This window comes from Amblyomma maculatum, chromosome 9 (assembly GCF_055883805.1).
Source record: "Amblyomma maculatum isolate TAMU_Amacu chromosome 9, ASM5588380v1, whole genome shotgun sequence".
In the NCBI taxonomy this organism is placed as follows: Eukaryota; Metazoa; Arthropoda; class Arachnida; order Ixodida; family Ixodidae; genus Amblyomma; species Amblyomma maculatum.
In genome coordinates this window covers 56337971-56477072 of record NC_139352.1, presented here as the reverse complement: position 1 = coordinate 56477072, position 139102 = coordinate 56337971, and the positions used below count along the sequence as shown (strand labels likewise).

The 139102-nt window shown below is 45.9% G+C and overlaps 2 protein-coding genes and 5 non-coding genes across 11 annotated transcripts; 1 reads left to right on the top strand and 6 right to left on the bottom strand.

The window, feature by feature from the left end:
• Window positions 1-48030: 48030 nt before the first annotated feature.
• Window positions 48031-56837, bottom strand: LOC146179095 (glycine receptor subunit alpha-2-like). The gene is made up of 4 exons (XM_084580109.1): window positions 56605-56837; window positions 55446-55589; window positions 52622-52949; window positions 48031-48946 (listed from the first exon to the last, which is right to left on the bottom strand). Exons 1-4 carry the CDS (start codon window positions 56835-56837, stop codon window positions 48131-48133), a joined length of 1521 nt encoding a protein of 506 aa, XP_084436235.1. The 3' UTR covers window positions 48031-48130.
• Window positions 56838-62681: 5844 nt separating this feature from the next.
• On the bottom strand, window positions 62682-98065 carry LOC146179094 (uncharacterized). Of its 5 annotated transcripts, none has more exons than XM_084578790.1 (11): window positions 97704-98064; window positions 97390-97599; window positions 96793-97001; window positions 87056-87121; window positions 85993-86034; window positions 75368-75454; window positions 69937-70026; window positions 67998-68105; window positions 65742-65989; window positions 64700-64805; window positions 62682-62890 (listed from the first exon to the last, which is right to left on the bottom strand). In XM_084578790.1, the coding sequence occupies exons 3-10, from the start codon at window positions 96881-96883 to the stop codon at window positions 64722-64724; spliced, it is 816 nt and encodes a 271-aa protein (XP_084434916.1). In that variant the 5' UTR covers window positions 96884-97001; window positions 97390-97599; window positions 97704-98064; the 3' UTR covers window positions 62682-62890; window positions 64700-64721. The 5 variants fall into 5 exon arrangements, with proteins under 5 accessions (XP_084434916.1, XP_084434917.1, XP_084434918.1 ...); XM_084578791.1 differs by having other exon boundaries at window positions 97390-97596; XM_084578792.1 differs by having other exon boundaries at window positions 62682-62881; window positions 97390-98065.
• A 22562-nt stretch (window positions 98066-120627) lies between these two features.
• On the top strand, window positions 120628-120730 carry LOC146179093 (U6 spliceosomal RNA). Its single transcript, XR_014701006.1, has one exon. It is a non-coding gene; the product is annotated as a U6 spliceosomal RNA (small nuclear RNA).
• A 1268-nt stretch (window positions 120731-121998) lies between these two features.
• Window positions 121999-122101, bottom strand: LOC146179092 (U6 spliceosomal RNA). The gene has a single exon (XR_014701005.1). It is a non-coding gene; the product is annotated as a U6 spliceosomal RNA (small nuclear RNA).
• Window positions 122102-126689: 4588 nt separating this feature from the next.
• Window positions 126690-126791, bottom strand: LOC146179091 (U6 spliceosomal RNA). The gene has a single exon (XR_014700997.1). It is a non-coding gene; the product is annotated as a U6 spliceosomal RNA (small nuclear RNA).
• A 107-nt stretch (window positions 126792-126898) lies between these two features.
• On the bottom strand, window positions 126899-127001 carry LOC146179090 (U6 spliceosomal RNA). Its single transcript, XR_014700999.1, has one exon. It is a non-coding gene; the product is annotated as a U6 spliceosomal RNA (small nuclear RNA).
• A 5961-nt stretch (window positions 127002-132962) lies between these two features.
• On the bottom strand, window positions 132963-133065 carry LOC146179089 (U6 spliceosomal RNA). Its single transcript, XR_014700989.1, has one exon. It is a non-coding gene; the product is annotated as a U6 spliceosomal RNA (small nuclear RNA).
• Window positions 133066-139102: the final 6037 nt, after the last annotated feature.

Sequence of the window (139102 nt, the reverse complement as noted above, 5' to 3'; positions counted from 1 at the left end):
GTCAGATGTCAGAATAATATTTTCAGACAATCGTTTTTTCTTTAAAAATCAATTTAGATATACATGAATGAAACCAATTACATGCTAGCACTCAGGAATGCAGTACTAAGTCGATGTCTGAGGCCTTCTATACGCTCTGGGAAGCGCAGTTCTCTTCTGTTTTTAGTGTGTGACATTTATTATTGCTTTCGTCAACATGGTATTCATTTATATATATTTTCTTGTATGTCATTTAAGTTCGTGCACTGCCAAACAGAGAGCAGGCTTCTACCCTCACATTTGGCTCTTTTTTTTTTTGGCATCTTTTCACAGGCCCACAGCACAACCCTCCCTTCCACTTACCGGCGCGGTCATTTAGTTTTTCTCTTTTTTTTTGCAAGTATTGGAAAGCGCGATGTAGCCTCTGAAAGTGGAGCTGACACACATACGCCACTGCCTTTGGTGTGTATTGGTGACAGTTCGGCATTCTCCGCATGAGCAAAACCAGATGCATAGGGACAGACGGCAAAGGGAGGAGCGCGTGCACAGCAGGGAGCGCTGACCCTCCGGGCTGCTTGCTCGCCCCCTTTCTGTTGTTCTTGTCTCTATTTTACATTTATGTGCTGTAACTATACCACACTAACGGAGAAACGGTTTCTCTGGATGCACGTACAGTGCATGCGGCGAAGCAGCTTCGGAGAGACCACCATGCCATTTATTAGTTCAGTCTTTAAATGAAAACAAGTGAATACCACAAAGAGAACCGTCTCAGACTTGTTTGCGAAATGGTATCCAGTATTTTGTTCGGACGTACAAGTATTTCTCTTGTTTTTTTTTTTTTGATGTTTTTGTTCTTTTTTTTCTTTCTTTTTTTTCTTTTTTTTTTTTCTTTCTTTTTTTTTTAGGCGCGTGGTAGTTTGACATTTTGCTCCAGCGAAATTTGACGGGCAAGCCGATGTTCGCGACAGCAAAGTAGTGCACGTTTAACCCTATTTCCCAGCAGTTCCGACCCCTGCAATTTTTTAATGTAAGCGTGGTGTTCGAAGAAGCAATTTCACCAATTCTTGCAATACGTCTTGGGATCACAGATTTATAGACAAACACCTAGGAGGGCTGGTTGGGACCTCATAACATGAACAGCATTCCTCTTCGAAATTTTCCCAAGGTACATTTGTTTTCTCGGCGTTGGCCCAGTTTTATGATTATTTGGCATGTTGCTGTCTTTTCTTCTTTTGTTTGTTTCGTTGGGGATTTAGCCTTCAAGACAAGTCGTTTCATAAGTGGCTGTTATGGAAAATTGGTACCCCGTTAATATGACATCCGCTAACATGAACCACCCGAATTATGGACAGTTTTTCATGAGGCGAAACGTTTTCAATTTATGTATGCCCCGTTAAAATTAAAACTCGGTCTGAACAATGACCAAGAGAAGAATGCACACAGCCCACTCGGTCCATGTATTTTTGTCTCGTTAATATGGACATCGTTCGAAAAAAAGCAAGGTATTCCGAACGCAAGTTAAAAAAAGGTGCGCAAGCCGGGAACCTATGCGAGCCGATACGGCCGGATGCTCGAACGAGTCCTGTGTAGTTAGAAAGAACCAAAGCGAGCATGCCATCGTTTTATGAGAAAGGGGGGGGGGGGGGGGGGGGGGGGGCGCTAGAGCGGAATGAACGTACGCAGCAAACCGAGGGTCAGCTAACTACGAAAGACCCCGAAAGGAGGGAACCAGGAGATTTCTGGGTGCAGCGGCAGCGCCGCAACGAGAGGCCGCAGTCGGGAAAACAGCAACATATGGTCGCAATAAATTCTGCTGAATGTGAACAGAGAGGCCGGTATAAGCGTAAGAAAAAAATAATAAGAAGGAAGAAAAGCGCCAAAAGTGGGGGCGGGAACTGAAGTTTTTCTATCCCAGAACACAAAGTGTGTTCCATGAAACCGTTAATGATTTTCTGTCAGGGTTAAGACATATTCACGAAGTAGCGCGACGAAAGAAAGGCGACGAGCACGCAACCAGGACCGGGCGACCCGTCCGGGATGCCCTTTTTTCTCATGCTCCTGGTTTTCGTCACTTTTACGCTGCCGAACTGCCACATTTCGGCTTCGCCTTGAGTCAACGATGCGGCCCTGGCAAGGTCTGAGCTCTCCGTAGTCGGATAGCCGTCGTTCTAAACTGTACTTCAGCTTGCAGTGTTTGTTTCATAGGAACACATACAAACGGTACAGGAAAGGGCTGTTCGATAACCCTCTGTATATAGTAACTTGTCAACCTGAATCCCTCGCTTCCTAACGGAAACAGTAAAAGGCAAAAAAGAGAAAATCAGAAGAACGGAAGGGCAGGGAGGTTAACTGGGCAAAAAGAGTGCAAAAAATCAAGAGGCTGTAACCTTCAACTTTAGTATGACTTTTGGCGTGGCGGGAGTTAAACGCAAAAGAACGGAGCTGAGCTTAGGCGCGAAGCAGGAAACATGTGAATACAAGCGGCACTAAGCCATCTCAGTCAATCCAAGCCGTGAGGGACTGGACCAAAGTTCAACTAGGCTTCAGCCTCGCCAGGTCGACGGTAGCATCTATACTACAGTACTCCGATAACATTGTGACATAGATGCCCTGCATCGCTGGACGTTAAAGAAGACAACGATCAGCAACAGTGACAGAATAACGGCTTGAGGGGCTAGTTGGTGCTGCGTCGTATTCAGAAATGTGGCGCAACAAACTCGCGTGTGTTGTGTATCTTCTCTTGTGTTTGTGTTTGTTGCGCCACATTTCTGAATACGAAACAGTGACAGAGAAGAAGACAAAGTGATAGCAACGTTTGGTGCTAGAAGAAGGTTGACGCTGTTGTGCTTCTGTGCTTTGTGTGCTGTGTCATCCTGGAATAACCTTCGTGCACTAACCTTGCCACGTATCATCTTGGTGGAGGTGACTAAAGATCCCCGTGTGCACACATAAATTCATTTAAGCAGCCGAAAGCTGGATTTGCGCAGTGGCCGCCACCTACCTGGGATCACAACGTCAACAACGGCCACTATGACCTCTGAGGCAGCTCCTACCACCGCAACGACCTCGGCGCAGCCACTCGTCCTCACAAAAATCCGCCGCCCTCCCATCTTCAATGGCGAAGACAAGACAGATGTTGACGACTGGCTGGATGAATACGAGCGATGCAGCAGGAATAATCACTGGGACGCGACCATCATGCTGGCCAATCTGATTTTCTATTTGGCGGGAACCGCTCGCACGTGGTTTCAAAATCACGAGCACGAGCTGGTGAAATGGGAAATTTGCAAGCAAAAGCTCCACGACTTGTTCGGGAAGCCCATTGGAATATTGCCACGAATCAATGTTATCATATAAATGTTTTTCACCACCACCACTCCAATAAATGGCTCAACGTCGTCATCGCAGCGTCAACCACAGTCTGACAGCGCTTAGCATAGCTCGAAGAAATGGAGTCAGCCTTGTTAATGTGGTTCAGGAATGTGCGCGCGAATGGTGCTGTCGTGAGCGATGAAATCCTTCACGAGAATGCTCGCTGCCTCGGCAATATTATGGGTGCGTACCGTTCCTTCTTCTCCGTCTTGATAGGTTTTATCTGCGATGACTTACAGAATTTTTGTTCAGTAAAACAAGGTAATGTTTACTGAGAAATATTATTCAACGCTGTCTCTAAGTGTTACGGACTTCAGCTACTCAAGAGGATGGCTGACAAGGTAATGAACAGACATGACGTTTCGAGTCGACGAATTCATGGACAAGGGGGTAGCATCAACACCTCGGCTGTTTTTAATTACAAATTTATTAATAAAGCAGTCATTAATTTTAAATGTTTTCTCAATTATATACTTTTCGTTTTTATTTATGACTCGTTATTATGGATGACTCGCTTTATGGGCAGTTTTGGTCGGAAACCAAAGCGTTCATACAAACCAGGCATGACTGTATTCTTATTTTTACCTAATTTAATGTATTCGGTCGCAAGACAATGTCCAGTGTATTAAAAAAAGTTCGGCAATAATCAATTATTTTTTTTTTTTTCAAATAAGAAAACAGCATATCGCCTTTGTTGTCATCGTCACTATGGTAAACAGCATTTGTCTTCTGAGTATATAGTAAGAACTGGGTTGTTTTATTTCTAATACGAATCTTATTCATGTGGGTCGGATGGGATAAACTCTTTGTGTTATTGCATTATGGGCCTATGCGTAGTAATGTGGTACCCATGTAGGCCTTAGAATAAAACCGACTACAAAAGGGTATGCGAGAGAGGCAGAGGATTGACACTTTAGTGCAGAGGTGGACATGTATTCACCAGAGTTTTTCTGCTTTTATTCGGGATAATAATTGTTGTATAAATTTAAGAGCAAAATACAGCCTCCATACGACAAAATTTCGGCTTGCCTATTTATCCCAGGATTACCGAGAAATGTATATTTGCTTTAAGTTACGATTTATAATAATGTTTTTTTTTTCTTTTGAGGTCAAGCGCCCGACCTCAACCTCACATTTTGAGTTTGAGGTGAGGTTGAGTGAGGTCGCCAATGGTCACCTGAAAAGTGAGGTGAGGTCACCCGGGGGACCTCAACCTCTGGGTTCAGTGAGGTAGCCAAATATTTTTTGTGTTTGAGGTGAGGTCGACGTTTTTGAGGTGAAATACCCACCTCTGCTTGTGATTATTGATGAGTGTTTTTCATTACAATATAATGGTTTGATGTTGCACCGTGGTTTCGGGGGCATCTGGTTTACATCCTAGGGAGTTTTTCATGTTGTATGTATTTTCTTCATGATACTTTGCAGAGCTTTAATTTTGTTTCTTTAATGTTTGTGCATAATGAAAACGCTTTTATTTGTGCATGTTATGATTATTCTCCTATATGTCCCTGTATTTCTGCTTTCGCTTTTTTTTTTAGTTTCATCCTGTAACTTTATTTTCGTTTAATATTGTTCTTCTAATATTGTAGGACCTGCCTGTTTGGAATCGAAATGTAGATGGGGCCACACCTCATCCAGCTGTATTCGCAAGGGTCTTCCCCTTTCCCTCTTCTTCCTTAAGAGAATAAATAAAAAGTTTGATCGCATTGATTTCCTGCTTTCATTTCCTGGTTCAGGAAGGATAGGTACCGACTGGCATTAAATAAGGCAAAGAAACGTTGCACTAAAATGTCCGGCACGCAAATCACAGTATAGCAATCCTGTACGGTGTTGTTAAAGATACTTCCCAGACAGCACGCATGCTGCCAGCATCCTACCGATACTTTTCGCTCTGCAAACCGCGCACCAGAGGCGGAGGCAGGTAATTGCAACTCGGAGGCCTTATTTTTGTGCAAGAGCTCTTGAACTTTGCAACAACACGTGGTAGAACAGCAGGAGAGATCTGCGCGCGAATGTTGAAGGAGGTGTCGCTAGTAGAGCTACGTATCTCTTGGCTTCCTCTTTGTAATTTTTCTACACGGAAAGAAATTGAATTTCAGTCTGGATGATCACCGCATGCACGTGAGATTCACTGCATGGCGGCCTGTCGGTTCTTAATTTGCTGAATAGCTCTTTCAAAAGGCTAACGAAGAAGGGAACTTTATATATTTATCTTCGGGTATTAATAATGGTCGATACCGAAAGAACGAAAAACGTACCTTGTATAAAAACGGCCTCTTGGAGTTCGACACCGGACGATATAAAATTATTGTAACTCTAAAACACTAATTTCATAATGTAAAAACCGGTAAAGGAGAAAAGCTTTCAAGGCGCCAAGTTTACTGACATTGGAAGCCACAATATCTGGCTTTTTCTTGACCCACTCCACGTATGCATGTGAAATAAACAAATTGAAAAAAAAAATGAAAATAAAATTTTGAGACAGACAAAAATTATGAGGTGTGGAGCGACGAGTCTACACTTGCTACTACGCATGACATTACTTCGTTCTTTACCAACCTTTCCTTAACAAAAATATTACGTGTGCTTCAAAACCTTTGAGTGTGGATTGGGGAGCGAGTAATTACTTCGCTTTAAACCGCAGATCAGGCGAAAGCATATAAAATATGACGTAAATTTGAGAGCTTGGCCAGCCACCCTTTGGATAATCGTATGTGGGACCAGTCTTAATTACCCTATCTCTGCACCTTTGTAGGGAGCCATCTCATATTGGCATGTAAATGAAAGGAGAACACTTTCATCTCGAACCGTATTATTTATCCCCGCAGTTCAAATACAACTTTTTTCAAGTCCATTGAGGGACGCTTTCGGCACTTGCAAAAGCCTCTCGCCTTCGACGCAGCCATTTATTTCGCTCCCAAACACTCGTAGGCCGGCCAACTTTAATGAACGCTTGTCGGCTCTTTAAACGCCGCCATGCGTCTTACCGACAATCTTGCACAAAAACCGTGGAGCGGCACCCCCCTGTACGCTTGCCGCCAACGCTCAAAGAATGGGGAACAAACAGCCATTTCCCCCCTTTTTGGAGAACGCAGTAGCGGTGGGCAACCTCATAAGGTCGACCTCAAACTCAAAATCACCTCCACCTCACGGAAGGAGGTAAGGTTGAGGTGAGGTCGGCGACAGCTCGAAATGTTTTGAGGGAAGTCACGAAATTGGACCTCACCCTCACGCGTGAGTTTGAGGTTGAGTGAGGGCGTCATTGTGTGAGGTCGAAATTGTGAGGTCCAGGCTTTTTGCTGTTGCCGCGGCTTACTTCGAAGAGCGCCCCTTTTGACGAGGAGTTCGAACGTACTGCCGCGGTTTGCCCGCCGACTCTTGGTGTTCGGTTACCTCCTGTTCGGACGACCGGATGCCGTAGCCCCTACCCAGCTTTCGGTATACCGACGTAATGTCCGCAGCCCGAGGACACTTCCCTCTGGTATTCTTGGAAGGAGATTTTTTTATTTTTTTTACTTGACGAACTTCTTGTGCACCCCGCCCGCCACCCCCGTTTCCTCCGACTTGTTTGTGCCCATGCTTGCCTCCGGCTCAAACATCCAGGAGCGCGCAAAGCACATAATAACGGTGACCCGCGGAGCTTTTGTCGCATGCCGCAAACAAACAAGCAAACTAAAAAGCGAAGCAAATTGTCTTTGCGCAGATAGCGCGGAGCAGAACTGTTTGTCGTGTGCATGCCCGTTTCCAGGCGCTAACGTCACGGCTGCTGCCTTACATTCGATCAAGGACCCCTCTGTATATTACACAGAAACTTACCAGAAAATGTTGCTGCGAAATTGTTTAAAAACGTGATACTGACCGATAAAAAAAGGAAAAACATGAACAAACTAGGAAAACCGGCACAATACCGTCTAAGCATTTTATCGAGGTCCTCCCTTTCGTATTGTATGTCATCGTTCTATATTCCGGTCCTGTAAATTTATATTCTTATATTCTCCAGAATAACGTCTCTTTGGTCTTGTGCCGCTAGTTACCTGTAACAGATTCACAGGTGGCCCCGAAAAACTGCAAAGGGATGAAGGTGCTAGCGGTAACTGAGCTGAACTAACTGAAGAGCGGTAAAACATGCAAGAGGATGGAACGGACGGCACAGCTTATAAGACGCAGCTGGTATACAGGAAAAAAGACTGCGCATGTTAACCTGTTCCCTAGATAGAGGAGAAAAAAATATGGGGCTTGTGTACAGTAAAGCCCAATGAAAAAAAGAAAAACGTTATTGCACTGCTAAGGTCCTTTCTCTCTCAAATTCACATGAAACCAAACAATGCAGGATGAAGGAGGAGAGTAAGGGATCCTTAACTTCATAATATTAGGTCTTTCTTGAAATCTCTTATTTAGGCGCAGAAAAAACAGAAAGAAAAGCGTTCTCCTACATGTTTTTATGAGCTAGAAAGTATTGAGACGGTTTCTGGCTCGACATTTTGGTGTCTAGACGAACGGATTTTTGTGGCAAACTGAGCGTGTCTCTTTAGTGCTGCCGCCTGCTCGAGACGAACAAATCAATCGGACAAAAAGTTTTGTGGCCAGATGTCAGAATAATATTTTCAGACATTCGTTTTTGCTTTAAAAATCAATTTAGATATACGTGAACGAAACCAATTACATGCTAGCACTCAGGAATGCAGTACTAAGTCGATGTCTCAAGCCTTCTGTACGCTCTAGGAAGCGCAGTTCTCTTTTGTTTGCAGTGTGTGACATTTATTATTACTTTCGTCAACATGGTATTTCTTTATATACACTGTCTTGTATGTCATTTAAGTTCGTGCACTGCCGAACAGAGAACAGGCTTCTTCCCTCACATTTGGCTCTTTTTTTGGCATCTTTTCACAGGCCCACAGCACAACCCTCCTTTCCACTTACCGGCGCGGTCATTTAGTTTTTCTCTTTTTCTTTTTTTTCTTCTAATTATTGCAAAGCGCAATGTAGTCTCTGAAAGCGGAGCTAACACACATACGTCACTGCCTTTGGTGTGTATCGGTGACAGTTCGGCATTCACCGCATGAGCAAACCCAGATGCCTAGAGACGGACAGTGAAGGGAGGAGCGCGTGCACAGCAGGGAGCGCAGTCCCTCCGGGCTGCTTGCTCGCCTCCTTTCTGTTGTTCTTATCTTTATTTTACGTTTATGTGCTGTAACTATACCACACTAACGGGGAAACGGTTTCTCTGAATCCACGTACGGTGCATGCGGTGAAGCAGCTGCGGAGACACCACCATGATATTTATTAGTTCAGTCTTTAAATGAAAACAAGTGAATAACACAAAGCAACTCGTTTCAGTCTTGTTGGCGAAATCTTATCCAGTATTCTGTTCGGACGTACAAGTATTTATATAGTTTTATTTTTTTTTGTTCTTTTTTTTAGGTGGGTGGGAGTTTGATATTTTGCTCCGGCTAAATTTAACGGGAGAACCGATGTTCACGACAGCAAAGTGGTTCACATTTACCCTCTTTCCTAGCAGTTCCGACCCCTGTAATGTTTTAATGTAAGCGGTGTGTTCGCAGAAGCAATTTCTCAGATTCTTTCAATACGCCTTGGGATCACAGACAAACACCTAGGAGAGCCGGTTGGGACCTCATAACATAAACAGCATTCCTCTTAGAAATTTTCCCAAGGTACATGTGTTTTCTCGGCGTTGGCCGAGTTTTACGATTATTTGGCATGTTGCTGTTTTTTCCTCTTTTGTTTCGTTGGGGATTTAGTCTTCAAGACAAGTCGTTTCACAATTGGCTGTTGTGGAAAATTCGTACCCCGTTAATATTGCATCCGTCAATATGGACAACCCGAATTATGGACAGTTCTTCTGGGGGCGAAACTTTTTCAATGTATTTATGCCCCGTTAAAATAGAAACTCGTCGTGTGAACAATCGACAGGAGAAGAATGCACACAGCCCACTCGGCCCATATATTTTTGTCTCGTTAATATGGACATCGTTTCAGAAAAGCAGGGGAGTCCGAACGCAAGTTAAAAAAAGGTGCGCAAGCCGGAACCTATGCGACAGCCGATACGGCCGGATGCCCGAACGAGTCCTGTGCAGTTGGAAAGAACCAAATCGAGCATGTCATCGTTTTAGGAAAGGGGAGGGGAGGGGGGGGGGGGGGCGCAAGAGCGGAAAGGAAGGTACACAGCAAACCGAGGGTCAGCTAACTACGAAAGACCCCGAAAGGAGGGAACCGGGAGATTTCTGGATGCAGCGGCAGCGCCGCAACGAGAGGCCGCAGTCGGGAAAACAGCAACATCTGGTCGCAATAAATTCTGCTGAATGTGAACAGAGAGGCCGATTCTGTCAGTGTTAAGACATACTCACGAAGTAGAGCGACAAAAGAAAGGCGACGAGCACGCAACCAGGACCGGGCGTCCCGTCTGGGAGGCCCTTTCATCTCATGCGTCTGGTTTTCGTCACTGTTACGCTGCTGAACTGCCACATGTCGGCTTCGCCTTGAGTCAACGATGCGGCCCTGACAAGGTCTGAGCTCCTCGTAGTCGGATAGCCGTCGTTCTAAACTGTACTTCAGCTTGCAGTGTTTGTTTCATAGGAACACATACAAACAGCACAGGAAATGGCTGTTCGATAGCCCTATGGATAGCAACCTGTAAACCTGACTCCCTCGCTTCCTAACAGAAACAGTAAGAGGCAAAAAAAAAAAAAGAGAGATTCAGAAGAACGGGAAGGCAGGGAGGTTAACTGGGCAAAAAGAGCGCAAAAAATCAGGAGCCTGTAACCTTCAACTTTAGTATGACTTTTGGGGTGGCGGGAGTTAAACGTAAAAGAACGGAGCTGAGTTTAGGCGCGAAGCAGGAAACCTGTGAATACAAGCGGCACTGAGCCATCTCAGTCAATCCAAGCCGTGAGGGACTGGACCCAAGTTCAACTAGGCTTCAGCCTCGCCAGGGCGACGGTAGCATCTATACTACAGCACTCCGATATATTCTCAAATAAATTTTTTTCACCACCACCACTCCGATAAATGGCTCAACGTCATCATCGCAGCGTCAACCACAGTCCGACAGCGCGAGTTTTTCTACTTTTATCCGGGATATAAATTGTTGTATAAAATTAAGAGTAAAATACAGCCTTCATACGACAAAATTGTGGCTTGCCTATTCATCCCAGGATTACCGAGAAATGTATATTTGCTTTAAGTTACGATTTAATTTAATGTTTTTATTTTTGGGGGTCGAGCGCCCGACTTCAACCTCACATTTTCAGTTTAAGGTGAGGTTGAGTGAGGTCGCCAATGGTCACCTGAAAAGTGAGGTGAGGTCACCCGGAGGACCTCAACCTCTAGGTTGAGTGAGGTAGGCAAATATTTTTTGAGTTTGAGGTGAGGTCACCCGGAGGACCTCAACCTCTAGGTTGAGTGAGGTAGGCAAATATTTTTTGAGTTTGAGGTGAGGTAGAGGTTCTTGAGGTTAAATGCCCACCTCTGCTTGAGATTATTGATGAGTGTTTTTCATTACAATATAATGGTTTGATGTTGGGCCGTGGTTTCGGGGGCATCTGGTTTACATCCTAGCAAGGTTTTCATGTATGTATTTTCTTCACGATACTTTGCAGAGCTTTTATTTTGTTCCTTTAATGTTTGTGCATAATGAAAACGCTTTTATTTGTGCATGTTATAATTCATTTCCTATGTGTCCCTGTATTACTGCTTTCGCATTTTTAATTTCATCCTGTAAATTTATTTTCTTTTATTATTGTTCTTCTAATATTGTACGACCTCCCTGTTTGGAATCAAAATGTAGAGTTGTGTTGTGTTTTGTTGTGTTTTATGGCGCATAAGCAACTCAGGCTATCATGCGCCAAGCACAAGGTATATTATGTTTGAGAAGGAATAAAGTGTTAAGATATCATAGCTTGTTCAGGAAAGATGTTTCTTCTAAGAAACTAAAAACACATGAAATGTCTACAATTGCATTCTCTCCTAGGAGAAGTGATGGATGGAATGGTATCTGTTCGGTGTAAAATTGAGTGAAATGCTTTTTCCGTAGCTTTTCGAGTTTTTTACATGAAATTAAAATGTGGTTTATCGTCAGTCCATGTCCACAGTCTTCACATATGGGTTCATCTTCTTTTTTGAGAATGAAACTATGAGTAAGATGCGTGTGTCCTATTAGAAGGCGACATAATATTACCTCCATGAAGCGTTTCTGGTGACTGCATGACTTCCATTCTTCGACAACTGGTTTCACGACGTGTAGTTTGTTGTTTATTTCATTTTTCCATGAGGCTTGCCATTTTTCCCTGAGCTTTTTTTGTATGAATTTCAAAACATCTTTGCGTGGTACATTTACTTTTTCTATTTTTGCTTTTCGGGCAGCTGCTGCACATTCGTCAGCTGTCTCGTTACCTACGATTCCGACATGGCTAGGTACCCAGCAGAATTTAATTTTGTAACCTCGTGTTTCGGCTGATGTTATACAATGTATTATTTTTCCCACTAAAGGTTCTGTTGCATTTTTAGAGTGTAATGCTGTGATTAAGCTGAGGGAGTCAGTGTAGATTATACTCTTTTCAATATTGTATTTTATTATTTTTTCCACAGCTATGGATATGGCATAACTTTCTGCAGTGAACACTGATGCACAATTGGGCAACCTAACTGTTTTCTGGCGATTGTTTTCTACGACACCACTACCAACATATGAGGTCGTTTTAGAACCATCGGTATAAAATGTATTGTGGTCTTTGTATTTTTCCTCTAATGTTAGGAATTCTTGTAATATGTGTTCGTGTGGAGTTTGTTGTTTGTCAAACTGTGTTAAAGTAAGGTAGCATACACAGGGAAATTTATACCAAGGGGGTAATGGATCAGGGCATTGTGCAATGTCGGGGAGTGTATCGAGTATTTTTATTTCTTCGCACATCTGTTCAAAGCGGAGGAGGAGGGGTCTGACTGCTTGCGGTTTGTTGTTGAACAGGGTTCTGGACGGGCACTTTGTTACTATGGGGTAGCAGAGGTGTGTTGGTAGCGAACGGATCTTAAGAATGTATGAACAAGTTAGCATGGTTCTTCTGTCCTCAAGAGATGGCTCGTTGGTTTCTACATACAGACTTCGCACAGGCGACGTCCTGTATGCCCCGGTCGAAAGACGCAGGCCTAGGTTTTGGACTGGGTCTAGTCGTTTTAAGTATGAGGGTCTTGCGGAACCGTAGACTATGCAACCGTAGTCCAAGCTCGAACGTACAACTGAACGATAAATCTGCAGAAGCCATGTCCTGTCGGATCCCCAGCGTTTACGTGACAGCACTTTAAGTATATTTAAAGATTGGGAGGCTTTCTTTTTAAGGGTGTTTATGTGGGGGAGGAAAGTAAGCTTTCTGTCGAAAGTAATGCCTAGAAAATTATGTTCGTGTTTTACTGGGAGAGCAATGTCATTGAGGTAAACTGTAGGGTCCACTTGCAAACCTCGTCTAAGTGAGAATAAAACGGCTATTGATTTCTGTGCAGAGAACCTGAAACCATTTCTATCTGCCCATGTCGCTAGTTTATTCACTGTTAATTGAATTTGTCTCTCACACGTTGATACATTAGAGGATGTACATGCTATTTGTAGGTCATCGACATAGACTGAATGCATGATGGTCGTTGGGATTATTTTTACTATGGAGTTCATTTTTACTATAAACAGCGTGGTACTCAAGATGCACCCCTGAGGGACACCATTCTCCTGAGTGAAACGTTTTGACAGAGTAGCACCGAGACGAACTTGGAAAGAACGGTCGGACAAAAACTCTTTCAAGCATTTTAACATTCTGCCGCGGATGCCAAGGTCTCCCAGGTCACGTAGGATTCCATACCTCCACCTCGTGTCATAAGCTTTTTCTAAATCAAAAAATACGGCAAGGCAGTGTTGTCTGCGTATAAATGCTTCTCGTACCGTATTTTCCAAGCGCACAAGATGATCAGTTGTCGAACATCCTTTTCTAAATCCACATTGGCGGGTGTCGAGAAGTTTGCGAGATTCAAGTGTAAACATGAGCCTGATATTTAGAACACTTTCAAACGATTTAGCAATACAACTCGTTAGTGCTATGGGCCTATAACTGCTTGGGGATGTTGGTGGCTTTCCATGTTTCAGTAACGGAACAATAATGGCTTTCTTCCAGGCCTGCGGTATTTCTCCTGACATCCATACCTTGTTAAAAAATTTTAAGAGTGCTTCAACTGAGGATTCAGAAAGATGGGCTAGCATTTGATAGTGTATTTCATCTGGGCCTGGTGCTGTACGTTTGCCGGAAGAGAGAACTGTGTTTATTTCTTGTAGTGTAAGGGGACTGTTGTATGATTCGTGAACGCTGCCAGTAGTAGGTAATTTCTGTCTTTCTGCTTGGCTTTTATACTTTAAAAATGATTCTGAATAATATGATGAGCTAGATACCATGAAAAAATGTTCACCTAAAATGTCCGCTTGCTCTTGAATGCTTGTCTGGGTATTTGGGTCTGTAAGGAGAGGAACTGTAAACGGGGAGTACTTGCCATTTAATTTATTTACTTGTGCCCACATATCCTTGGATGTTATATGACTGTTTATAGAAGAGATGTAATGCTGCCATGAAGCTTTTTCAGCAGTACAACGTACATAGCGCGCTTTAGCTCTAGCCTTTTTGAAAATTAGGAGATTTTCTTGTGTGGGGTACCTGCGAAATATACTCCACGTCTTATTTTGTTTTTTCTTTGCCTCCCTGCAGTCTTTTGTCCACCACACTTTACAGTTCTGTCTCACAACTCCAGATGATTGAGGGATGGCTTGGCGTGCGGCGGCTAAAATACAAGAGGTAAATCTTTCATTTAACTCGTCGACATTAAAATCTTCGGCAAATAGTTTTCCTAAGTCGGCTTTCTCTTTAAAAAGCTTCCAGTCTGCTAAATGCAGCTTCCAACATCTTGGTTTGGTTTGAATTATAGATGGTGATGATGTTAGACTGATTGTTGTAGGTAGGTGATCACTTCCATGCGGATTATCTAAGACATCCCATTTAAAATCGCTAAAAATCGATGATGAGCAGAAAGATAAATCAATAAAACTCATTTTACCGGAGCTCGGGGAGCAGTAAGTGGGTTTTCCGGTGTTAAGTAAGCAGATATTATTGCACAGAATAAAGTCTTCTAAAATTTGGCCCCTCGTGTCAGTTTTTTCACTGCCCCAGAAAGAAGAGTGGGCGTTAAAATCGCCAACTACTACGCATGGATCTGCCAGTTGGCTGAAAAGGTCTTCGATATCATGGAGTGTTATTTTTAAGTGTGGCTCTATATAAATACTGCAAATTGTGATTGTTTTATACGTGATAAGTGTGGCAGCTACTGCTTCTAGCCGAGTTTTGAGCCTATGTTCACGAGCTGCAATATTGTTTTTAACTATGATGGCAACACCGCCCGAGAGCCTGCATGCCTGCTCTCGATCACGGCGGAAGACTTTGTATTTTTTAAGAATATTCACATGTAGAGGACTCAGGTTTGTTTCCTGCAGACATAAGGCCACAGGTGAATATGTTGCTAAAATGTCTTTTATGTCGCTTAAGTTATTAAGCAGTCCCCTGCAATTCCAGTTTATTACAAAAGCCATCTTAAGCTATACGAGTGAAATAGAGACTACGTTGCTTTTGGCCCCGTGATTCGGGGCTTGTCCTTTTTTTGCACGCTCTAAGGAGTCCCGCCGTCTTTCACATGACGGCACAGGACTACCCTGTGTTGTCGTGTCCATCGCGTCCTCAGATACGCTGCATGACCGCGGACAACACACCCGAACGCTTGAAGTAGGCCTCCCCGTGTGAGAAGAGGCCTTGGGCCCCGCAGACCTGGAAGGTCGCGATGCCTGCTTTGGGGGTGGTGGAGCAGCGCCAGCTGCAGCCACCGTGGGCGCGGATGGCTCCACACCAGGGTCACTGCCCGTGACCTGGGCGGGTGCCGAAGCACGCTGTGACGCTGCGCCCTGTTGCGTCACAACGGAGTAAGTTGGGCTTTGGACCAATGAAAGCCGCTTTCTCGCCTCTCCGAATGTAATGTTCTCAGTGACTTTTAAGGTTACAATTTCTTTTTCTTTCTTCCATGTTGGACAGGATCTTGAGTATGCTGGGTGGTTGCCCTCACAGTTTACGCAAAGGTTTGGTTCAGTTTGGCAGTTGTCAGTGGCATGTTCATTTGAGGCACATTTTGCGCAGGTGAGTCGGCCTCGGCAGCTCTGGGAGCTGTGGCCATATCTCTGGCAGTTATAACAGCGACTTGGGTTAGGTATGTACAGTCTGAGTTGCAGCTTTGTGTATCCTACTTCAACGGAGTCTGGAAGGGTGCTCAGCGCAAATGTCAAGACGATGTGCTTAGTTTGGATCTCTTTGTTGTCTCGCCTGATCTTGATTCGATAAACGTTGATGACATTTTGGCCCTTGAGTCCTTCGAGCAATTCTTCTTCGGTCAGAAACTTGAGGTCATTATCTGAAATGACCCCACGAACTGTATTGAGTGAGCGGTGTGGTGAGATTGTGACAGGGACGTCACCGAATGATGTAACAGCTGCTAGCTTTTCGCACTGGTGGTTGTACAGCACTTCTAAGAGGAGGTCACCATTTGGTAGCTTTTTGACTTTGTAGCCTGCACCTATTGTGTCTGTAAGAGTCTTTGTCACCAGGAACGGTGAGACTTGACGGGCAGTTTTTTCTGCTTGTTCAGAGTGAATGACATGAAAGCGGGGGAAGCTGTTTACATTTTTTGTGAAAAACTTGTTCGTCACATCGGTGCGCCCTCTCTTTGCGGGAGGGCGATCAGTTGCGGAAAGGGAAGAAGCCATAAAATTTATTTTATCGTTCGGTTATGGTACCAGCCACCCACCATGGAGTCCAACAAGGGGACGGGACAGGTGCCTAAAAAAAGCCCTGCCCACGCCAGCTGTATACCTTAACTATAACCTAATATGGCTCAACTCAGGGTAGTCAGCCACACAAGGTTAACCCTCGCCGCCGGGAAGTAAGGAAAAAACCAAGAAGAGAGTAGAGGACAGGAGAGTTGTAGGATAGATGACAGGAAAGTGAAAGATGGAGGGGAGAACAGGAAAAGGCGACTGCCGATTTCCCCCGGGTGGGTCAGCCCGGAGGTGCCGTCTATGGGAAGCGTGGGCCAAAGTGGTGTGTTGCCTCCGCCGAGGGGCCTTAAAGGTCCAAACACTTGGCATCGGCTCAACCACCAGGATCCCCCTTTTCCCCAGACACGACGATGCCACGCACGGCTAAGCGTGGGTGCTCGGGGTCCGTGGTGTCGCACAAAACACACAGACACCTGCTTTAACAGGTGCCCCCTGCGGGGATCAAAATGTAGAGGGGGCCACACCTCATCCGGCTGTATTCACGAGGGTCTTCTCCTTCCTCTCTTTTTTCTTAAGAGAAGAAATAAAATGTTTGATCTCATTGATGTCCTGCTTCATAGAGTGGGTGGATACAAACCGACGCTCACGATCATGTTTCAGGAAGGATAGGTACCGACCGGCATTAAATAAGCCAAAGAAACGTTGCACTAAAAAGTCCGGCACGCAAATCACAGTATAGCAATCCTGTACGGTGTTGTTGAAGATACTTCCCAGACAGCACGCATGCTACCAGCACCATACCGATAGATTTCGCTCTGCAAGCCGCGCACCAGAGGCGGAGGCAGGTAATTGCATTTCGGGGGCTTTATTTCTGTGCAAGAGCTCTTGAACTTTGGAACAACAAATGGTAGAACAGCAGGAGAGATCTGCGCAAGAATGTTGAAGGAGGTGTCACTAGTACGAAGAATTGGCATACATTGGAAAGCATGACCAATCACTTAAGGCCAAAGGGCGAAGAAATGCCGGGATAATGAAGCATAGGGCATTGTGGGGATACAACAGGTATAAGGTTTTGAGGGGTATTTGAAAATGAATTATGGTGCCCGGACTTACTTTCAGAAATGTGGTTTTGTGCCTAAAATCAGAGGTACAGTCGACATTAGAAATAAATCACAGAGCCGTTGGACGATTAGCACTAGGTGCCCACGGCAAAACCACAAATGAGTCGGTACAGGGAGATATGGGCTGGGCATCTTTCGAAGTACGGGAAGCTCAGAGTAAAATATTATATGAGGAACGCCTGAGGAAATTTGACAGTAGCAGATGGGCAGCTAAAGTATTTAGGTATCTATACTTAAAAAGCGTTGACTCACAATAGAGGAAAGGAACTAGGAAACTAACTAGTAAGTATGCTAGTCACAACGACGGAGAAATAAAGAGCTTTAAGCAACAGCTGAAAAACACAAAAGGTAAAAATTGGATAAATTCGATGGAAAAGAAACAGAGAGTGGAATTATACCGAAAGTGGAAAAGGCAGATCAGGAAAGAAGCTTTCTTTGATAAATCAAGAGGCACTGCCCTACGTTTTGAAGCTAGATCAGGGTACCTTAGAACACGCAGCTACAAAACGAAATTTAATAATGAAGATGACGCATGTGCTGTATGTGGTAACTCCAGTGAAACAATTGACCATATTATACTCGAATATAATGGTATCCATCCGGAAGTTGATGCAGGTGCAGTCACTGTTCCTGCAGCTCTGGGGTTTAGAGATGACAGTGGCCGGGTGAATAAACCGGCGGTGGAAGCTAGCAAAAAACGACTGCAAGATTGGTGGCTTAAAAGCAGAGAAGTGACATAATGTTAGTAATGTAGAAACAAAAATTTAATAAATAGAATGATGGTATAGTTAACCAATCTAAAACAATAATTAAGATATAGGGAGAAAAATCAGCATGATAGCTATTGCTACCACCCCGCTTCAAAGGGAACGCTCCTATATTCCATCCATCCATCCATCCCTTGGCTCCCTGCTTGTAATCTCTCTACTCGGAAAGAAATTGAATTTCAGTCTGAATGATCACCGCATGCAGATGAGATTCACTGTATGGCGGCCTGTCGGCTCATAATTTCTGATTTATTTTGAATACCTCGTTCAAAAGGCTAACGAAGAAGGGAACTTTATATATTTGTCTGCGGGTACTAATAATGGTCGATATCAAAGGAACGAAAAAAGTACCGTGTATAAAAGCGGCCTCTTGGAATTCGACACCGGACGATATAAAATTATTGTAACTCTAAAACACTAATTTCATAATGTAAAAACCGGCAAAGTGAAAAGGCTTTCAAGGCGCCAAGTTTACTGACATTGGAAGCAACAATATCTGGCTTTTTTCCTTCGACCCCACTCCATGTATGCATGTGAAATAAACAAATTGAAAATATTAAAAATGAAAATAAAATTATGAAACAGACAAAATTATTAGGTGTGGAGCGATGAGTCTACAATTGCTACTACGCATGACGTTACTTCGTTCTTTACCAACCTTTCCCTAACAAAAATAATACGTGCACTTCAAAACGTTTGAGTGTGAATTGGGGAGAGAGTAATTACATTGCTTTAGTCCGCATGTCAGGCGACAGCATATAAAATATGAAGTAAATTCAACAGCATGACCAGCCACCCTCTGCATAATCGTATGTGGGACCAGCCTTAATTACCCTTTCTCTGCACCTTTGTAGGGAGCCATCTCATCGCGGCTTGTAAATGAACGGAGAACACTTTCATCTCAAACAGTATTATTTATCCCCGCAGTTCAAATACAACTTTTTTCAAGTCCATTGAGGGACGCTTTCGGCACTTGCAGAAGCCTCTCGGCTTCGACGCAGCCATTTATTGGGCTCCCAAACACTCGTAGGCCGGCCAATTTTAATGAACACTTGTCGGCTATTTAAAGGCCGCCTTGCGTCTTACCGACAATCGTGCACAAAAACCGAGGAGCGGCAACCACCTGTACACTTGCCGCCAATGCTCAAAGAATGGGGAACAATCCCAAAGACCGAAGCTGCGCCAGGTCCTGGTTACGGCTGCAGGCCTCAACCTGAACGGGGAAGACAGATTCGTCGCCAACCCAAAGAATCAGTCACTACTAATTATGACTTCGGAATTCGGCAGGACGAAACGGTACGAGCAAATTACGACCATAAAAATCGGGCCAGTTGAGATAGACGCAACTGCTCACGCGGCCATGCCGGAGGGCGGCAAGAGCGTCATATACGACGTTCCGCTGGACGTCACGGAGCAGGAAATTCGGCAGGGACTCAGAGATAACCCTGGCTACGTTGGAGCGAGGAGCTCGGGAAAAAGTCCAAAACCATGCTCATCATTTTTGAAGACCAAGAGATCCCGCGAGAGGTGTGGTTCAACGGATTGCTATACCGATGCAACCTCTATAAAAAGAAATTCGATGTGTGCCACGCATGCGGCAACCTAGGACATCGGTCGGAAGTCTGCCCAGACCCCACCAGCCCTCGATGCCGAGGGTGCAGAATGCTTAATCCACCGGATGGGCACGAACAAGATTGCGAGCCGCAATGCCTACTGTGCGGCGGCTGCCACCCCCTGGGGCACAACCACTGCAGAAGCATGTACCAGACCCCGCACATTCTCAAAGTCCGACAAGCAGAGAAAGAAGCTATCCAGGCTCAAAACAAGCAGCAAGAGCCAACGCAAACCCGGGGCAGATCGAGAGGAATAGGCGACGCCGTGGGCACAACGGACCGTGCGAGAGACTCGTTGTCAATGAAGCGATGGTTGTTGCAACAGCACGTAGCTAGCCAGAACACACAGCCTTTGGCAATGGCTCTGCAGGAAACGCCAGGTGTAAGGAAGCTTTCGGGGTACAAAAGCTACGATAGCGGGAAGGGAAGTAAAACCCATGTCGTGATGTACGTCAAAAACACCGTCGCCGTCGTCCAGCACGAAGTAGGCAACAGGGAGACCGAAATGGTCTTTGTGGAAATCCTAACCGGTAAAAAGAACAGAGGCAGCATATCTCTACTCAATGTGTACAGCTCCCCGAAGTGCACGAAGGCGAGGTTTGGCCCGATATTTAAGAGAGCGATAAGCCTGGCGGGTAAGAACCCACTAATAATAGCCGGCGATTTTAATGCCAGACATCGAGAATGGGGTTACACGACCAGCAGCCCGAAGGGTCAAACGCTGTTATAAGATATCAATGAGTAAAACCGCTACATCGCTAACGACATTAGATACCCGACGAGGGTGGGCAACAGTGTGTCAGCGGACACAAACCCGGACTTGACTCTCTGCCATAGAACTGGCATAGTCAAGTGGACAAACAAGCATCAGGATCTAGATAGCGACCTCAACGTGCTAGAGGTAGAACTAAGCAAGAAAGTGAGCGTTAAGCCCGCTGTGTATCGGACGGAAACCCAAGTGGATTGGGATAAATTCAGACAGATCAGAGAACGGGAAGAAATTGGAGATATAGAGTGAATTCAAAATGGGGTGCCCAATTAATTACCCATGTAACCGAGGCCACCGAAGAAATTAAGGCGAAGCTTTGCCTGAGGCGATGGATAGCAGGCTATTCGGCATGTTCAAAAAAAAGAAGAGCTAACGAAGAAGCTCTAAAAGCAAAAGTGGAACCGAAATCTCAGGAGAGAGATAGCCAGACACAACGTCGAAATAGAAAAATACGCCCGGAAACTCGAGTCGCAACGTTGGGATAACAAATGCGACGAGATGGAGGGCACCATGAATGGGGCCAAGACCTGGCAACTGCTCAGGTTCCTGATAGACCCCAGTAAGTCCAAAACGGCCGCCAACATAGAACAGGTCAAGGAGAGGTATAACTTTAAGGGTACGGACAAACAGCTCATTGACAAGCTCAAGTCCACGTACGTAGCTCGCCCCGCCACAGCGCAATACAGAGATTACAACGGACCGGCGAACAGCGAGCTTGACGCGTCCATAACAGTGGCAGAAGTCAGAGCGGAGCTGCACGGCCTAAAAGGACGCTCGGCCCCCCGGGCCGGACCTCGCTAATAACAAGATGCTCGCAAATCTGGACGACGAATTGATCAATGCCCTAAACAGATAATTAAATCAGGTATGGGAGAGTGGTCAAGTACCCCAAGAGTGGAAGAGGGCTAAGATCACCCTAATCCACAAGCAGGGAAAACCACCGGGCTTTGAGAATCTCCGCCCAATATCACTAACATCCTGCGTAGGCAAACTACTTGAGAAAGTCGTTCAGAGGAGGCTAACCAAATACACCGAAGAGAATGATGCGTGGCCGGCTGAATTGGTCGGATTCAGGCCCGGCCTCTGTACGCAAGATACCATGCTCAGACTACATAATGTAGTCAGAGACTTCAAGAAAAAAAAATACGAAAGCTATTCTAGGCTTAGATCTTAAGAAAGCTTTCGGCAACGTCAGCCGCGACGCCATTCTCGACGGGCTCGCTGAGCTAAGCGTAGGCGAAAGAACCTACAACTACATTAGATCATTCCTGCGAGACAGGACGGCGATCATCAGCTTTCAGGGCTTAAATTCGGAGGAGTTCCCGCTGTGTAACAGAGGCACTCCGCGGGGGGCGGTGCTCTCACCTTTCCTTTTTAACATCGTAATGAAGAAGCTCCCCCGTAAGCTTGGCCATCTCGATGACTTAAAACTAACCATCTACGCGGACGATGTGACCGTCTGGATGTGCGAAGGGAACGACTCGTACATCACAATCAGGCTCCAAGAGGCAGCAGATATAATCAGCAAACACGCAGAGGACGTAGGTCTATGCTGTTCGCCAGAAAAATCGGAGCTCCTGGTAATGACCAGCAGTAGTGGGATGATAACTCCAGATATCAAAATTAAAGTCAACGGGAACGAAGTCGCGAAAGTAGATGAAATTAGAATATTAGGTACGATTATCAACCGCAGGGGTAGTAACAAAAGCCTGATCAAGAAATTAAAAGATCAGGCGGAGCTCGCAGTCAGAGTATTTAAGAAGACGTCCAACAGAAGGAGTGGTCTCACGGAGGCTAGTAGACTCAGACTCGTACAAGCTTTTGTCACGAGCAGAATCTGCTACGCGACTCCATTCCTAAATATCAACAAGACCGAAGAACGCGATTTAAACACCATAATTAAGAGATGCACGAAGTGAGCTCTAGGACTCCCCATAACTACTTCTAACGACATTCTAGAGAAAATGGGGTTGCATAATGAGTGGAAAGAGCTAGCTGCGGCGGTCAGGCTGTCCCAGAGAGAGCGACTCGCAGGAACGGCGGCGGGTAGGCAAATCCTCGATTGGGTAAACCTACTAGCGCCCGGGGAAGGCGAAAGTGTCAGAGAAAGCATAGATCGAGAAATCAGAAAGCGTCTATACGTCTCGCCCATACCGAAGAACATGTACTCTGTACACGACGAGGGGAGAAAGAAAAGCAGAGCTAAGCACCTCTGCTAATTGGACAAACTCCCGCCGGGATTGGTCGCCTATACACCGATGCAGCAATTGGGAGAGAAGGCGACGTAACCTCAGTCGCCCTATTAGACACCGGGTCGCCATAGGAATCGAAAGAAACCGAGATCTACCGCCGATAGAGGCGGAGGAGATTGCAATAGCCATTGCCATTGCACGACTAGGCGTGAAACACGTCATCAGCGATAGCAAAGCGGCGGTTAGGAATCTTAGCAAGGGTAGAGTCAGCAATCGTGCTGCGAAAATTCTGAACGAGTCGTCTCTCGCCGAAAGCGTGACCATAATCTGGACCCCAGCACACGCCGGTCTCGCCGGCAACGAGACTGCCCACATGCTGGTCCGCTCCTCGCTACCTCGGGGTGCGGCGGACGCCTCCACAACAACATCTAAAAGCAAAGAATGTACTGGTACGTTTAGGGATGTAACCGACAACCTGAAGAAAGACCGGAGGATATATCCGCCACCGGATAGATCCCTGAGTAAAAAGGAATCATACGACTGGAGAAGACTCCAAGCTCGAAATTTCTTTTCGCCCCTGTGGAGGAGTTGGACTGGTGCCAGAGAGCGGAAGAAGGACGGTGCAAAAACCGAAATTTGTAAATTTTGCGGCCACGTGGCAACATTAGATCACAAAATATGGAGATGCGTTCGTGCCCCAGGGCGCAACGCGATTAAAACTAGCGATGAATGGGAGAACACGCTAAGAAGCTCCGACGAAAAAACTCAGCGATTCGCCGTCCGCCTGGCGACCGAGGCTGAAGACCTCTTCTCCTAGACGGGGCCGGGTGTCCTCCGGCCGCGGTGCGACAGACAGCCTCCCCGGACGCCTGCGTGCGGACCCGGAGGTGGCTGCCGCGCCATATTCGGCGGAAATAAATGTTCTTCCTCCTCCTCCTCTCACGACGATTCACTTGCCGGTCACCTGGGTGGCTCCAAAGTTTTCACAAAACTGAGTCAATTGGTGACGGGGCCCGGCATGAAGCGCGACATTTTCCGCTATTGCCGCTCCTGCTGTGTCTGTCAAACGGTGAAGTCAAGGGGTGGCAAGCCACCGGGCATGATGAAACCATTTGACAGTGTGCGTTCGTGGCAGGTGGCCACCTGAGATTTGATGGGGCTTTCCCCCAGAAGCAAGCAGGGGTTCATTTACCTGATGGTAGTCGTTCATCATTTTTCCAAATGGGTCGAGTAGTACCCCCTTCGGAAAGTGTCAGCGCGAGCGGTGCTGGATAAACTCCAGGAAGGTTCTATCGCTTCGACTTTCCGGAACGGCTGATCGTGGACAATGCGTCCTATTTCACTGCTCGGGGGTTCGGTAATACCTGCCGTTCCCTCGGAATCGAGCACTACACCACTTCACCCTATCATCTCCAGTCTAATCTGACCGAGCGGATCAACAGAACGCTCAAGCCAATGCTTACGTTACGGCCTTTGCCGAGTGTCAAAAAGACTGGGCAGACCATTTGAGTGAGTTCGCGTTCGCCGCTTGAACAGCTGAGAATCGCTCAACTGGTTTCTCTCCCGCCTTCTTCAATATCGGAAGGGAGCTGGCGAATCCGATGTCTGGCGTCGTTCAGAGCCAACAGCTCGAGGAAGAGAAGGCGCGAGCAGACTGCTCTGCTTATGCGTCAACGCTTCGGGACTGGCTTTGTGGGGCTCTCGGCAGAGCAAGACATAGTTTGTCGACGGCTAGAGCCCAGCAGAAGGCTCAGTACGACCGCAAGCATCGCAGCATGACATTTAAGGTGAGAGATCTTGTCCTGAAGCGCAACCACGCTCTTAGGGACGCGAGCAAGGGCTTCTCAGCCGCGCTTGCTCCTAAGTGGCTTGGTCTGTACCGAGCAGATGTGGGCAACCTCATGAGGTCGACCTCAACCTCAATATGACCACAACCTCGCGGAATGAGGTGAGGTTGAGTTGAGGTCGGTGACAGCTCGAAATGTTTTGAGTGAGGTCACGAAATTGGACCTCAACCTCACGCGCGAGTTTGAGGTTGAGTGAGGTCTTCACTGTGTGAGGTCGAAATTCTGAGGTCCAGACTTTTTGCTGTTGCCGCGGCTTACTTATAAGAGCGCTCCTTTTGACGTGGACTTCAAGCGTACTGCCGCGGTGTGCCCGCCGACTCTTGGTGTTCGGTTACCCCCCCCCCCCCCCCCCCCCCCCCCCGTTTGGACTACCGGATGCCGCAGCCCCTGCCCAGCTTTCCGTATTCCACCGTACTGTCCGCAGCGCGAGGACGCATTTCTCTGGTCTTTTTGGAAGGAGAAATTTTTTTATTTTTTATTTTAATTTTGCGGCACGATTTCCCCGTGCCCATCGCCCGCCACCCCCGCTTCCTCTGACTGTGCTGATGCTTGCCGCCGGCTCAAACACATAGGAGCGCGCAAAGCGCATAACACACGATGACCCGCGGAGCGTTTTCGCATGCCGCAAACAAACAAGCAAACTAAAAAGCGAAGCAAATTGTCTTTGCGCACACAGCGCGGAGCAGAACTGTTTGTCGTGTGCATGCCTATTTCATGGGCAGGCGTGACGTCGCGGCTACTGCCTTACATTCGATAAAGGATCCCGCTGTACATTACACGGAAATTTAATAGAAAATGGTGCAGCGAAATTGTTAAAGAACGTGATACTGACAGATAAAAAAAAAGAAAAACATGAACAAACCAAGAAAACCGGCACAATACCGCCTGAGCATTTCATCGATGTCCCCCCTTTCTAATTGTACGCTATTGTTCTATATTCCTGTCCTGTAAATTTATATTCTTATATTCTCCAGAATAACCTCTTGTCCCTTCTCACAGATTCACAGGTGGCCCCGAAAAACTGCAACGCCGAGTCATTGCACCAGGGGGTGAAAGGGCTAGCGTCCTTAAATGACCAATATAGTGGTAAAACATGCAAGAGGATGAGATGGACGTGGCACAGCTTATAGGATGCAGCTGGACGTCTGTTGCCGCTACTGCATCAGAACCGAGGCGTGCGACTCGATTCCGTGAAACGACAATCTTGAAGAAGTTCGCGTCTAAACTCAGCACAAAAGTATACGAAGCATACTGCATTAAAATGGAATTCACCACATGTGTTAGCAATTGAGGCCTCGGGCGCCTTATCCGATAACTTTAGGAGTTTAAATATCCCTTCAACGCTTTCAACGGCTTCTTATCCAAAGCATGGTTTCCTGTGCTTGGTACGTCACGATATAAAGCGAAAAAGTGATCTTGGTTCAATGCTGCAGAAATGACTTAACGGCTGAAATGAAATTTTCAACTGACATATAGTAGGGTTTATATCGAGGAAAGCTACAAAGCGTCTCTTCACACTCGGTGACAGAGATCCGCACGGGCTGGCCCCGACCCGCGGTGGATTGTTTTTTACCTTCTGAGATGAGAGGGCGACATCGAAGTCAAACCCTTCAGGACGCTTGGATCCTGAGTACAGGCTGTAATTCTAGCTTACGACCTTATGAGATCGTTTTAATAAGTATCCAAACAAGATGGCAAGCTGAGATGAAGTACCTGTATGCATGCTGCCAAGGCTAGAGTCGCACCAGAGAGCACCTGACTCGCATACTGTCAAAACGTCTGCCAGGTCTGAACGAAAGGAAGACTTCGGGGAAGAAAGCTTCGAGGGTTTGCGTATTACCTGCTCTCGAACGCTACCCTTCAGCGCCTCACACTCACTCTAAGACTGACTCAATAAAGCAGACAGATGAGGTTAAATGAAATATAATTCCGTGGAGTCATGGTATGTCCTTAGATATCCAGCTAGCAGGTTGAAATTATGGCAGCACTGCTTTTTGTACACCTGATTCTGCTTAGCCATTTCTGTGGAGGGAAAGAGGCCTCCTCTCTTCCGCAGATTCTCCGTGTTGTTGTGCAAGCAGTTGTTCGCTCCTCGTGTGAGCGAGATGCCTGCTTTAAGATAGCGTCCTGTCCCTTTTTCTGCCTTGTGCCAAACACACGCATACACCATGTGTGTGTTGCTAAACAAACTAAAAACGAAGCAACGAAAGCAACGAAACTCGTACTAGGCCGGGAAGAATCGCAGATTACTGAGGTATTCTCCATCTACCCTTATCTCTAACTGCTGCCATTCCAAGTCTTTTAAGGTTGTCCTGATTCTATTAGCGATTACCTTAGTAAACACCTTATACGTAACAGACAGTAAGCTGATTGGTCTGTAATTTTTAAGGTCCTTAGAGTCCCCTTTCTTATGAATGAGGATAATGTTAGCATTATGCCATGGTTCCGGTACCGTCGATGACACCAGGCACTGCGTACACAGGGTGGCCAGTTTTTCTAGCACGATATCCCCCCGTCCTTCAGCAAATCTGTAGTTATCTGATCTTCTCCAGCTGATTTCCCCCTCTTCATAGTTTCTAATGCTTTCTTGACCTTCTCAATGGTGGAACGTTTGACTGTTTTTCCCTACCGCCACCCTCGTTACGGTCCTGACTACTTTGGCTACTGTAGAGATCTGTATAGAACTCCTCGGCTACTTTGACTATCCTGTCCATATTCTTGATGACGTTGCCCGTCTTGTCCCTTATCGCATACATCTGGGTTTTGCCTATGCCCAATTTTTTCTTTACCGTTTTAAGGCTTCCCCGTTCTTTACAGCATGCTCAATTTGCTCCATGTTATAATTCCCTATGTCGGCCACCTTACGCTTATTGATTAGCTTTGATATCTCGGCCAATTCTATCTGGTCTGTTGGATTGAAAGCTTTCATACTCTGGCGCTTCTTAATCAAATCTTTCGTCTCTTAGACATTTAGACAGCTTACCGGTATTATCCCTAACTATGCTACCGCCTACTTCTACAGCGCACACAGTACTGATATCTCTGAAATAATTGTTCATTGCTTCTAGAGTAATTTCGCCATCCTCGGTTAGAGCTGAATATCTATTCTGTAGCGAGATCCTGAACTCTTCTCCCCTCCTCCTCACCGCTAATTCGTTGATGGGTTTCTTTTTTACTAATCTGTTGCGTTCCTTCTTCAGATTTAGGCTAGTTCGGGACAGGTCATTTCATCGCACTTTCCCGATTACCTCGACATCTTGCACAATGGCGGGGTTTGAACACGGTATGAAGTCAATTTCATTTTTAGTCTCCCCGTTAGGACTTTTCCATGTCCATTTCCGGTTCTTCTGTTTGCTGAAAAAGGTATTCATGATACTTAAGTTATTGCGCTCTGCAAACTCGATTAGTAACTCCCCCCTGCTATTCCTGGAACCAATGCCACAGTCACCTACTGCCTGGTCTCTTGCCTGCTTTTTCCCTGCCTTGGCATTGAACTCGCCCATTAGTACAGTATACTGCGTCTTTACTTTTCGCATTGCCGATTCTACATCTTCGTAGAGGCTTTCAACTGCCTGGTCATCATAACTACATGTAGATGCATAGGCCTGTACAACCTTCAGTTTATACCACTTATTAGGCCTAATTACGATGCCTGCCACCCTGTCATTAATAATATAGAATTCATCTATATTACCCGCTATATACTTATTGACAGGGAAACCTACTCCTAGTTGTCGCCTCTCTGGTAAACCTCGATAACACAGTGCAGGCCTATCCTTCAGTACAGTATATGCCTCATTCGGCCTCCTACCCTCACTTAGCCGTATGACAGCCCCTTTCATACCCTCTAGTTCCTCTAACAGCACTGCTAAACTAGCTTCATTAGCTTCACTAGCTGTTCTAGCGTTAAACGTTGTCAGGATCAGTTTCCAATGGCGGCCTGTCCTGCGGAGCCAGGAATTCTTAGCACCCCCTGCTGCGTCACAGGTCTGACCGCCGCAGTGGTCAGTTGTTCCGCAGCCGCTGGTGACTGAGGGCCGGGGTTTTATGGAACTAATCCTAATATACTAATGCATGTTATATGTCCCCCATCCCACCCCCCTCGGCGAAGCGAAGAAGGGTCAGGACCCACTGACCCCCTAAAAATTTATGCTTCAGTGTGATAGCTTCTTCCTGCTGCTTGAATTACATTGTTCTGTTGCCAATATGCCGTATATGCCGTATATGCCGTATATGCCTCATGCCTTCTCCGTCTGCGACTGGCTAGAAGTTCGTATCTCCTCCTGCCTCATGCGGTGTAGAGTATTTCGTCTATCTCCTTAAACATATCGAGTGTGAACTGGTGGACAGGTTTGCCCGGAAACTGTGCCAATTGTTATTTTCCTTCCTCCTCGAAGTTTCGCCTTTGATTGACATGCCTTGGGCACTGTCTGAATTGTACATTGCACGTTTCACAGCCCCTGCAGTTCAATCATTCAGTGCATATCTTATTCTCAGCAGCTGTCGGAACAAGTACCAGATGGCTCTTGCCAGTGATTCGCTACAGGATGAACGCAGCCACGTAATTTATATAAGCCCGTTATTAGCTCCGAGAAATTCGAATTGCTAAATGATCAACTCGGCTTGACGCCGCCGAAAAGAGACGCAGAGAAGAATAATTTGCGCCAACTTCGACTCAGTATAACGTTGACATAGGTCGGAAATAATGAAAGATCTAGAATATTACAACTGCTAAACATGAGGTTGAGGGTGAGGGAGGGCAAACGAAATGAAGATGAGGGTGAGGGAGGACCGCCGATTGAAAATTGAGGGCGAGAGAGCAAAGGCCAAAATGAGGGCATTTGCCCATCTCTGCCTAGGAGTGGCCGGTTGGGACCTGATAACCATCCACAGCATTCCTCTTCAAAATTTTATGAAGGTGCATTTGTTTAATCGGCGGTGGCCGAGTTTCCGGATTATTTGGTATGCTGCTGTCTTTTCCTCTTTTGTTTGTTTTGTTGGGGATATTGTCTTTATGACAAGTCGTTTCTTGAGTGGCTGTTAATATGGACGACCCGAATTATGGACAGTTTTTCTGGGGATGAAACTTTTTCATGGAAAATTCGTGCCCCGTTAATGTCATCCCCGTCAATATGGACGACCCTAGTTATGGACAGTTTTTCTGGAGACGAAATTTTTCAATGTGTTTATGCCTCGTTAATATGGAAACTCGCTGTCTGAACAATGGACAGGGGAAGAATGCACACAGCCCACTTGGGCCCATGTATTTTTGTCTCGTTAATATAGACATCTTTATTTATTTATTTATTAAATTATTTATTTATATATTTTTAATTATTTATTTATTTAGGTTACCCTTAAAGACCCTCCAAAGGAGGATATTACATAGGGAGGGGGGGGGGGGATACAATTGTACAAAACCCGATGCAATTAGCAACAATTACAATAAAAAAAATCTAACATCAAAAGAGGAAAGAAAAACCACAGCAAAATATTCTTCGCATTTCCGTCACAGCGAAATAGCCCTTGGAATTTTTTTGTGTTAGTTTCTGTAGAGATGCGCGATGGAAAATTATTCCATTCAATTATAATGCGAGGTATGAATGAATTGACATAGATGATAAATGACACTTTCCGCGTTTAACTTTCACGGCACGATCAAGTCGTGGAAAAATGACATCAGGTGACTGAAAAAATCACTGCGCAGTAGTGGGTGGTGATGAAGCTTATGGAAAAGTGTTAACCGAGCGTGTTTACGACAACATAAGTCTTTCAGTTCAGCACGTTGTTCTGGTTCAGCATGGTTATTGAACATGTAAGTGGTTGAAATACGAGCTGTGCGACGAGTGAAAGATATATGTTTAGTTTTAAAAACGTTTAAAGTCATTAACCAGGATGAGCACCATGAGCTTACTGCGTTCAGGTCAGATTGTAGGAATTGGCGGTCACTGTCATTAATAATGTTACGGTAAATTACTCAGTCATCTGCGAAAAGACGATTAATATAGATTAGAAAAAGCAAAGGACCAAGCACGCCTCCTTGGGGCACACCAGATGTCAAATACGTCGAAGAAGAGTTAGAATTATTACCTGAGGTATACTGGTATCATGGAAGAAAGCAAGTCCTTAATCCAGGCGAGCACATTAGGGTGGATGTTAAGCTTTGCTAGATTTACTAAAAGTCTGTGATGAGGGTCTCGATCGAGTGCTTTTGAAAAATCCAGAAAAACTGCGTTGACCTGAAAGTCTGCGTCAAGTGATGATTGTAAGTCATTAACAAAGCCAGCTAGTTGAGTGTCACATGAAAAACCCTTTCGAAAGCCGTGCAGATATTTGAAAATAATGTTATGATCTCCGAGGTAGTTAATGACTTGGCTATGAATAATATGCTGTAGAAGTTTGCAACAGTTGCTGGTTAACGAGATGGGTCGATAGCTAAGTGGGGAGGAACGTTCACCTGATTTCAATATAGGCATTACCATTGCTACTCGCCAGTCATTAAGGATTAGTCCGTTCAATAACGACTGCGAGAATAAACAGGACAAGATAGCGGAGATGCTTCTGGATGTATTTTTTAGTATCTCATTGTTAAATCCAAGGTGATCCGAGCTACTTGTAATTTCGAGATCGTTTAATAAAGCTGAAATACCTGCTTCGTTAATTCCTATGTCAGGCATGCAGATGTCATTAAATGTATTTAATATAGGAGATGAGCTAATGTCTTCGTTGGTAAATACCAATGAGAAGGTAACGTTAATAACCTGAGCACAATTGGATTCATTGATTATGACGCCGTTATTGTCGAAAAGTAAAATGTCAGGATGAAAGCTAGGATTTATGATGCGCCAAAATTTGAGAGGGTTGTTAATTATTGAAAAAATGACGTCGAGTGGATTTTAATAATAACTGGTATTCTCTGTCGTATTTCTTATACTTTTCCCACGTGCCTAAACTACCTTTTTTTTTTTTTCGGCGTGCCGGTAAAGACGCTTTTTTTTTATTCATACGCCGCAGCTTGTGGTTAAACCATGGTGTATTGCTGCTACATCTAATTATAGTGAACTAGAATACTCATCTAGTGGCGCGAACGGAGGCGCGCGCCAACGGAACGGCTGAAGAAAAACAGCTCGGCTCCCGCAAGGGGCGCTGCGGCGCCTTTTACGTCTAAATGAAGCTAGATCAGGGTGCCTTAGAACACGCAGCTACAAAAAAAAAAAAAAAAAAAATTAACAATGAAGATGACGCATGTGCAGTATGTGGTAACTCCAGTGAAACAATTGACCATATTATACTCGAATGTAATAGTATCCATCCGGAAGTTGATGCAGGCGCAGTCACTGTTCCTGAAGCTCTGGGGTTTAGAGATGCCAGTGGCCGAGTGAATAAACCGGCGGTGGAAGCTAGAAAAAAAACTACTGGAAGATTGGTGGCTTAAAAGCAGAGAAGTGACGTAACGTTAGTAATATAGAAAAGAAAATTTAATAAATAGAATGATGGTATAGGTAACCAATCTAAAAAAAATAATTAAGATATAGGAAGAAAAATGAGCATGATAGCTACTGCTACCACCCCGTTTCAAAGGGGACGCTCCTATATTGCATCCATCCATCCGTCCATTCTAGCCCCGAACCGCTGCCTCTGTGCTGCTGAGGGCAGTCGGAACGGACGTGGCATGCTTACGCAGCCTGCTTGCGGAGTCGGTCTGCGTACGCAGCCTGTGGACGCGATCTGCGGACAAAAATCTGTGATCATAGCGAGGTAATAAATCGTCTCTTGTGTGCTGTCGGTATGACTGCGGTGCTGTGTAGTCCGCACTGAGTGGCACGATGTAGAAGAAGAAGACGGACTCTCAATGCTTTGCGCCGGGCTGTCGGAGCGGTTACCAGGGCGCTCCTAAGGCGTCTCTGTTCGCCGCTCCTAGAGACGATGACCTCAGGAAAAGGTGGGAGCGCAATCTTCATAGGGAGTACAAACCACTGACAGAATCTTCAGCGGTCCGCGAGCGCCACTTTGACCCCGAATGCATATTTCGGGACTACGTGCACGCGATAAACGGCTCCGAAGTGCGACTTCCTCGTGGAATACCTTCTCTGGCACCTGGTGCGGTGCGTATACACTCCTGCCTGACTGCCCCTCTTACCTTTCTGTACGAAGTATCGTCATGCACATGCTGCAAGTAAGACTTGCCGGAAATTGGGCTGAGAATATTTTCAATCCTGGATAAAAGTGAATCAAATGCGTTTCAGAGGCCGCTGAGCCGTTCCAGAAAAAAAAAAAAAAAAAAAAAACAATCCGTATATGTACATGAGCCTAGGTGCACGAACAAATGAATCGTATAGTTCACCATATGCGCAGTTATAGTGAATTAAAATATTGTCCGCAGGTAAACAAATTTAGTCTGAGAGGTGCATGAAAATAACTGACATCCATCAACAAATTAAGCATTTAGTACCACCCCTTCATGGTAGCAGATAATACAGAACGACGCAATTTTTCACAAGAATGCTGAATTGGGCGAGTTGGTGTATCCCTCATTGTGTCATTGTCTTCTTTTCGCTACGTTTCCTAAAATGCAATTTTTCACCACTGCTAAAGTGCTCAGAAAGCCAAGGTACGAAAACAAATTCTTACATAATTACACTGAAGCTAGTTAATACAGCGGCATGCAGGATTATTTACTAAAGAAGCACAGATGCGCCACAATAGGGCAACGACACAGAGAAACACGCACAAGCGTCTGAAGCAGCCGCTATAAGAAGTTGAAGTGGCGCCATCTCATGGTTTCTACGTCAAGGAGCACGCCTGCACCTCTCCGCTCGCGCCATTAGGACAATATTCTAGTCCACTATATCTAATGGGCGTAAGAGGCACAAAGTTTTCGATGAGATTAGTAAGGGTAGTTTTTAATAAACCCCAATTTTGCTCAACAGCGCGCAATTAATATTGAGTTTTGAACTGAACCGCGAAATAATCTAATTCAGTGTTAATTTTTTTATAATTAGCTCTGTTGTAACATCTGATTTGTTTAACAGTAATTTTCTTTTCGTTAAAGGAACCGGTAATGCGTCATGTTATTACGTCGTGATCTGAAATGCCGTCTAAATGAATTACGTATGAACAAATATCAGGATTACTTGTTAGTAATAAATCAAGAATGTTGGCGGTGATCGATGTGCGACCTGTAGGATTGGTGATAAGGTGCGACCGCGAAACATCAAGACATGATTGAAGAAACATATGAGCTTCGGTTTCACTCGCTGTCACGGATTATGTAGACCACTTTATGCTAGGGAAGTTGAAGTCTCCAAATATGAGCAGTGTAGAGTTTGGAAATGCCTACAAGTTTCACACAGGATTCGAATTAATTCAGCAGAAAAGCAAACAGTCATATTAGGAGGACGGTAGATAGCAGCAATGATTACATCAATTGAAAAGCACTCTAAAGAAACCCATACACATTCAAGAAAAGAACTAACCATCACAGGTACAGCCAACAAATCGTCTTTTACCGCCAAGAGTACACCACCTCCTATGCGATTTTGCCTCTCATTTCGAAAGATACTAAAACATGTTTCGGTGACAAAAATGGTGTTATCAGAAACTATGTCAGTGAGCCACGTTTCAGTTGGTGCTGTTACTGATGCGGGGCATGAGTCGATCAGCGAAGATATTTCAAAAACCCCCGACACAACACTTCTGATGTTAGTGTAAAGAAACGAAATGGTTTCATTGGTATTACATGATGATCTTTGTGAAAAATGGGAAGCTCGTGCTTTATCTGGGATAAAAGAAAAACGTCACTCTTCCATGGATTGGCGAAAAACGCAGACTACGCGGGCAGCCTGAGTGTCCCACACATAGACGTCATTATTGATGTGCTGCTTATTAAAAGCGAGACGAATGCGGTCACCTTCCTTTTTTACAGATTTCGCGTACTGCCAGATTACGCCGCTTCTGTCGGACGGCCTCAGAGTAATCACGAGAGACGCTGTAATCTGTGTCCTTCAGCTTGGAACCGTTGCTCAGCACCAATTCTACGTCTTTATCATTATAGAAGTTAGCAATGATAGGTCGCATCTTTGGTGTCGAAAAACAACCCAAACGATGTGCTCTCACGATCGAAGTGAGAGCACATTTTTAAAAAAAGCAGGCGAGTCCGAACGCAAGTTAAAGAAAGGCGCGCAGGCCGGGAACCTATGCGACAGCCGATACGGCCGGATGCCCGAACGAGTCCTGTGCAGTTGGAAAGAACCAAAGCGAGCATGTCATCGTTTTAGGAGAGGGGCGGGGGGGGGGAGGGGGCGAGAGTGGGAAGGAACGTACACAGCAAACCGAGGGTCAGCTAAATAAGAAAGACTCCAAAAGAAGGGAACCGAGAGATTTCTGGGTGCAGCGGCCGCGCCGCGACAAGTGGCCGCAGTCGGGAACACAGCAACACGTGGTCGCAATAAATTCTGCTGAAAGTGAACACAGAGGTCGGTAAAACCGTAAGAAATAAATAATAGGAAGAAGGACAAGCGCCAAAAGTGGGGGTGGGAACTGAAGTTTACCTTCTCCAGAACACAAAGTGTGTTCCATGAAGTCATTAACGCTTTTTGGTCAGAGTTAAGACAGCCTCACGAAGTAGAGCGACAAAAGAAAGGTGACGAGCCCGCAACCAGGACCGGGCGTCCCGTCCTGGACGCCCTTTCTTCTCATCCTCTTGGTTTTCGTCACTGTTGCGCTGCCGAAATGCTACATTTTGCACCGCAGAAAGTCCGCATGTCGGCTTCGCTTTGAGTCAATGCTACATTTTGCACCGCAGAAAGTCCGCATGTCGGCTTCGCTTTGAGTCAGCGATGTGGCCTTGACAAGGTATGAGCTCTTCGTTGTCGGCTAGCCGTCGTTATAAACTGTATTTCAGCTTGCAGTGTTTGTTTCATAGGAATACATACAAACGGCGCAGGAAAGGGCTGTTCGATAGCCCTCTGTATAATAGCGTGCCAACTTGACCCCCATCGCTTCCTGCTTACAGAAACAGTACAAGGCAAAAAAGAGAGAATCAGAAGGACGGAAAGACAGGGAGGTTAACTAGGCAATAAGAGTGCAAAGAATAAGGGAGCCTGTAACCCTCAACCTTAGTCTGACGTTTGGCATGGCGGGAGTTAAACGTGAAAGAACGGAGCTGAACGTAGGCGTGAAGCGGGAAATCTTTGAATACAAGCGGCAAAAGCCATCTCAGTCAATCCAAGCCGTGAGGGACTGGACCCAAGTTAAACTAGGCCTCAGCCACGTCAGGTTGACGGTAGCATCAATACTCAGGACTGCGATAAATGGCTCAACGTCTGCATCGCAGCGTCAGCCACAGTCCGACAGCGCCCAGCACAGTTCGAAGAAATGGAGTCAGCCTCGTTAATCAGGTTCGGGAATGTGCGCGCGAATGGTAATGCCACGAGCGACGAAATGCTTCAAGAGAAGGCTCGCTGCCTCGGCAACATTATGGGTACGCATCGTTCCTTCTCCCCCGTCTTGATAGGTTTTACCTGTGATGACTTACGGAATTTTTGTTCGGTAGAACACGGTGATGTTTATTGTGAAAAGTTATTCTACGCTCTGTCTCGGCATTACTGACTTCAGCTATTCAAGAGGATGGCTGACGGTTTAAGAACAAACATGACATTTCTTTCGAGTCAACGGATTCATAAAGAAGGGGTTAGCATCGACAGCTCGGCTGTTTGTAATTACACATTTATTAAAAAGCCAGCAATTATTAGAATTTTTTTTCAATAAAATACTTTTGTTTTTATTCATGACTTGTTATATATGGATAACACGCTTTATGGACAGTCTTGGTCGAAAACCAAAGTGTCCATATTAACGAGGCACGACTGTATTCCTATTGTTTCCCAAAGTTTATATATTCGGCCGCAAGGTAATACACAAATTATTAAAAAAAAAAAACCTTGCCAAACTTTAATTTTTCTTTTTTTTTTCAATTAAGACAAATAGCATATCGTCATTGTTGTCATTGTCACTAGGGTCAACATTTGTCTTTTCAACATATAGTAAGAACTGACTTGTTTTATTTCTAATGCGAATCTTATTCACGTAGGTCGGATGGGATAAGATCTTGTATTGCATTATAGGCCTATGCGTAGTAATTTGGTACCCATGTAGGCCTTGAAATGAAGTCGACCAAAAAAGAGTAGGCGAGGAGGGTGAGAGGATTACTACTTTAGTGCAGAGTTGAACATGTAGTTTCCGGAGTTTTTCTGTTCTTATCCGGGATATTAATTCTTCTGTAAAATTAACAGTAAAATACAGCCTTCACATGACAAAATTCCGGCTTGCCTATGTAACCCAGGATTACTGAGAAATGTATATTTGCTTTAAGTTACGGTTTAATTTATTGAATCTTTTTTTTTTTTTAGGTCGAGCGCCCGAACTCAACCTCAAATTTGAGTTTGAGGTGAGGTTGAGTGAGGTCGCCAATGGTCACCTGAAAAGTCAGTTGAGGTCACCTGGGGGACCTCAACCTCAATTTTTGAGGTTGAGGTTGAGTAAGGTCGCCAAATAATTTTTGAGTTTGAGGTGAGGTCGAGGTTTTTGAGGTCAAATGCCTACCTCTAGTACAGATTGGTCAGAGTCTGGTCGCCACTCGCGTACCTACTAGAGGATCCCCCTACGGGAAAAACCAGCCGTGCCCCCATCGCAGACCTGAAGGCCTATTTGTCGCGGTCTGACGAGCTTTCAGTGCCCATTGTCACCACAGGCATGCGACGAGGCACACCCGATGCGGCGGAATGCGAGCGTGCCCCGCACCGGTACAATCTGAGGCGACGGTCAACTGTGTGATTTGATACAGGGCGGCGGACGTTTTCCGCAACCGAAGGCATACGCCTCACCGAGCGAGCTTTCTCGTCGGACCCTACCCGGAAGCAAGGTCGGCCGTCCCCTTTCTGTCCCGCTTAGTTCCAGCCTCTGTGTGTTATTGTGTTATTTCGTTTTGTCTCTTCTAGCATTTTTGTTTTTTGTTGTTGTTTATTTGATTCCGTTCTCACTTCACCTATTGTACAGTGAGTGCCTTCTTTTGTACAGCGCGTATTTTCTCCTCTTTCCTTTTGAACACGCGACGGTGGCTCATTAAGCATGCCTGTCTCGCGGCTGTGTTCGGGGCGTGTGGAGAGGAAGTTGGGGTAGTTTGGGGACGAGCAGCGTGGACAATTCCACCCCTTCACCCAAGACCGCGGAGCTCAGAGGGAGACCCCTCCTAGACATCGCAAGGTGCGTACGCAACTGTTCTTGTCTGCCGGCCCTTGTCCGCGCAGACCAGTGTGTACTCGAGTTCGTCTGCTCCGGGTCGTACCTGAGAGCGCAACTCGAGCCTGTCGATCGTGATCCAACGATCCGCGACTAGCATACCTTGCGATGGTTGCCCACTCTCTCTCAAAGGAACCCTTTGGTCACTGCGAGAGAGAAATCACAGCACGCCCTTGCGTGTTATTGTTGTGGCTGTAGGAAGAAGAAAAAGAAAATGCGTGGGCCTGCTACTGGCTTTGTAGCTGAGCCACCTCCACTACCTGATTGCTTTATAACTGATTGCTTTATAGGAAGGGAAAGGCGCGCTAACTCTCTCACTTGTTTTCTGTGGACACATCAACCGCGCCGTAAGGGAAGGGAGGGAGGTGGAAGTGAAAGTGGAAAGTGGAAAGGGAGAAAGAGGAGCCGTAGTGGAGGGCTACGGAGTAATTTCGACCACCTGGGGATCTTTCGTGCGAACAGAAGAGAAAGTAGAGAAGGAAGAAAAGTAGAGGGAAAGAAAGACGCGCGCCGTAACAGCCGTCGTCCACCACCTAAGCGGTGGCGGGTGCTATGACGGCCTACAACAGATAAAAATTCGGTGGCTGGGTAGTCCCCGCCGCAAGCGGCCTTGAACTGCCGTCCCAACCCCGCAGGGCCAGGAACTGCCACCCTTCCCGCGATTGTACGCCCTTGCGTGCTTGCGGCGCGCATTCATTTTCACTGCGTGCACGCAGCAGAGCCTTGCTCCTCGCGTTCTCCTGGAACGCGGTGACTGAGTGTTTGTGTACCACCTGGCGGGCGGCGTTGAATCAACGTCTCCTGTGTGAACTAGGAGGCTAGTGCCTTTGCAGCGAAGCGCTCTCCTCCCTGCGGAGGTTGAGTGCGCGCTGCTGTGTGACAGTGCGCGCGTGGTGACGGCTGATCGGGGCTTCGGCTCGCGCGACGCTCGACCCCGCGGTGGTTGGTGGCCGATGCCCACGTAGAAAGCCACAATACACACTACAAGTTAATAGTTAATAGAGGCGCTGTATTACACCGACGGAGGAGTACAATTACATATACCCGCGTTTCGATTCAGGGAACACTGGTACGCTTCTCCGACATAGCAACTAAACTCCCTTCCTTTAATGCGCTGCGTCACGAACACTCGCCCTTCGGAATGGCAAAAATTTCTGCCCAAATTGGCACCCCAGCTACTAAACAGAAATTGAAGGAGGGGGGGGGGGGGGTCTTTATCAAACATAGCTACGGCGGGCGCACCCCTTACAGCTTTTCGTGTATCTGTCATTTACCTGACGCTATGACATTTTCGCGTATACGCTCGTAACAGCGAGGACCTCATCGTGTGGAGGTCCCGGAGCGATGGTGGTGAGCTTCGCTGCCAGGTTCCTCTGCTGCAGCTTCGATTCTGCAGGGGTGATTCTGGTCATCGTATGCCCGGCTAGACTGAAGCGCTTGCCTGAGGTACGGGTTTTGAGAGATTGTCTTTAGCGCATGAAGGAGAGGGCCATATTTCATAAGCGCAAACCGATAATATCTTATGAAATTCAGCCCTCTCGGTGTCTTTGATGCCAGTCATCAAACAACGTCACTAGTTTGCTTATCATACCAGAAAATGCAAGCAGCGTCGAATACACCATTTTCGTGATAATATAGAATTCGGTTTGAAAGTTGGTCGCAGTCACTGAAAAGGGTAGTTAGTATTGAGCGCTAAATATGACACTGAAAGCGCGAAGCTTTGACGATAAGGGGAACAATTACGCTCCACCTCAAAGACATCACGCAGTAGCGGCCTGTGGCCCAGTGGGGTGCTTCCGCATTGACAAAAATCTACGCAGACGCACATTTCGCATTGCGAAAGCCGTTTTGAGACTTGGTAGGGTGCCTCAGACTTGAAACACGGAGGCGCCATCTGTCTCCGCAACGACGCAGAAGATCTCGATTAATTCCGGTGGCTGCCACATGCCAGCGCCTATATTCCCGGCACGTTTCTCGTAATTCGGGGATAGCAATGCCTTTTCGACTGAACGAGCTGCGTACGTTACAATCGGCGTGGAATAAAGGAAACTTCGCATGATTCGGGGCAAATTCCTTTGTTTTACGTATCCACTTTGAGATATAACAGTGACGCAAAATTTTATATTATCACGTACAACAACAGCATTGCGAAGGCCACACGGCATCATAAAGATATTGTTTTATTAAAAAAGTGGCAAGGTTTTACCGTATGCGAATCGATGGCACACGGCACGCGAATCTCACGCAATAATCGGCGTAAAGCGGCGAAATGACACCGCACGTTGGCGAGCTGAGCACACGCGCATTAAGAAAATATTATAATGTGTTCCTATCCAGTAACACAATGCATGGTGCTAAACTCAACATGTGAACCGTAGAGACATTTGAGCTCGTCATTTCGAGGAATTATCGCCAGTGCCAAGAAATATCTGTGGTTAATGGAGTTACACAGCATTATGCCGGAATGGATAGTAGCGAGATGCTAGATTTAGTAACGAAATACGTCTACTCACGACGCATTGTGACCGCAGATCCAGGTCCCGAAACGTACATAAATAACTAGAATCAGAACGGGACGAGTACTTTCGGTAAGTACCACCGAATCATGAATGACAGATCACCAGCAGTGGCGTAAATACGTGAACATTTCAGATAGTACTTGTAGGTTACTATGGCGTCATTTTGATTAATAAAATTTATTTCGTCGTGTTTTTGTTTTCGAAGTAAATCAGGTGGGATAAATAAGTTAAATAAGAACGTCATTAACTTTTAATGCCAGGACGATGAGCTAAAACTTCTTTATACACTATAATAACTGCAGGTACACGCTAATGCTCCACAAATATAATGTGGCTTATTTTGTTGTTGTTGTTGCTAATTCTAGCCCTACATACGAATATGTGCGCACAAATATTTCAGAATGAAAACGCCTCGTTAAAGGGGTGTTCAAAAGAGCGTCCAATGCGTTCCAGATTCTGATGATATTAAATCAAGCGGGGGACAACATTGCCATATATGGCGACGCAAGGGGCATTAACTGATAGTCGCACTTACCATTTTGGCGCCTGCGGGTGAAGAACTTTCATCTGGCACGCATAGCTGAAGCTGGCTGACACACGATGCGGCGCCGATGACATCCCACAGCGGAGATTGGCAGAAAGTGCAGCTGATGCAGTCTAGAATGTCCTGAAAACACTACCCAGCAGTGATTGGCGACGTTCTGATGAACTTCTTGCACAGACACAACACTGTCGATTGCCGATTGCAGTGGACAGGCGAGCCTGCAGCATGGCACAAATTCCGAGGCCTCGGCATTTGCAGGGTTTGAACACACGTCACAGTTCGCAACTGCAGGGACTGAGAAGAGAGGCGAGGAATATGTACTGCTAGTCTGGTTAGTCCTGGGAGGAGTTGAAACGTTCCGAATCTAATAGCGTAACCTGGGCAGGGACGGGAATGCAAAGCTGTGCTTCGGCTGCTCCGTAGCATTCTGCTGGGGTTAGGCCTAGTCTCGGCAAATCTCGCCTATCCCAGACGAAGCACGTGCCGCTATCTCGTATCTTGATCGGCAAACGCCTCTGCTGAAGCATTTATCTTTGAAAGTCAACCTTTCTGGTTCCCGACTCTTTCATGCTGGCGTCTTATAAATTATAGCTCGACTGCTAGGTTTTCTTTTCTTGGGCTGGACCTGGCATGTACAAGTACCACGTGATGTGTTGGTAGCGCGCATTACAGATTGTGTGAACAGATGAGAGTATCTTCACGTGACAAGACCTTTTTGAACACTTCATTGTCATCAGAAGAGCATCACGAGTGAACGAAAGCATGGAGTAGACGCTCAAATCGAGCGATGAATTAAGTATACCAATTTTCAATGTGAGCCGTAGCTAGGACGAAGATGCTCAGCTGATATTTTATATGGGTGCTCAATGTTGTTTTTGATGGCGCATGTAGAGGCGCACATAGCAAGATAAACTATGGGTGAGAACGAAGGAATGCTGGTAGGATTTGTACCTCGGGCTCCCCTTAATTTTCGGTTTAATCTCGGTTTGTACCGGAGTCCGCCACAAAATTGTATGTACTACATAAGAGTTGGGTGAGGGGAAGGGGTGCAGAAATAGACGTCATAGCAATCATACACATCCTTTCCGTCACTCTAAACGAGCTTACATCAGTAGGGCAGTAGATGAGATCAGATCAGTCGATGATTGGCAGCAATTTAACTCAAGGATTATCAGTTTGATAATTTCGGAATGGCGCTGATGACGCTACAGCAGGTCGGAAGGAAATCAAAGCTGCTGGCTATCAACGTGCAGTGCATTTTTGCAGAGTCGTACTTCGACGACGATGACAATGATGATGCAGCTTTTGTGTCTAAATTGAAGTTGAGTGGGAGGATTGTAGAGCAGATCAGGTTGGAATGCTGGCAGAAGTCGACTCGCATACTAGCCGGACTCGCTTGTACTTCGTGCTAGGCTTTTCACTGTCAGGGCCACCTCCCACACGTAGTATGGATGACGGTCACTACAAGACTGCAAGCTTGTTCGCATAGCCCCATGATATACGGAAAAGCGTGGGACAAGCGTCACAACAGGGGAGAGCCAGCGGTATCGGTTTGGGCGAAACTAGAACCGAAATATAACAGCTTTCAAAAGGTGTTCGTGTTATTCTCAGCCAATAGCTTATGCGGTTTCTCGTTCTATGCTGCCGGTTTTAACACTATTCTTTCGACCAGATTTTAGAGCCGCTCTCACGTACAGTCATTTTCTGCTGACTAGTGCACCGCCATCCGGATCTGCCTCTCTGGGGACCGCGGGACTGCGGAATCTCGAGGCCGCGCCTGCACCGCGATTTGCCAGTATTCGGGCTCTGTAAAATATTTTCAAACATATCTTCACCGTACCATTGTGTCACTGCAGGGTTATTTGCGTTATCCAAAATAAAAAGTTAAGTGTCCCTTTCAACGAGTGATATATGTAATTGATGTCATTCGCGCAGTGTCACGCTGTGAAATTCAGTTACACCCGCACCAAAAGGCGCTGATCTTGTGGTGAGTGTGGTGCGTGACCTACGTCACTGGCTTCGGCCGGGCGAGTGTGTTGTCTCTGGGGATACAATGAATCTCCAGTCCCATTGTAGCGGCGTTTACATGGACTCGACAGGAGTGAGTTTATTTGAATTATCGGGTCGAAAACCAGTTACCGGGTTCATGTAAACCCCGTCGGGTCGGTTCGAGGAGACGACGGGCCGAGTTAATTTTCAGAGCTTGAAATGTTTGTAAATCAGAATTATGTGCGTTTTATTTATAATAAATGATCTATATGTGTACTCACTCTAAACACGTTTGTTTTATTTGCATGAAAAAGTTTAAAAGTTGTGCGTCAAGAAATTTCATTTTTTACAAATTTTATTGTGCGGCTAGGTTTCGCTCCGTTTGCAAACGGCGGCGACGTTGGTAAATGCTTTTCCGCTAAAACAAGGCCAGGATAACATTCATCATAGTAATACAATAGGCCATATTTCTTTTTTTTTTTTAAATAATCGAAGATGGTCGAGTGCAAAGTCTGGATGAGTTGGCTTGGAATGACAGCGTAGGGTCTACAACCCGTATTGCACACTGAACCTAATTGAGCAGGGATCTCATTATAGGAGACGTAACTATTAGTGTATTGAAATTAGGCAATAAGATTTTAATGATCATGAAAGCTGATGTAGAGGAGAATGTGTACACAAAGTTAAAGAAATACAAAGTATTTTCATTGTTGTACAAATTTTTCATTGCGCAGCGTTTGTTGAATTTAGCCCGATCATAAGACTTAACTGGAAACGTTAGATACAGGAACGCTAGCAGTTTGATAGATAAATTTTCATGGAAAATAATGCGCATTACTGCTGCTTTGTAGTCATCATTTTTTTTTTATTTAGACACGCAAAACAGAAAAAAAAGAAAGACGTTTCCTTGGGCTGACGTTTCGATACAAAATTTCGCTGTAGAAAACAAAAATAAAAAATAACTAAGCGAAAATAAAAACATTTTTATGTGTAGTCGAACGATTTTCACTTACATAACTTTAATATTTTTTGTCGTTCATAAAAAAATAGCCAGAACAGCAGATCATTTAATCGCGGCACTAGGCCTCTTGGCCATTAATTATACCCGGTTTTTATAGAAAACAAAAATGGACTAAAACCAGCTGCAGATTTATTTTTATTTAAAAATCAGTAAACATCACATAAAAATTTCGACCAGCCACGCTTTCATCTATCTTACGTGAAATTACCCAACCATCTCTTCTGCGTAACGGCCTACTGCAGGCGCAGTGTTTCACGTGCGAGATGACATCAGGTTACACATAAAACAGTCCCAGGAAGCTGCATGATATGCCATATCGACGCAAACCATTCTAATCAGCATATGTTAGGTTACCTAAAACAAGGAATTATTTTCTATATCTATCCGCGTTACGACGCTATACAATTTTAAAATCTAAAAAAAAAGGGAAATTTTGGTGCCTTCCCATAGCAAGCAATGCATAATATTCAGATGCGCTGGGAAGCTCGTGTAATAATAGCACAGAACTGAAACTTCGGCTCAATCTTCGGCTGACGGTATACTATATAAATCCCGGAATCATTTTGCGTACCTGCTTTTGTTCACGTTTTACGTATTTTTTTGTACCCGTTTTCATTAAGTTACGCACCATGTCGCCGCCACTTGTCGGTAAATTGCGTGGGTAGTACAAGTCCCAGAAAGCTGGGAATATGCTCCTGCTGGGAACGTGGTTTGGGGATGTTAACTATATAATCGATCTCCGGAAATTGCCCGAACGAAAATAAAATTTCCGTATTATTTTATCGCTTCGGCAAATCCTTCAGCGCTATTCAGGTTTGCTGCTGTCAAAGTTAACTGGAACATTTGAGCACCTTTCAGAGCCAAAAACCCGAACAGCTGTTGTAAACGTTATTCGTCCGTGTGATCGGGCAAACGTGCGTAAGTACTATACAACGCAAGTGAATGGGAGCTTGCAAATGCTCTAGCGCAGACGGAATAGTACGCACGCGGAATTAATTATGAATTACGCAGAATAGTACGCATAATTCATAATCTTGTCCTTAGTTTTCACTGGAGATGGGAGGAAAACATCCCCCCAAAATATATCATTCGGTGATTGTGACATGACATGTTTTGACCCCTTGCAATGTGCTTCGTGCAAGTGCTATAGGCTTCTTGTTATTGCTTGAAAAACTTGTATAAGAATGCGTTTCTTTCCAATAAAACTTATTTGCGAGTCAGCGCATGTCTGTCCGTCTTCTTTTCGCCTTGTGTCTTTTTGCGCTGTACCTTTCCAATACGAACCAATACAAACTTGCCCAATTGTCTAACCTTCTTCGGATAGATTGTTTATACTGAAATTCAACGTAATTGACCATTCCCGCTGTATTCTTCTAAGTAGCGGACACAACATCTACGGTATATCCCTGGTAGGAAGCTTCAAAATTTTCAGAACCCAACGCGCATCCCCAGTAGGCTCGCGTAGATGCTCGCATGTGCAGTGACGCTTGTGCTCCTCGCGGCAAGCCTGAGAAGCTCATCTACATTGCATTCCCACTGCAGGTGCTTCTTTTAGTCATTTGATAGGTGACTGACTTGCTTTTTCTTTACCGAAGTTATAATTATTCATGAGACGCAAACATGTATCTTTTTTTGTTTTCACTATAGCTATAACTGAACCTGGCGATCGATGGTGACGTACCTAATGTTAAAATGTCTGTTACAAGCAAGACTGAGCATACCAAAATTCAAGGCTAACTTGTCCTTTATAGCCTACTGTCTTCTACATCCAATGTCTGTTAAAAAAAAAAAGGTACAACCCAAGGTACACTTGGTGTTTTGTGTTTGTGAAATGTTTGATTCCTTCCGCACTCCCATGTGACATGACAAAGTGTTGGTTTTGCTCCGCACCACGGACAGTTAGCGCTATATTGTGTTGGGAACATATTATTTAATATTATAAATTTGGGAAGGAGCCTGTTTGCAGTCTTCGCCATCCTGTGGCTTCCTCCTTAGATAAATGTTTATGTGGTGGGGGTACCGGAATCTTAGCCCCTTATATAGGTTTAGTAATTCCGAATAGCTGTCCCCGCAGTTAATCTGTGGTTCCTCCAGGGTTAGTGACGTTCCTGCTCGGCTAGTCATTCCTCGAGCTAGGTTGTCTGCCCCTTCGTTGCCCCCGATCCCTGCGTGACTCGGTATCCAGATTATGTTGTGTATTGGTCGTTCCTCAGGGAGCGGACCTCCATTGAGAATCTTGAGTGCCGTACTGTTAATTCTGCCTCTAATATAGTTCCGGCACGCCTCTTGTGAATCCGTTAGGATGTTAAGGGATCTCCCTGTCCTGTATCCTTCTTTCGCTGCAAGCGCGACAGCAATCTCCTCTGCCTCCGTTATGTCAGATACTTCGGCTGTGAGGCTTGTGATCTGTTCTCCGTGGTGGTTTACGACTACTGCTACTGCGCTATTTTTGTGTGGTTGGGGGTATAGGGAGGCATCAGTGTAGACTGTATTGTCCCGATGTCCCATAGTCATCTCATATTGTTCTGCCCTAGCCTGTCTCCTGTGAGCATGGAGATTTGGATCCATGTTTCGGGGGATGGGTTGTATGCGTATTCTTTCTTAGCGGGTCTGGTATTCCGACCCTACTGTATTGTGGCTTTTCTATTTCCCCACCTAGCCTTGTCAGGAGCGCCCTTCCAGTCGTTGTGTTGCTAAGTCTTCGTATTTGCGCCTTGAGCTGGCATTCTCCTAGTTCTTCGAAAGTGTTGCTGATTCCGAGTTGCATGAGTTTGTCGTTGGATGTATTTAAGGGTAGGAAAATTTATCGAGAACCCACTGCTCATATGGTATCTCAACAAAAAGTGCCATGACAGTTCGATTCGAGGTGTAGCTCCAGAAAGATCCGGTTTGTGTGTATGCAATGGTGCGCCGATGAAAATTAAAGCACAATGAGGGACTCGCAATGAGATACATACAAGGGGAGCCAACAGCCACTACCGGCAGAAATGAAAACAAGGGGTGTGTGTGTGTGTGGGGGGGGGGGGGGGGGGAGTTCATGAATGTGAAATAAATAATACAGCGTCATTGGAGAACTTATTATAAAGTAGAAGAAAAAAACGCATGCAAGCCGTGGAATCCGAAACAACCAGCTCTGAATTTCACGCTAGAAGTAGAAATTACACGAATTTATGGGACATCGAGCGGCATGTTTGAATTGGCAATACATTTTTAATATTGCGGCGCAGTATGAATTCGGCGGCTCGTTGCCATTAGAGAAAATATCCTACAGCGGTTTTCCACACCTCAGGCACGTTTTACGAGCCTCTACTGGGTTTTTCTTAAAGTGGTAATAAATGGGATCTGGAGATTGGTTGCAAGTTCGTTGGCTTAGTTTTAGTTCTGGTTTTTTGTGTATGATAACCAGAAATAATTTTAGACTAAATGGATTACATATCCGAAGTAATTGTAATTTAATGTCAATAATTTTCGCAGCAGTGATTGGTATTGTTTTTGTTTAATTCCTGTTGAAACGAAATTTTGCCGTGTATGCATCAGCGGCATGTGCTAATAAATGCAATTAGATACCTCCAAATATTCGCTAGGTTACGCGTGGCGAGAGTTTTTAGCACCGAAGCATGTTCCTTATGGCTTGGATTATACATGCAGCGCGCCAGTGCAGCGCTGACGCGGTCATCGTAGTGCCAGCCTTCTTGCCGACTTGACTGATCCTCGCTGCTCCGCTTGGACAGCGGAGACTGCTGCGGCGAGCAACCGCGCGACGAAGCGAGTGGAGAGAAAGCGAGGGACTGGTGCCCCGCGCGTGAGCTTCGTCTTTATGAAGGGCCCTAAAACATCGGTATCAGCAGTAATCTGTTTGACGCAATGCCAGGTGACCTTGCATTAAATTAATAAACTAGACAAAGGGCAAATGGCGGTGCCCCCAGGGAGAGCTACGAGAAAAAAAATAAATGACTGTCATTTAGGCAGCAAGCACGTGTAAAAATAGAGCTCCGCCAGACAATTTTCAAAATATTAGACCACACACTGTTGTGCCATAAGTTACACCAAGCACAAAATCATGGGACGATTGCATCCAAGAGAAAACGCTGCTTTAACATCATAACATGATCATATTTCAAACGAAGTGAAAATTAGGGAAATGAGATGGGGGCCCATTGGGTAGGCGTCTGAGCGCAATAAATTAGGCACGCGGTTGCCCGAACGCCGAGAAACTACGAGAGAATCCAGGTGGAAGTCAGTTCAGTCGTACGAAATCGCGTACCACAGGAAATATAAGGACGCCACCAGCGCGAACGCGAGGGGAAATATGACCCGAGCAAGCATGTCCAGCTCATTGACTCGGAACGCGTGGTACGAGCTCTCGGTCTGGCTGGCCGCGTCACACATGACCGTCAGCATCGTCTTGGTGGGAAGTTTGCAGTAGACACGGTAGCGGAGCTCGGCCACCGAAGATGACGACGCCTGAGGGTTCGCCACGTCGCTGGTCTGGGCCCTGGCCTGCTCCCGATAGGTGCCGTGGGCCACCACGAACTCCAGCAGGCTACAGAAGACCATGACAGCGCTGAGGAAGAACCACACGTCCCCTGCCTGGAGCTGGTTCGAGTGAGGATTGGCGATGCGGTTGTGGCCAACCTGAGCCATTAACATAAGCAAGCAGGCGACGCCTAGAGTCACCCTAGAGGCCGTCGCGCCGACGTCCACCCAGAATGCCATCCAGGACACGACCACTACCATGGTGGACGGCACGTACGTGGACAGCAGGAAGGACCACGTCACCTTGGAGAAGTGGAAGCGGACAGCGACGGCGGGGGCTCTGCCCACCACGGTGGAGGCGTCTTCAAGATGCACGGGATCGGCCTGAACGAGGTTGTAGATGAGGGGATGAACGTCGCGGTGCAGGGTGACGCTCTCGTACTGGCCGCGGAGCGGACTGACGGTGTCATTGTTGATCCACGTGAGGCTGGGCACGCTGGCGCCATTGTGGGAGAGCTTGACCACGAGGCTGCACACGGTGACACCGAGGACGAAGTTGACCTCCGGGCCAAGGCAGAGGACCTGCGTGCGTCAGTGCAGAAGTAGGCCGTGTGGCGATAAGTGCGTACCAGGTGTCGTTCTTGGCTGTAAGCTTAGAATATATAAAACAAAATAAACAAGGCCAGATTCCTTACATCACCTTTGTGAAACGTGATGCAAAATATAGGGACTGAAGCGGTGCGAATCAGCCAGTTTGTATGGCAAGGGTCTTTAATACACTGCTGTTTCGAAGGCTAGCTGCTCTCAGTTCGAGCCCGAGCTTCGTCAGCTTCGTCCATTTCTGAGCGTCGTTTTCTTTGGTGCTGGCCGCTGGTGCTCCAAGCGCCAACTATGCATCTTACAGAACGAATATTGTGACGAGTCGCGACTACAGTACGGAATTCAGGAAGACAGTGAATAGTTTTCTGAAAGGAAATTATTAGGCTGACTTGCCTAAAGGACTGAGAACTTGGGGGCACTGATAGCAACATATACGATGGATAGTCGTCGAAGGAGAGAATGCTTGCAGCAGCAATCTCGGGCAATCTTGAGAAATGTAGAATGAAATGCTCCAAAGCAACAAACATGCGAAACAAATCCACTATCAAGTTCCGTCGGAAACAATGATAAATGCGACTTTGAGCACGAACAAAAACATTAAAGTAACCAGGAAAAAAGTTCAAATATTGTTTGCAAATGTGTTCTTCAAAGGGCAGGACGAGCATTCACCACGAGCATAACTCTTTGGAATTCAGTGAGCTATTTACTGCTCATTTTTAAATACCATGTTATTTTTTTTTAATTCTTGCCGATTGATCTGCTCGTAGCGGTGGCTTCTGGAACGATTCTTTGTCGAGAAATACGTCGGACTGCTGTGGTGTCATGGAGAGGGACAGACTCTAAGAGATTGCCATTCTCGGCAGCCGCGGTAGACACGGTTCACAAGCACACTTGCAGTAGCTGCGTAAGTCGTCTGCTTGCGTGCCCACAAGGATAGCGCGGACGTGGTCATTGCCTTCTTACACATGGCTCCCATATACCTCTGCCGCATGTAACTGTCGGTGGCTCCGCAGAAATCGCAACGTCTTTCGCGTCCGCTCAAGATTGATACACCTTGCTGTATCATGAGCTCCAGATGCATTATTGCAGAAGGTCAATGACCACGAAATGAGCGTGTGGGAGAAAATCCACACTGGAGAAAACGGCGACAGAACCGGAACTGAACGTCAGCCAATGACGTATTCATGGGCGGGCGCAGTTACTGAGCTGTTTGCACCATTTGTTTCTAGTGTTTTGAAGTCTATGAGTGGAGGGAGGACGCGATCATTTTTAGACGCCGATATCTACAGCGCTAATCAAGCAAGCTCAAATATTCTTCCGATTGTGCGACGAGTGATGGAATATTTATCGCTCATCTGTTTTACTTAATCCTGGTAAACAATATTTGCTGGTTCCTTTAACAGATTTTCAAACTGAAGTAGTTGGTTATTGCGTTTTTCAGGACCTCTAAACCAAACTTTAAGCATAAAATAGGTGCGTATACAACCAGTGTTCGGTGTTGTGCCAAGTTAAGAGTCAAGTTTTCCAAACGAGCAGATATATATTCAATTCCATAAACAAGGAAGTCTTGAAAAGTTTTGCTGGAATATTCGAGAAGCCTCTTTCTGTACCGAAGCCAAAATCTGATACTCTATGGTGCCCAAACTACTCGGCTGGATTGAGTTAGCGTTGCCGCCAGCGTCGCAATACACATGCAAGAAATTTGCAGAAATCAGAAACATTTTACGTGTCTTTGTAATGAACAAATTTCATTTCATCCAGGCCTCACGCTAGGAAAAAAACGTCATTGTCAATATTTCTTATGCTTTTGATTGTACGCTTTCTTATTTATGCTTATGCTTTCTTTTTTCAAAATAAATAAACTTCCTGAACAAACTCTAACTTTCCTATAAAAAGGAACTTCTTTACCCTGAGTTTGACGCATGATGGTCTTAGTTCCCTATGCGCCATGAAGCCCAACCCAACACAAAGCATATCATCATCATCATCATCATCATCATCAGCCTAACTATACCTACTGCAGGGCGAAGGCCTCTCCCATATTTCTCCACTTAACCCGGTTCTGTGCTAGCTGCATCCACTTGACCCCTGCGAACTTCTTAACCTCATCCGCCCACCTAACTTTCTGCCGCCCCCTGCTACGCTTTCCTTCCCTTGGAATCCAGTTTGTTACCCTAAGCGACCATCGGTTATCCTCTCTTCGTATACTGCGTACAAAGCATATATTGCGAACTAAAGCTCCTAAATTCTCTTTCAGCTCATCTCGAATGTATTCATGTCAATCCGGGCAGTGTGTGATTTTAAAAGTGCAGCCAGTTCTGTCATTCAGGAGGAAAGGGAAAGGGGGTTGGACCAATGCAGCAATTCGACGCGGCTGTAGACAGCGGTACAGGTGCCCGTCCAGTGATTACTTCGCATTGCGAATTGCGAAAATCCGGAGACACGTTTATGGCTATCGCAGCAGGCGGTGATTGTTGCATGGAAAAGGGCATTGTCTTCTCCGTTTCGTTATGTCACGGCTAGAATGTCCGACGTCAATCGCCTGCAGTCTTCATCAAGAAGGTTACCAGTGTTATTCGTAGTGACGCCTTGGTTCAATTCAGACTCTATTAAGCTGTAAGGATTTCATGCGAGGGGATTTGATGCGCTCGCAAATATTGAGCTCTGGTCATAGCACTACTGTGCACATGTGGGCCTGTGGCGTAATGGTAGTAAAAATGTCGCGCAGCCACTTTTCCAATTGGGGAATTTTTCCACAAAGCACACTTCACTAGTGGCGCGAGATATGTCTTCTCTTTAACCGCGATTATGACTAAGTATAGTGCGGTAGTGCAGAGTTTCAAATGCGTTAACGGATACCGCTGCTGCTTGCGCTAGGCTCCATCTATTACTTTTTCCCGCGATTGTGCGCCGCTGGTAGAACGTTTTAGCTCAAGTCTGCTACTTTACTTCTGCCGTTACCGAGTATCAAGGAAGGGGTTCTCAAACGGTATTTCGCCAAGGAACCCCAACAGCCATCAATATGTGCCAGAGACTCCACCGCCCCCCTCCCCCTTGCCATCGCAGTAAGTTGATGTTGTTTTTGAATGGCACTGTCCAAGTTATTGATGCGGTTTAGTTCCGTTTTTGTACGCCCGCATTAGTTTGTTTTCTTGCTTTTGGCAACCAGCCTTTTAAATACCCACCTCAGTCGCACTCTGACCCTTATATCCAAGCCGAGAATGCGGAAATCTACAATCACACTTCAATCCGGCGGGAGCTCGCGGAACCCGCAGAAGCAGCTGGCAGCACCCAGTTTTTGAACCACTGGTCTATAGAACTGCATTTGGTAGAACGCTCATTTGGGCGAGTCGGTATATGCTCATAGTTTAAAAATAAGGCAGCGCACATAAGACTAGGGACCAAAAGTAATACAGACACAGGACTAGCGAACTCAACAACTCTAAGATGCTCTATCAGTTGTGAATTCCGGGCTCGTCCAGTGTCCTTCATCTGGTCTTAGTCTTTTCTGCGCTGTTTGTTTGTTGTTGTTTTTTCAACTATGAACTAAGGAACTGCGCACGCAAGTATAACGATCGATGAAACGATTAACGTAGCAACATGCGGCTGCAATCTACCGAGGCTCTCAATAGGTCTAGGCACAAAAGCATTACGCACGTGGAAGACCATCCTCCGGCGAGAGAGGAGGAAGTCGTCGTCCCTGACGTAGACATCCGCCTCCTCGAAGCGATGCACCTGGCCGACACCCTCGAATACGACGCTGGGCTGCCACACGTGGTGCGCCAGGAACTCGGGCATGATGCGGTGGCCGAGTTGGCGCAGTAGCTCCACGTTGACCCGAGAGTCGCGCCATAGCAACGACACCCAGCCGTGCAGCTGGAAGCCCATCGTAGTCTCCTCAATGTCGCTCACGAACGTCACCTCCAGCTGGATGAAGACCTCGGTCTTGTTGTCAGCCGTCTGCGGAGGCGAACATTTGCTGTACCTGCGAAACAGCCGAGGCGTGAAAATGTTAAACAGCTGACACTTTTCGGGTGAATGGCATCCGTATCGCCATTCGTGTAGTGCCTCGTACCGCAAACCTGCCGCATGGACTTGCGAGCCTCTTAGTATGCTGTTAAAACAACGTCCTGCACAAGGAGGGCTGTGAAAAACAGATAATGGTAACGCTCTACTGAATGGGCCCTCTGTCACAGGGATTAACGCAGATAAGTGAGTGTATTGATACCTAAGAGGTTGCGATACAGCTATGGTTGACATATTTTCATCAGTTCTGTGGATGGTGAAAGTCGCGGAGTTGTATTTCATCAGTATTTTAGCTGTATCGGCGTTGGCGCATGACCTTACCTTCGCTCAGCACTCTTTCACTGGGCGTGTTCTAGAGTGTAAAGCTTTTGCGATGCAACTGTAAATTTTCTTCGCGAAAATCCTTTACCAGACGCTATCCGATTTTGCCGTGCTAAGGACTTATCTCTAGAATGTATGATTATTACCGAAAAAATTGTATGGCTTTTGTAGTAAAAAAAATATGACGACTGCCAAGCGCATTTGCTGCCATTTTCGCCTCCCAAGATCATTTTATAAGTTCCCTTGGAAATCAGATTCCTTTATTAGTATTCTTTATCTTAATATTTACAAGGACCAATAATGAAGTCAGGCATGAGAGCGTTCGGGCGTTGGTGAGATTACTGAATGCCGAAGATTACGAAAAAAGATTTGCCCTTCTTGTTTGACACATCCGCGTGTTCATAATTCGTACCCTAACACCTAAAGCCAAAGTACCTGTTTTTACCAAAAACGTTCATCATATTCGTTCTGTCGGCGTGTGCGTGCACATGACCTAACATTCTCCTAATGTCAGAAATTCACACTGCCAAGTGTTGCAACTAATAAAAAAATGCGTTTTTGTTTCGTGAAAGCCCCGCACTTAAAACGCTGACAGCGTAGTGTACACGTAGCCTAAACCTAACCGCTTATCGTCCTTGGTTTATCTGGGAGCTCGAAGGCGTGCTTACTGCTTCGCGAGTCGCGACATTATGCCACGAGTGCATAGCAAACAGTGAAGCAAATATGCGCCGCTTTACTGCGCGCAGGAAGAGCAAAAATAACTATAAATGGGAGCACTACAAGTGCATACCGTCAAACGACCCACTAGAAAGGTGATTGAACTTTAAATGGACGTCCGACTAACCCTAGCGTCATTACTAATCTCTCGTGTTTCTAACAATAGCATGCATGTTTACGACGGACCACACCACTCGGCCATACGAATATGCAAGCTGCATGCAGTAACCTGAAAGCAAAGAAGTCATAGCTGCAGGACATTCAAGTCATAGCTGCAGAACAATTGAAGGTGTTCGAATGCACTCTGAGGGACACTTTGCTATTGAGCGCATGACGTCGCATGGACATCTGCCGCGGAGGCTGACGCAGTGCAACAAAAGCAACGATACAAAATGGACTCCAAATAGCGCTGATCTGCAATAAAAGATCACGAGTCAGGCAGAGCGGAACTGTAGAGGTTGCTACTCCCACGCATTGAAAAGCGTTTATCCGTGCAGAATACATTTAGTTTAAGAGAGTGATTACCCATATGTACCCTCTATCCTTACCGCACCAGGACAGGCAAGCGGCTAAAAATGAGTTACAGAGAACGTATATATATAAGAAGCGATTACTACCGGTCAATGACACCTGCTCCTTACTTTGACAGAAGGGGACAATGATCCAGTAAATGAGAACAAATTACAGCTATAGACCCCAAGACAACGGCCCTCGCATAGCAATAGTGTAAACCTACGCGTGTTGGCGATTCATTTACAGCAAAGAACCAATGTGAAAAGTGGCAATAACTGAATAAAAATCGCACTATACAGTACTGATACATACTGCAAGACAGGCTGACACTATATGCTTCTGTGTAAATCTGACTTATTAGGCAAACAGACAGCATGCCATTAATGATTAAAATTAATGTGCAGTGCAGTACACTGCGCATGCAGTGCAGTGTTCACTGACTGCCATATAAGTGCCCAACGCCGAATCTCGACAATAAGAAGGGCAGGTCACCGCTTGAAAGACATTCGGTTGTAAGTTCGGTGCTGCTTGCCACTCCTTGTCTTCCTCTCCCGTTTTTCGCGCCATTTCCTTGAATAAATAAAGTCCAGAATCAGCTATGTAACAAAAGGCTACCGAAGCGGTGCCGTGTACTGCGAATAGGCATGAGTCAGAACGGATGGCAATGCAGTGGTGCAGGGCATCAGCGTTGGCGTGTAATATAACAAAGAAAACAGCTCATTGCTTGACGCGATGTCATCTTTGATCATCATCATGATCAGGGGGGGGGGGGGGGGGCGCTGTTTGCCCAAGCCGTTTACATTAAATTAAAATCACAGTTGTGAAGAGCGTGTCCCTCCAATCATTGAACTCTCCATCAGTTCGTATCATTCAGTCAATCCGGGTGTTTTCCTGGCCGCGTTACCGAATCAGCCACCACGTGACACTGGCCGAGTCAGGCTTTGGCTGTCGCCACCGCTGTATGCGGGATGCCTCCGTCAAAGGCGGAAATCCCAGCGTGCCCCAGCGCCTGAGGTAAAGTCGTGCCCTCTGGGTGTTGCGGCGCCAACTACGCACAGTGAAAGACCAAATGTTCAATAATCTTCTGCTCTTCACCGCACTGTCGGCAGAGCGCTGCATGACCTGCCGCATACATGTAGAAAAGCGAATGGTAGAGTAGCTGATGGCAGAGTAGAGTGCGCAGCCCACCGGAACGTGCCTCATGCCTCAAAGAGGAGCGCACTCCCCCTGTCTTTGTCGTACATAGCCTTCAGGGCTGGGGCAGTCTTGTGGGTGCGGTACAGAAGTAGGGTCGACTCTGAGCACATTGCAGCGCGCCAATGATTCGTCCCCTCGTCCCGCATGCTCTCCTGCACCATTCGGGAGCACTTCAGCTGGCTTCCCTCCCATACTGGTCGCCTCAGCAAGCCAAACCTGCTGCTCGGCGTGTTGAAGCGCGCGTGGTCAATGCTGTCCGGATACCTTTCAGCAACAGGCATCGGAACACTCTGCGTGCCCCTTTGTAGTCAGGCATAGTCCGAGGCGGACTTCACATGCAAACTTCATGCCTCACGTGCCTCGAACGTATTTCGCGGCGCATGTAGCGCCACCTATGAGCGTCTCATACAAATATTGTGACTGTATAGCGCAACGAGGCAGAAAACACTGCGACAATACGCCAACTGCGGCCTAGGCCAACAGCCGCAGAACAATGCTCTCATGCGCTGCGGCTGGGTGTTCCACCATGGTACAATGCCTCGCATACTGCAACTGGAAGTGGCATACAATGGTACTTCCACGTCACCCATCGCATTAGCCCCTACATACCATCAGCGCCTGCCTGTGCCACGGCCGCTCAATGCGCAGCTAGTGCGTTTCCACGAAGGGCCGTTCTTGTGCCGCCATGGTCTCATGCGCAAGCATTTCTCTGAGCATGCCATTGCCTGTCGTGCGTGTAAGGACTGATCTGCAGATCAGAAAATTTCTAAACTTAATAAAACTCATATTTACGGTCCAGCCTATCGCCGCCTCTTATGACGCGCTCGCAATACCGCTTGACGGGGAGCAAAAGCTTCTTTCCTCACCTGGAGCCCACGACCTGGGTGTAGAGAGCCGCTTCCTCGGCGGAGAAGGCCGCGCAGTCTCTCAGTAGAGTGAGCAGCAGGAGCAGCAGCCGGCTGGCCGAAGACGACCAGTTACCGCGGTGCTCGGCTCTCGGGTCGCACCGGGCACGACAACGCTCGGAGGCACCGTCGGGCAGTGCCGCACCACGGTCTTGTACCGAGGCGGCACCCGACACCTCGCACTCGGAACGCATCGCCTCTACAATCTTTGCCTAAGGCTTAGATCACCACGGAGGTGTGCACAAAATATAGTCGCCAAACAGAACAGAAGCCGGGACACGAGCCAGAGCACGCGAGATGAATCGCGAGGCTGATGCTGATGCTGATGCTGATGTTGATGCGGCCATTCCCCTTTGTATCGGGGGATCACAAAGTTCTGGATCAGGCCAGGAGAAACGGGTAGAAAAAATTGAGGAGTGAGAGAAAATTCTATGCTAACTGTCCAGTCAAATAGTCCGAAGAAGTAAGAAAGAGGGAGAAAGAAGAAATTTAACAGGCTCCAATAACGTGTTGCCGATGCCGATAAAACTAGGCTGCGGCTGGGGAGCAGATAGGAGTAGAAGACGCTGAACTAATAGGAGGCCCATTTTTTTAGTTCTTTTCACTTTGCTTGATACTCTATCTTTTGCGCGAGAGCCGTGAGTGAGAGCCCACTATCATTCACTGTGTAACTGAAACTTGTCGTAAAGCACCCTAGAGATTGATTTCCATGACTTGAGGCCGATACAGAACGACTTAAAGGCAAATCGTACCGAGAGAAAAGAAAGAAGAAGAATCCAAGCAGAGGAAGAAAAAAGGCACGAACAGGAGAAGAGAAAGCAGGAAACTTGCCTGCTTTTAGCTTGGCAACTAAGATTTCCTTCGTGGGTATGCGTCATTTATCAAGGTCGAAGAAGAAGAAGATGATGATGATGATGATGATTAATCTGCTGATGCTCCAGCGAAAACAGCCCTACAATATTTTTCCGATGTTTCGACCTCCTTCCAACCTGTGCGTCCGTCAAGGCAGCACGTTTTCGTACGTACATTTTAATGCGAAGATTTGGCACCTCAGCGCTTATTTCTCTGGATGACCTTCATCATCTTCTATTCCCTTGGAGGAGTAAATCCTGACGTTATCGCGAACTTGATGTTTCCTTCACGCGACTTTGTTGTCGTGTTCCTCAGCTAAGCATTTACCTTCACAAGCCTGATCTTGCAACCTGTCCTTTGTGCCAATATCGTGATGAGCGAGTAAGAACTGAACAATTGTTTTTCTCTTTTGTTGCTTACATACACCGCTAAAGGGGCGGTTGTTAGAATTTCATTTCACAAGCTTAGTTTACGCTCGTCTGTCCCTTAGCGCTTCTATGCTGGGACGTATCGGTACGATGGAAATGTTTGCTCTGCCAGACAAAATTTCTTCCAGAATCATAACGTTTTCCGTCATAACTGGTTATTGTAATTCTTTGTCATTTACTTTCGATATTTTTTTAGTCATTCGTAATTATGACTTCTTTTTTATCTTTTTTAATATCACAAATTTAAAGCCCAGTAATATATCAACCATCATAGTCAGTGAACCCGATTTCCTCAAATTTCTAATCTCAGCTCTGCAGTATGGAATCTAAGAAACTATAATCACCGCCTGGTCATTGCCGATTCCCCTTGTGGGTATGCGCCATTTTTATGAGGGCAGAAACAACAATAAGAAGAGAAAGGAAAATAAGGATTGATTATGGAGGGACGCCGTCGAAGGGAGGGAACTGGAGAGAAAAACATTTATTGGATAAACAAAGCTAGGCTTGGGTAATAGAGCTTGGTTTAAGTTTACTTTCTTCTCCAGTTACTAGACAAATGGGGGAGTTTGACGCAGTTAAGACGAGTTGGGCGTGTGAAAGCTTTTGCGTACAAAGTGAAGTTGATGGAGACGACTACGTGCAGTGCAGAGCGAGAGAGAGAAAAACAGAAGAACGGAAAAGCAGGGAGGTTCACTGTGATATGCCTAGTAGGCTATCGTACAAAAGGGGACGGGAACAAAGGGAGAAAAAGGAGAGCAATTGTGGCACCGAAATTAGTTTTTAACGTGTCCACAGACGGCTATAATAGGGGACAAAAGGCGCACACTTAAAGTTTATAGTCGGGAACTAAACCCCGAGTCCTCTACAGCGCGGGCGATAGCTAGGAGGATGCCTACAGGCTTCCCGCGAGAAAATCCTGGTTTGGAATGCGCTCTGTTCGGACTTTTTTTTTCTGCCTCCAGAGCTCGGCAGAGGCTTCACGTAAGATTCGTGGTTGTGTTTGATCACGTTAGATAACGATTTTGCTAGAAAATCTTTATGCTGATTAGCCACCCTTGAATCATTCGATACTTGACAGCAACAAGGGTGTAACCCGAAAACATCTGAATCTGCAAGGGCGCGGACGAAATTATAGACGCGATCTTGAATACTCAGCGACGAATTGCTATTTGGTACGTGGCACCAGCCGGTTGAAGTGCCATTTTTCGCGCCCATCCCACCCTCACCATCGATGCCTTCGGGCCGCATATATTGCATACTATTCAAACGAGTAGTAATAACTAAAAAGCCCCGCTTTAACCAAGCTCTATGAACTTACCTGCGTGAGCTAGGAATAGCGTGTGTCACTTAGTATCCAAGAGCACTGGAAGGTTAATTCTTATTCCACGTTCCCACCTTAAAGGAATCATGGAAAGCCATTTACTACAAGTAGAAAACGCACACAAGTAGTAGGTATCCCATCAGTCCTCTCCGCAACGCAATTTTTACCCTAGCCTGCCTATCATCGAAACTATCGTGGATCGAAAATGACGCTCCTCTAGCCCAACCCAAACCACGCCTGCGCGAGAACAAAAATAAAGAAAGCAAGCCGTGAAGGCGCCCCACCACGCCCCGCTCGAGCCGCGTCACTCGGGAGCGTCCAATGAGTGGGCGCACCCAGCAAGCCCCGATGACGTCACATGGGAGGTTTACGTCATATGGGAGGTTTGCGCGGGGTAACGTGTCGCCCTAATCGGTTGCAAGCGGTCACCAGGCGCGCTTCTTAGAAATCTTTGTAAATATCGACCTTGGATTGCTCTGCACTGCAAAACTCAATATAACTAACGATACGTGACCTAGCGCACCGCATATTTTAGACTTTGGAGTTGCTGTCCAACAAAGCATTCGCCTTCATACGCCCAATGTGACACGAACATTTTTCTTCTTATAGACCGGCTTGCTCACCTCTGTGTCCCATGCCTTTAGTTGCTATGCGCACGACAGCACTAACCCCAGCACGGGTCACTGTGCGCCATGCCCTGTCTACATCTCTTCGGCGACGTTCTAATACGGTTCTAAAGCGAGTATGTTGCCGCAGAAACTTGACACGCTGGCAAGTTTCGCCGCCCGAGCTTCCGTCAAAATATATAGAGGCATGCGGCGCGAAGCATTGTGACACAATGTCAACGTCTGGGTTGTGTACGGTGTCTACGCTGGCGGCGCAGAACTGAGGTATTCCTTTGAGTTTTACACCGATAGGAAGCGTTATTGACGAATCCTGACTGCGGAATAAAGATTTAATGGCTTGAACCTTTCCATACTTGGACGTTCCACACAGCAATCTTTTGGCCGCCATGCTGCGATACATGATACAAGTGCTACACAGTTCCCACCTGCAAAAATTGCACAAAATTTGCAGTGTTCGTGGCTGGCTCCGTTTGGGAAAGGTCAAGTCGAATCAACCTGTTCCGAAACATACGCCCTGAAGTATTGGTTTATGCCATCTTTTTGCAGAACAGCTAGTTAACCGCGTTTTCTTTGGGGATGTCGAAGACCTCCGTTTTTCGTGCTGTCATACCGTTGGGCAGAGCTTTGCCTTGAATTTGTCGTTACATCAGTCTATTCCAGGGTATTTGAATGAAGTAGTACAATCTTCTCACTTTCTTTATGCGCATGTTTCGTCCGATTCCTTCTAGTATTGTTTAGGACCATGTAGCATGTACAGGCAAACCTTTGTCAATATGTACTTTAAAAAGTTCAAAGAAAAAATTGCAATACTCCTGCAGCCGAAACATTCTTTTTTTTCCAACTAATAGCGGGACTTCGCTAGTTAAAGCATAGTTTCAAGAGAAAGGAATTTGTGCCTTCAAGAGTCCATTGTTTTCTGTGCAAAATGACGAAACCATTAAGTTTTCCTGTTAGAACACAGGCCACTTTTGAGACGTCCTCCGAAGGACTCAATACTGATTTTATGTTCGACTCCTGCGACATGTTGGCCCTCTCGATTGAAAAAGAGGACGCCAGAACATGCGACTTTGTAGCCTCTGATTGGCTGTTATGCATCCTCAAAAGCAATAAAGTAATTTTAACCATGTCACCTCGGTCAAATACCGCTAACCAATATTAGGTAGATATTGTATATTTTGAGTTCAATAAAAAAGCAGCGATGTAAAAAAAATTACAACGGTTCAACGCTACTGAACCAAAAATTGAGCGATAGCATTAGCTGCAGATGACCGAGCGTTCTTCCCTTTTTCTTCTTCCTCAGCCCACATATAAAGCCCCGCTTTAACCAAGCCGTGTGAACGTGCCTTAGTGGTCTATAGGGGTAACGTGAATGCCAGGGTCCCAGCAGGCTGATTCTTACATAACAGTCCCATGTGAAACGAGAGACCAAAGTTGGCAGCTCCTGCCAGCTCTCACCCTAGTGTCACGTGGGGTGTGACGTCACAGCGTCACGTGGGTAAGACGTGACTACCGGCCGCACTACGCTGAAGGCTCGAAACCTAGAGTATTGCTTTCGCAATAAAAACAAGATGGCACAGTGGCCTAACGTAGGATCCAGCAAGGTGCGGCTCTGTGCCTCTGCATTCGTTAGAACCACTGGTGGAGTTAAGATGTAGGCTTCGCAGCCATGACGGCGGAATCTAAGAGTGCGGTTACGTAATGCTGCAGCATGAAATTTTCGCGCTCCCAGTGTTGACGTGGATCCCTGTTCATCGAAGGTTATGGCAATCCCAATAGACGATAAATAGAGGTTAATCTGGACTACGCAATATCTTGAGGGGTCAAGAAATTCGTACAGACTGCTAAAACAGACCATGAGGTTTGCAGACACCGGCTCCCTCAAGCGTTCTTTGCTCGAAAGCACTACTTTCAACTGCGATAATCTAAAGAAGCCTGCAACATTCAGCCACACGCGTGTCTTTACGACACATCAATTCCTCGATCTCAATCAGGTGCAGGCTATCACTCTGCAAAGGAATCAGCAATGCGAGCGCAGCGGATCAAATTTCATCGAAACATTTAAAAGCAACTCCGCATCTGTTCGATTCACTGTCGCCGATTGCAGTGCTTAGGCTGCAGAAATGCATTCGCAATTTGGATGAAACTTCACACGGGGATTATTCCCTATTGCACTTTAGTCAACAAAATTCTCATCGTCCTACACAGAACTGTACACGCCATCATACCTGCAAACGTATTTACTGCACTGTTTACTTAAATACTTCGCTTTCTTGACACGAGCTAACACATTCCTGGTTGCTGTGCAAGATCGAATTTTGCATATTTATTTGGTTTATTGGGTTTAAATTAAGTACGCCCAAAAGCGACATGGCTATGAGAGAGGCCGTAGTGGAGGATTCCGGAAATTTCGATCACCTGGGGTTCTTTAACGTGAGCTGACATCGCACAGCACACGGGCGCCTTGCTTCTCGCCTCCATCGAAAAGCGGCTGCCGCTGCCGGAATTCAATCCCGCATCTTTGGACACACCAGCCAAGCGCGCTAACCCCTGCGGCAGGCCGAATTTCGCGTTTAAAACAGCTACTTTCATTTGGACCCTCGTTGAAAGAAGCCTCTTTGTAGTGCACCATCCAGCAAACTCCATCAGGCATGCATCCCAAGTTCATCGAAACTGAAACTTTAAAAACTGTCGCCTTCGAAGACGTGTGTCGAAGTTGCGCAGTTTTCACCGTGGCCGCTGAAGATGTTTGCCCGATTAAGCTTCAGCACTCGTGAAAGGATGGCCAAAAAAAAAAAGAAACGGGGGCAAAGATAGGAGATGAACACAACTTCATTTATAGACACACATTCACACACTGAGTACGTATTTACAAGGGAACACAGATCAACGTACGCAAACAATTACTGAATGAAACAAAACAAAATGCGTATCCGCGTTGCTGCGGAAAGCCAGGTGCGAGCGGACATCCGTTCCACGGCAACCAGCCCGAGACTTTCACGTGAAGTCAAGATGAAAACAATCTGAAAAGTAATAATATACAAGATAAGTGACGATAGCGTTCAAATGGGAAAACTATATTTAGATACGCGATGCAACTTTGCGTGCAAGGCTGATAAAGAAAAGTGGTGAAAAAAGGTGCAGATAACACATTTTATTGCTCATACGTGACAGCCTGTTCAGGACGCATGCTCTCTCGCATGTATAGTAGGGGTATCGATACGAGCTAAGCTAGAGGCCATTCGGAGGATCTCTCATCCGCGCCATGAAGTGAGGGCGTGAACAATCGAGAAAGAAGATGAGGCTTGAGGTGGAGGGCCCCGTGATAATTTCGATCACCCACGGGTTCCACAACGTGCAATTAGATAGGGCAAAGCACATGCATCTTGTTGCACTCCATGTCCTATAGTTTAGCAGCCAGGCACCGTAAACACAGAGCCACCGCGGCGGATACGGCAGTAGACGGTGATGGGCCATCTTATCAAAGGGGTACGTGCAGGGACAGACGAGAATTAAACCGAGCGCATGCTTAACAAAACACGACCATCCGATTTTAGCCAGAGCAACCACAAAATCACCCATGCACCACCATTGAAAAAAAAACTCACAGGAAAAAATTACGGAGCGTCACATGAGAACTTCGAAGCTTAGACAAATTAGTAAAGATAACCCTACCGAAATAGCCCGAAATAGCGCATGAAACAGCTAATTTTTTGTAAACTAGTTTAGCTATACAGCCCTGCATTCCTCCGTAGACACCCTCGGGCCGCACATCCGTTGGCCCTCTTCACAACCTTCTACAGTGTTCATCCTCTGGGTTCCTCCCAAGGCAGCCGCCTTCCTGTAGCAAATTCCTCCGCTACCGTCATGAGCTCCCAAGCCACGAGGCCTCCCGTCACATCCCACCCTCTCTACCATTTCCCCTTCCCTTACCTATGTCAATGGTATTTACCACCGGATCACCGAGGGAGGTATCAAATCACCAAGTGACTAAGATCGCACGGCCGGCGCTGCAGATTCCAGGTCAAAATGCAAGACTATATGGCTAAACCAATCCTACGAGAGCATCTGCAGTGAGGTGAAGAATAAATCGCACGTCGGTTTATCAGCAAGGGAACATCGGGTTGACTATAGAGCTATGCCATCCACGGCGAGGGAGAAAAGGGAAGTAAAATTACTCCGAAAAATATTTGCTCGTGAAGGCCAGCCAGATGACGTCTCGCTTCCGCCCGAGTTTTCAAGATGTCGATTAGCCATTAACGCATAATCTGCTAATCGTCGAGCCTACTCCATATAAGACAATGACCATCAATATGATACCTTATTCGCGGTTTTAGGATAATTAAGAACGCAAAAGGTCTAGGACGAAGGGAAAACACGATGCGTTCGTGCGTGTTTCATTCTTAGTCCCTGACCTTCCGAGCCGTTAATTATGTGATACACCTTGCCCCAGTTCGCCGTTTTCCGTTCTCATATTCGCAGGAATTTATGGTATGAATTTAATAGCTCGCTTCATTTAACAGCAACTCCTATGTCAACCACTCTCATAGCCATGACTGCCAGGTTGCACAGGTGTGCTCCTTAGTTTTGTTCGTCGGAAAGCTCCTTTCGAAGAAAAACAAACAAAAATCAAGTCATCTTTGACAACAAACTGCCGACAGCAGGCTAACGAGGACTAGATAATCCTCAAAAGACGCAGCAACCTAAATTAAAGGCGTGTGTCACGGCCTATAGGGAAGTTGTGGAAAAGGAAAATGCTCATCAAGTAGGTTTCAGCTCAGGGGCGCTATAGGGCACTGCCTCGAGGAAATGTGTTCAAACCATCCGCTTACCTCTCTATGATAGATGGAGCAGTCAACGGCAAGGGTCGAAGCTGTAGGTGAAGTCATCGATGGCTATCACACCAGGTTTCCCGTTCGTGTAGGCTTCGATGAAGAACTGCGTGAAAGGTAAAATTCGGGTGGGGAATCAAACTTATTCATCAAAGCGCACTGCAATGCGCACGCAAACCACGTGACATCCAAACTGCAATGCAAGCTACTCGGAAAGCCTATAATTTGCTAAGAAATGTGCGAAGGAGCAATCGCACATCAGCAGGTTAAACGTCAGATCTACAGGCAAATGCGATACATACATTCAATTGTTTTTGTTACGGATTTTGTTACGCGATTACGGATTCGCACTGGACACAGCACCTCGCCTTCAATTTCTATCAAAGCAATAAAAGCAAGATATAAGCACGGGCGTGAAAGTAAGAATTTAGGGTGCAACCGCACCGTACCCAGCGGGGCGGCCGACTGCTCTGGGCGCCTCTCGCGGCCGCTTTTGAGCGTGAACCAAACTTGGTCGGGAGTTTCGTGACCGTTGGTAGTATTGAAGAACTCTAGCGTTACTTATAACTCTAATGCCAAGCGGACAAAAGCAAACTTATCGATGTTAGCCGCCGAGCGCAGCAACGCCCATAACTGGGGAGAAGGTTGGGCGAGGCAGTGTGAAGGATGGACAAGCGTGGTACAAGCGAAAAAGACGTTCCACGTTCATCTACAGACTGGGAACTGAATAGAATTGGTCCGAGGAAAAACAGCATGAGTAGTATCGTAGCAGTCGTGACTGTGTTAAGGATGCATGGCTCTAAGCTTGGGAGTTTGCAAAACAGAGTGCCGCGGATTAAATGTCTGGGGCGAGATTTAGAGAGCTTGCACCGACATTTCGCCATGCACGGAGACTTTTCTCGTCCATCTAGTGCAACCCGCACGGCTTGTGCTGTATCCCGCGTGTGATAGGTCATTAATTGGAAACCGTAACCACTCTACCATAGCGGCGATTGGATAGCGGGCCGTCATTGCCCCTACAAAGCGGGAGTAATTGGCTCACCCGCACGTCCTGGTGGACGGTCATGTTGATGCCGAACGTCCTCCAGAAATGGCCGTCCTTCTCGAGAGTGAAGAGGGGGCGGTTGCCGGTGTCCTGAGCCACCACCTGGATGCGTTCGGCGCCTGGGCCGTCCACGGCGTACGTGAGCTTGAGGCATACCAGAGCGTTCGGGTGGCCGGGCAGGTATGGTGTGATAAGACGGGACACACCGGGCGGAACACTCTTGGAGTCCACCGCCATGTAGCGGCCTGCGAGATCGCATATCCATTGCAAGCACAATTCCATTTTCAGCGCTGCTGAGGGCCGCCAAAGCACTTCCGATTACTGTATCACTGGTTTCGAGGGTACGTAACTTCCGTTCTGGATGTTGACATGATGGCGCTAAAGCCGCAATTATCGACGCTGTGGACGCGTGAGAGTAAATCACTGGAGTGCCTCTAGCAAGTGGTAATTGGCAGGTGACATGGCCTGGGCCCTGATTGGTCGGCCGGTTGTGTGACGTCACAAAAAGCACGCTATTGCAAGAGCTGCGAACTCCGAATTTTACTTTTAGACAGGTGGCTGAGGTGGAACTCGAACCTTCTGTCACTATTAGGCGGGCACGCTACTCTGACCACGCGAGCACGTCCGTGTGGATTGGTTAAAGCGAGGTTTTAGAGATCTACATAGCGTGGTCTTTGATTTAACTGGGTAACTTGCGACTGTATACGTTAGGCAGCTAGTGAATATGTGCGAGATAAGAGGGGCACAGTTTAAAAGAATGTATCTACGCGAACGAGCTTCAGCAAGCGACCGCAGACTGGCGCCGTCAGTGCTGAGTGTACACCCAATTTCTTTTTCCGAGTGCAGTTTGCTTTGCTAACAGTCTTTTAGCGAGGGATCTGCAGATGCTCGCTTCGTTTGAACCGTGCATATGAGAACATTGAAAGTTCAGCAAAATAAGAAGGACAAGAAATAAGGATAAGAAGGACAAGAAATGCTGCCATGTCTAGATATTGTAGAAGCGGGAGAAGTCACTCCCTGCAGGTCTCCACACAGCAGAGTAACTGACACAGCGCAGAGATGCGCTGCGCTGTGTCCGTTACAAATGCGAAGCATTACCAGGAGAATTTTCGTACGTGCATCAACCTTAATGTTCCTTAGACTTAAATAGGGATCGTACTGGAGTGATTATACTTCTTTATTGATCCCATATGGCTGAACGGCAAGGCAACGGCAACAGAGCAATACAAACATGCCGCTCTATTTTAGAGTCTCGTTACTTCGTACACGTGCCTTGGCGGCAACGATAGTCGATGGCGTCGTCAGGCGCGACGCGTCGCCAATGAACATCGCCTCATGAGGTCACCGCTTAACTGCCAATTAACAGTGGACACCTCAACCGCACTGTGTGGAAACGAAGGGGGACGTGAACAAAGCGATGCAATTATAGGCTGCAGGTTAATTTCGACCATCTGTTGTCTGTAACGAGCAGTTACGTTGCACTGGGCACTGAAGCCGTTTCCGTGGTCACTCGGCCAAAGTCGAACGAGAAAGAGAAAGAGAAAGAGAACTCACAGTCACGGCTTCACCTCTATGCTGCCTTCCCCACTAATGGCGGAACAGCAATGTATTAAAACATTATATTAAGGCCATAATTCATATGATTTATGCATCAGAACATATTCGCATAATTGCCCTATTACCACTACATGCATCTGTGTAGAAGCAACATGCGATTTCAGGTCTATATTGCCGTTTTTCTGGCAGCCAGTGACGCCATGTTTGGGGAAAGAAGCAGCGTGAGAAAGCCTACTTAACGATTTTTGCAAGGGGTCCATTGGCAGCTCTGCTAGCTTTTAATGTCCAGGCTCACACGGCCCGTTCCTTGCGCTCCCGAAATGCAAGAACTGTTTTCTGCCTGCCGCAGACTATGTGAAGAAAAAAACGTTAATATTCGCATTTGACTATCACCAGTAGGGGTAACAACTTCTGACTTTACATGGGCCTGCGGCACAGGTGGGATAAACCTAAAACCTCGTCGAACATGGCAATCCACGTAAAAAATATTTAGAGCCAGCTTCATTGATATAAGATTTCTTGCAGTACTCCTAACACAGAGCGCTACATTTTTCAGAAGCCTTGTCTCGTATTTTGTTCTTTTCGCTCACAAGATGCGCTAGGCAGCAAGCCCCAAAAAATAAAAGCCCGTTTTGTTCGGTGCCGACCCAACTCAAGTGCTGCAAGGAAGTGGGATATAACAGGTGGCGCACTTACCGCGTCGGTTGGCCACATTGTCGGTGACGAGCTTGAAGTGCGGCCCGATGATCTTCTGGTTACGCATGCCGCACGTGTGGTGCTCGAAGTCGCACTTGAAGGTCCTCACTTAAAACAGAAGGAGTAAAAAAGGGGAGGAATTCTGAGCCAGCAATGAAACAATTGCAAAGAATCATACAGCCTCCAAAGAGATAACATTAGGCTTGCTAGATTTAATGGGGAATGCAGAGGAGTGCACCTTGAGACTCGCACGCATTACCCATCCGACTGACACATCTAGTCAAGATGTAATGTGCCAGATACAAGCTACCACGTTCAATCCGTGTCCGACGCCATTCCAAACCTTACTTTACGGGCAAATATATAGAGAGGCAATAAGGGTAGAGCAGCGGGTAATTCTTGGCTCAAACCATCGTGCAATATGGTGCAAGCCCTTTAGTTAAGTTGAAAATCAGGACTGATGGTGCTATAAAACGCGAGTCTGATTCAGACTAGTGCGAGAACCTATCCGTACTCTGATACCCATCGATTACAAGCCGTTCCCCACCTCCTTTTTCCAATGAACCACGATATACCTATCACGGTAATATTAAGGCAAATAACTGGCTCTTGTCCCGCATAACTGCCAGAACTACTGATAAGCAAGAGCATGTAGGCAGGTACGTGCAAACCTGCATAGGCATGAGCTATACTCGCTATATGCCAGCAGCCATACGAATGGCACTTTTTTCGTAAAAGAATTACCGGAACATTCTACTTGTATCCTACAGACCGGCAGCAGGGAACGATATTGCCTAGGAGCGGTATTTGTTCACAATAAGCATCGCCGAAACCGAAGCTTCATTTTAACCGATTCACTGATCATGAGCTTAAGCGGCTAGGACAATTCATGGGACTAAGAGTCACGTTAAGTTGCGCATACTGGTCACGTTAAATTACACAGCAACATCAGCCTATCCGCTACCTCGCCGACATTGGACACTGCCTTAAAAATTCTAGTATATTGCCTCCCTGATATACATCATCCGAAGCACATTTTTAGCGCATTACCCCGAAGCTTCCGCTTAGTCCACATCTTCAAAGCTACATTTGAAGCAAGGCGAAAAATATCAATAGTCGCTCAAAGGCGGCTTGCTTTGGTGCCGAAAGTTATAGTGCAGTATGTAGGACAGAACACTTCAAGGATGCACACTGAATCACTGGACTAACTTTACTGGTTCACTCTCAGCGCCTTCCATCACTAAATAATTATTTGAACATTATCAAGCCTTCCATAACTAGAAGTTCCCATTGCCTGAATCTCATCCCTTTTTTTTCCCCGCACTGACACATTCAAACGCAGCTTCTTTCCTCTGACCATTGAACTTGGAATTCGCTGCCTGGAAACGTACGCTCGCTACCAATTGAAGAATTTTTTGACAGCCATTGCTTACTAGTGCCATTTTTTATTTTATTTTTTCTTTGATTATATATGTTTGTATTTTCTTGATACACTTTTCTTTGTTTGCCCACTCCTGCCATAGCCTCATCCAAGCTTCAGTATGTACAAATAAATAAAAAATAAAATAGTAGCGACAGTCGTTTTTCTCTCGTCGCCTTCCTTCAAAAAATTTGCGGGGTACACTTAAGCTACGCCTTTAACTGGGTATGACGCGATAGCGTAGGGTCCTTGCAGGCTGATTGTGATATTATATCCAACTATATGTTCCTAAACTGATAATGGCGTGGATGCGACGGCAACGTGGCAGTCTCAGACTTTACGCGAAGAGAGGTCGTGCAACAGAGCCCTGCAACTTCACCAGTAAGACCGTCACAGCAAAGAGTTATTTCGTCTACAAACGAGGATTCCACCTAGGATTTTCTGCGAGCGTAACAGCGCTCAATTTTGTACCTTTTGCTACACCCACAGGATGAACACCTAGGAAGTAACTCCCCTTACCTTCGTAGACGGGCCTGGAAGATAGCCGGTACCACTGGTGCGAAAGACCGTACATGGGTGGAGGATGAGGGTGTTCGTACGGAACGGCACCTGTCAGTAAAAGACAAAAGTGTCTGAACTGTAAAAATGACGCGACATATATTATCGGATGCTGAAAACTTTCTATATGACAGGCTTAAGTTTCACCGCTCACTCTAACTTCATACGTTTTCAAAACGTCATACGTTATAGAAGGTACACTTTGCACAACATAATTCAACTTAAGATTGAGTGCGACTCCTCGCTGACTTTTGCTTTCGCCAGCGCAAAACACTTTCTAAACGGTACCTGCTAAAGGCCCATCTTTAGGCTAAGCATCAACGTTATTGCTGCAGGCAAAGGTTGCACCAATGTCACTCATGATGTCACATGAAGGTGCCGTGGCTTAGTCCGAACATAGCTGATGGCACTGCAGTTCCATTCCCTCGTAAATGTTCACGCTCCTGTGACGGCTTCCCTAAACAAGCATCATCTTTCAGAATTAGGCATTAGTCCCTGTGGCTTCTCGGATCACAAGGCTGCATTTATTACTATGGCGGAGTGGGACAAAAGTGCTGGTCTGAAAGCGAAATACTGATGACGCCACATACGTGCATATGACTTTCCAATTCTTCACCTCTGCACAATGCGGAACGAAAACACCTCTGACAAATGTGCGCAGCGCGGAACATTATTTTTTTTTTTCCCAATCGATTCAAACTGCGTACTGCTGCAGACGTCAAGTGGACTCCGTAAACACTGTTCCGAAGTGGATGGCCACATCCGCGAGTACCAAACATGGCATTCCAGTTTGCAAGTGAAAACTGTTTGCGTTAGCATTCTTGAACAAATCAACGTACTGCTTTATACATTTGGCCAGCATTCCAGTCACTGCCCGCAGCTCCAAGCACTTCTTCGCCAGATGAAGTATTGGATGCGCGGTGCAGACACGACGCTCATGTGTTCGACGGTTTTCGACATGGTTTTCAACATCGCTTATCTACAGTAACTCAACTTTTTAAAACTGTTCACACACTTAAAGCATTTGACAAAGTGTGTCAAGATAAACTCCTTACAAAATGGATGCGTATGGCATTGATTTCCAGATTATTAACTGGGTTCGCGCTTACCTTTCCGACAGTGATGAATTTGTCGAAATAGCCGGCGAACATTCATCCACCTTTCATGTATCATCCGGTGTACCACAAGGTTCTGTTTTAAGTCCGGTGTTATTTTTCATATACATTAACGACATTGCTGAAGATATATACTCATGTGGAAGTGCGGCTGTTCGCATACGATTGTCTCTTGTTTTGGCACGTGATATCTGATGATCAAATTTTGCTGAATCAGTGTTTGAAAAAAGTATAATTTATGTATTAAATGGGATATGCAAATCAGCCCAATGAAATTTGTTGTCATGACCATAACCAGCAAGGAATCTCCACTACTTTTCACTATAATATTAACAACATTCCAATCCAAAAGTGTAACAAATTAACATACTTAGGCGACACAATTACTGAAACTAAATTGGGGCGTACACATTGATCAGATATGTAGTTCAGCTCAACGAAAACTTAGCTTCTTAAAACTTAAACTGAAACACTCAACACGCGATGTTAAACTTCAAACATTTGAAAGTATGGTCTGACCTAAGTTAGAGTATGCAAGTATTATATGGGACCCACATTGTCAGTACCCGATAATAAACTCGACCGGATGCAAAGATTTGCCTTAAGATTTATATTTTCCTCTTACCGCAAAACACAGTCACTGCTCTACGCATCCAAGCTCAACTACCTGAACTAGCCACACGTAGAAAAATAGCGCGCCTCAAGATTCTTTCTATTATCCGTGAAAATAAGTTTAACTTAAACTACTCTCTATATCCGACCCCCAGGAAGATTATCAGCCCGTACTAATCACTCATTCGCCATTATGCAGTACACACCTAGAATTGACCTGTTTAAGTACGCGTTCCTTCCGAAAACCATTGTTGAATTTAATAACCTGAACCCCTACATTTTTCATAACACTAGCTCAGCTGAGGCTTTCGAGAAAAAACTAGAATCGTATTTCTTGTAGTAATGTGTGTGCCTTTCTTCTGTATTTTTCTTTATTTCCCACCATGTAACAGCATGCAAAAGCTTACATTATTGTAAATAAAATAAATAAAATAATCTTCAGTTACGAACCGCTGCATTCGTCCCGTCTGTGCAGAGCCGACAGTGATACTTGGCCTAGTTAACTGGTCTGGCTTTTTTTTTATCTCGCAAATTGCAGGCCTCACAACAGGTCTCTTCTCAAGAAAAAGGAAAAAAGTCACAAGAACAAGAAAAACGCATCCTTCTAAAACATTAGCTGCGACAATAACAAGCGAGGCTATTGAAAACGTTTGTAACGATAAAACGTCTTGCGTAGCTATATTTCAGGGCAATCAATACAGTCGTATTACGATCTCGTATATGGCATTGAAATTAGGATATGCTGGAGATCTTCAAGACCTGGAGCAACAGCGGAGGACTCCTGCGGCGTTTTGATAAGTTCGCATTTTGTTTGCCGATTGTTGTAACGTAGTGCGACCAGGTCTTCTACTACTCGATAGAGCAAATAGAAACGTCAGATAAAGAAGCCTCTGTACGGCGTTTGAAAAGACCCGGCGACGCTGAGCACCTGAAAGCATTTTCTCACGGTTTAGCCACGCTTTGAAGATAACTTAAAATCCGACATAGTGTGCTTTAGTAATGCATTGGAGCAGTAAATTATAGCAACGAATAAGAATGACAAATGTAACTGTCTGAAAGGAACAGTGTCATCTACTCAAAGTGTCGCACATTTTATAGCGATAGTATCATCCCGGAAATTCTTTCTACAAGTATGCACGGGCGAAACTTATTCGTACAATCACGGAACTTTTGTGAGCAATAAAGCTGTTCGCGTGCTTTGTCTTTTAGCTCGCTTTAATGTCACACAAATGAGCTTTTCAAAATTAATTAAACATCTTTGTTTAAGCAATCAACCAGATTCCTGGAACAGGGTGTCATTAAAAGTGGTGTTCTGTTCGATTTTGCGCAAGGTGGCTAACCAGAGCGCTAATGCTAAACGTTCACAGGCATGCAAACAGGGATCGCGGTAATCCCTTCTGACCTGACCACCTTGACTGACCAGAGCAACGGTGTAAGTTAGTAGCGGAGTAAGTTAGTAGCGGAGTAAGTTAGTAGCGGAGTAAGTTAGTAGCGGAGTAAGTTAGTAGCGGAGTAAGTTAGTAGCGGAGTAAGTTAGTAGCGGAGTAAGTTAGTAGCGGAGTAAGTTAGTAGCGGAGTAAGTTAGTAGCGGAGTAAGTTAGTAGCGGAGTAAGTTAGTAGCGGAGTAAGTTAGTAGCGGAGTAAGTTAGTAGCGGAGTAAGTTAGTAGCGGAGTAAGTTAGTAGCGGAGTAAGTTAGTAGCGGAGTAAGTTAGTAGCGGAGTAAGTTAGTAGCGGAGTAAGTTAGTAGCGGAGTAAGTTAGTAGCGGAGTAAGTTAGTAGCGGAGTAAGTTAGTAGCGGAGTAAGTTAGTAGCGGAGTAAGTTAGTAGCGGAGTAAGTTAGTAGCGGAGTAAGTTAGTAGCGGAGTAAGTTAGTAGCGGAGTAAGTTAGTAGCGGAGTAAGTTAGTAGCGGAGTAAGTTAGTAGCGGAGTAAGTTAGTAGCGGAGTAAGTTAGTAGCGGAGTAAGTTAGTAGCGGAGTAAGTTAGTAGCGGAGTAAGTTAGTAGCGGAGTAAGTTAGTAGCGGAGTAAGTTAGTAGCGGAGTAAGTTAGTAGCGGAGTAAGTTAGTAGCGGAGTAAGTTAGTAGCGGAGTAAGTTAGTAGCGGAGTAAGTTAGTAGCGGAGTAAGTTAGTAGCGGAGTAAGTTAGTAGCGGAGTAAGTTAGTAGCGGAGTAAGTTAGTAGCGGAGTAAGTGAGTAGCGGAGTAAGCGAGTAGCGGAGTAAGCGAGTAGCGGAGTAAGCGAGTAGCGGAGTAAGCGAGTAGCGGAGTAAGCGAGTAGCGGAGTAAGCGAGTAGCGGAGTAAGTGAGTAGCGGAGTAAGTGAGAAGCGGAGTAAGTGAGTAGCGGAGTAAGTGAGTAGCGGAGTAAGTGAGTAGCGGAGTAAGTGAGTAGCGGAGTAAGTGAGTAGCGGAGTAAGTGAGTAGCGGAGTAAGTGAGTAGCGGAGTAAGTGAGTAGCGGAGTAAGTGAGTAGCGGAGTAAGTGAGTAGCGGAGTAAGTGAGTAGCGGAGTAAGTGAGTAGCGGAGTAAGTGAGCAGCGGAGTAAGTGAGCAGCGGAGTAAGTTAAATTGGTTCACAGGAAAGGAAAGGCGCAGTAACTGTCACACTTGCTCTGTGGACACCCGAACCGCGCCGTAAGGGAAGGGAGGAAGGTGGGAGTGAAAGTGGAAAGAGAGAAAGAGGAGCCGTAGTGGAGGGCTACGGAGTAATTTCGACCACCTGGGGATCAAGTGAGCAGCGGAGTAAGTGAGCAGCGGAGTAAGTGAGCAGCGGAGTAAGTTAGCAGCGGAGTAAGTTAGCAGCGGAGTAAGTGAGCAGCGGAGTAAGTGAGCAGCGGAGTAAGTTAGCAGCGGAGTAAGTTAGCAGCGGAGTAAGTTAGCAGCGGAGTAAGTTAGCAGCGGAGTAAGTTAGCAGCGGAGTAAGTTAGTAGCGGAGTAAGTTAGTAGCGGAGTAAGTTAGTAACGGAGCAAGTTAGTAGCGGAGCAAGTTAGTAACGGAGCAAGTTAGTAGCGGAGCAAGTTAGTAGCGGAGCAAGTTAGTAGCGGAGCAAGTTAGTAACGGAGCAAATTAGTAACGGAGCAAATTAGTAACGGAGCAAATTAGTAACGGAGCAAATTAGTAACGGAGCAAATTAGTAACGGAGCAAATTAGTAACGGAGCAAATTAGTAACGGAGCAAATTAGTAACGGAGCAAATTAGTAACGGAGCAAATTAGTAACGGAGCAAATTAGTAACGGAGCAAATTAGTAACGGAGCAAATTAGTAACGGAGCAAATTAGTAACGGAGCAAATTAGTAACGGAGCAAAATGGTAACGGAGCAAAATGGTAACGGAGCAAAATGGTAACGGAGCAAAATGGTAACGGAGCAAAATGGTAACGGTGAAAAATGGTAACGGTGAAAAATGGTAACGGTGAAAAATGGTAACGGTGAAAAATGGTAACGGTAAAAAATGGTAACGGTAAAAAATGGTAACGGTGAAAAATAGTAGCGATGTAAAATAATAAAGGGGTAGCAGTTGTATCATCCTCTTTTCCTCCGACTGTCTAAACAGGTGGGTGCCTCATACCCTTGCCTTGCCCCGCATGTCACCCTTCCCTTCCCTTATTTGATAGAAGATCTGCTTCAGCCTCTGCGACTTACCGCGGTGTGGACACTGACAACCACGTTACCTGCGTAGAGAGAGCCCGGCTGCACCACAGGAGAGGGGATGAGGGTCCCATCGAGGCTGTTGTCCTCGTCATTCTGGCCAGGAACGGCTGTGAAAGAAAGAGAAGGAAATCTCATACACTGTCTCGTCACAACCAAAGGACTGTCAGAGAAAGTTCGGAGATTCGTGAACTTGCACTATTTCAAGTGGCATCGCTTGAGATGTTCTTTCCCGGCTGTGCAAAGCCTACACCACACTTGCGCACGCAGAGTGCGAACTCTATCACAATTAAATAGAAGCTGCAGGCTTGAACGGAAGGCACGACAGGATAGAAACATGTCCTTTCTTTATGTCAAAGGCTTGCAGTTAAAAATGGATTTGTATCCGCCCAAACTGCCATCGGCGGAACGAACGCGCACGGCGAGCAAGAGCGCGCGTGTCGCATGCGTTGCAGGTATACGGAACACATAGACCAACACAAGTTGTAGTCCTTGTCGAGATACCGCACGACCGTAGGGACTGCATATTTCGATGGAGGCGAAACGTGGAGGCGTCCCTGTCCTGCTCGATTTCAGGGGTTGAGATTGCACCCGCCACCGCTTTGGTGGTGGACAACAGCTGTTGCAGCGCGCGTCTTTCTCTCCCTCTTCTTTTTCTTTCTTCTCTATTTTCTCTTCTGTCCTCACGAGGCAGCGGAGGTGGCTCAGCTACAGAGCCAGTAGCAGGCCCGTGCATTTTCTTTTCCTTCTTCATACAGCCACAACAATGTATACAGCTGTGAGAGAAACGGTACTTAACCAAAAGTACCTTGTGGAGTGCGCCCCACAAGTCATGTGTGACTAAGGGTCTGAGAAGACATCAGGCCACTCTACTACATCGAATTCGCACGGGCTCTGAATGCATAAGGCTGGCATGGCATCGCCTCCGCTATGTTCTATATGTGGTGTGTGCGGGGATATAGAACATTATATTGTCACGAAGACAGGGATTTATGGGAAACGGTAACGGGGCATAGACACAAAGTCAAGACAGGGGTTCACGGGAAACGGTAACACAGAGACACTGACTCTAGAGTCCACAGTCCTAGCTTCTCCCTCGTTATAATGGCACATACCCAAAGTGGGAGATTGGCCAGAATTCGTTATAGGTGACATAATAATTGATAATGTCGATTTGACTGTGATAGATAACCTGTTGCTGAAATAATTTGAAATTTTGAGGCGATAGTAACAGAAAACAATGAAAAAAGGGTTAAAATTGTAAAATAATAAAAAAGTACAATTCAGACAGATCAGCACTAACACACAAATCTTCCAGTAGCAATATTATAATTGTGGAGTAACTCCCACACCGGTTTTTAGGGCACACCCTTTGACGGCTGCACCAAAGGAGAGGAGGACAGGAACTGTAAATGGCAATCCTAGGCGAGCAAGAGTATTTCTAAATAATTTCTTCTCTGAGTAGCATACCTGCGGCAGGAGAGGATGTAATGTTCAATTGTTTCCACGTCATCACATGACGCACAAAGATTCTCTCGCACATATCCTCACACATATCTCGCACAGTCCTAGCTGGCCGAAGCGCACGAGAGTCTACAACTTGTTCGTCTTTCAAGCGCTACCTCGAACCGCCAGGTGGCATTATTCCCCTCTCGAAAAAAAATAAACGCTAGATCACAGAAAACACTGATTCGGATGGTAAATACGGCTTTCAGCGGGTGAAACCGCCAGACGTCCGTTCGTCGTACGTGTGACCGCGGTGGCCCCACGTAACACGTTGGTTGCTGAACAGTAACGTATTGCGTTGGCTGCTGGACGGGCATGCACTGGGTTTGTGGTATTGTAGACAGCGGAGCTTGAACTGGAACTGGGCGTCGGAGAATGTCAGCGTAAGTCGGACGAGGATAATCAGTAACAGGGGTACTTTGAGCTTCAGCAGCATGCAGAGATGGCTGCGTGACTTGCTGAACCTCTTCGCGGATTATATGTGCGAGAGAATCACCCCTGGGTTGGAACGTGCCACAAACCTTCTGCAGTTCCTCGCGTACAATTGCACGAATAAGATCTCGGAGGCGGTCAGATTTGCTTACAGCAGTTGTAAGAGGCTCGGCAGCAGTCGTAGCGGGGATTGGGCTGTTGTAGACAGCCGAGCGCTGGTGTAGCATCTTTTCCATCGTGCCCGCCTCTGTTAAAAATGAGGTAACTGTAGCTGGTGGGTCACGCACAAGACCAGCAAAAAGCTGTTCTTTAACCCCACGCATCAGGTGGCGCAGCTTTCTGTCTTCAGACATGTTAGGATCCGCACGTCGAGATAGTTTCGTCACGTCCTCAACATACATCATGACGGACTCGCTTGGCACCTGTATCAGATTGTAGAGCACGTTCTGCTCGTTCGCGCCTATCCAGGCTGACATACGCCTCTATGATAAGACGGCGGAACTGAGGCCACGATGTTAATGTGCCTTCTCGGTCCTCATATACCATGCCAAAGCATGGTCTTCCAGGCAGAAAATGGCGTTCCGTAGCTCTAAGTTGTCGTCCCACTGATTAAAGGATGCCACTCGTTCGAACTGAGTTAGCCAGTCCTCAAAGTCTTCATGCGTAGTGCCATGGAACGATTTCGGCACTCGGTAGTTTTGAAGGTAAACAGGAGTACCTTTCATGACCGACGTAGTGCTTTGCGTGGCTGGCCGGAGGCTAGTTAAGTGGACTCTAAGGGCCCGTGTTCGGAGCGAAGGCCCAGGTTCCTCCGGCTGACGCAATGAAATGGCGTGTCCACAGGCAAAATCTCGGTGTCGTTGGTTCGCAGAGGGGTGTGCGAGATTGAGAGGTAAATCACCCAACACCTCTGTCAAAACTGTCACGAAGACAGGGATTTATGGGAAACGGTAACACGGCAGAGACACAGTCAAGATAGGGGTTCACGGGAAACGGTAACACAGACAGACTCGAAGAGTCCACAGTCCTAGCTAGCCGAAGCGCACGAGAGTCTACAACTTCGTCTTTCAAGCGCTACCTCAAACCGCCAGGTGGCAATATAATGTGCTGTCCAGAGTACAACGCGGAAAGGTATGCGATGCTCGCTTCCTTGAAAAGGACAGGAGCCTTTCACAGTGCACTTCAGGACATTGTCTACCCGAGTGGAAAACAGACATGCAGAACGGAGGCTTCACGCCTTCTTTTACAATTTCTGCAGGACACTGATCTTGACTAGGTGGTGAAAGCTGGAGTTAACTATGTTCTACTGTGAGTGAACGTGTGCATAGATTGTGACTTCTGGAATGTACCACGTTATACTGTGAGTGAATGTGTGCATAGATGGTGATTGCTGGAGTGGAATATGTACGGTTATAAGTGACTGCGCATAGTGGAGCAGATTTTACAAATATTAGCACTTTTTCTTAACACATAAGTGACGCTACGGTGCAGCGATTGCCGGCAGAATAAGAAAGGCTGATTCCCACCTGTGTCGTACAACAACTGAACAGCTCAACTTGACAGATATTTACATTATATTACAGGTACAAAGGTTAAAACCACCCGGACACGACCATATATCCGACACAGAAACAAAAGGGCATGGCCGTTGGCGAAGGAACTCTTGCTTCCCAAGGTAGAAAGGTCCTCGGCCAGAAAGCTTACGATCTCCTTTGGTTGACGCGCCAGGACAGGAAAAAGCGCACGTCAACGCCGGCTACATGCGACATCCGCACAACGCCATAACACGACAATCAGCAATCGTGAAAATCGACCGCGGCCATTTATCTGAAATCAGTCAATACCCACACTTCGAAAAACCGAACTGAGTTTCGCGTAAACCATGCAATGACATTAACGCTGACGAAATACCAACCCCCTTCCCAAGTGCCGAAATTACATGTTGCGAAACGCGCTAGGACGTGCAAGGCAGGTGCGGGGCTACTCTTGGCGCCGCCGAAAGTTTTCATTTTGCCACAACAGCTGTGCAATGTCCACACTGCGCCCATTCGCTGGCGTTAGCTATTATCCTTAATAATGTATTGGATACTATTAATTTAAATACGCTTCCCAAGTTCACAGTGGCGGACATGTATAGCGAACGGAAGTCCATTGCACCAAGCAGTCGCCAAGCAAAAACGCTTTGTAGTTTCGTTTGATGCGCGTTTAACGTTCCAAAGCGACTGAGGCTATGAGAGACGCCGTAGTGCTTGGCTACGGAAATTTCGACAAAAGGGGTTTTTTTAAGTGCACCCACATTGCACAGTAAACGGGCGCCTTGATTTTCACCAGCGACAACAAAATGGGACCGTGTGAAAGCCGGCGTCGGTGTTGTGGTTGTAACGCGATAATAAAACTCCGTTACACGCATGCGATTTCACATCTGTGGCGCAACCGTTATTCGTGCACCGTTCATGGTGGTGTCATGAGATTTCGCTGCCCATTTAGCACCCATCTTATGCTCAAGCCGGAAGCTATAGTTTTCGTTAGAAATTCAAGCCGACCACATATGTAACTCCAATTGTATGTCGTTGATTTCAAGCGTAAGTGTCGAATGAAAAGTGATATACTGCGCCTTCCTTTCCACAAAAACCAGCTGAAATGCCCCGCCGCGGTGGTGCAGTGGTAAGCCGGCCGAGAACTGCTAGAGTACCCGCGCTCGATCCCGACCCCGGCGGCTGCGCTTCTACGGAGGCGAAACGAAGAGGCGTCCGTGTGCTGTGCGATGTTGTGTTGTGTTGTGGCTGTAAGAAGGAAAAGTAAATGCACAGGCCTGCTACTGCCTCTGTAGCTGAGCCACTTCCGCTGCCTCGTGCGGACAGAAGAGAAAATAGACAAGAAAGAAAGAAGAGGGAGAAAAAGACACGCGCCGCAACAACAGCCGTCGTCTACCACCTAAGCGATGCCGAGTGCAATGACGGCCTACAACAGATAAAAATCTGTGGCTGGCTAACCCCCGCCGCAAACGGCGTTGATCTACTGTCCCAGCTCCGTAGGGCCGGGAACAGCCACCCTTCACTACCTCCTCCTCCTCCACAACGGCTTGGTTGGTTGGTTCATAGGAAGGGAAAGGCGCAGTATCTGACACACTTGCTCTGTGGACACCTGAACCGCGCCGTAAGGGAAGGGATGAATGTGAGGGCTCCACAAAGGCGCCTTTGTGGACATGTCGGACAGTGCGCCCCTCCGGGGTGGTGCCGTGGTAAGACGCCCGACTCCGGAGTACCCGGGTTCGAACCCGACCTCGGCGGCTGCGTTTCGATGGAGGCGAAACGAAGAGGCGTCCGTGTGCTGTGTGATGTCAGCGCACGTTACTCCGCAGCCCTCCACTACGACTCCTCTTTCTTTCTTTCCACTTTCACTCCCACCTTCCTCCCTTCCGTTACGGCGCGGTTGAGGTGTCCACAGAAAACAAGTAAGACAGTTACCGCGCCTTTCCCTTCCCATAAATCAATCGGACAGTGCACATGTATTTCCTGTTTTGCAAGAATAAAGCTGTGTGTAGTGTGTGTGTGTCCGATGCGGAGGCGACATAAGACGACTTCATTGAAACGTTCTTGATGAGAGCGAGGCCGGGGTGCTCGGTCTCCCCTGTTGGGGCTGGTACAGGTGGGTCACCGCCGCTTGCGGCGGGGGCTAGCCTGGCACCGAATTTTTATCTGTTCTAGGCCGTCATTGCACACGCCACCGCTGGTGGTGGACGACGGCTGTTGTTGCGGCGCGCGTCTTTCTTTCCCTCTTCCTTTTCTTTCTTATCTATATTCTCTTCTATCTGCACGAGGCAGCGGAGGTGGCTCAGCTACAAAGCCAGTAGCAGGCCCGTGCATTTTCTTTTCCTTCTTCCTACAGCCACAACAACAACAACATGAGAGCGACTTCCTTTCTCTTGTGGCAGGTTTTATTAAGTTCAGTTTATTTTTCAATTCTTTATTCCATTCTGACTGCCATTTTTCTTTCAACTCGTAATACACTAACCTTAAGCTGTCCGTGTAGGGAATGCGCACTTTATTTTTTTTTTTTTTTTCATGTTGTGCTTGTGCAGCACACTCATCTGCTTTCTCATTGTCCTTTATTCCAGCATGACTTTGAACCCAGCACAATATTATGCTGTGTCCTCCTGCTGTGCTTTTGCTATGTTTTGTATGATATCGCCGATCGATGGTGTGAATGAATTTCTATGGTGAAGCGCTGTAAGTACACTTAGGGAATCAGTGTAAATGACACTTTTCTCTATCTCGTTTATTACTTTTTCTACTGCCACGGAGATCGCATAGCACTCGGCAGTGAAAATGGAAGCACACTGAGGTAACCTTACTATTTTTTTTTTTTTGTCTTCCACAATGGCACTGCCTACATAAAATGCTCTTTTAGAACCATCATTGTAAAATAATTTATAATTTCTGTATCACTGGGGTCAAAAACTGTTGTAACCAGTGTTAGTGTGGTGTCCGGTTTTTGTGGAATTTTGTAAGTGTTACGTCACATGCATTGGGGAAACTGTACCAGGGCGCCAGTGGATGGGGACAATGCGCAACATCGGGTAGTGTATCGAGTATGTTTAATTCTTTACACTTCTCTTCAACACGAAGTAGGAGTGGCTTGACTGCTTGGGGCTTAATAAACAGCGTCCTAAATGGGCATTTTGTAACTATTGAGTAACAAAGGTGTTTCGGTAGTTAACGCATTTTTAAGATGTACGAAAATGTAAGCATGGTTCTTCGGTTTGGTTTGGTTTCTTGGGTTTAACGTCCCAAAGCGACTCAGGCTATGAGAGACGCCGTAGTGGAGGACTCCGGAAACTTCGACCACCTGGGGTTCTTTAACGTGCACTAACATCGCACAGCACACGGGCGCCTTGCTTTTCGCCGCCATCGAAAAGCGGCCGCCGAGGCCGGAATTCGATCCCGCGTCCTTGGGAACAGTAGTCGAGCGCCGTAACCACTGAGCCACCTCGGCGGGGCGCATGGTTCTTCGGTATGCAAAGGATGGCACATTTGTTTCCAAGTAAAGACTTTAATGGTGGCGTCCTGTAGGCACCGAAGGGTAGACGCGAACCTATGATGTGGACTGGGTCCAGTCGTTTCAGGTATGAAGGTCTTGCAGGCCCATACACTATACAACCGTAATCTAAGCACGAGCGAACAATAGAACGATAAATCTGCAATAAGCCTGTCCTGTCGGATCCCTAGCGTTTGTGCGACCGCGCTGTATATTCAAAGATTTGAAGGCTGTTTTTGGTTGTTTGTTTTTTGTTTTTTTTTAGTGTTTATGTGGGGGTGGAAAGTAAGCTTTCTGTCGAAGGCAACGTCTAAGAATTTGTGTTCACGTCTTACAGGTAAGACACCATTTTTAAGATAGATTTTGGGATCGGTGTCACTCGGACAAGAGAGATGGCTTCAAAAACACCGTAAACACTGCTATTTTGCATGCATGCACATAGATACCATCATACAGGAACAAACGTAAGTTGTCTGTTTTGAAAAAGTATTATTAGACATTAAACATTCACGAGCCAGGCACTACTGCTCAGGAAGCCATTTCCAGCTTATTCAGACATTTCCACGCACCCTCCCAAGGCGCCCTAAAGCCCACTGGTTGTTTACCAAAGCAACTGCAGTCATTTTATGGATGCACGCAAACATGCCATCTCAATGCAATAAAAAACGACTTGTAGCCCTGGCTACGCAGAGTTTGTGCATCAAACATGCAATGCAACGGCTCATGGAAGCAAGTTATTTGATATATCCCTGCCTACTCTTGCAACAATGATTTGACCAATTTCTCGCTTGAGGAAAGGCGCATAGAGACCTCAACAGGCAGTGAGGAGAGAGATGAATGAGGGGATACAATACAAGATGGCTTATGATGTTGATTAATTTATAGGAAGGGAAAGGCGCTGTAACTGTCTCACTTGTTTTAAAAAAAAACTGATTTATTTATAGGAAGGGAAAGGCGCGGTAACTGTCTCACTTGATTTCTGTGGACACCGCAACCGCGCCGTAAGGGAAGGGAGGAAGATGGGAGTGAAAGTGGAAAGAGAGAAAGAGGAGCCGTAGTGGAGGGCTACGGAGTAATTTCGACCACCTGGGGATCTTTAACGTGCGCTGACATCGCACAACACACGACGCCTCTTCGTTTCGCCTCCATCGAAACGCAGCCGCCGAGGTCGACTTGTTTTCTGTAGACACCGCAACCGCACCGTAAGGGAAGGGAGGAAGGTGGGAGTGAAAGTGGAAAGAAAGAAAGAAAGAAAGAAAGAAAGAAAGAAAGAAAGAAAGAAAGAAAGAAAGAAAGAAAGAAAGAAAGAAAGAAAGAAAGAAAGAAAGAAAGAAAGAGGAGCCGTAGTGGAGGGCTACGGAGTAATTTCGACCACCTGGGGATCTTTAATGTGCGCTGACATCGCACAGCACATGGACACCTCTTCGTTTAGCCTCCATCGAAACGCAGCTGCCGAGGTCGGGTTCAAACCCGGGTGCTCCGACGCAGTAGTCTGGCGTCTTACCACTACACCACCCCGGCGGGGCTTTATAATGTTTAACGTCTGAGGGTGACTAGAGTTGTGAGGGATGGCGTATAGCAGAAAGTTCAGGATTAACTTCGAACATCTGAAATTCTGTGGGGTGCACTGACATCACACAGTACACGTGCATCTTGATTTCACCTCCGCCAAGAAGCGGCTACCGCGTCCGGCACGGAAACCATGTCCTCGGGTTCTCAGCAGCCTAATGCGCTAACCACTGACACACCGCGGCCGGTTGAGTGACATCTTAATGCTAATGCGGTGGAATGAATGTCTCTTATCAAAAAGAAAGAAAATTCACAGAAATACGCCTCTGAGTACTGCATTAATTGTGATTAAGTTATGAAAACGGAAATGAGAAGTAACTGATTCTTGTTGTACACCAATACCAGCGTGACGGACAGAATGAGGACAGTTAGAGATCAGTGAGATTTCTTGATGATCATTTTGGTATATCTCGCAGAGAAATAGGTTGGCTTATATGGTTTAACGTCCCAAAGCGACCCAGGCTATGGGACTGGCCGTAGTAGGAGAGTCCGGAAAATGTTCAACCACAGAACGCTCACAAATGAATAAAGGATGCGGCTGAGACACTTGCAACCTCCCCACTGCACGCCGACTGTACACGGCGAGTGGCCGGAAACTGCCTCAAAGTGAGCGTACAAATTCAAGTGTGGGGCCTAGTTCGGACAACAAACGTTCTAGAGGGGAATTTTGAACCAGGAGGCAAAACGCAAAGCGCTTATGTGCTGTGCGATGTCAGTGCACGTTAAAGAACCCCAGGCTGTTGTCCAAATTATCTGGAGCCCTGCATGGCGACGTCCCTCAGCCCGAGTGGCTTTGTGACGTTAAACACCGTAGCACAAACCAAATTCCTGCAACCTGCAGCTGTTTCAGTGTCAGCGTTGATCAGCGTCCAACCTCCCCGCTTGCCACAACACAACCTTGTAATGTCCGAAGAACCACGTCGACACATTTCACCGATTGTTGAGCACTCTCAGTGGCCGTAAAGAAACTATCTCCGTACCATTAGGTGTGGCGTCAATATTGCGCTAATTATTTTCTCTAGCAGCCAGGGTTAATCACTATACCCGCGGTCAACATGTGGCTCTACAGCGACGGCTATAGGCAGGAAAGGGAAGGTGACTGGTTTTTGCCCCCTACCCAAGGAGTATATGGGCTACCTCATTCAGCTCCTCCTCCTTCACCGTGTGCTGTGCGATGTCAGTGCACCTTAAAGAACCCCAGGTGGTCGAAAGTACCGGAGTCCTCCACTACGGCGTCTCTCATAGCCTGAGTTGCTTTGGGACGTTAAACCCCACAAACTAACCAACCAACCTCCTTCACCTTGCGGCACCCGTACTCCAAACCATACACGCCACGGCATGGCGCAGAGGCGTGTCTCCTTCCCTTGCCTGCCTAGCTTCCTCTGCACAGCCATGAAAAGCTGCACGCGAGTATAGCACTCTCGAAGTAATTAGTACTGTTTTGGCCAGGCCGGTGCATCGCGCTCCTGTCGAGAGGTACCTGGCGTTTCCCGGGCGGCTCGCGCCTAGTTTCCATTAGCATGAGGCAGTGGCAGTGGACCGACTGTAGCCTATAGAAGACAGCACGTGCACTTTAATTTCCCCAATTCGTACTACAGCTTAAATGCGCATGTTCCTCTCAGCTGCTCGTCTCCGTTGATCAGACTCTTATCTCTTTCTTATCTCTTTCTTAGTTTCAATTCTTAGCACCATTCAAAACCCCCGCTTCAGTGATAGTCAAAAGCCAAGTGCGGCATCTCCTTGTGCCCTGACCGCGCACATATGTTGCGCAAAACGCAGCTGCGATCCCGCTTAACACAGTGCGCGCACTTAGTTTTCTTGCTTTTGCAGTGACAGCGCCCACTGCAGGCCGGAGTTTCCCACTGCGATGTCACGACCTATTTCCTGCCACCTCGCCATCAAGATAGCAATTGATCCCGATGACGTAAAACCAGCTATCTCGGTAAATTTGACAATGACGATAGGATTCTCGTCTCAATGGCTGGCCAGGAGAAATTCGAGCAGAAAAGAGCTGCTAATGGCACGCTATCGTGGACCCAGTCTTTTTCTGTGTCTTTTCTTTTTGCCCCAAGAAGTGATGGAGAAGCATGCTTTAATCACTTACCGGGCAACGGTCCGTCGACGACGTTGGAAGGCTCCACTGGGTCTGCAAAGCGCACCAGTGTGGAATTAGTTGAGGGCAACAACTGAAGGTAGCGCTGCGTAGTATACATCAATCGAACGGCTGGCATCGGAAGGAACGCGAAAAACACCACATGCACCACCACCTAAGAGAAGTTTAGTAGACCAAACACCAGCACTCAAGCAAATGTTAGAGGGTCACTGCTACCGCACCACTAAAGCGAAGGTTAGTGGGTAAGCAAACTATACCAAAGCGAAGGTTAGTGGACATAAGACCCTACATCTGTGGGAGCTAAAGCATCCTGGTCAGCAAGAGTTAGAAAGTTACTGGAAAATGTTAGCGATGAAGGTCGTTAAAACAGCAAGGAGGAATGAGTCCAGGACGCCATTTTTCTTCACAGTAAACGGCTGTACTACATTAGTTCGACAAGAGGTTACGAACTGGGCAGCTCCGTGGACATCGTCACATGTTTCGGAGAGGCGACTGTTGACATGCACTCAATAACGCAAAGTCAGCTGCCCTAGAAGGCATCTTAATTATGAACATCAGTGCACATAAGCTAAAAAGGAATTTTCCTTTTTTTTTTATTTAATGACCATACGCAGAGGTATATATACTAACGCATAATTTCTAAGTCTTCCTTCTCACTTCAGATTATGTCCAGCAGTATTTTCTGGCATGAAGTTATCAGCATGCGCTGTTTCCTCCCAATCCGTGCCCCCTTTTCTCCTCGTTTTCGAAATCAGTTATGTTACGGGGCTTTTAAAATAATTAGTAACACTGCCACTCAGCGTTTCAACGACTGCATCGTGGTACTTAGTTCGAATCAGTTGTTCAAGCTGAAAACTGAGTAGTGTGTGCTACACCCTGCAGAGGGAATTTCATACACAGACTAAACAAACTTAGTCGCGCCTGTACTTAGGAGCAAGGATATGGAGAGTACAAAGCAGAGCTGGAGGCATGCTTGCACGAGCACGAAGAACAAGTTTCGCATTGCCATGCTTCTCGCCCACATGCGAGCGAAGTTCATCAAACATTTGCATACCCCTGATGTACGGAAGTTCAGTGTGATGAGCTATCTGCGCCGTGACACGACTCGGTTCGTGACCGACTGAAACAAACGATGACAGAAGATCCTCTTGTAAAAAATGCGTCTAAATTTCGAGGGAATTGTCAATGCATGCTTAAGCACTCCTGCTGTGACTTCATTTTTTCTTGATGTTCTCGCAAAGAAAATGTACTAGTCGTTTAATATATAATTCAGTATTAACTAATTCACAATTAACTGATTACGTCTTATCTATAATTAGGTAGTGACTAATTAATCGAGAACTAATTTACATTTTACATATTACTGTAAGTAATAAGCACTGTAAATTTAAAAAAAAATATCGTTTTTTGAGTTAGAATATCGATTACAAGGCTCATATAAATCATGTGGCACTCGTGCCTGTGTAAGAATCGTGCGTTGCGGATACGTGGATCTGCTGTGGGAGTCGCCTTGAATGCCTGTAGGGATTAAAACATGATTATCGTGCCCGCAGGTTGAAATTTTTACGTGCATCTTGATGGTAAGTCCATCTAGTTCTGAAACTAGTATGTGTATGTATGGGTATGTATGTGTATGTATGTGTACATAAGGAGAGAAGTACATGTAATAAACAGTTGAAAGTTCGCGCATGTACCAGTGTTTTAGTGAATCGTCTTGGGTCAAAGTTTAGCGCGCCTACCTATGATAGTCTTGAAAGTTGCTGTAGAGAAGCTAGACACCAACGTCAGGCGTTAATTTTCCGTCCAGTTAACGATTGTTGTCCGACAATTTAAACAAATTTCAAAATTTAGAACGAATATCTATGGCGCACTAAACACAAAATACATTACTCAGCTCAATCAAACACCCCAGCCCTGAAGAACAAATTAGTACAGAGCAAAACAAAGAGGTACGGTGGAAGGCGGCGTCCTTCCCTGCAGTCAAACCGCCCAAGCTAATCGGTCGTAAGCTCCAAGGACCTTGTATCATTTGATGATCCTATTCAGATTCTGTTAAATCATTCTTTGTTTATTTCCTGCAGAAATTCATTAAGCCTTCACTGCTACTGCTAGACATGAATGAGCCAAAAGCCAATAGCGGCAAAAATGTTATGTAAAAGAATCGAAATACCAGCTGTTTCTTTGTTGACAACGGTATGCAAAGGAATCCGAGGGAATGCAGTAATGACCCAACAGAGGCCGTAAGCTATTTTTTCACACCAAGCATGCGTCAGCTACAGAACGTGCTGTGTTGTAAACGGTGATAGAAAAAAGTCTTGCCGACGCAACCAAGCACGCGCGCTTATCGCTCACAAGTGGCCGGCTCCTCTCGAGAGTCCTCCCCTCCTCACCATATGTGGGCAGAGCAGGAAGTCCAAAACGAGCGGCACGGGTCGAAGCCTGATAACGCATGCTAAAATGAAAGAAATGCCAGGCAAGTATAGTGCATAGTGAATCCCACTCAGCCACGTATCTTCAGACGCGCCTCTGCTCGATATCTTTTCCAAAGGGCAGCGAGTACATAAAAGAACCCTGCTGGTTCACTCTCGGTGAATTAGAACAGCAGCTCATAAAGCATGACGCGTCGTGTTGAGTGGCTAGAAGACAATGCTCAAATCAATGCGACTGACGCGGTAGAGTATGTATTACCATTCCCGTTCCTCCCGATCGACGCAGCTGATGGCGCTGACTGGTTCAGGCAGTGTGATCGGGTTTCGTGATTGGGTCCGGCGATCACAGTGTGACACTCCGTCCCGCACTCCACTCGGCCGATACGTATTATTAGGGGCTTGATAAATGAGAAAGGCTCGTGTTCTACTGAACGTTCTCGTGCGGGCACTCTTTGGAGCCGTTGGGGCAAGGAGGGATACTAAGGGAGGGGAAGTAACTGACAGGCGCCGAACAAACCGTTCGCGTAACAGGGACTGGCAGGGAGAAGAGGAATACCAGTATGGCACGACGTATCCCATCTTCACGCTTTGACCCTTCGACTGACTGCCGACCACCACATCCCTCTCGCCACCCGTCGCTCACGCGTTATCTATCATTCGGCCTCTTTTGCAAAAGGAGGGAGATTTCCCCCCTTCCACTGCCTCCGTGCCAACATCGGACACTTCATCTAACGTTGTAATGCTTACAAACAAAATGAACAGGTGACCAGTGAAATCCATGCGCCCTACATGCGTAGGCGTTTCTTCTCTACACCTTGCTACATGATTGTCTATGCAAAGAAATTATAGGCATTAACGTTCGTTTCTGACCATTTACTGCTCAGTATTAACGCACATGGCTGACCTATCCCCCCCCCCCACCCCCCATTATGTGCAGAATGATGGAAGCGGCACGCGACATCGAACAAATGTGTTTCTGGGTGTGGTGTTGAGACTGTAGGAAGAAGAAAAAGAAAATTCAGAGGCCTGCTACTGGCTCTGCAGCTGAGCCACCTCCGCTGATTCGTGCGGACAGTAAGGAAAATAGAGAAGAAAGAAAGAAAAAGAAAAGAAATACGCGCATCGCAACAGCCGTCGTCCACCACCGAAGCGGTGGCGAGTGCAATGACTGCCTACAACAGATATAAATCCGCTGGTAGGCTAGCCCCCGCCGTAATTAAGCGGTGGTGACCTACCAGTCTTAGCCTCGTAGGGTTCGGTTTCGACTCCGGATACACATTCAGTTCCGGTTTGAACCGGTTCGACCCTGCCCGAACCGGTTCGTACGGGTTCAGAAAAAAAACTTCGGGTGTTTTACCTCACTTTTTTAATACTGAGTTTCTTTTCCTGGTGTGTAATAAAAGCTGAAAACTCGCATGGTAATCCTATTGCTTTTGTCGTCAGCTGTGACGGGCTACAATTAGTTGTACAGATGTGAGCAAAGTATTTTTAATGAGTGACCGACGATTAGAGGAGAATGAGGGAAAAATAGTGATTATTTTCATTGGCACATAACCAACTAAAACTGTCACGCACCGAAAGTTAAAAAAATAATGTTTCCTGTCACGCTTTTCAGGTAAACAAAATTTCACATTCATTTTATTTTAAAGCGAAACTCTATTACATGTACTACATTTCGTCCGGCTCCCACTAAAGGACTTTGAAATCAGATCAAGGTCGAATCCATAGCACATACACCCCAAGACTAAGGATATATATATGCCATACATGTGATTATACATCGCAAAACACGCGGACGATTTTGAATTTCGCGTTTCTGGAGAGTTAAAACGCAAAGGCACCGGCGTGTTGTGGCCCGAAAGGCACTGGCAAAAGTCTCCTCTGACACGTATGGGTGTTGGAGTCATCGTATAAGCCGGAGAACCGGATTGTCTCACTCCTGTGGCCGCGAGGCGATGCGACCATCGTCTTGTTGCGTATCAAGGTTGCTTGCATAGGCGCGCTATATACTTTCTAGAACCACTTTGAGGGTAGACTTACTGGTATGTTCAAACAATTTATAACAAGGATGATATGAAGTAATGGCTGTTCGCAAGTATTTTAGGATATGCTCAGTAAATGCTGTTAATTTTTTTTTATCTGCCAGCATAGAAAAATCAGAGGACGAAGACATTGCCGAGCAAATCATTGTGTTCGATGACAAGACAGGATATACTTTAGTCCAGGAAATGCTATCTCGGCTCTGACTTGCGTAGATGGCAGAGCAAGCGCTACTGTAGCTAGTGATTCTGGGCGCCGAAACGTTTCCTCCTCTTAAAATTATAAAATACACGAGTGTATGCTTTTTCTGGGCACCTTTTCAAATGCGTAGTGCGGGTTCGGGACTTCTTCAATTTTGAGAGAAGTGCCGCTGTCTCCGAGTCCTTTCAGGCAGTCTTCATATCTTTCTACAAGAAACTCTTCAAGCTCGTGTTCAGCTTCTAAGCTCTTAGGGGAGATTCTGCTGACGCTTGTAGCTGTACTTGATCGCCGCTGGCGACCCTAGGAAGCCGCTTCTATGTGGTTACCAAATGCTGTTTTGCTCGGCATCTTTCCTCGCTGGTGGTGGTATTGAGGGTCTCACGCTTCAGTTCACCGATCGCTCAATTACTGCCATTCCCTCTTCTGTTGTTTTTTGTTTTCTTAGAGCCTAGTCGCAGGCTCCTTCGTCCCGCTTACCGCGTCGCCCTCTTCCTGCGTTTCAAAGTTTTTGTCCCGACTTCTCTCGTCGCCGCGCAACCCGTAGACCAGGCTACTCATTACTTAGTTTTCTCTCGAGAGTGCACTTCTACCTTTCAGTGCCATCTTTCTAGACCTTTTTAAACATTCGCATCAGTGATGGAGAATAAAACGATAAAATGCATTCTGTTTTTCGACATCGCGTAGTTGTACGGGCCGAAACAATAGCAAACCAATTGATACTCCTGTGAATTAAATGTGAATTAATACTCCTGCCAGTAATTCTACTCACTTCTTTGCTCCACCCAGTTTTCACCTTTGAGTACCGGAGCTTCATTTCTCGCACAGTTTAACTTGTCAAGGGAAATAAAGCACGCAGACATTGCTGGGACAAACATAAGAGAAGATAAACGGGGAAATCGACTAATGGAACCATTATTGTGCAAAGTTCAGATACAACTCAAGAACGGACCGGTAAATTGGTGACCAAGGCTTCCTTCCCACCATCAATGTCAGCTTATTCTCAAGTCTCAGTCAACTAATTTTATATATGCTGGCGTCGCATCGCATACGACTGCTATGTACAGTCTTTGTCAAAAATATACAGCCCAAGGGGTTTGCTTCTAAGCACTCTAACTAGGCTCCTGGAAGCAATACTGGTATATGGAGTTAATCATAGAAAAGAGCGAGGACTAGATTTCACTTCTACGAGATTTCGAGCGCTGCAGATGCAAAACTAGCTTCGTTACGAGGCTTAGAAGCAAAACCCTTGGACCGTATATTTTTGACAAAGACTGTACATGCCATGGCCCATGTGACTCATTGCGACGTCGTCAAATGATCGGAAAATAAAATGATGCCTGAAATTATTTTTAACGGATTCGATATTTCGTTTTAAGTTGTACATGGTTATATGCTTATTTCCCTAAATATGTAACTCAATTTACGAATTATCTGCTATTGTTTCACTGCCTAGGAAGGCGCTCGAATGGGCAACTTTCTCGATGAGCGGCGCCACTGCGTAGTGCAGCAGTGTCCCCCTGTGTTCAGTATGAAACGGTAGCCGGACACCAGAGATTGGGGCTACGCAAGCGGCAATATACTTTCATTTGCTTTTTTCCTCTTTTTTCAAGGAACAATTTTTCAATGTAGTTGTGATGTTTGCGGTGTGTAGTGGCGCATTGGAAATAAGCGAGGAGAGCGCTTTACCAGCAGCGATCAAATAAAAACTAGTGAAGGTATGTTGCCAGCAAAAGGGGGTCGGAGCCGCAACGCGAACCGGTTCGGAACGGTTCCTCCGATTTGTTCCAGCCCGGGTTCAGTTCCAAGATGGCAAGGTTGCGGTTCCGGTTTTCGGTTCAGATCCGGTTCCGGTTCGACACCCTGCACGCAACTATTCAGTCAAGATTCATGGCCGTTTGGAGATGCACCCTTTAGAATGAATAACGGAATGTATATGTATATAAGAAAAAGCAACACTTAAAAATGCATACAGAAAAATGCTTGACCTCACTGTTCTTTTAAACTCTGCAAAGATCCGTACTCCCGACATTCCCGGTAAGCAAACCAGCTGCTCTGATCGCCTTCATCGGACATGTTACACTCACTGCTGAAATACCTTGTTCTTGACCGAGGCCAGCGAAATACTCAAGCGGGATAACACCAGGATGAATATCGTCTTTTGAGAGCCTCCCGCATCAAGTGCCTTGCGTCGTCTTCAGACCTAAGCGCTTCAAACCCAAGCGTCGTCTTCAGACCTAAGTCACAAAAGCGCTCAATTCACTACATTTCCTGCCTGCGCCTAATCTCACTACAATGAAGTAATTCCGCCAGTCCCCCCTTTTTTTTTCCCCCGATAGCTTATCGGAGGTGGCCTTATCGTTAAGACACGGAACTTCGTTTTCACAGGGCCAGAGCACGAGTGTGACTGCGGAGCGTGTGGCCGTGTGCTCAATATCGAAGTGAACGAAATGCTATCTTTCGGATACGTGGTTCTTTCGGTGCGAGCGTGTTCGTATAAGTTCTAGATCTATTGCGAGACAACCCTTAATGTTCTGTAGAGTGGCATAAAAGTGGAACTGAAAGCAAGTTAGCGCAATTCTTGACATCTGTAAAAGTCGATTGCTTAGTTCTTTTTATCAGAAGTCGAAGATTTGAAGGAAACCCGTCTGGTCGGGGAAGGATATCAATGTGAAAGATGAGCACCAGTCAATAAAGAAATGCTTATGTTGCGGCCTGTACGCGGAAGTCGATATGTCAAGAATATTTCTACATTAGTATGTTTAGCCTTCATGTTCACGTTCTTTCTAGCCATATATTGACGTTTTTCCGGCTGTACTGGACATGTTCACTGCTAAGAAAACTATTTAAAAGGAGGAGTTTTTATCCGTCAACCGGTTTCCACTTGTGATGTCAAAACGGAAAACTGCTGATCACGTTCTCGAGATCAAAGAAACTCGGAGGCAGAACGATGGAGAATGTCGAAGCTGGAAGAAATCATGCGGCCGGACGCAGCGCTGGCCATGGTCACGAGATCACGTTGCACAGACAGCGCCTGTCACGTGCTCTGCCCTCTCGCCACTCCCAGGCAGGCTAAAGTGTGCTAGAATAGCCAGGCGCTGCGAAAGCATCACGTGACAACCGCGCTGTTGTGTGACGCGCTCCTAAGAGTGGCTAGCGCTGTTTCTGATCGCGTGGTTTCGCTTTCACCTCTACGCAACCTCAAAATTCATTGCGCTGGTGCCGCAACGAGAATTGAAGTGTCGGAATTCTAAAACCTAATGACGATTATTGCTTACAGTAGGCTACAAGCCTCCTGATAACTGAAGAGCGTCGCAGCAATATTTTAAATTTTAAAATAACATGTTATTTCATTAGCCCTCGAATTAGTACGTCGCAGCTGTACCTGAATGCACTACATCGCTGTGATGTTATGCCAGAAAAAGCTCTTCTAATTCAAAACTTTTTAAGAATTAGTCACAATCTAAAATGAAACACTGTCTACTTTTCTCTTGGGGGTTAGTCGTAGACCCATCCATGATCTGAAAGTGCCTGTCAAGTGTGACAGACAATATTTTTATCCGGTTATTTCAATTTAGTAGTCATGGTGAATTAACTGTCGCGACACCAGCCCCACCAACTTCTAATGCATCGCTACCTATTGCGAATTGCTGTTTGCCTCCAAGATATTGAACATTACTTGGGTTACTTAGAACCACCGCTCTTCTTTGCCAGTCCGGGTAGCTGATCATTACATCGCAAGGTAACGTCGCCAGCGAATCGCAGATCACTGCATCTTCACCCACTGCAGCACAAACGTTTCTCCCACGTCCCTTCGAGTACTCTACCAGCCGCACCCAATTAATTCTCTTCAATTAAATCTCACCCACCTGCCTAAATTTCTGACGCCACATGCCAAGTTTGCTTTGTCTTCGAATCCAGTTATTCTTAGTGACCACCGGTTTTCTTGCCTTCGCCTTACAACCTGCCTATGGCCATTTCTTCTCGATTTCTACAGTAATCTCATTTATTTGTGTTTCCTCTCGCAGTCAGCTCTCTTCTTGTCCTAACACTACATCTATAGTCTTCCTTTCCATCCCTCCCGTCAAATTGTAGCCAATTTTTCGACGCTCTTGAGGAATAAGCCGAGTACACTAACGCACAGCTGATATACACTTCTATTGGGGATATTGGTAACCTGTCATTCATCAGCTAAGCAATGTCATCAGCGAAACTCATTAAGGTATTCTCCACTAATTTATGCACAACTCTTCCCAATCCTGATCTCTGAATAGCTCCAGTAAACATGCAATGAACACTGGCGATTTCATGTCTCTACCAAACACAAATCCTTACCCTTAACTTGATAACGGAACGAGATCCCTCGGGATCGCTAACCTAGCGCAGAAACCATTGAGCCTCCGCGGTAAGGCAGTCGGGGCAGAAAAATTATTTGCATGGAAAGGCAGAAGTCGGCTGGAGAGCTGAACATCTGACCTACTACTCTGCTGTACAATGGGTGAGGAAGGGGTACAGTGAAGCACCTTCTCACAATCTATGAAGGCTACTCACACTGTAGGGGACGGTTATTGTACTCTGTATTTCTTTATCCCCATATTGGTAGCGTAAATATGGTTTATTCTTCACTAGCCTTTACTTAAGGAAGTCATGACAGCTGTACATTTGAGCATAAACAGATTATTGCATTTCACTCCACACACGTCAAATTATAAATCCTCGAAATGTGAGCTCATTCGGTGAACTAGGTAGTTTTAAAACGAATTTTTATTATTAATATCTAAAGCAGCTTTGTAGGCAACTGAGTAAGCTGATCGTTATCTAATTTTGCAAATCATCGACCTTCCCTTTCGGCACAATTCCTTTCTTATGGATTAAGATAATATTTATTCATCTTCATGGACTAGTATGCAGTCGACGCCTTAATGCATCGCCTATACAGAGAGACCAGTAATTCTGAAACGATTTCCGCACAGTCCAATGAATCTGTCACGTGATCCTCACCACTTCTTTCCCCCGTTTCAGTGCGTATCGGGCTTTCTATACTTCCCGGTTCTTCACTGGCGGGATGCGCAAATGCTACGCACTGCTCCCTGATCTTTATCGCCTTGATTACTGCGGCTAGTCTATACATTCATGAGGAGCTCATCGACCACTTTAATTAGTGTATTCATGTGGGTAACGACATTGTACTTGTCTCTAAGCGCATGCATTCGATTTTAGCCTACTCTTAGTTTCCTCACCCACGTTTAGCCCGCCCCCGTCTAAGAAAATGCTCTGTTGACACTCGAAGTTGTACTTCCTTATGTCGCCATTTAGTTGGAACTACATAGGTGAAAATCTGTTTGAAAACGGTGACCGTCCTCCACCCCGCCCCCTCACCCTGTTCGACACACGTGAACCGGTTAGCATAGGACACGTGGTGCTGACAGCACGCCACGAAAAGTGTGGATTCAACGTTAACGTGCAATTTACGAACGTGTACATAGCAAGAATGTGCATGGAACTGTCACCGAGCCTGCGTATAATAACGATTCTTTCCCATCTACTGCATTCCATTCTTATCCGCCGTACCGGCCGACTGACAGAAGCGGCGATAGCAGAATAAAGTACGGCGTTCTTGCGGGCAGTTACATAAAGCGAAAAAATTTATCAAGCCATAAAATATGCTGCGAGGTCACAGCACTTGACGAAACTCCTTCCACCCAGCAATCTTTGCAGGCGCAATAACGCGGCACTGACAACGAGCGCACTTTCCGCAATGCGATCAAACGACGAGCCATGAAATATATAAGAATTATAACGAGCACATTTGTGGCGCTAGACCAGGATATCGTACAAACTATACAGGAGGAGCAAATCATGGTCGCTGTATCTGCTCTGCCCTACTGCTTATCCTGAGCGTGATCCTGTTCCGCTGTCAACTCCACACTCAAAACTAGGGTTGTAACTAAACTCGAAGATAATTGAAATTTAATTTTCGTTCTACGTACTGAGCCGAACAAACAAAATAATCAGTTGCTCAAACCATGGTCACGTGATACGTAAACATCAAACAGCCGTTGAACCAGTGAATGTGTACTGCAACGAATAATCGGAATGAACTCCAAGAAATCGACAGCCTCACCGGAATTGATATCCCCCGAAGCAATGTGGATCGAAGAGGCCGCCGAGAGCAGCAGCAGCAGCAGCACTTTGGGACACATCGAAGCGGTCATCTTCGACGACACGACAAACAAGTCGGAAGTGCGGCGTAGTTGCGGGAGACGAGCACAACCGTTCAATGAGTGCCTTATACACGTGGAGCTGGTTCCTTTGTTCTCTTGACGAGTCGGGCTGCAACGTGAGCGCAAACGTTAACAGTCCTTGTCAACCAAGAAGTAAACATAACTACCGAGTCATAACCAGTACGTCATTGGCACGCATCCACAAAGTGCAGCACTTACAAAGGCGCGAGACAAGAGCTCTTTCCGCCGCATTCTTAGTTCATCTGCGCAAGAGCTTCAGAAGCTAGCCAGAGGAAAAGAGGAGTGTGCCGGGCAAAGAAAAGGAGGAAACCTAAGCACGTTGCGAGACTTTCCGGTAAGCTACGGCACCGGCATCAGCTCGTCAACGGAAACGTGCGTATATATGTTGCTTTCCTTACTGTGACATCCTCTTTTTTTTTTTTCTTTGTTAGGATGCATGGGAAGAACCCAGAAGGAACGCGAGAAGAGGAACAAACCTGGCGAGAGCGTTGTGGAAAAGCCGGCGAATGTCGACGACGGCAATGGTCTCCCGGTTCCTCGTGTGGTGGGCGTTGCCTCCAAAAGGGATGCTGCAGAAAGACTGGATCGAAGCTCAGATCCCCAGCGTCTTTTCGACTTCAAGTCAGTATCCTCCAGTCGCCCGACGTCCGCTCCGTTCTGTCATGCACATGGGGTCTGTTCCGCTGCTGAAGGGAAGACCGCGTGCGCGGCGTCAGGTTGAATCACGACCACACTCAGCAGACTACGGAGCATCAAGTGCAAGCTAGCCGCAGAGGCAAAGTTAACTGACGTTTGAGGGGGCCGTTTCCTGCACGATGGCTTTGTTCGGAGCTGAGAACGGCGGACGGACAACAGGATGAGAACAGTAGACGGACAGGATGCTGATCTCCCCTCTCCGGGACCAGACGCAAGGCAGGACACCAGACTAGTCCAGGAGCGGCGCCGACAGCGGCGGCTGTCTCAAGCTACAAAGGCTACCGGGAAAACATGAAGCCCGTCTGCAGCCGGATGGGAGCTCGAAGACAATGGGTGGATGTGCCGGGAAGCCAGACGAACCTGAGCAGCCCACGCCGTGTGAGAGTCAGAGGGGAATGAACGCGGAGTGGTCGGCGGCCGATCGGCTGGGGGGTAAGGGGGTGGGGGGAGGCGACGGGGCTCTGACACCGAATACAGCGCCGGGATCAGGCGCGCTACTGCTGCAGGGCTTCTTTGCTTCCTACCCTCCTTGCCGACGGCGCCGGCAGCAGCAATAGGTGGCGCGACGTACGCTTGGCGCAAATCAGATTACGCAGCACCTATCCTTTATCGCGGACTTTGGCTGGCGACGGCGGCTGCATGCCGTTTTCCTCTCCCCCATGCTTCGTTGTTCGCCGTCGTCGCGCCACGCAGGTTGTTGTTTCCGCTGCTGTTTGTTTTATTCTTACCTTCGCGCATTTTTCGCCCCCGCTCGAGCGGCGCGCTTCCTTACCTGGCAGGCAGCGCTGGGCCGGGAAGCTCCGAGAGAAGCTTGTTCTCGCTGGTGATGAAAAGCGATCTCCATCCTGACCAAAGTGTACACAGGCATAAGATGCGGCTGTTCAACTCTCTTCGCTCCCGTGTGCTTATACGACGTATGATGATGCCCTTGTATACATACGTAGTCGAAGTGGCTCTGTCATTATCACGTGCTGGGGGAAACCCCAATTGCAGACTTTTCATGTGTTTTTGTTTTCGCGAAAAACGCTAGGTAGTTAAGGTAGTTTTGTGTTCACACGATTAGAGGAAGGAAGAGAAAATGGGAGCCTCCTGTCCCAGAAAGACAAAAATCTGGCCGGGAAGAATTCATTACAAGGTTGTAAGCTTCGAATCTGCTTTGGCTCCAGTGATTTTGCGTTAGGTTTGGTTTGGTTTGAGGGGTTTAACGTCCCAAAGCGACTCAGGCTATGAGAGACGCCGTAGGGGAGGACTCCGGAAATTTGGAAATTTCGACCACCTGGGGTTCTTTAACGTGCGCTGACATCGCACAGCACACGGGCGTATTGCTTTCCGCCTCCACCGAAAAGCGGCCGCCGAGGTCGGGATTCGATCCCGCGTCCTTGGGAACAGTAGTCGAGCGCCGTAACCATGATTTTGCTTTGGACCACTGGCTAAATAGCTAGTCTACGGCACACAGCCCACGAAATTAATTTGATTTGCCTAACCACTCGCTTCGTGAGAAGGAAGCCGAAGCGAGGAGCCACTTGCCTTTACTATCAGTATTATAGATATCGGTGATTTTGCATTAGACCACCGATATTTAAAATGTTGATAGTGATAGTATCGCCTCACAAACGAACTGCGCAGCGCTAAAACCAACTATCATACCGACCTGTTCAAGTCATGTGAAGGCGACAGTCAGAAGACTTGGAAACAACTTAATGTCTTACGGAACCATACGCCGAGTTCCCAACTACCTGTGCAGATTGTTAAAAATGGTGTACAGATAAGCGATGAGTCACTGCCTGAATCCTTTAATGAATTTTTAACCAGCACTAATGACATTCCCGTATGTATGACCGCCTGCGATTTCATACCAACAAGCATTCCGGATACTATATTTATGCACCCAACCAATGAATCCGAATTAACCTGTCTCTTCTCTGAACTTAGCAGTAGTCGTAGTCTGGACGTAGACAGCCTGCAGATAATGCCAATTAAGTATATCCTAGATATCATTGCTCCAGTGTTGACATATGTTTACAACTTATGCCTAAATGCCGGAATCTTCCCGCAGAAAATGCAAGTCAAAAGCTTTGTAAAATCTATTAGTACACCAAGTGTAAGTAGACGATGTTCAATGTTCCTAGGATAATTCTGGTTTGTTCAAAGGCAAGCTGAGCAGACAGGTGTTTGCGGAACGCGTACTGCAGTGAGTTAAGATAATTGCCTCTTAACTCACTGCCAGTACGCGTTCCGCAAACACCTGTCTGCTCAGCTTGCCCTCTTGGAACAAAAAGAATTTATCCTTAGGAACATTGAACATCGTCTACTTACACTTGGTGTACTAATAGATTTTACAAAAGCTTTTGACTGCATTAATCATGAACTTCTACTTAAAAAGTTAACTTACTATGGTATACGTGGCGTTGCTCATGAAATAATTAGGTCATATCTGGGCTCTAGAGCTCAATATACACATGTCAATAACATATCCTCTCAAATAAAAAAACATAAGAATAGGAGTGCCGCAGGGTAGTATACTTGGACCCCTCCTCTTCAATATTTATGTTAATGATATTGTTAATATTGATCATGACACCAAATACATCATCTATGCTGATGATACCACACTCCTGTTTTCTTCTCATGATACCTCAGACTTAATAAGAATTGCTAATAAAGCACTAGAAAAACTACATGTATGGTCGATCAAAAACGGTCTCATAATAAATGCAACTAAAACAAAAGCCATATTATTCCAAGCCAAGAACAGAAATGCTACACTACCTGCAGACATCACACTTAATATGGATAAAATTGAACTAGTGAATTCAGTAAAAGACTTAGGAATTTTTTTCGACCATGACATGTCATGGAACAGCCATTCATCATCACTTGTAAGCAAACTATCCCAGGTAGTTGGACTAATTTTTTCCCTTAGGTATCTTCCCCGTAATGTAAAATTGCTTATATATAAATCTCTCTTTATGAGTCACCTTAATTACTGCTGTCTTGTCTGGGGTACCACGTCTGCCACAAATGTAGGTCGGTTATTTGTCCTTCAGAAAAAATTTCTTCGCGCGATATGCAATGTGAACTGGGATTTCCCAAGTGAACCTTTGTTCCAAGAGCTTAACATATTGAAAGTGCATAATTTATACAACTACATATTAGTACACGCTTACATTAAAGAATGCAAGTTGAATAAGTTTGCCATCCGTTCAACAGCCAATCTTAAACAAAATCTATACTTCACTACCAAACGCGATGTCCGGAATACTGGTATGTAACACACACGCGAACTAATTACGGTAAGCAAATTATTGCTCACACCCTACCTGCCTTACTCAATGCACTAATCTCGGAAAATATTGATGTTTTACATGTTTCATTATCTACTCTACACAATTATTTTTGCCACTAATATTGAGTGTGTATTCATATTGTCAACCATTGGGTTAGTCATTGTAAATCAGCACTATATATGTTCCTTGCCAATTGTACTTCTTTTGTGACTGAGTGAGATTATTTTCATGCTGCTGTATTTTCTTTTTTTTTTTACTTTTTTACTAACCTATGTAGCTTTGCAGATTCACCTTTTTTGTTTGTTATTTTTGTTTCTTTCTTCATGCTTGTGCTTTATTGTATTGAAAGCATTGCCATTCCGCACGGCTGCTGCTGCCAACGAACGGGTTTTAGGACCTGTCAAGCTGTTTCCGCAGCTTTTTTCCTCGAACCTGTCCGTTTACAACTGTACTTTTCAAACGGAAAATAAAGCACTTACTTACTTTACTTTACAAAAATGCAAGTGGCTTCTCGCTTCGACTTCCTTCTCACGAAGCAAGTGGTTAGGCAATAATCAAATTACTTTCGTGGGCTGTGTGCCGTAGACGACCTATTTAGCCAGTAGTTCTTTAAATAATTTCAATACCTTGGTAAACACCGAGTACTTATTATTCTAAATAGGGAAGTTACAAGGCAGCCTACTACTGCCTTGCTATATGAAGGCCCAGGAGGGCGGCTGGCGAGTCTCGCAAACCGGTGAAGGCAGGAAATACATTACGCGACAGCTCCAAACATTTCGCCACGGATACCAGATACGAGACGGGCAAAGGGATTTATCGACCCTGACATCTTCACGTTACCGCGGACAAAGGGCGGAATTAGTGCGGGAAAGATAACGATGCCGCACAGCAGTGACAACACAGCGGCCTTTGGGCAGAGACACAAGTACAGCCTTATTCATAAATCTTCAGGCCGCACCTGAAATTCTCGGAGAACATTCCTAGTCCTTCCCTTTGTACGGAACTGGTGTCTGAGGCAGCAGTAAACGTTGAAGTGTCTTAGAATAAAGCTATGTTAATAAAAAAAAGTTAAATGAGGTGACATGAGAGGCTTCAACGGTTACCTCCCCGATATGTTTTAATCCTGCCGCCCCGCGATCATGCTGCAAATGTTTATTGAATAAAAAGCATTCATGCTTCCGTCAAAGTGAGGTGGCTATACGAGTTCCAGGTCATACAGTGATGATCTCCAAGCGGAACAGGTTGCCTGGCTAGTCGGTGTTGCGTGCATTTAAACGCCCCCGCAAAAATCGGACAATGGACAGAAGAGAGGTTACATAAGATGTTACCTACTGAGGCTAATGTTTTGATCAGTATCGTTACCTATTATCACCGGACAGCCCCCCAAAAATATGCATGACGCTGCTATATGCTATCTTCCCAATTTGAAAAGTTCGCTTTTATTGCGCGAGCAATACTACTCACGCTTTAAAGCCTTCGCGTGACCCGGCCGCAGTTACTTCTTACCCACGTGACGCTGTGACGTCACACCCCACGTGACACACGGGCTGACAGGAGCTGCCAACTTGGGTCTCTCGTTTCACATGGGACGGTTATTTCAGAATCAGCCTGCTAGGACCCTGGCATTCAAGTTACCCCTATAGGCCACTAAGGCACGTTCATATGGGTTGGTTAAAGCGGGGCTTTATATGTGGCCGGAGGAAGAAGAAAAAGAGAAAAAGAAGAACGCTCGGTCCCCCGCAGCTAATGCTTTCGCTCAATATTTGGTTCAGCAGCGTTGAACCCTTGTTTTTTTTTTTTTTTTTTCATTCTTATTATTACTTTTGCGGCTGCCATTGGGCGACTATTTCCATGTGGCTGCTTCGTGGGAGCAAAGCTTGCAGAAATATATAAATTTCGCGCTACGCGGCCGCTCGATCTGCGCAACCGGCCTCAGGGAAGAGCGAACTTCCGCGCAAGCTTCCTGCAGCAGCGTGATATAGTCCGCCAACCCGTAGTGCGGAATTTCTTAACCACAGGAGTTTAGTAAAAAAAAAAAAAAAAAAAAATAGATAATGGCAGAGCACATCGGGAAAGGCTTTTTTTTTTTTTTTAACTAACGCAAGGCAAAGCACTGAGCGGAAGAAATTTCTATTCAATATAATAGAGTAGGTGCTCGAGTGGCTTACCGGGGCTTCGAACAAAAGGCGTAAATCGAGCAAGACGGTATAGAGATCCTTAGACAAGGCCCGAGCGCGTCACTGGCAGTAGATATGTATGCAGGCTCCTCGCCGCTATTACCTGTTTTTATCCCATCCGTTATTGCACAACGAATAACAATGTACTGCTCATCAGGGGTGTGCTCTGATCTTCGCTAGAGTTGTTACCGCGCTGCCATGATATCACGGCAGTATCTGAAGAGAGAGATGGGGAAGGGCGGTCCTGACTGCTCCTCCCGCTCCCGAGAGCGGACGGGCGTTGTCTCGTGAGGCGTGAAACAAACGTATTTGCCGCCGGTTTTGGGGCAAGCATAGTAAGCTCTTACCCTAAAGTGCATTTAGTTTTTCTCTTATGATATTTCAACTTTCTTTTTAAGCTATCTGCCAATATTTCGTTGTGCTTCTTCTTTAGTAAGGGCCGTCCCAAGTTGTGACCAAGCAGGAGACTTCGAAGAGAAAAATGAATGACTGGTTTGAGTAACACAAACTCGAGTAAACACGCCTGACCGCCGAGACCGCAGGTGTTATGATGTAGTTGAGCATCTGCCCCACATGCGGCAGGTGCGGGGTTCTAATCCTTATCGCCGGGTACAAAACTTTCTCCTGGCATGGATAAACGGGCCGACAAACGGGTCTTTGACCGCACCTTCTGCAATGATGCTGTTTGGTCACATCTGTCATTACGGCATTAGAATGCATAATTTAATAGTCACGTCGGCTCCCAAGACGGCATATTAGGTCTCCGATATCAAGGACACAAAAACACGTGTGATTTGAGCTAACACACGTGTCTGTAATGTTGAGGACCACTTTCAACTCTTTGGACACGAACAGAACATCCTTGCGTTTACCTCTTCCACGGGGTTGAACAAGCGCCAGCCTGGAGTATTTTGCGTTCCTCCGCCGTCTCGTCATTTTTCTGGCGACGAATTTGCAACTCCGTTGAAGTTTCAGGGTTACTAAATGCTTCCGGTTTATTTTAATTGGGGCAATTCCTCCAGTACACCACTGTCCTGAGAAGGATTCCGCTGGGCGCATTGGAATAAAGCATCAACTTGTTACCACTTTCTACCGAGAAACGATGGGCGGACACAAATCACGGTGGAACGAAGTTTGTCATTTGATGAAAACGGTCCACTGAAGTTACTGATAATAATGAAGCTTCATATGGTTTATGGCGGACGCCGTTGTGAGCTCCGGATTAGTTTTGATAACCTGGGGTTCTTTAACAAGCACTGACACTTGCATGTCACCCTACATGGAAATGCGTTAGGCGTCTCAGTGGGAATTCAACCCCGCGAATATGTGTTTCAGCATCCGAAGGCCGAAGCAACTACGCAACCACGGTGGGTTAAAAAAAATAGACAAAAGCTTCGGTAAAACCGACCATGGGGGTTAAATACATGAGTCCAATATATGCACGATTTTGCGGTGTTTAAACCAATACGCGTGGACATTAAAACTTGAAGGATGAGTTATGGCGCACTCTCCGCCCAACAAACATATGTCAGAGCTTGTGTTGAGAGCCGGCGTCAATTTTATATTTATTTTTTTATTTTGGAAGTATAATAATAATAAACATGAAAGTATAATCGCCACCGAGCCGGCCGAAGAAAGCAAATCATTTTTTCACTGTCCTCCTTTTTCCCGAAAAAGTGAAGGACGAGAGAGCCAAATAATATCGCATGTGCTTTTGTCAGCCTTCTTACTGCAGTTCAAAACTTTGCCCATGTATGAAATAAAGCAGTCATCTTTCATGACGCCTACCTTACATCCCAGTCAGTGTCTCTTCTGCGCTGTTCAAGCCGGTCACGTCCACAATGGCGAGAAGAAATAAAACACAACATTCTAAAGTGTAGTCTCAACTTGCATTCACGTGAACCCAACAAGGAACCTCAGTGGTCCAGTATCGTGGGATTGCAAGGCGGCGTCGTCACGAAGGCCGCGCTATCCGACTTTTCCTTCTCCACCGGTTCCTTTATCTGGCTTCATATGAAGCCTATAGCTAAAGGGTAGATAAGCGGCGACCTGGACGCGTCATAACCGCAACAAAAACATAAAGAAGCACAGCATATTTTAACGCTGGCGACGCTGGTTCGCCCCTGTTTATCAGCACCTATACAGCTGTGACGGAAAAGAATGCCTGCAAGCGACGTCAGCTGCTCTTACGTACCCTCAAAGACGGAATTCAATTCCAAACAGGCACGCGTGCGTCAACGACGTGACACCCGAGCCAAGCGTAAAAGCGCGCGCCTTGAATTCCGCGAGCGAAGCGCATTCCGTAAGCGCTGCCGCTGAGGGCTGACCGAAAAAGGATTGCTTCGTCGCTGAACAAATGCGAGAAGGCTGCGCAGGGTGGGGAAACCATGGAGTAACGTGGGCAACGCCCCCATTCTCAGTTTCAATCATATCCAAATCACTCACTCCGTAGTGGGCAATAGTAGGCTACCCTTTGGACGCTACTGGACGTTTAGTTGACGCGGCATGGCATGGCGCTGCTTGGGGGAAGATGTGTCGAGCGTGACAGAGAGCTGCTAGCATGGCGGATTGATTTTTTGTTAAGGCCACCCGGCGAAGAAAAAGGGCAAAGGTTTATTTGCATATCGCACGTGATATTTCGCTGTATTTACGTAAAGAGGTGCACTCTCCATTTGTGGAGCAAGCTGTAAGACGGCTTACGAATGGGAGGATGAAAGTGAAAGTTGTAGGTGACAAACGCAATTCGTCAAATCCAGGGATTTTCCTACACAACTCCTGGGGAGGGGGCATTGTCCATAGATGGCTTTTGGTGCAACAAAGCACGACTCAAACGAAAGAAGAAAAAAAAAAGAAACAAGAAGCGCGGCGAATACGACGGCGCCCTGGCTGTCGTGTGTCCATGGGGTGTGTTCAATTGTTTCCACGTCTACGTTACGCGAGTGGTGTTGAATGAACAGCAATTATTTTTTCTTATTTCCAGTAGCCTGAAATGCTGCGTAGTTTCTCGACACATGTTGCGTTGTCCCTGTTCTTTATTTTCTGTTCATAAAATCAGGCCTACTGTGTTCCTGCATGAAGTAATTGCTCGCATTTTTTCTCATGAACGTCGGAGTCATTTACGTTGCTAGTCCTACGAGAAACACCAACGACAAAAATGTTAAAAACGACTTATACTTCTTCTCTACCATCCATTCACCTCCCCCCCCCCCCCCCCCCATATACACACACACACACACACACAGTCTTGAAGTTTAGATCCTTCCTCCCCAGTTTCGACAATTCCTAGGGAACTCCTGGTCGAAATATGTTGATTTGGCAGGTTTTTCATGAGAAGAAAGATGCAGCGACGTATTGCTTGGCTTCTCAATGGATACGTCAGTCACGCCTTGGCGGAAGTGAGGAAGGAAGGAACGAAAGAAGAAATCGAGAATGATATGCGCCGTATAAAGATCGATCCGGATAAATTTCGGACATCTGCGCCTACATCTGCGCCTCCACCAAAGCCGAATGTGCAAATGAGCACCGAGTGCAAAGTCGCAGGATGGAATCCAGCATAATATAGGAGGCGTGGTGGCAGCCAACGTTAGGGGAGGCCTCAGAATAATTTAGGCTATCTAGGGTTGGTAACGTGCATTGAAATCGCAGAGTACAAGAACACCTTTCTTTTCACATCCATCGAAAAGTGACGGCCGGGTCCGAACCTGGATTCCCCGGCTTAACTGGCGTCCTCTACTGCGGCGCGTAACCCGAGTTGTACTGTGACGTTAGCCCCAAAATAAACCATCATCTATCTATCTTTAACTGTGTATCCGGTCCCTCGCTAATGGGGATCAATAATCATTAATCAAGTCACTCTCCCTTTTCGTTACACACACACACAACTTACGCGCGTACAGACATTTGCTCAGTTAAGTGCGAAATTGGTTAAAATATGTGAGAATACATTTACATACGGCAGGTTCGAAAGGAACCTACAACAAGAGTACTCCATCTGACCAGAGCAGCAACGTACGTGTTTGGCAGCGCTGTTCCGTACCTACAGTTTTGCTTCACCCGTTGTTGCGCGCACTCGGTATAACCACCAGTCGATTAACCACCAGTCAACTACTCGCACAAGTGATGTGGGGTGGCGTGCTCGGCTGCGGTTAATCGTGTTTGTTTGTTTGTTTGTTTTTTGCGATGTCACGTGTCCGACAAGCCACAATACTTCTTAGTAGGCCAGTATTCTGTCCACTTCTTCGCTAGAACGAAAACGGACGACCGATACTCGTCGAAGAGAATATCAATGAGGGCATTAATTGTGAACGTTTGAGTAGCTTCGGGATTTAGAGGTTCCGGAAACAAATTCACCCACTTCACCCACCAGACGCGCAGGAAAAGACTGGAGTAGTGGAAGCGCAAAAAGCAGCGTATAAGGGTTGTACGAGCCGTCACAGAAAGAAAACTATAAGGGATTTGAACAAGGGATCAGGTTGAAACCGTATATAAAACAGGTGGTCCCTCCCATCCCATTGTTGTGTCACGGTTGAATAGTAATCATCGAAAAAATAAGGGTGATTGGAAGAACAAATAGAGAAAATACTATAATTTATGCAATGCAGCTGGGACACTTGCCAGGCTTCATGATGGTGCCAATAATATCGATCTGGCTCCACCCTTATTGCATGGTCGACTGCTGATCCCAAAGACGCGGGTTCGACCCCAGGATCAACGGTTGCTTCTGAATGGAGGCTGGAAGCAAGGCGTCCATGTATGCCCAACGATGTCAGTACATGCTAAATAAAACCAGGCGGTCGAAATACTCTGAGCCCTAATCTACGGAATTCATCATAGCCTGAGACGCTTTAGGACTAATACCCTGTGAACGAAAAACGGTAATTCAGATTATTAGATGGATGCTAATATATATATATATATATATATATATATATATATATATATATATATATATATATATATATATATTTTTTTTTTTTTTTTTTTTGACAATAATTACGAAGAGCCCTGCCACGGTGATGTTTAGGATGCCTGACTACTGTGCCGGATTACCTGGGTGCGAATTACCCGACCACCGACGGCTGTGTTCTAAGGGAGGCGAAACAGAGTGGTGCCCGTATGCTGTGCGATGTCAGTGAACGTTAAAGAACCCCAGGTGGTCGAAATTTTCGGAGCCCTCCACTACGGCGTCTCTCATAGTCTGAGTCGCTTTGGGATTTTAAGCCCTAAAAACCACACCAAACCAATAATAACGAAGGAGTGTTGATGTGAAATGAGAAGAGCGTATACCGCAAGCAGTGTTCGAAGGCTCAGGTTGTGAGGCTGTTCAGTGAAGGAGGCTCAGCTACCTGAAAACAGGAGAAAACGAGTATTCATTGGTACAGCAGTAACAGCAGACTTGAATGACGTATGTGTTAGCGAGAAATGAGCGAAAGTTACGGCGCTGATAACAAGAGGGGTGGAAGACCTGCGAGCAATGTTCTCTCAAGTGCAGGTTAGGCTATGAGCGTTGTCGGCAGTGTGTTATCAGGGTATCTGCCACGTGGAGTGAGCAGTGCTAACTGCCAAGTGAGAGAGCACTCGTTGCACCTCGACACGGTAGGTGTGAAATCTAGGGAACTATGACGCTAGGACAGATGATATAGAGAATAGGCGTTGATTTCAACTGTGAAATTGGTGGCATAGGGAAATGCTGATATGGAAAGGAGGACGAGGGACATGATCCAATGTATTTTGTAAAGACTGTATGTGAATAGCAACGTATAGTGAAGGGTCATTTATAATGACACTTGTACACATGATACGCATGTATGCGTGCAGCATAAGTGCTTGCAAATGTAAGAATAAAGACCGGATTACTGTCAATGATGCAGAGCCAACATTGTTGTGTGTAGCTTCGGACATATCCGGGCATGGAAGTTATTTCTGGTGAAAGTTCATTCTTTCCCCCCCCCCCCCCCCCCTTGCTGCTGTCAAGGGTTCCTTGACGTTACGTGAAAGTGTTGCTGCACATCACGTAGGAAGAGAAGAGAACATGTATTGTATATTAAAATTGGCATGCATAGCAAAGGACTCGAAAGGTAATGAGGACTGTATTTTTTTTTTATACTGAAGGCGTTTTACTGATGCAATTTATGTCAAAACAAAAAATGACTGGATACTGCTTCCCTTTTACAAAGACGGAAATGGAATAATCGGGAAGGAGTGATGAATGTGAATTTTGTATACGAATTATGCAAACTTGAGCAACCTTGAGATGTGGGTGATGGGGCAGAGTAAGTTTCGGTATGAAGTTTTCAGTTGTTAGTAGTGTTTCTTAATTGTGTATATGCAGTCGAATGTCTCGTCACAGGTGTCCGCATGTGAAATTGTGAATATCTCGAGTTGGCTGATCAGGCGGCCCCTTCCTGCGATCCCTGCTTAACCAAGGGCTTACCGTGTGGTGACGTAGGATATCCCCTATAGTCTCGCTTTCGGGTCAGAGGAAATTCGAAGGTATTAGTGCAAGCGAACAGTTGCCATGTGCTCAATGTATATGAAGCACGGAGAACTTGAAGTAACGACATTAATAATAAGCACTATTTCTAGACTGAGCAATTCCATATACCCAGATGTAGGAAAGACCGAAGGAGAAAGGATGAGACGTAAGATCGAGTTCGCGAGATACTATCGAAGTGGTGGATAGCGGTTGAACATTTACTCTGCGCTCGTTGCCCCCACCGAGGCGAGCACAAGGGGGAAAAAACGCAGAAGGAACAAAAAAGGTGCTGCAGCAACAAATGTTCATACAAACGGAAGATGACAGCGTATCAAGAGCGTGCTCCACCCGAAAGAGCTACGCTATCGAGCGCGTGCGTGAAGATTTATTGCTTCAGCATAATTTTTTACCTGCCTCTTTTCTTTTTGTCGACCTCGGAGAAGATATATCAGTATACGCATCGCGCGGAAAGGAAATATTTTGTTGCTACAAGGCATATCTTCGACTGCATTGTCAGCCAGATAAGCCTGCTTCGGCTTGACACGCATTGCTCCCTTTCTTGATAACCAGTTTTCACATTTCAGTATTCATTTTTCAAACGAAACACGCCCCCATTTCTTTATTTGCGATCTTCCCTTCGCTGCAAGGAGATACGGGGCGCGACCAAGGTAGGAAAAGAATGGATCGACACACAAGCACACAATCGACACAACGCAAACTCCTAATTTTTTATTGCTCATGATTATTAAAAGGTGGTTTTGTATGGCTAAAGTATCAAAGCTGCCCATTATTACAGAAACGAGACAAGATGGTAAAAACACCACGTTGATGAATACTCGAGTAAATTTAGTAAGAGTGCCACCGAAAGGGTTAGCCGTTATATTCTTCCAAAAGTGAGATTCATTCGATATCAGTGGTTTTACGTGTAAACAGTGAAATTTGAAACCAAAACATACGTTAGGCCGACTGGATCGCACTTATGGGAAAAGATCAGTTTGCGATGCCTGTCGTTAAGAACTTAAGAAAAAAGAGTAGCAAGTCTGATCGCCGACGCACTGAATATATCATCATCATCATCATCAGCCTGACTATAGCCACTGCAGGGCGAAGACCTTTCCTATATTTCTCCACTTAACCCGGTTCTGTGCTAGCTGCATCCACTTGACCCCTGCGAACTTCTTAGCCTCATCCACCAACTTAATTTTCTGCCGCCCCCTGCTACGCTTTCCTTCCCTTGGAATCCAGTTTGTTACCCTAAGCCACATTCTGTTATCCTCTCTTCACACTACATGTCTTGCCCATGCCCATTTCTTCTTCTTAATTTCCACTAGAATGTCGGTAACCTGAGTTATTTCTCTGACCCACTCTGCACGCTTCCTATCGCTTAATGCTATCCCTACCATTTTTCGTTCCATAGCCCTCTGGGTTGTCCTCAACTTAAGTAGAACTCTCTTGGTTAGCCTCCATGTTCCAGCCCCATCATATATATATATATATATATATATATATATAGCATAAGTAAATATACGTACATGGTTGCTAGAGGTTACATACAAGTGAAAAATTGCTTCATACTGTTTCCAAGTTTATTTGTAGTCGACGTTTCGGCAGGAGCCCTGCATTTCTCAAGACTCTATATATATATATATATATATATATATATATATATATATATATATATATATATATATATATATATATATATATATATATATATATATATATATATAGAATGAACGGAGAACACAAAAAGAAACGAGTAATCGGAGACTAAAAAAAGTCAAGGTGCTTTACAGGACGTGCAGTTAAGCTAAAACATAAGAGAGACGAGTCACGTGCCGCATTATGTGGGCCTTAACTATTCCTCTTTCAGCAAGAGAAGGTTAAGGTTAAATTGAGAAATACAACTCAGTTCTTCATAAAATCGAACCTGCCGACGCCTGGAAGTCACCCATGTCCAAACGAGTGTTTCGCAGCTAAATATATTCTACGTGTGGTGTGGCCTCGGGGCGAGTTGGCAACTTTTCGGTCTGGATGCAGCATACAACTTGCACCACGTTGGAGCAACGGAATCTAGAAAGTCAAATGCGGAGAATGTAAATGAAAATGGTTTCGCCTTCGTATGCATGCCATATTTTGTGGCTGGTGAAAGGCTCTGCTTGTATACTAACTACTAGCACTACTAGCACATGAACAGCGCTTAACACGACCATCCTGTTAACAGCAACGCATGCAGCCCAACGCTCCAAGCTGCAGAATGACTATATGAGTTCTTACGACATGTCAGAGGCGCTTTTTTTTTTTTCTTTTTAGACACGCCCTAGTAACAGCTAGTCCAGCAGCGTTACACAAGGAACGGATTCAGTGGGGCAGCTGTTGCCAGGACTGGGATCTTAACGCTCGCTTGCCAAACATAAGTGGTTTACTTTCGTACCCGGGCTGCGAAAGGCGCACCTCACAGCAGACGTGAAAGGCGCTACGCAACGGTTGGAAACCTGAGATGCGCACTGGCACGCCATGCCTGGCTCGCTCGCACGGAGATGCCACGCTCGCATAGAGCAGCTGTATCTGGATTACACATCCAGTACACTTATGGGCCTCGAAATACGCCCACCTGGGCAGTTAAGGCTGCACAGTTAAGTTCTTTCACAACATTTGAATCACACCGCACGTACGGGGCTGTGTTGCATTCATAATTAGAGAGGTCACACCTGAGCGGGCGAGGAGGAACATAACGTATTTTGCAGATGCACCCGCGTAACGCTCAACGAATTTGCTGCTACTATGCGAGCATGCAGTATTTGTAAATAAATAAATGCTTCCTTGCCTTTCTGATGCATCCGACGTGCACGCCGGTCCCCGAAATTGCGGAGTATGTCGAAGAATGCCGCCAACGCGCCCGTTCTCTATGAGGGCTGATCAGAACCGACATAAGGAGCGCCGCGATCCCGATTCACACCTTACCGCTTTACACTCCGGATCACTTGCTTGGATATGAATCCCCTCAGGCACTCCTGGCCTTTCCTCCAAGCCCTTATCGTGTGGTTTCCCAAAGTTCTGCGGTAAATTATGTTGTTAAGTTCTTGAAAACATCTTCTGGTTTTCTTCGTCGTGGCCGTGAAACAGTTCACGTCAGCCGACTGAAGCCGTATCACGACCCCTTGATCTGTACCATGGCTTGAGTCGCCATTATAGCTCATGTATCTCCGAGCGCGAGCTGCAGTCTGCCCTGGAACAATCGTCGCTCTCTGTCAGTGAAGCCGTCCGATTTCAGGTCCCTAGCGCGGCAATAAACCTTCATTTCAAAGTAAATAAATAAATCAATAAACGCTACAACTCGCGTGTAGAAGTGCTGTCCTCGGCCCACCGAATACGAAAAAAAGGGGGGGGGGGGGGGGGGGGAATGTCGGCGACAAATATATTGCCGCGTAATCCTCGACTAGAATTCCTGCCTGTCATTTCTTACTCTTCATTTTCCCGTTCATTTAAAATCACCTGCTTCTAATCTCCATCTTCTATAGACCACGGAGAATGGTTCCTTGCTCCGTGCTGTGGACTCAATTCGACAGTACAGGTAATCAGTCCTGCTACGTGCAAAAACCGCGACACACGAAAATCATCCCGCTTACAAACATGCTCTTTATATCCAAGTAAGTTTTATTGTTGTCCATGTGAGCTGCAACGCAAATGGTCTCGCCGCGCAAGACCAAGAACGTAAACTGTACTGAGGCACCGAGAGCCCTCCACCCCTCGGCTGAACCATTTTACCGTCTGCGTATTGGACGCTCGCGAATGAATGGCTTTTGCACAACGAGTCACTAGTGGAATTTGAGGCATTTGGGCGTTTGCTCGACCGGACGTCGATATTCGACACTCGGGAACACGTGCATGCTCGGGAACCGGGCCGTCGGATTGTTCAGGCTCGGCAGTCTAAGAACTGCGAAAGTATCCGAGAAGTATGCGCACAACGAGCCCAATACAGGTTAGTGTGTTCCCACTTTTTGTACATCGGCCATTTCTTGATCGCTTAATGGATGTATCAAAGGGGTTGCCTAATTAGTATGTGCGGCAGAGTTATGCGGCGTCTGTCCCTTTTAGAAGCCGTTTGTTTTACGCTGTGGCCATTGAAGACCTCTTATGACTGCCAGGTTTGTTTCGTAACTTCAGCTCTCCTTCTTTGTATTCGAGTCGCTCTCTGGCTATTGGCCTGTTAAAGTTCTCACTTCTCATTTCTATACATATCCTTGCGAACGTGATTGTATGCACTAACATTGTTTTGGTTCACTATTCGACTATTCTCCGACGTTCATACGAATGCAATTACAGTTGTTTTGCGCATGTTCAGAACTTTAAATAATACTTCTGCCCAGTTTGTGGAACCAGCGAAAAGGAACATGAACCACAAGACATGACATTTTACCAGTTCTCACGGTTTTCGTTTATTCCGCCATGCCAGACGTATACGAAATAGCTCACACTGCCGCCACGGTATAATCCTGGCGCCACCTGTCCTTCATTTCTTTTTAGTTATTTCTGCACGCTTTGGTCCAAGCTCAGAGTTGCCATTTTTCGCGATTTACACGTGCCACTTTATATATCTGATCACGATCCGGAAATTCACCTCACGAAAACCACTTGCTGTCTTTTTTTTTTTTTTTTTTTTTACACGTGCACCTTTCCTTAGAAAAAAAAAGTACGACATACCCTTCCTTTTCGGTTCATTGTTTCATAAATAAATAAGTACTTGTGTTCTTTTTGTGTCATGTTTTGTTGAATTATCAGTCACGAGTCCATCCGCTTGCACCATCTTGTGGGGTAGGCAGAACGAACGAAGGGTGCGCATGCTTTCGATATATTACGAGAGCCGTACAATGGCGCCTCGAATTTTGTTTCGGGAGTGCCTTGATAGGCAGTTTTCGGCAGATGTGCCAACAGCTGATGAGAAGGATTAGTTCGTTAGCTGGTATCCTGATTCCAAAGGAGTCTGGGAGCTACCATCCAGTGGAGGTCTGATGTGAGTCTTATGCCTGTCGGTGGCTGGGCCCTCACGATCTTCCCTATCGTTGGTTTGGTTTGTAGGGTTTAACGTCCCAAAGCGACTCAGGCTAATCTTCCCTATCGTGATGTGGAGACCCAGGCCAAGTAATCTTTCTGTGCGTTTGTTGAGAACTTGAGAAAATGGTGAAGTGTGACAATGTATCTGTTGAGAATCAAAGCGTCCTTTTATGCCGTGCTTCACAATGATTAGATAGTAGCACGTATTGGGTAGTACAAAGCACACAGCTCGGCGACTGAGAACGAAAGCCTGGATGAGGTGGCAAAGGTCGTTCGCCCTCCTTCATGTCCTTATAATGGCCCCAAACTTTGCGGATGCGGTGCGTTACCGCGCCTGAGACATGCGCGATCTTCTTAAGGATGGCGGTGTTTTTTACCATCGCTCTGGATGTGTGGGTCCAATGGAAGCGGTGGCTCTTAGAGCGGATGAGGAGTAGCAGTTCGGACTTCTCTGTGAAACAGGACCGTCCGATGTGCCTTGCCTAAGCATCGTGAGCATTTTGGGTGAGAGTGGCTGCTCTCTGTGAGGTGTCTTCTATGCCGCCGTCACCGCCGTGGGTCTACGCGTGATTACGTCGTCATAGAGGGTGTGCTTGACATGGGCGATATCTGACATTTTTCGGGCGAGGAGGAGACTGGGGTGATGTTAAGTAGACACACCTTGGCTAAATCAGTACGCATTCCGGCTCATTCACAAAATCTTGCCCAATCTGCGGGCTCACTCAAGCTCAGACTCGCACACGCTCCGGCTAACCGAATTCATAAAGTCGGTCCCATTCACACTCAGAACTCAGACTCACTCCGACTCACGCTTGCGAAACTCTATAGGTCAGCTCTCTACAAGCTTTGCATCTCATCTCAATCCGTTCCCAAGCTCCTTTCTCGCATTATTTGAAGAAACGCGCCGCGGAAAGTTTCCTTCCTAAATTTACTGATGGGTGTCTCCAGGTGACTTCAAGAAGGCAAAGACAGGTGTGGAAAGAGTGCACTGTTTGAATGACAGCATTGAATACCATGCGAAAGAGAGAATGAAAATACCTTGTCTGTGTTATCCAGCCGCTTGCTCCTCAAGCGTAACTGGCTTCAGCCCATTCGTCGCACTGCCCCGTAATGAGGTGCGTGCTTCTTTTCATTTCAGCAAAAACTGCGAGTGTCGCCTGCTGAAGAGATCTGTAATCACAAAGGAAGCAAAGAAGCTGACTTACAGATTTTCGTACAGCTCATTATTTTCTACTCACACCCTCATCTCGACTCCTTCACTCATCTGAGCTGAGCAATTTCTTCAGCCCATGTTAGCCTGACCAAAGTAATTATAGCGTAGTTTTCTGTACTTTGATTTAGTTGGACTTCTTTCGTGTGAGTGGTGCGTCACATTTGGTTTTGCTTTGTTATCAAACAACCAAAGTTTCATATTATAGATTGGTAGCAGGTACAAACAAAAAGTCCGAAAGGGGTTGACTAGGCCCCTATTCGCCTTAAGTTGTAAATCAGCGGCTACATTTATCGTTAGCAAAACGCACAAACTGCTCAAGGGAGCGCACGCAGAAAGACACACAGATTCCTATATTCCGGTCACTCGTTTCCAAGCCGCCGCACCCTCAAACGTCCTTTGTCGAGGCAATAAATTCCTCCTGCCCTGTACGCTGTCAGTAAAAGGGGGGAAAGGTGCACACCGTCGTCCCAAAACACAGATAGTGACCTCAGCTTGCAAGCCTGCGAGCCTGTGCTTGGACGCACGACTTAGATGATCTGAATTCGAGTCCGGACTGAGTACTCACATGATGACCTGAATGCAAGCACGAGCTCACTGGCGACTTCCGTGCGAGTCGACTCATGAGTGGTTACGCGACTTGGTGCCGACACTTTGAAGCATGTAGGAGGAGGAACACAGAGGGCCGAAGTATATCTCAGCCGTGCGGTCAGCAATGAATGCCGAGCACCAGCATTCAATGGTGATAAGGCAGTCATGGTCGCCTGATGATTGTGTTAACTTTGCAGAGATCCAAAGCCAAGACTGCCTAGGAGTGACCAAAAAGTGAGTCGAAAAAACTGCGGTGGTTTATCTTAGTTATACGTAGTTATAGCTCTGTTAAGCATATAGTCACAGCTCTGCTAAACACATATGGCTGCACATCAGCCTTCGCCAAAGCGTTGACGCACTCGGTACCACTGTTATTATCACAGCGGAGATAAAGTGGGTACTTGAAGACGGCACTAGAGGAGAATCTCCAAGCGAGCACCGCACCTGCGCCTCCTCGCACCTGCGCCTCCTACTATACAATGTTTCCCCGGCAATTTGTAGTGGGATATCTGTCTCAGCACACCCCCTTGGCCGATTAATTGTTAGCCCACCCATTCGAGTAGTATGGTACAGCTTGTGCTAGTTTATAGTTTTATTCAGCCGTTCTAACTACGAGATCCGCGCCGCCTCGGCTAGCTTGTTCCAAGCGTTGTGAACTCCATTCATCAGCAGTCGCACCGTCGAGGTGCTGATGAACAAACTCAGAGCCCTCTTGACGCAGCGCCTGATGAGAAAGTCCAATTTATTTATCTCTTGCGGCCCAATATTCACAAATATGATGGCACAACACATGCGCCTGATCACGTATGTGTGGACTAGTTTTAGTAGACCTGCACTCTTTGAGGCCTCGACTCTTCAGAGCAACTAGGTTGTGGTATCACTGGTCTTGCGCGCGAAATTTCACGCTCTATACATCGCTGTTAGGCAAATATCGACCACAATGCCAATTTTAAAGTCTAAAAACCGCATCTACTACTCATCTATTTGTAGGTTGGATACCGCATCGGAGGCCTGAAGGTGACGCCACCAGAAGTGGCCCTGTACTCGACTTCAGCCTTTGACAGTGCATAAAATGGGCCATCAACGCGGTTTTTAGATTGCAGTTTCCATTTTACCGCCGCATTTTCTCGATTCGTTCGTCCCATGGAGGAAGGAAACAACTTAGGAGAGGCCCTTGCCATTCCCAATGCATTGGAGAAAGTGTGGCGGAAGTGACGTCAAAATTTAGGGTTAGCCAAGTCGGGCCATTAGCAACGGCGACGCGTTGCTATGAAAACTCGGGCCACTAGCAACAGCGTTGCTAAGGGCCCTAGGTACGTGAGCGTCGCGGAGAAAGAGAATGCGGAGAGTAGAGGAGGAGTAGATACGTTGCAGCGTCCGGTCGCGGCGCGGCCGCGCCGGCTTCAAAAAAATGACGTCAGGGTCTCTCCTAAGTTCTTTCCTTCCTCCATGGTTCGTCCCATCTTTTTCCATAATGACTACTTCCGTTTGCGCCATCAGTCGTACGAGAAAGCAGCAAAGCCTCCGGGAATCAGGTTTCGGATAAGTGGACCCTATGAATTTCAGTTGTGCGGCACCAGTTAGACTAGAGAATACCGCTGCAGAAGGCACACAAGGGGCCTCGTCTGCTCTGCGTCGTCTTCTTGTGCTGGTATCGGCAGTGCTAGCTGGGCTTCATTGTGATGCACGTTCACGCGCTTTAAGTTAAGCGGGAACCTTCTCTGGGCAGCAGAGTGCTGTATCGAGTTTTGCTTCGATTCAGCCGGTACGAAAACGCTGCTGTGCGGCTGTATTTCGTGGTTATGACGAAAAAGTATTAGTTCTTGAGCGCCTGAAAATGGCATATTGTACTGCCTGTACAATGAAGGCTTTATAGGAGTTCGTAGGAATCGATGCAGGTTCCGTAAGCCGCCTTGTTGCCAGCAGCAGACGACACAGTTGCCGCGTGTGCGACACAGCTGAGTTTACATCGTAACGTAATGCTCGCAAACGATGCTGCCGCAATGGTGACTAGTGCTGCGGTGGATTGTAACAGCCGAACCCAAATGCACGAGTGCGAGAAGGCAAAGGAGCTCTGAGCGACTTCGATGCGAGTGGCTCTCACGAACCAACAGATGCGAGATCGACGCCAATCATGACAAGTACCAAAATAGTCCTCAGAACTAGAAATTCACGGATGCCGATACGCGGCCGCAATTCCGATTAGTGCAGTCGTCCGCGCATAGCGTGAACAGGTCCACGCCGCACTGTTTTCCTTTTTCTTCATAGCACGCCCGATCTTTCGGACCCAGCGTCAACGCATAGTACGCTCCCAACGAATCTGCCGACATCTTGCACGCACGTAGGGCAGCGCAAAAGTAACCGCGTGTTTGCATGGTGGACCGCTGAAAACGACAGCGCACTCAGTAAATTCACTGCGCAGCCTTGCTGTGCGTAGTCGTCTCCTGCCAGCGACAACCACATGGCGGATTACCCAGCATGCATCCTGTTTCATATTCTACCAAAAAAAATATTTATCTGAATGGACGATTATTCGTCACGTGTGGCGCAGTGCGCGGGGTGTTTTCTTCCTTTTCTCTCTCAATTTCTCGAGCTATATATTGCTAGGTGGCGGACAGACCGATAAATTTGCTCGAAATTCAGCACGTGCAGCTGTGCAAACTTGACTTTGCAAATAAAATTGGGTCAAAACCATGCGTCTGGAGTCTTGACCGGCAAATAATGTCATAAAACATTACTCATAACATCAGTAAAAGCCAGGCTCGCTCGTTATTCATTTGTCTTCTTCTCCTGCACACTGCTTCTTCTTTGGGTGCGCACCGACAGGTCACGAGACGTGTAGTTGACGCAGAGAGACGAAGGGCGACGAACTGGAAGCAACAGATGAAACAGCTTATATAAACACAAACAAGAAAACAATAGAGGAACGCATTTGTAAAGCGTTTTTTCAATTGGTTCTCAGCAAGGGAAGGCGCAATATCTGTCGCACCTGTGTCTGCGGATGCCTGAACCGCGCCGTAAGGGAAGAAAGGAAAGTGGGAGTGAAAGTGGAAAAAGAGAAAGAGGAGCCGTAGTGGAGGGCCTGGGAGTAATTTCGACCACCTGGGAATCTTTAACGTGCGCTGACATCTCACAGCACACGGACGCTTGCTGTGCGGCAGTGTCTCCCCTGATTGGGCTAGGACAGGTAGGTCACCGCCGCTTGCAGCGAGGGCTAGCCTGCCACCGAATTTTGATCTGTTGTAGGCCGTCATTGCACCTGCCACAGCTTCGGTGGTGGACGACGGCTGTTGTTTCGGCGCGCGTCTTTCTCTCCCTCTTTTCTTTCTTGTCTATTTTCTCTTCTGTCTGCACAAGGCAGCGGAGGGGGCTCAGCTAGAGAGCCAGTAGCAGGCCCGTGCATTTTCTTTTCCTTCTTCCTACAGCCACAAAAACAACATGTCAGCACACATTAAAGATCCCCAGGTGATCGAAATTACTCCGTAGCCCTCCACTACGGCTCCTCTTTCTCTTTTTCCACTTTCACTCCCACTTTCCTCCCTTCCCTTACGGCGCGGTTCAGCTGTCCACAGAAGCAAGTGTGACAGATACTGTGCCTTTCCCTTCCTGAGAACCAATTTAAAAGAATCAATCAAACGCATATGCAAAGAGAAATGTCACTATACTTCGACATAGACTGGCTCAAAATTAAACGCAGCTTCATGAGCTAGCACGCTACACATCTGAGCTCTAAGCTCTCTTGTCACGACTTCTATGACGCCGAGGCCAAGCCTGAGCTAGAGCCGACAACCGCGGCACGACGCGCTCTCGAATAACCATGTTCGAACCAGTTCTAGCATTCAAGACAAGCGAGGAGTGAAGAGACAGAGCTTAAAATCTGCAGCACTCGCGAACTCCCGACGCTGTTTTCAAATTTCCGCGGGCGATATATTAGTCGCAAGAGCATCCTCTAGATGGCGGCAGGGGCGAAAAAGCCATCAATAGGCTTTATCGTCAGTCGAAAACAATAAAGACATGAGTTATTCAGAAAGATCATGCTCGAATACTTGAAACCTTAATTAAACATTCTATGCATGAAGAAAAACTATTGCTAATTCTTTTGTTTCCAATGCCTTATTTGAAGTTCTTTGTCCTCCACTTTTTAAGTATTCCTCAAAGCTAACCAATACTGACTCGTCAAAAACGATAACGCCTATATATACTCGAATGCGAGACCTCAAAGTGTACTTCCAAAGTACATATACTAAAATTGGAACGATACAGAGAAGATTAGCATGGCCCCTGCGCAAGGATGACACGCAAAATCGTGAAGCGTTCCACATTTTTTTTTTCTTCACGCATTTAAAAAAAAAAAACTGGCATGCTCAAGCAGTCAGAGACGTTGATGCGAAGAAAATACGGCAGCATTTTCGCGAAGCCGTTGCGAGTGTTATTGAAGTTCTCAAGACACAAGACGAAGTGCCTGAGTGGCTTCGGAGAATGAAAGTGTTGCTGCAAATGACTGATTTGTAATGGAACACGCAACCCAAATCGCGCGCGCGCGCGCGCGCGCGCGCGCGTGTGTGTGTGTGTGTGTGTGTGTGTGTGTGTGTGTGTGTGTGTGTGTGTGTGTGTGTGTGTGTGTGTGTGTGTGTGTGTGTGTGTGTGTGTGTGTGTGTGTGTGTGTGTGTGTGTGTGTGTGTGTGTGTGTGTGTGTGTGTGTGTGCGTGTGTGTGGAATAACAAGGGGCCGGATTACAAAAAGAATAAGGAGCAGTGAAATAATAACGGACTTGTACATCGCTCGGTTTTTCGCGCTAGCATTCAGCACACATATCATACTTTAACGAATACAACCACCTAACATGTTTTATATATATGCTTTTCCTGATTAAATCAGAATTAATTCGAAATTCGTGTTCTGCGGCGACGGAACCCAAAAGGTGAAACCAAACATATTGCATAAGGGGGTCACAGCCTTGTAACACTTCGATTTGGGAGCAGCAGTCGATGCAACTGCGTCAAGAATTCACCATGGAGCCGATTTTGGGGCCACTATGGAATTCAGCCATGGGGCCGGACCGTTTCGATAGGGTCGAAACGGCCGGAGAGGCGTCTGTGTGCTGCGCGATGTCAGTGTTTGACGGGGTTCAAAACTGAAAACGAGTCGTGTACTGCACACGCGAAAACTCAGAAAAACCTTGAAGTTTCAAGTGCGAAACGCTTTAAACCAGCGTGTCGAAAGACGTAAAGGTTCACTGTCACAGTAGTTGACTTAGAGAATCACTGCAGTCCTGAGCCCTGACTTCCACCCCACAGTAAAAAACGCTTGTTCACAATTTATCGTGTACCTCAATGCAAATTTCTCGGTGGCGTTGATGGGCCCGAAGCGAAGAGGTTAGGTTGAGTTTGATTATTTTTTGTTGTGCTAATTATTCCCGATATGGTGGCAAACTTTATTAGCGAACAGATAAGTATTACTGACGACTGCTAAAATTTTCGCCTGCAACAAAGAAAATAAAACATCGTATATATCAGGCAACAAAACGCTACGAAAGCAGTAGAAATTCGTGCCAGAATTGCGGCACAATGGTGTTCATACGCGCAAAAGGATGAAAAAATGTGGAACGCTTCACGATTTTGCGTGTCATCCTTGCGCAGGGGCCATGCTAATCTTCTCTGTATCGTTCCAATTTTAGTATATGTACTTTGGAAGTACAGCGCACGCTCTTGCATTCAACTATATATAGGCGGTATTCCCAGTTAGAAATCTGTATAAGTTGTCTGCGATTATAATGTGCAAATAGGAGAAAACTTTGTGAAACGTTTGTCGTTTAAGTAGTGTGTTTAGCATTGTCAGCTTCTTTCACAAAGAATGTTTAATCAAACTACACAATTTTCAAGAACTATCCTTCTGAAGCCCTCATTTATTCATCTGTTCGACAGAACAAAACTCTCTTATTAAATGTTTTTGTGGCGCCATCTCGAGGACGTTGTTAGGACTAATATATCTCCCGCGGACATTTGAAAACGAATGTCACTGTGGTCTTTGCGGCATGAAATGAGAACACCTTCGCGCGTCATCTGATTGCTGTGCTTCGTTCTTTTTCAATCTGCCCTTATCACGAAGAAAAAAAAGATATTGTCATTACATGGTGCCTTGTAGACAGACAAATTGAGTCAGGGCCGGTTCCGAGACCGGTCATTATCGAGCGCACATTCCCTATGGCGACTCGATCGGGCAACACAAGTGTTTGCTGAGCAAACGGCTGGTATCAAAACAACTGCGCGACGCTAACCAGTAGGAGACCTGAGTGTTTCTCTTCTTGATATCAAAAGGCCGTAAAGTACAATGTATGTCGGACGGACCCAATCAATGGTTTTAAAGGTATACGCGTAGCGTACCCAGTGCGGCTTTCTTCGGGATACGTCGGAAAAGCCGGACGGATCCGGGAAATACCTTTCAAGGGTACGGCGGACGGACCCGTCGGTGGTGTTTACGGTGTTTACGTCTCGGGAAATTAGCTGTACGGATCCAAGATCCCCGAATGTGTGGTTGAAGCAGTAGCCACATATGTAGCCAAATCAAAGTTGAGGTGTGTAATGCTGGAAGTACTACGTGAAGTCTGAATTATTACGAAGGATAGCAGAATGGCAAGGGTTACGTGAGCTGGCCACAGCAGAGTGGCAAGCACGGCCAGAGCGCGAGTGTGGTACGTGTCAATGACGGCCACCCCGCGTGGCCGGTCCACAGGCCCGCTCATTTGGTCCTCATTATCCTGTGGATTATCGTCTACGGCGGTATAGTTATGTAGTTTTGATTCTTCAAAGTTTCGATCCTCACTTCTATCTGTGATGAGATGCGTCAAACGCGTCGCTTTCTGCTGCTTTTTTGCGGTGCTGCAAGTTACTACATACAAGCGGCGCTGAAAAAACTGGGTACGCCTGCGTGTCTCTAGCCCATCTAGTACATATCACGTCATTTTTGTTTGCTGTACGACTGGAAGTATAGGCGCCGGTTTGTGCTTTCCGTGAGATGCGTGATGTCCGGACTACGTCCAGTGAGAGTGCTGTTATGAGTGCGCTAGGTGATGTCCAAGCGTGTTAGAATGATCGCCAATGTTCCACGTGTATGTCAGTGTCTATCAGGTGCAGTGGTAAGTGCTAAAAACATTGCGTAAAGAGAGCGTCCTGGGCGTTTATTGACGCGCGCTTTGCAACAGTCAGACGAAAATAGGTAACCGACAATTTGTTGTCAGATTGCACTACAGAGCTCAAAACTCGGAAAATGCGGTATTTTTACAAAGTATACGCGCCTATTGTTTACAATTGTGCGTTTTGAAGCTTCGAAAAAACATTGGACGGCAATGTATACTTTAGCCTGGCCTCGCACAAAGTTGTTGGGATACACGTAGTTTTTGAATGTTAGTTTGTTGCTTTTTCATGCGAGACAAACACAAATGGCACACTTTTAAGCTTGTCAGCCCAAAGCTGAACATGAATATCTGCCATGCATGCGACAGCTCTAATGCTGGAAAGGTTGACATGCATAGCATGTATATGTACATGCTGCGGCATCTCAGCAGCACATTTAGCTACTTGCCCCAAGGTCTTGATATTTAATTCCAGTGATGGCAGCCACACTTTGGTGGAGGCGAAATGCAAACACACCTGCCTGCTGCGAGATGTCGATGCAAAGTACAAAGCTCAGGCAGTCAAATTAATCTGGAGCCCTCCACTGCAGTATCCTTAATAGCTACATATGTCACTTTAGGATGTGAAACCCTACATGCCACATGTAGGATGCGTGTTTCTTTAGATTTTGTAACCTATGTTAATTTTGCAACATTCGGCTAATTGTAGATCTGGAACAGTTGTTGACGAAACGAAAGCAGTTAATCTTGGCATGGTTTCCTGCTTGGATTCATTTGCTAATTTTAACTTCTTTGAAACTTGCACCAATGTTGGATAGTTCAAATAGCAGGCATTTGAATTACAGGAATGATGTAGAACATGCATTTCAGTTTCGATTAATGGAATGTAATGGTCCCCTCCATGCATGCACAGATGCTCTTAGACAAATATATAATCAAGTTTGTGAGTGTGACACATACATATATCAAGGGTGGACGGAAGGCCATGTGGAGCCAGTGTGATATCCTTCATGAAGGCTAAAATAGAATTGTAGAACACTGCTGTCCCAGGCAGAAAAAAATTGGTCATTTTGTGTATGATTAACTGACTAGGAATAACATCTCACTCAGAGTATGATGCGATATATAGTATCTGATTTAGTATCCCAAGGCTATGAGGGAGGCAATGGTTGAGGGCTCCGGTATAATTTTGACCACCTTGGGTTCTTTTACATGCACTGACACCGCACAGTGCATGACAGCCTATTGTTTTGCCTCTATTGAAATGCCTCTGCTGTGGCCGGAATCAAATCTGCATCCATGGGTTCAGCAGCCGAGCACTCTCTTGAGCCAGCACAACATGGTAAAGTAACAAAATGCATGCCACTACATTTCCTTCTAGCCTGTGCTTTCCTTCACAGAACTAATGTATACATGAAAAAGCAACAAAAGATACTAGTTTTATTGCACATTATATCCACATTTCAGCAAGCATTCACTCGGAAGACATTTCCGACAATGCTTGCATGGAAACGTGGAACATCTTACAAAACCAAAACAATGCACTTCACTCCAATTGTTAATGGGCAAGGTGGCATCTATGCTACTACACTGCACTTTTCACAAAACCACAAGCCCCATCTGCTTTGGCCAATCACACTTGATGAAACTAACGGAGACAGATGTCGCACACCACCATGGTCGTCTCGCAACATATGTGTGCATTCGCTGCATTTCAATTTCATGCCTTTCCACTTAGCTTCAACTGTTGACAGCACTGCCAGCCGCCCATATTCTGTGAAATAATCCGTGATTGTCGGATGGTCGTGGCGGCGAAGAAGAAATGAAATGCCATCTGAATGATAGGTTGCGAAAGTATACCAAGTAATTTTGCTGTATAAAAAGCGATAAGTCCTTCGATCAAAAGTAGGAGCAAGGTGAGAACGTGAAACAAGGTAGGATGTGATATTGTCTTAAACAATATTTTAGTATCTATATGTGTACTGTGGACGGTATCAATGATCAAAAAGCTAGAGGAAGGATTTTGCGAAATTGATAGCTACGACATACGCAGCGCCGCTTTAGTGTAGGAATAAATTTGGCATATGCCTTTTGCCATATGGCTCTGAGGTATAATTTAAAGGAAGAAACATCCTATTTCCTCCTCCTGCATGTGAATGCTCTGCACGGCAAGGTGTGTATGTTGTACCGGTGCACGATCTTCGGAGGTAGATGCAGGATCTAAGACAGCGTAAATGCTATATATAGGAATAGCCCACTTGCACCACTCGGCCAAAAAGAATTGTGTTACTGAATGTGTGTATCTCGCGATGCCGGCATTGTACAGTACGTCGCATCATCTGAAGCAGTGCTCGCCGCACACAATCCTGAGTAAAGACCGCGCGCGATCAGCAATGTGTTAGAATGGGCGAATTACAACTTCGTAGCATCTCATCGAGAGTCGCGCGCTAGTTGGGATCACAGACGATAGATTCAATCACGCGTAGCAAGAGGAATGCGGACATGCATACGTTCGACGTACAAATTAGCCATGACGTCCGCCATGTCTTTGCGAGAATCATCGGACGAGTCGGACGTATGTAACTAAAAAGCCGTAAAAGACCAAAAATCGACGCGCGACGATGCTGGGATGAATATCGAGCGTTAATTAGCTCATTGAAAACTCCTGTTGACGGCACTCACGCTTAGTTGCACCGCAATAAGAGAGTCACAACCTTATAACACTTCACTTTGGACGCATGCTATCGGAGTCGATGTTGGGCCGGTCCGTCAGGAGAGGCGTCCGTGTGCTGCGCGATGTCAGTGCACTTTAAAGACCCCGGGTTGTTGTCTCTGCGCCTTTCCATTTTTTCCGCTTTCACTTTCCACCCCACCAGTTAAAAAAAAAGAGAAAAAAAAAGCATTATCATTCACCTCACTGCAAATTAATTGGAGCCGGATGTGCCCGAAGAGAAAGTTTCAGTTCATTATTTCATTAATTAAGCTGATATGGTGGTAAAACTTTATTCAACAGATATATATTATTGGCGACTGAGAAAATTTTTGCCTGCAACAAAGAAAAAACATAGTATCAGGCATCAAAACCCTAGAAAAGCAGTAGAAATTTGTGCCAGAATTGTGGCTCACTGGTCTTTATACGCGCAAAAGGAGGAAAAAAATGTGGAACGCTTCACGATTTTGCGTGTCATCCTTGCGCAGGGGCCATGCTAATCTTCTCTGTATCGTTCCAATTTTAGTATATGTACTGATTTTTGCCTGCAACAAAGAAAAAACATAGTATCAGGCATCAAAACCCTAGAAAAGCGGTAGAAATTTGTGCCAGAATTGTGGCTCACTGGTCTTTATACGCGCAAAAGGAGGAAAAAAATGTGGAACGCTTCACGATTTTGCGTGTCATCCTTGCGCAGGGGCCATGCTAATCTTCTCTGTATCGTTCCAATTTTAGTATATGTACTTTGGAAGTACACTATCACGTCTCGCGTTTAAGTATATATAGGCGGTATTGCTAGTTAGAAATCTGCAAGAGTTATCTTTGTTTAAAAGTTGCAAATAGGAGTGAACTTTCTTCATATTTTGTTGCTTAAGTAGAGCCGTTAGCAATGCAAGGTTCTTTTACAAAGAATGTTTAATCACACTTCATAAGTTTTGGAACCATCTTTCTGAAAGGCTCATTTATTGATCTGTTCTACAGACCAGTACCCTCTAGATAATTTTCCCTGTGGCGCCATCTCGAGGATGTTGTTAAGACTAATATATTTCCCGCGCACGTTTGAAAACGAATGTCACAGTCGTCTGTGAGGCATGAAAGGAGAACACCTTTGAGTGTCATCTGATTGCTGTGCTTCATTCCTTTTCAATCTGCCCTTATCACGAAGAAAAAAGTAATTGTCATTACGTGATGCCTTGTAGACAATGGCGAGCATTAGACAATACGAGACATGGCCGGTTCCGAAAATTTCCAGAAATTTTCCAGCGACTCTAATCCTCGCATGGGCAGAGAGCCATCTGCCGATCTTGCGGAGAGGCACAGGAGATCTTTGCGCACATTGTTGTCGAGTGTGTTAGACTGTTACCAACCCAGAGATTCTAGTAACGTTGTCCAGAGGGCACTACCCTGCCACAGGCCTTGGGGTTCGCCACTGAAGTATACTGAAGACAGCGCCGCGCCGGCTAGGACAGTCACGGCATTCAAAGAGCGTCTGCGTCAGTGGTGGTGGATGACTGTACAATCCAGCCCAAGAAATGCTGCGGTTGACAAAACGTGCTGTGAGCGGTGCCGCCAGTCTAACCAACCTATCCCCCCCCCCTTTTTTTTTTCTTTCAAACAACGGCTAGGGTGCATTTTCGCGCCCACCCGCGATCGCGATCGTGCGCTCGGAAGTTTAATTAAACATTCTATGCGTAAGGAGCCTATATTACAAGAGCTTTTGCTCTAAATGGCCTATTTGAAAGATGTTTTCTCCACTTCTAAACTATGCCACAGAGCTACTACAGGCTTGGGATGAGCAATAACGCCTCTCTCTCTCTCTCTCTCTCTCTCTCTATATATATATATATATATATATATATATATATATATATATATATATATATATATATATATATATATATATATATATATATCAGTTCAGTCGTTCAGTCGTGTCCGACTCTTCGTGACCCTATTGACCATGTCACGCCACACTTTCCGGTCTCTCACTATCTTCCTAACATCACATAACTTCATCTGCAGTGCCTCGAGGATGCCATCTAACCATCGCGTTCGCTGCCTACCCCTTCTCCGGCAACCCTCAACCTTTCCCAACATCAAATCTTTCTCCAGCGACTCCTCTCTTCTCATCAGATGACCAAAGTAGCTGAGCTTTAACTTTAGAATTTGACCCTCCAATGAGCAGTCAGGGTTTATGGTCGACAATATTGACTGATTTGATCTTCTGGCAGTCCAAGGAACTCACAAGAGTCTTCGCCAGCACCACAATTCAAACGCGTCAATTCTTCGGCGGTCAGCCTTTTTCACAGTCCAACTCTCGCATCCATACATCACAACTGGAAAGACCATAGCACGAGTTATACGGATCTTGGTTGGCAGACTAATGTCTCTGCTCTTTACTAGGCGGTCAAGGCTAACCATTGCTCTCTTTCCCAGAAGCAGGCGTCTCCTAATTTCATGGCTGCAGTCTCCTTCCGAGGTAATCTTGGAGCCCAAGAAGAGAAAATCTGTCACTGCTTCCACTTCTTGTCCCTTGATGCTCCAGGACTTGATAGGGCAAGACGCCATGATCTTTGTCTTTTTAATGTTCAGTTTAAGCCCAAACTTCTCACTCTCTTCTTGTACGCGCATCAGAAGTCTCTTGAGTTCCGCTTCACTTTCTGCAATTAAAGTGGTATCATCCGCATATCTAAGGTTGTTGATACGTTTTCCAGCAATCTTCACTCCAGCTGAAGACTCGTCCAGACCGGCCTTCCTCATGATGCACTCTGCATATAGGTTAAATAGGCAGGGCGACAGTATGCAGCCTTGCCTCACTCCTTTCTCAATCGGAAACCAATCAGTAAGACCATGCCCAGTTCTGACTGTGGCCTCTTGCCCTTCATACAGGTTCCTGAGGAGACAGATGAGGTGAATTGGAACTCCCATCTCTTGGAGAGCTTGCCACAATCTGCTGTGATCTACGCAGTCAAACGCTTTCGCATAATCAATAAAGCAGAAGTAGATGGGTTTCTGGAACTCTCTTGCTTTTTCCATGATCCAGCGAAGGTTGGCAACTTGGTCTCTAGTTCCTCTCCCCTTGCGAAACCCAGCTTGCACGTCCGGAAGCTCTCGATCCACATACTGCTGCAGCCTACCTTGGAGGATTTTCAACATCACCTTGCTAGCATGCGAAATAAGCGCGATCGTGCGGTAGTTGGAACAATCCTTGGCACTGCCTTTCTTTGGAATGGGGATGTAAACTGACCTCCTCCAATCCTGTGGCCACTGCAGGGTTGTCCAAATCTTCTGACATAATGTATGCAGAATTTTAACAGCGTCATGGTTGAGGTTTTGAAGCAACTCAGCTGGAATGCTATCAATTCCGCTAGCTTTGTTCTTAGCAAGGCTGGCTAAGGCCCATTCAACTTCACTCTTCAGGATGCCCGGCTCAAGATCAGTTATCACAACCGTCTTATGTTGGGTTTGCACATTCGAGTCCTTCTTGTACAGTTCTTCTGTGTATTCCTGCCACCTCTTCTTTATCTCTGCGGCTTCAGTGAGGTCCTTGCCTCGTTTGTCCTTTATCACGCCCATCTTAGCACAGAAGTTTCCTTTGATATCTTTGATTGTCTTATACAGAGCTCTTGTGTTCCTTAATTGGCTGTTGTCCTCAACTGCTTGGCACTGTATGTTCAAGAAGGCATTCTTATCTCTCCTTGCTATTTTCTGAAAATCCGCATTGAGAACCTTGTATCTTTCTTTTTCCCCCATAACTTTTGCCATCCTCCTTTCCTCAGCTATTTGCAAAGCCTCTTCAGATAACCAGTTTGCTTTCTTGCATTTCTTTTGCTTTGGAACTACCTTAGTAGCAACTTCTTGTATTATATCACGAACATCAGACCACATGTCTTCGGGCTCTTTGTCTTCTAGATCTAATTCTTGAAATCGATTCCTCACTTCCACAGCATATTCTAATGGAACTTGATCCAGATTATACCTGAAAGGCCTTCTAGTTTCCTGCGTTTTCCTCAATCGAAGCTTAATCTTGGCAACAAGAAGCTGATGATCGGTGCCACAATCGGCCCCAGGCCTTGTTTTTACTGCTTGTATAGCGCTTCTCCATCTCTGCCGGCAAATAATATAATCGATCTGATTCCTGTACAGACCGTCCGGTGAAGTCCATGTGTACAGGCGCCTCTTGTGCTGTTGAAAATGAGTATTCGCTATGGTCAGGTTGTTTTCTTGACAAAACTCTACTAGCCTCTGCCCAGCTTCATTTGGCTCACCAAGACCGAACTTGCCTGTAATTCCGGATATTTCTTCACTCCCTACCTTGGCATTCCAATCTCCTATGAGAAAAACGACGTCTGATGATGGGGTGCGGTCTAAAAGGCATTGTAGGTCCGCATAAAATCTCTCAACGTCAGCTTCTTCAGCAGTAGTGGTCGGTGCATAGACTTGGATAACTGTTATGTTGAAAGGGTGACCTAGGATCCGAAGTGAAATCATTCGGTCGTTTTTGGGGTTGTACCCTAGCACTGCTTTGCCCATTCTTCTGTTTACTATGAGAGCGACCCCATTCCTTCTCTTGGATTCGTGCCCACAATAAAAGACATAATGGTCGCCGGAGTTAAATTCTCCCATTCCGGTCCACTTGAGCTCGCTGATACCCAAGATATCAATGTTCAATCTGTCCATTTCTCGCTTGACGATATCCAGTTTACCTTGCGTCATAGATCTTACATTCCATGTTGCTATGTGATACATCTCCTTGCAACATCGGACTTTCCGGTCGCTTCCCGACACATCCACAACTGAGCGTCCTTTTGGCTTTAGCCCAGCCGCTTCATTCGTCCTGGAGCTACTAGGAATCGCCCTTTGTTCATCCCCAGTAACATGTGGGACGCCTTCCAACCTGGGGGGCTCATCTTCCGGCGCCATATCATTAATGGTATTGTGACTGGCCATAGGGTTTTCTTGGCAGGAAATACTGGAGTGGGTTGCCATTACCTTCTCCAGTGAATCACATTTTGTCAGAACTCTCTGCCGTGACCTGTCTATCTTGGGTGGCCCTACACAGCAGAGCTCACGACTTCATCGAGTTTCGCAAGCCCCTCCGCCACGACAAGGCAGTGATCCATGAAGGGGATATATGTATATATATATATATATATATATATATATATATATATATATATATATATCCTGAACGCACGGCCGACACTTTTACTCCCAAAGTACATAAATTGAAACAATATGCCTCTCTCAAGGTGGTCGAAAAGGAAGCGGCACAGCTTGCCAGTGAATTCGCCTAGGCATCTGCACAGCACCAGCGTGGCCCCTGCGCAAGGGGTGACACGAGGAATCGTGAAGCGTTCAACGTTTTTTTTTTTTTTTTTTTCCACACACTTTTACAAACTCGCTTGGTTGGCCTCGAATGGCTTGCTTGCCTGTGAAGCGTTTTATTTGAAGGAGGACGCGAGCCGGCGAAGATGATGAACGCCGGCCTCAGTTGGTCAGCAATCCCAGACCTGGCCTCTGCAAGTGCCAGCTAGCCGCCTCGCGAGCACGGCTGACCAGGCCCTTTGTGTTTGACCAACGAGCGCCCAAGGAGGAAGGCCTCCCAATTCCTCTTCAGTGGGGATGGGAGGGGGAGGAAAGGGAGGACTAGATTGGCATTCCCAGGCCATATGTGGGATAAAGAGCAACGACATCTCTTCACAGTGTGGGCTTTCGAGTTTAATATTTGGATTGTAGCGAGCAGCCTAGGCGCCAGAAAGTGTTGGTCTGCAGCTGTCGCAGAATGCTTGCAGGCCTTCGACAGCCCTTTCGCCGGAAGTGGTACCAGCTGCCGAACCTTGCAGGGAACCGCAGCAGCGGTCGGCCTAGCTCGTCATGGACCACGATGTGAAACCGACTGGTAAAGTCTGGTGAAGACCGAGGCACCGTCGTCGTGGATAACCCGTACGTGCACGGCGGATCGAGTGTGTAATTTCGAATGGTTTCGCAGCAGGACGAGGCCGCGCGGCGCGGTATCCCAGCGCGACCTTGAAGTAGTTCGCTTTGGGCAGCAACGGCACAAGGGGCCGGTTATGGACGAGGTGGTACTGTGCTTTTCCTGATTAAATCAGAATTAATTCGAAATCCGCTTTCAGCATCCAGGCTACCCAAAAGAAGTACATCATACAATTAGGGGCATTAAAAACTAGGCAGTATATGCTATGTACATGCATGTTGAACTTTAGCGCAAATTATAAGCGAGCCGTTATAACTGCAGCTGAAAAATCGAAACCGGATTACTAAAAAACTGAAAAAGACCAAAAATAGCGCGTGTTTTCGGCGCCGTTGATGCGCCCGAAGCGAGTGCTTGTAAGGGTGGGTTGAAGGTTTTCTTTTTATTTTTTTCGCTAAATATTGCGATGTGGTGGTAAAACTGCAATATCTGGTGGATATATTTTTTTCTTAATTACCCTCTTGGCAGCACAAACAAGCACAAAATACATTTACATGACAATAAAAGCAGCAATACTTTCAGGCTACTGCACGATGATAGAATGGATTAAATTATTCTAGTTTGTCGAGGACTGGCAGCCACTCAGGTTGACGATCTTGCTGCCCGAACACTTCCTGTGTGTAAATGATGCTTTCAATGAAATTACACAATGAACCTGCACAATATTATCACCGCATCGCAATAATTAGCGAGAAAAAAAAAAGAACTCAGAAAAGGAGAAAAAAATGTGGAACGCTTCACGATTTTGCGTGTCATCCTTGCGCAGGGGCCATGCTAATCTTCTCTGTATCGTTCCAATTTTAGTATATGTACTTTGGAAGTACATCTGCAATGCTTGAGTTCAAGTATATATAGGCGTTATTGCTAGTTAGATATCTGTAATGGTTGCATTTGATTATAATTCGCAAATATGAGAAAACTTTCTACAAATTTGTTTTTTTAAGTAAAGTAGTTAGCAATGTCAGCTTGTTCCACAAAGAATGTTTAATCAAACTTTAAAATTTTGGAAATCAACTTTCTGAAGAACTCATTTATTGACCTGTTCGACAGAACAATTAACCCTCATGATAATGCTTTCTGTGGCGCCATCTCGAGGATCTTGTTAGGACTAATATATCTCCCGCGGACATTTGAAAGCGAATGTCACAGTCATCTGTGCGGCATGAATGAGAACACATTCGCGTGTCATCTGATTGCTGTGCTTCATTCCTTTTCAATTTACCGTTATCCCGCAGAAAAAAAGAGGTTGTCATTACGTTATGCCTTCTACACACTGGCGAGCATTAGACAAGTTGAGTCCATGGCCAGTTCCGAGACCGGTCACGATCGAGCGCATATTCCATATCATATGACGACTCGATCGGGAAACTCGATTGGTTGTTGAACAAACTGCTTGGATCAAAACAACTATGCGACCGCCTGTGCAGGTCAGTTTTTCGGCATGGCGAACATCGCGTTAGCTGTTGTATACGCAGTAGCATCAACTTCTGAAAATTTTACGTTACGTACGACAAAAATAGGCCATCAATATATGTGCATCATGCATTGGCGCCGTCATTGTTTTGGTGGTACATTTTGATTATTCCCTTCGCTGAGTATGGAAATTGACCCAATGTGAATATCGAATTCGGACCAACTTTCAGCTGCACTGCATTTGAAAGGCTACAGAAAAACCCAAAGCTTAACATCGCAATTCAGTATGTATGTATGTATGCATGTATATATATATATATATATATATATATATATATATATATATATATATATATATATTGCCCTGAAGATATCTGATATCCATATGATGTCCACTGGACATGTGTTTTGTTGCAGAATGAAACTCCACAGACTGTCCTGGGGAGACCCACTAAGAATGACAATTGAGGGCATCCTGTCAATATCTTCAGTACATATTTTAGCTGTTCTTGCGGTCTTACTGACATCTGTTCTCGGCCTTCTTATGTGTGCACCTTGAGCATCCCACCACTTACGCAGTTGGCTCATGCACATATAAAAAACGAACTGACAAGCTAAATCATTTTTTAATTTTTTATTCAACATTTTTCTTTTGCTTGGTCTTTTTGCTTCGTTTACCACTCGGAGTGAACTGTGAAACAGGAAAAAGCGCAAATTGATGACAAGTAAACCATGCAAGTTTTAAAGTAATGACTGATTGCAGAAAAAAAAGAGGAAATTTGTTCAATACTAATAAAAAAAAAACGAAACAATCCGTCCTCTTCCACCATGTTCTCCTTGCCTGAAAGACCGCACACCTGTGTGTTTACTAGAGTGTCACTCTAGTTTTGACAACAGTGTTTACATCAACCGCCTGTGGCGTACTGCACTCTGTTACGCGCATAAAAAAAAAAGAAATCGAACAAAAATTGTCCTATTTGAAGCCAAGCGCTCGAGCCATCTAACTTAGTTGAGCATTTAGTAAGCACAAAACCTTTAAAGAATTAGTGGTGCTACGCTTGCTACTTATTACTGCTACTTATTATGTAACAGCTTTGGCTGCGGCATTACACCCGCTATGCTTGTAAAATTAAGATGGCGACGGCAGTGGCTTTTTTTTTTCTAATCATGTTTCTCACAGTTCGGCGATAGTTCGGCTGCCTCTATAGACAGTGTAAGTACATATTACAAATTGAGTAAAATATATGTAGTAACAAAAATGCTGACAATTGTTCCAGCAGAACCTAAACCAGCAACATATTTCAACACTCTTGAAATAACAATGCAGAACAAACAGCTCGACGTGTGTTATATTTCTTTTTTTCTTACTATGCTCATTACCTTTGGGCATAAGGATATGGTATGATGGATAACCATGCAGTGATATGTTCATTCGTGACGCCCTTTTGTAATATGTGCAGCAGATATGGCCCCTTGAAATTAGAACAAAAAACAGCAGAATCTTTGATAGCTACAAGTAAATGCAAGCATTGCGGAAAAAAACATCTTCACATGATATTTTCTGAATATTCTTTTACTGACGTTTGAGTCAAAAATCGTCTGGACGTCACTAGCATATCCACAAGTGATATCGGACATTGTGATTGATAATTTGTGGACATCATATGAATATCAGTGGTTGTCTGGGTATATTGTAGAATGAGGGTTTATTAGAGGTGCTGGGATTCGATCTAAAAGCACGGCAGGAACAGTCCGCATACAAGCATGTCCAGCGCACACACCGATAGCGACATGTCACTGGAGACGGTGCACGGAATCTTCATCTTTGCATGTACATCTTTACTCTTTACAATATATATATATATTAGATAATTATTAGCACCCCTTTCTAACGGGATGGTAATAAGTGTCGCCTAGTTCATAATACGTTCAGTGCTTAATAGTTAATGGATTATTTCTTCTGTATAGTCGAACACTACTCCCTTGACCTTTTCCACCATTCTTCAAGTCGCCTCTTACTTGCTTCGACTATTTCATAATTTAGCCTACCATGGATGTCCCGAAACTCCAGTGCTTCTCGAATCCCTACGCCGGCGTCGTGCACTGGTGGTTGAAGTGCCTTACATTCTATAATATGTTTGTTTCCCTGCTTTGCATGCAGCAGCAACAAATGTCACCTGTACTGTCAAATTTTTCATTTCCGGAAGAGTGCACTCACTCAAATGCTAATACAATGTACGTCCTATAGTAATTTTTTTTCTAACGTCGCTAAAACATTATGCACACATGTACGTAATGATATACTCTTACAATAACATTATAACAATTCATCAACATATTAAAATGACCAAACCCCGCATTTGTTATATGTATGCTCATACACCCTATGAGCTTCAACGAACTTTGCATAAAGAATACTAAAAGAGCACCAATAAATGCACAACTATATATAAAGTAACTTCATCAATTAAGCACTTACCTGATGCTGTTAATTTCAGCTAATTATAGCTGCCCATGAGCAGTGCGCTCAAGTGCATTAGTAGTGAATTGCTTAAACAATCTTTGAATTATATTCTATGTATAACTAGTGGCAGGCATGGTGTCAAGAGGAATTCAAAAGTTCTGATAAATTGTCTATCATTACAGCTCATAATCCAAGAAAAAGCCCTGATCAGGTACTTGAAGGAAGCTCGATCATGGTGATCTTGAATGTTTTTTTAACGTAGCGGCGTTTTCATAACGTTAGAGCTAACAAACTTAACTATATGTTAATGGAGACTGATCTTGACTTTGAGCATAAGTTTTCGCCTTACGTATTTATGCTACAGCATGTTTGTTTTTAGTGGCAATTTCCTGTTTTTATTCGACATTACATACATAGAAACATTATTTGCGAAGTTTAAATGTCATAGAATGTTTTATTGCTGATTAAATTTAGTTTATTAACATTTAAATGGGAAGAAAACAAACATTATGTTACAAATTAACACTGATTAACATTATTCAGGGGTGGAGGCTGCGGTCGAGCATTTTGAAACAGGTCAGGGAGCAGTAATAAGGCCATTTAGGAGAAGCTTTGGAGCAACAAAACGAGTTTTGGAGCTCTCGAATTGTTTCGGAGCATAAGCATCTTTAATAACTCATTTCTCTTCCCAGCATATAAACACCTCAGTTTGAGTCCTTTTTAATCAATGTTCGTTTTTCTTACTACACATGCATACCCGACAGGACACACCAAACGGCTAGAACATGTGCAGATATTTACAATAAAACTGACCTGAGCCACATTTCGAAACAGGCTAGCAGCCAGTGGAATGCTTTTTTAATATTTAGTTCACAGGAAGGGAAAGGTGCAGTATGCCACACTTGTTTCTGCGGACACCTGAACCATCCCACAAGGGAAGAAAGGGTGGGAGTGAAAGTGGAGACAAAGAGGAGCCACTTTCACTCCCACCTTCCTCCCTTCTCTTAAGGTGCGGTTCAGGTTTTCTGTGCACTTTATAAGTGAACACAGCGACTAAAAGTGCTTGCCTATTTTGACAGACTCAAAGGTTGAGTCAACCACTTAGCACTGCCAATAGTCTGGAGTTCACATCAATAAACAGCACATTTCAGCTCTCCATCTTGTGCGTATCCCTCGTGGTCCTGCACCTGTGCTAAATTTCTGACCACTGCACATTAAGGCCCCGTATGGCTTTGCAACAAGTTTCTCGCTGGGCACCTTTCAACACATCACCCCATAATGCTGCAAGCAGAAATTTGACATAGGCGTGGCACTCTTGCTATTAACAAGGAGGTTCAATGGTAATGTATCCGCTTGTCTTTACATCAGAACGATTAGAACTGATGAAGTTCTTTGTAGCCTGATGGCTCACTGTACTTTGTGGGGCCTCATTCCTTTTACATCTCTCATCACCTGCAACTGAAAAGGTTGAGAGAAGGTACTATATCAAGTGTACAGACATTGTTTTTTTGCAATAAATACCCTTCAGTAGATTTTAGCTTCCTAATTTATGCAAAAAAACAGTCAAGCTCCTCCAGGATTTTCTAGTTTATACAACTTTTATGGCTGTATAGTATTACGCCCAGTGTGTTACATCATTTCGACCATAAACTCTCAGCATGCAGTCGCCCTGTTGCATTTCTCAGTCACTCGATCCTAATGCATCAGGTGGCAATTCTTGCAGGCAATGCCATTAATGGGCAATTGTGCACAAAAATCGCGTTCTGCTAAATTTGACAGCAAAGCACTGAGGCAGCAATCTGGAGCAATATTGTACTTTGGAGCAGCACTTCCACCAGATTTAACAATCCCTCATCTCCCAGTCTAGATGCTCCAGCTGTGATGTGCAAAATCCTTTTTCCGATCGTCCTGGGCACTTTTGTCCCCAATACACAGGCCTGATGCATTTACGCTTTCAGTGCTTATTCAAGCTGAAAAATAGATCCATCATCATCATGTTGTAATTAGCATTATCGACTTCCAGTGAATGACACACGTAAGCATTTGTTGCTTCCAACACACCACAAACTGTCCACGCAGACAGGATATCAGAGCGCGATACTTTTGTGCATTGGTTGTGCAGGTTCGGAGTTCACAATGACTTGGTATGTTATCGGTGCCCTTGCATGGCAAGCAGTTACCGGCGGGCCAGTTTGACATCTCTTGATAAGGCGATCATCTGACTGAAAGATGATGCTACAGTTAACGAAGCTCGAGGCAGACCTGCACGCACCTAGTCTCTTTAATAAGTGGAACGAGTCAAAATGCACATCCTTTCATCACCACTCTACTGGCTTCCACATCTTTCCCTCTTTAAAGATCGGAACTCTTAACTGCCTAGGCAACTTCTTGCATACAAGTGCATGCTGGCCATTGAAAAATTTTTAAAAATTCAGCAAAGCTTCGCCCCTATCAGAAAACTCCTCATATTAAGTTCCACAGAATTCTGAATTACAAGCTCTGCATTCCTATTGAACAGCCTCCTGCCTTCAGAGGTCATTACCTTACGACCAAACTTGTTGGGCCATGCCTGCGCGCTAGAATTAATCAATGGGAGTCAGGCAGTCAGAATTGCCGACCCAACATTACTTCAATGGATGCATATGTAACAATGCCAACAAACGACATGCCATAAGGTGCACTCCCATTGAATTAGCCCCTTTAGACATTCCTAGCTGAACCAACCCGTCCAACCCAAAGAAAATACAACAGCATCACCTGCCACGGCTAGTGTAACAGAAGAAATGCCCTTAGGTTATTTAAACTGGAAAAAACCACCGGCCATAAGCGAAGTAAAACGAAGTAACTGAATGTTATAAAACTGAAGTATAAAAAGTTATAAGAGTGAAGGAAATTTTCTCCAATTTTGACCTTTGAGATAAACCTTTTACGACGAAATACACCAGGGATCCAATGGGCGTTCCAAAGCTTATGCAATAACAATA

Coding starts and splice junctions, on each gene's coding strand:
- LOC146179094 (XM_084578792.1), bottom strand. CDS start 96,883: ATGACCGCTTCGATGTGTCCCAAAGTGCTGCTGCTGCTGCTGCTCTCG. Junction 68,106..69,936: donor TTCCAGGCCCGTCTACGAAG/GTAAGGGGAGTT, acceptor TTCTGTTTTAAG/TGAGGACCTTCAAGTGCGAC. Junction 64,806..65,741: donor CCGTCCACCAGGACGTGCGG/GTGAGCCAATTA, acceptor CCTTTCACGCAG/TTCTTCATCGAAGCCTACAC.
- LOC146179095 (XM_084580109.1), bottom strand. CDS start 56,837: ATGCGTTCCGAGTGCGAGGTGTCGGGTGCCGCCTCGGTACAAGACCGT. Junction 55,590..56,604: donor ACCCAGGTCGTGGGCTCCAG/GTGAGGAAAGAA, acceptor CACTGTGCGTAG/TTGGCGCCGCAACACCCAGA. Junction 48,947..52,621: donor GCCGGAGGATGGTCTTCCAC/GTGCGTAATGCT, acceptor TGACGCACGCAG/GTCCTCTGCCTTGGCCCGGA.